The sequence below is a fragment of the Strongylocentrotus purpuratus genome, unplaced genomic scaffold (assembly GCF_000002235.5).
Source record: "Strongylocentrotus purpuratus isolate Spur 01 unplaced genomic scaffold, Spur_5.0 spur5_scaffold_15, whole genome shotgun sequence".
Classification (NCBI taxonomy): domain Eukaryota; kingdom Metazoa; phylum Echinodermata; class Echinoidea; order Camarodonta; family Strongylocentrotidae; genus Strongylocentrotus; species Strongylocentrotus purpuratus.
The window spans coordinates 8257665-8397394 of record NW_022145600.1 but is presented as its reverse complement, the minus strand read 5'-3'; the positions used below and the strand labels follow the sequence as shown (position 1 = coordinate 8397394).

The following is a 139730-nucleotide window of genomic DNA, read 5'->3' as shown; positions in this document are numbered from 1 at the left end:
ATATATAAAAAAAAACGGACAGAAGCTGGACTTATAAGGGTCAATTGGGGGATTTTTTACCGAAGTATTGCCTAATTGGTAAAATTTGAAAAAACGGACCCATATTTAGGGATATTTTTGTTTAAAATGGGCCCCATGTTTAGGGATTTTTTTTTGGTGAAAAAAATGACCCATTAGAGCGGCACACCCCTGTGTGCCTTAATATGTGAGTAACCCCCGCCCCCCCCCCCCGAATACGAAATGCGAGGGAAAATCTGTATTCCGTTGGTATCACGTTGATACCAACGGAATAAAGATTTTCTACATTATTTACTTATACATTTTGAAGGATATTATGCGAGGGAACGTAGCGACCAAGCGAAATGATTTTTATATTTTTATTAGTCTAAAAGTGCGGAAAAGAGCTTAAAAGTGTTAGTCCGGGGGGGGGGGATCCCCCTTTCAAAATGGGGGGGGGGGGCGTGTCCCGCCCGCCCCCCCCCCCCCCCCCCCCCCCCCCCCCCCCGGATAGCCGCCCCTTGTGAGTTCCCTTGTCATAACCAGGCTACGGACGAATTACATAATCCTAATGATAGTGAAGGGAAAAACCAGGGAAACCTATTCCACCGCCTGGACTGTTTCCGTGTCGGCGCGCGCCCAATCAGCTGGGGTATTAACACCCTCAACGCTAAACATGAGACAAAATTACCTTTCATTCTCTCCCCTTTTTTCAACTGGTGTGTTTTTCGGGGATCGCGCGATCTCCCTTTAGCCAAAATGGGCTCTGGGAAAAAATGGTTGCTATTTTCTTCTCTTTATGTCCTATTTTCATATGAATGTGATCTAATTGAAATCTCTTTTTTTTCTTCTTCTCAATTTAAAATAGTTTTAAAATAGCATATGACCATGCGACCGCCTATTTTGTTTCTATTTCCGAGGAATTGGTGGTTTGATAACTATTTTCTACCTATTTCTTGATATTCCCTATTTTCCTCAACTTAGATTTTTGGTCACCAGATTTCGTCCAGGGGGTAACTGTCCTGATACCAACTATTCCGCTTAATTCCAGGTCTGTACTTTCTAGAGGAAACCAACACACACATTTCACTTTCAATCTCAAAAACAAATAAATAATGTTTACTGAGCGACTAAGAACATGCCAAGGAAAAAGTTCTACATTTGTTAATTTCCTACTCCCAACAACATACACACCATCATATATTTGTTCTGTAATTTTTTTCCTGGCTGAGTTTTTTCTGTTAATTTCAATAAGAAATCATGAACCTAAGTTGCTATCAGGCACACCCCTAATCTAGTCCATGCATAAAATCTGCAGCTATACAGTCACTGTTGATTATATCAAATTATGGCACATGTAAGAAAGAACGAGCAGTTAAACCGTTGATGGTCAGGCCTTTTCGTCAGCTATGAGCTTCAGGTACATCCAGTTCCGTTGCCGCGAGTGTACGTGGGTCATAATGGCCATTCCTTCTCTCCACATTGAATGGATAAACACGAGTTTTAAGAGATGTAGTCTCATCTAGCTTATTCCCTTTGTACCATCTTCGATGCCGCCAGGAGAAAATAATGTCAGGCATATGCTTATTAAACTGGACCTTCCTTGCAGATACGTAGACAAAACATTCCTGTCTAGCTGCAAACTAACGGCCACTTTCAAAGGGAAATATGCTTTCGTAATGATAATTACTTTTCGCTACCACTCGTCTCATAATACGAGCAATAGGCCTACAGGAGGCAAGGAAAAGGAAATGGAGCAAAATTTCCTGAAATATTAATCAAAATTACTCGAGTGGGCATGTGTGGGCACTAATCTGACATAATTATGTAACATCATAAAGTGTATATGAACAAATCCACTTTTTATTTTCGTGAGCCGGAAGTAATTGGAAAAGTGTCAAATTGCAGGTCTTAGGATTGTAAAATGTTACAATTTTTCACAAATTACAACTGCTATTATATATACAATGTAAGCACATTTGTTGACACAGTTAGGGTTTTGTATTCACATTTTATCATCTGTTCGATTTTCCCCAGCATGTTAGTTCAAATAAAAAGTGAAATATAGGCCTAAACGATATTTCGTTGTGAATCACTACTCAAGCTTTCAAATGATATTAGGGACTTTTAGATTTGCACGAAGACAATGTGGATTGCTACGGTCGACGTCCTTTTACGTATCAGTCCACGCAAATCTAAAAGTCCCTATTGGCAGCTTCGAACCTCGGACATCAAAGGTTGCAGCACACCAGTAGATTATATTGTGCAACCTTAGAAAACGGCAGCTGCTATGAATAATTTGTAGTCACTAGTTGGGCCTCCATCTCTTAAAACTCCTTGGTATGACCACCACCAGCAGTCCTAACAGTTTCTTCATGCAAGTGCCTTTCAAAATTGGCACCCACTGAACTGCACAAACTCCTGAAACAAATAGTACTTTAATAAAAATAGGATACCTTTTACTAGTAGTTCTTGGCCTTCTGCGTTCACTTTGATACTTGCATATATTCAAAAATGTACAACTTGCTGCCTCAGGTTTTTGATAATATTATTCATGTTAAACTCTGAAATGCATATCGCAATAGACCACGTGGGCAATTGTTAAAGTACGAAACGTCCAGACAGGCAGTCCGGCACTTGTGACCTTAACTAGGGAATTCATTACCTGATGACATAAAAAAAAAAAAAAAGCACATCGCTTGCCTCTTTCAAACGCAAATATAAACAATGCCTTTTGAAATGTTAAATAATTTTTATGTTGATTTTTTTAAAAGTTACCACACCACATGAAGTATTTATGCTCAATTATTATTTGTGTATACTTTTCCTTCACACAGACCGCCTGTTTCCCTTTTGTTGTGTACTTAACTATGTTTTGTACCTAACTATATATATTTAATTTATTCCTGGAGACCAGCCCTTGATAGGTCAATGGCCTCTGTTGGCTCCACCACAGTATCAAGTATTAATTATAGGTGCCCTAAATTCTTTAAATATTGTTATGCTAGTTTCTTGTCTTGTTGTGTTAATCAGATAATGTGTGTGAATTGTTTTTGTTTTTTTAATGAGAAGTGGAAATAAACAAAATGAGAAAAACAACATTATGATGTCAAATTTTCTAATGAAAAGTGGTGATGTATATATTTATAGGTGATAGTTTAAGACGTACTGCTAACAAATGGGATCAAATTTTGGATTAATTGAACTTCTTATTTGTACACCTATGATTTTTAGGTTATATACTTATTTCTTAAACCTTCAATACTGAAATAAAAAAATCCCGAGAAGTAAATTCTGCATCATGATTTATTTCCCCAATCTTTCTTTACATTTCTTGTCCTGCTAGGTTGATACAATGGTTTGAGGTTCAGTGGTTGTTTTGTTTGCACATGATGGATGTATACACTTCATGAGAATCAATTCATGGCTGCATGACAACATTATAATACATGATTGTTCAATTGTATGTGCCAAATAATTGCCAAGAAATTCTAATACGATGTAAGATCATACATTGACGGATCCTACCGGTCGTGAAAAGAAATAAGACGACATAAATCATTGAAGAAAAAAGAATCCAACAGTGGTCTCATTTTTAGAATAGATATCCTTGAAATTCTCTGCAAATGGGTTCAAGAAGGTCTTGAAGAATGGCTTTTGAATGCCCAAACCAGACAACAAGAGAAATTCTTTCAGTGCGATTAAACCTGGGCCAAAATACTTTAGAACAAGTTATCAATCAAATGATAAATTAAGTGAGGGTATAGTTTTATCAAAATGTTTATGGTTATATATCTACAACAGATTTTGTGTAATGAGAAACGGAAATTGTAGAATATAATAAATTACCTCATTTCATAGAAGATATATCATGATAATCACATTTTGTTACAAGATCACAAATGTACAAAAACTCAGCCATTTGAAACAAGAATGTTCTTCATGGGAATTCTTTAAAATGGCAATTTTCTTCTGTAATACAGGAATGTATATAAAGGGATGAGATAAAGAAATTCCCCCAAAGGAGGAAGATTAAATGGGGGTCCGGGGGGAACGCCCATGGCGGGGTTTAGGGGCCATGCCCCCTTTCCGCAGAAAACTTTAGAAAATATTTATGTAAAAGGACACGTTTTCCCTGCATTTGAGTTCTAAATGTTAGAAATATTTGTTATCCCATCTTGCCTAAAGGGAACTTTGTTTAGAGGAAAAAGAAAAGAAAATGAAAAAAAAAAGATTTCCGCCCACTGACTTGTTCTCTCACTTTTCTTCTTCTGTTATGACAAGGTGGACTTCTTCTCAAACACACAGAAAAGACTGAAAATTGTTTTCTTCCACTTTTACAATTCACCACATATTTATTCATACTTTTTCATGGATACAACATATGAATGGAAATAACACAGAAGATACATGTCTGTTGGGAGGATCAGTTGAATTTCACAGCATAACGTTCTATCAAAGGTCAAACTGATCTACAGTGTTTCATAGTGCCTTCATGGTGTACAGCCATATAATTTACCCTAAAAATTGGCTCCTGAGATTTTTCATTTTTCATAAACAATGAAAAATGTCATTGGTCTTTACAGTACCACGCCATGTAGCAATTTAGTCATGTTTATATAATATATAAAGGCCTTGAATCATGTCGATTTCAAATACTTTAATGACAAAATTATTTCTTCCACTACAAGCTGACTACTGAGGTACAATTATATTTGTAGCATGTGAAGGAAATAATCAAGAGGTACTTCTCAAAGACGTAAGCATTGAATTTGGTACATTATGAAAATAGCCTATTGCAACTTGTGTGGTGCAGCCTTTAGCGTACAGACTCAAAGCGTAAAAAAAAAAAAAAAAACCTGGAATAAAATTCCTCACTTCTAATCATTTCCCTTACCTTACATAAAAAGGATATATCTCTAGGGCAGTCAAGAAATTTCTGATATTTAGTCATATTCGATTAACAGAGTACGGTTCAACAGACTCAATAATACCATATTGCATACATGTACCGGTACATAACAATGAAAATAAACAATAACATATAAAAATAGAGTTTAACAGTTTCCTACCAGTACAATCATATTTCAAACTACCATCCATAACACCATGAAATTAAACGTATCAACATCAACAGTAACATATCACATTTCCGCAGACAATGTACTTCACATTTTTTTTTGGATTGGATGATAATATCTATTCCAAAAAGTGAATTCCAAACAAAAAATTGCACACAAAAAAAAATCTGACATGACATAAAATTACACATTGTGTATGAAGAGATACAAGTAGAATGTAAACAGATCAGGGGGGTGTTTCACAAAGATCCTAAGTTGAACTTATCTCTAAGTTGGACTTACCAATTATGGAAAGCGGTTAGCATCCTTGAAAATATTTTGTAAAAGTTATTTTAAAAGGCATAAAATGTTGATTCAAATCATTCATATTTTCTATTATCATGGGACATTTCATGTTCTTGATGTGGAATTTATAAAAACTTGAAAAGTCTAAAATACTTGAAATTTTTGCTTTTGAATAAATTTCATTATAAGGCTAAAAATGGCTCTCCATAATATTTAAGTCCAACTTAGAATCTTTGTGAAACATCCCCCAGATCTTACAAAGAGTTGATATAAATTGCAACTTATTTGCAATTGATATCAATTGCAATTATGTACATAAGAGATGAGGTACTGCAAACTTGCGATTGATTTAAAAAGAGGACTTGCCATTGATTTGGATCAATCGCAACTCTTTATAAGACAGTGCACAGGAGTACATACTGTACTACTGCATAAACTCCTTACCCTAATAACCGTACTAAAAATAAAGTGACACTTATTGTTTTGCTTTTACGTCAAAGCACTGACCAATGTAGAATTACACCACACAAATACAAATTGTAGCCAAGTATATTCTTTAATCATACTAAAATGATACATATACAGTTAACATCTAAATTATTCATACTCCTATCAAGTCGTGTAATTTCTAAGTATATGAAAAATTGATTTGTCCTAATTTAATTTTCTAGAGAACGTGACAAATTAAAGCTTACATCTTCCCGTATTCAACACAGGCCCTAATTCAACCAGCCCACCTTTCATCATTGAGCTTTAAAAAAGACAATAAACATTAAATTTGCAAGGAGTATGAACAATTCAGTAGTTAACTGTATATAAGGGTACAAGATAGCCCATCCAGAGAAAGCCGTGAAATGTCGTCAAATATATTCAAAATAAAGATTGGACGAAATATACAAATTTGATAATGAGAACATCAGAATCTTACATTACACACAGAAAATGATGATTACAGTTTTTGTATAATATAAAGAAGAAGAAAAAAAAAAGCTCTCAAATTCCTAATGGAATTGGGAGCAACCAAATTCTGTGGTAAAGCATTTCCTTTTGCACTGTGTGAGTCAACTCAGTGCTCACATGATGAACACATCCTCTATTTCCTATTTCAGCAGTATACTGCTATCAAATAACATTAAACATATTACCTAATAATTAAACCATTCCATGGTCCCTTTTTTTTTTTTTTTTACATTTAAGTGAAACTCACTACTTGACAAAACAAGTACAGTCAAACCTGCTTTAGTGACCACCTGCCTACAAAGACCACCTGTCTGCAAAGACCACATTCTGTGTTTCCCTTGGGCGGTCGCTATAGACAGGTTTGACTGTACATGGCTAATTTGGACATCATTAAAATAAATCACAAAAAGACCATAAGATCTATGTAAATTCTTTGCAATAAAATGAGATAAATATATTTCAGATTGGATGACAAAATTATCAGGAAAAAAGAAGAAAAGTTGGCCCATAAATATAACAATTTGCTAATAAAATACTTTTATGGCAAGGTAGCTATAATAATATAAAAGGACCTTATTCTGAAAAGTAGTGATAAAACAAATACACATTTTATCAAGTCATTGGTTGAAGTCTGCATTTACCTGTATGACTGGCTGTGTATGCAGTGTTGAGTTTACTTAAGTCACAAATTATAATTATTTTTTATGTACTTTTAATTCATGACAATCACACAAACCTCTCACTAAAATAAAACAAAATATTTCTCAAAATAACACCACTGATGAATTTCTTTTTACCACATATAGATAAACAAGACTGGAAGCTGCATGTGAATAGAATATAGTGCTGAGTGGTCCTATTTAACTGTCCCATTTATAATAACAAAACTCTTTAATATTCCAAGCCTATTGATACCACTAGAAAGTGGATACATGTCATGTTAACAAAGGCTTTTAAAGCCACACTGTCCTACTTGTGGCTACTTACTCCCTCTATATAGAAAACAATGACTAATCGGTGACCATTGGTCCCCTATGATCCTCTTTTTCTTATGTTAATTGAGAGCCGAGTTGATGAGATAACCATCTGTCCAGTTACCTTGCAGGGTGGTCTTATCCCTCCCATAAACTAGTACATATAGGCTTTAAAGCTTTAGAAAGAAATGTCATCTGCACAGAAGGGCGTTATTTGACAATGTTTTGAGGGTCAACGCCTTTCTGGATCGCAGCAGTCACCATGTGAAGATTTTAATGAGCTATACACAATTACACATGTAAATGAAACAAAACAATACTGACAATCTGTATGTGCAACATAAGGTGGGTTTGGATCATTTCATTTTTTTATGTATTCCATACCACATGGTAAGACCTGCTGTCTAGCAGTATATGCACAAGAAATTGAAATTGCATGATTGTGCTCAGAACAACAAACAATAAACCAACCAACATAATAGTAAGAATCCCTACTCGTATACGCAGCACATTGAGTGACAAGAATTAACATGAGTCAACTTTGAATTTAGTACTATCATAGTAATTAACTCCACACAAAACCTTACCTTTATCTCCTGAAAGAACATTGTCATGGTGACACATATTAGCCCTCACAATTTTATTAGTGCAGGGGCCTCAATAGGAAAATAAATAAGATTGTCTGATTGACTGATTCTAACATGGAAATTACAATTTCTTGCATGTTGACATTTGTTTCAAATTTTAGTTTAACTTGCTTCTAAACTGACAAGGACAATAAAAAAAAAAAAGTTTTATTAATCATAGTAGATTTAAATATCTGTTCTAATCAATTTCCACATTATTTGTAAAAGAAATACATGCATGTACATTGTTTTCAAATATTCATTCTTTTCCTATTTGAAAACAATTTACATGCATGTATTTCTTTTACAAATTCTAGACCTCTAGGAAGAACAGAGCCATTTTAATAATGGCTCTGAATAGAGCATTCCAGCCGTTTTTAATTCTTGATTTGTATTATGTTTGTAAATTGTATTCTTGTATGTATTTGAATTTTTATACAGAAAATAAAACCAACCAACCAACCTTTATAATAATAACAGTTATAATAGTATTTGTATTGTCTCTACCTTGAACAGAAAGAGGAATAACTTAAGAAAGGTGTAAGACATAACACTCCAAATTATTTCACACATTCATGCGTTTAAAAGTGATAGATTCAACATGAACCATTAATTGACTAGCACATCTCCATCTAAGTTCTAGGTTTCTTATGGCTATCGGTTTCCGTAGCACCACTATAACTGATATCCTGAATAATAATATTTTTTATAACAATAATAATACCGGTAATAGTATTTTTGTTTATATAGTGCTTAATACGTCGGGATTGTCTGAGTTTCTAAGCGCTTTGCATTATTACCCCGGTCCGCGGATTCTGGCTTGCCCGCACACAATGTATGCACTTTCTTCACTCCCTGGGGAGCATTCCAACAAGAGCTACTAGGCTCAAATTGCTAAGCATACCACATTAGCTTTCGCATCCTACCGGGTACCAATTTAACACCTGGGTGGGGAGTGGCAAATGTAGATCAATGTCTTGGCAGTGCTTCTCTTACTGCCAGAAAAACCCTGCCCCAGGGATCCAGGGCATCCTGATTTTGAGTCCTGCTGCTAGAATGATCCACCTAGCCAAGCATTAAGTTCCGCAGGGGTGGGGCTAAGTTTCTTATGTCCATCTGCTCCTTTAGCAGCAGCACCACTATCAGTGCTATCCACGGCAGCACGGCTGCTCTTCCTACTTCCAGAGTACCCCGCCCCAGTGATCCCTTCCCTATCAACAGCCTCTGAGAGTTCACTGGGAACATGGAAGGTGGGGCTGCTCTGGCGACGCCCCTCGGTGGCACAGACGGTTTCTGGGAGGGGGCGGTAGAAGGGTCCAAATCCGAAGAGGCGGCGGGGCTCAGGTTGCACTACAGCACATGATCCACAAGGCACATCAGTTCTATAGATGAATAATTAATAAAGAGAGGAATAAAGAAAATAAATTATATATACATGTATATACATTTCCTATAGTGTTATTTGCTCTGGTTCGTAATGTTATGAACCGGAGCAAAATATTACTGAGTTCCAATAGTTATATATACTAGATGATCAATCTTTTCTGATCGATTCCACACTGTTTCTTTCACTATGCAATCGCATGACCAGAACTCAACTTTATCTTTAAGGACGCTCATGTGCCAGACCGGTTCACATGTTTCCCAGGGTTCCAGTCCAAAGAGCATTCAGTGGACAATGAGTAACCATCATGATGGGATATGCATACAACAGTGTTTGTTTTGGCTGAGTGCATTTGCAGTTCAATGTAATAATGAGGGGAAAGGAAATGTAAAGGTGTTTTTGTCATGCAATGCTTCTACATTTTTACATGTAGGCTATATCAATTCCATTGCTAAATTTTTTCGTCAAGAGGTGCTAAATGTTTGGGAATGAAAAACTAACATTATTTGATCATTTATTTCATAAGTAAATAACTTTAACAATGCTGATGTTCTTGCCCCCCCCCCCCCTTTGGTTTTCTATAATTGAAATTGTTGTGCTACATATCTGCATTCAGATGTATACTGTTCAACATGTAAATGAATGGCAAATTGACGGTGAAGTAAGTGACCTAGTGAATCCCCCCCTCCCCCATGAAAAAAATAGAAATAAAATAATAGGCCACCATCTACTAATCTCTACGTTATATGATGCAGAAATGTGGAAATTCTCTCCATCGATGTCATAAAGTGCAACATTTTTTTTTGAGTTCCTGATAATGTAACTCTATTATCAAATAAACATTTACTTTACTTGTACATGTATTAAAGGCCCACTGCACTACTTGTAGCTACTTGCACCCTCTATATAACAAACAATGCCTAATCAGTGACCATTGGTCCCCCATGATCCTCTTTTTCTTATGTTATTTGAGAGCTGAGTTGATGAGATAACCACCTGTCCAGTGACCTTGCAGGCTGGTCTAATCTCTCCTTTACACTAGTACTGATAAGCTTTAAAAAAAAAAATGTTGCTGAGCTAGCACCATGAGTGTCCCTGGACGGTGTGTGCGCTCTATAAGTTTACACTATTATTATTATTATTATATTTTGTATGATGGTTTCTTGAGGGGCTTTATCAAGCTTTGCATGAATGCAGGAAACAAGTAATAATTACCTTTCTGATGTACATATCTTAGAGATCGGTGCATTGCTTCTCTGGACCATTCCTGTGCTTGGTTTCCCTGATGAACGGGGCATCTCGGCCGACGACGAAGTTCCCGCTCTTTGTTGGCTTTTCTGATCGGACGTAGGACCAAGCGTTGTGGCTGCCTTGAATGTATGCAGGAACTCCTGAGGAACATATCGAGATCCACCTGTATGGAACACATAATAGATAAAATACAAAGTATGTGTATGATATAGTGACACCTCCTTTTAATAGCGATCATCTGTTTAAAAACGCATGTTTTGTTTTCCCTTGAATAGTGTTTCTCTTTGTAACATGAAAACAAAGGAGCCTGGAAACAAAGACTACATACCCGTGAAGACTACTTTTCTTGTCTCCCCTTTAGCAGTCTTTATACAGGTTGCACTGGTAAATGGTCGAAAATTTGTTGGACAAAATAATTTGTAAAGAATATAGAGCTGAATGAGTCCAAATGAATAGATATTGACATGATCACAGAAATATGATTCAAAGAGAATACACGGATACAATTTTTTTTCTTTTTCAAAGGGTTTAAAAAACAATACTTTTTTTCTTCAAATGTACTGTAGTATCGGACAGAGATTTTCATCTCTATTCAGTTCATTATAACGAACTTAACACATCTCTCTATCTGACTGTAGTAATAATCATAATCATAATCAATTGGGCAAAAAGAATTTCCGTTTCGGTTTAATAAAATTTGGAGTGGACTATTAGGCTATTATTATTATTATTATTATTATTATTATTATAAATCATAATCATGAAAGGTGACCAATGATCATTAAAATATGTTTTGCTTTGTATGCTTATAAATCTCCTTGATATAATCCTGTATTCAAGTTGTCTGTAAAGAGATACATGTATATTGCAATGTTAAAAGAACAATACTACATTCATGCAAAATCAAGAAAAAAAATGTACTTTGGTTTGGTTTGGTTTTATTTTCCGTATAAAAATTCAGTACATACAAGAATACAATTTACAAATAATACCAATCAAGAATTAAAAAACGGCTGGAAAGCTCTATTCAGAGCCATTATTAAAATGGCTCTGTTCTTCCTAGAGGTCCAGATCTTCCTAGAGGTCCAGATACTGGTACTGGTACATGTACATACCAGGTACTGGTACATGTACATTGATACAATCACTTAAAATTCAAAGTGCACAGAAAATTAGGACAAGCCTTAAACAATATAAATTTAATTTTCTCTTTAAAAGCTTTTTGTTTTCCTCTTACATGTAAACGACTATTTTTCTTCTTTTTACATTTTTTAAATTATTACATTTTTCGTCTTTTTTTTAAATGGGGGAGAGGTTATAATATGTATGTTTTCTCTAAATAACATCTCGTAGACATTTTTAATGGTGACTGGTTAGGGTTAGAGTAAGGGTTGAAAATCTTCTAAATATCTTTCCAAGTACCTGGTTCTTTCTTGACAGCAACGGATGAAATGGCTTCAGAAAGGGTGAATGGGGCTCCTCCGGCAGCAGATGTTGCTAGCGACTTTGGCGCTGCTGCTGCTGCATCTGGCGTGGGGCTGGGACCCGTCGCAGGACCACTGGTCATTGTTCCCATGGCTACGACTTGCCCATCTTGGACCGTGACAGATGGGGGCGAGGGCTTGGTAGGGGCGGCATCGGTGGCGGATGATGCCGACAGGGAGAGATTCTTGCTATGGCCACTATTATCCTTGTCAGTTTCTAACAGTAACCTGTCAATCAATGTCAAATTTGTACATTCTTTAACGATTCACACTAGAAGTTGAAATTTTAAACAGATTTATTTTTCAACTCTTTGTGCGTGAGCTTTAAAAATAGTCAAATATGCAATTAATTGCATTTAAATTCATAAGTCCTTCTCATTTCAAAATCTTTTAACAACTAAAGCACAGGCAATTTTCATTAATATTATCGTGCATACATACATGTACATGTATCCTGTCACGACCACTGTCAACAAAACTTCTTCTTACTTTCATTATCTTATCATACAATACATCAATTAATAAACCCTTCACAAAACAGCATGCACATTAAACCAATATATGGCACTGCAAACACTTCAAAACACTTAACAAAATTGTTAATATACATTCTGTTAATATATAATGGGGGGGGGGGGGGGGGTTAAAATGGTTATAATTCCCAAAAATTCTATATTATATATATATATATATATATATATATATTCAACATGTTATAAATCAAATGCAATACACTCATTGACAACTTACATGTAGAAGGAAATCAAGAAAAGGCACTGCGAAATAAAATTTCATAAGCAAAAAACTTGATTGAGTAGTTCAAAAACAAACAAAAAACAGATTGAATTGCTTTACAACATCTTCAATCCACATTTAAATCAAAAATTGAAAAAAATTCAGAGAGTCAAATCTTGTGCTTACATGTATGGAAAGTTCCAACAATTAAAATAAAATGAGAATGGAGAAAATGATGAAAAGTGACTGGATGAATGATTCTCATTTTTCACCTGTACTTTCTTGGGTGGTTATCATAGATTTTACCGGAATCAAAGACAAGCTGTAGATTGTGGGAGGAGCTGGGAGGGGTGAGGGGTGCGGTGTCCACCTCGGTCTCGTAGCGCCCTGGTTTCGAGGGCACTTTCAGACCTCCACTTGGTAATGCCAGAGTGGGAAAGGTAGACCTTCGTAAAGGATTGGAGCCTGAAGGTAGAGCATCGGAGGCTACGGGAATCGACGGCATGGCTTGTGCCTTTGGTAAATCTAAGTCATCCATTGCATCCATCTCCTCTTTTTTCATCAACTAAATGTAGTACATCCCTCTTACAAAGAGACACATCACTGTATGTATGGAAGCTGAATATAACCAAACACCCATGGAAGCAAATTCTATTCTACATATTGAGAGACAAATAAAAGAACATAGAATACATGCATAAATATGACAACAAATCAAGAAATTATTGAAGTTCATTGTATATTATTACCATGGGCATGGATTTGAAACAATGTCATTGTCAATAGTAACTGTATTCTGCTTGAACAAGAACCATAAAACAGTAACAAAGTCTACAATCTCTGTGAGTGTGATGCCTTGAGCCTAGTACATGTAGATAGATTAAACATAGCATGGCCTAGACCGAAAGCTTCAGTCTCTGATAATGATATTGACCAGAAAAAACCCACAAAAAACAGAGAGAGAGAAGAGAAAAAAGTAAGAGGACGTAGGAAGAAAAAGGAGCAGACAAAGAAACATTTTTGAAAATTCAGACAAGGATTAAGAGTCGAGAATGGTGCAACGAATCGTCTTCTTTCTCTAATAATAATGAAACGTTAAAGCTTCCGCGCAAACTGAATTCAGACAAGGACTAAGAGGTGAGAACTGTTCAACGAATTGTCTTCTTTCTCAGACATCTTAATGAAACGTCTCCCCCCTCCCTGCACCTACCCCCCCCCCCCCCAAGGGGGGGGGGGGGGGAGGGGGGGCGCGCTCTGTAAGTGATTTGCACGATTTGCATGCTCAATACTGCCCCCTAGGCCCTATAAAATCCTAGCTACGTGCTGATCATGATATCGACATTTGTTCCGCTAAGATTACATCTGGTTCCTCCGACTCCCTCTGTCTGTGTAATAAATGAATGGCCATGGCATCAGTAGGGGCGCTGGTCCGAGAATATGGATCGTCCGCATGAACGAGGATCGTCTTTGTAAACATGGACAGACGCGTCCGCAAAAAAAAGACGCATCCGCAAAAATAAGGATCGTCCGCTTTATCGCAGACGTACTTGGTACTTGGTACTTGGTTGGGTAATCCCTTTGGCAGCTCACTCAGGAAGCTATACTGGGATGGTAGGTGAGGCAAGTGACTACAAGGAGTGTCATGAATTGCTGGAATGGTGTGTGGACAAAGCACTTGTCAATTTACAGTAAAATATGCTAAGTCCAGAATTTCCAGAAATTTTCGGTCTAAGGACTAAGGTAGACGTAACTAGCCGGGTCCATGGCCTTGGGCTTTGCCAAGGGCAAGGCAGCTAGCTGCTGCCAAGCCCAAGCCCAAGCCCAAGCCCAAGCCCAAGGCCCATTCGAAAGTCGCGCATGCAGGCTGCCAGAGCCGAGTTCCTGGCCGGCTGGCCACCGCCAGATTCTTGCGAGTTAGTCCCAAACACTCTCTCCCATCTCCCTGCTAAAAAGATTAGTTACACTGCACTGCAAACCACAAACAACACACTTAAATAAAACCACCTAATAAATAAGAAAAAATTAACACTAATAGGAGACTAGCTGAACTGACTTACACATTTCACTCAATCAACGGCAAGGTTGTCGATCAAAAAGGGAGAATATGAGAAATAACAAAGTCAAAGGGTGATGATTGATCCATGATCCAAGCTAGACCGAATTTTCCGTCTCTTTCGTTCGTTAGCCTCTTATTGGGGTAGGGTCGGCTCTCTCTTTAGAGACGGAAGCCGTTTATACACATGTCCTTGCTAACGCCACGGCCAGTTCTGGTCGTAGCGTTTTGCCCCCAAAATCCCCCAAAATGTCATTTTACCTCGAGCATGTTATATTGTAAATTAGGCCTAGGCTATAATAAATCAGTTCCACTTACCAACTTGACTGAAATAATCAGTTTAATAGTCCCTTTTTAGGAAATTATGGGTCAAAATCGGAATCCATGTTGAAAAAGATTTTCAAAATGGATTTCGATTTTGACCCATAATTTCCTAAAAAGGGACTATTAAACTGATTATTTCAGTCAAGTTGGTAAGTGGAACTGATTTATTATAGCCTAGGCCTAATTTACAATATAACATGCTCGAGGTAAAATGACATTTTGGGGGATTTGGGGGGCAAAACGCTACGACCAGAACTGGCCGTGGCGTTAGCAAGGACATGTGTATAAACGGCTTCCGTCTCTAAAGAGAGAGCCGACCCTACCCCAATAAGAGAGGCTAACGAACGAAAGAGACGGAAAATTCGGTCTAGATCCAAGCCAGCTCAAGAGAATATTTGGAACGATATCAAGTTTAGCGCCACTTACGGCGCATGACTTATAATTTGAACTGCGAAACTTGAACGTGCAACTAATGAAGTGTGACTCTATTGACTGGGGTGGTAAGATGACTAACTTTGTTAGAACTTCTTCGGTAGGAAATATACTCAATAATTAATGTTATGTTGCTTGTATTAGTGATATTGTCAATAATCAGTTATGATGTTGTGGCATGTGGTTGTACTTGTGTTCCGATGTCGGCTGTATTGTACCTCGCGCTTGGGTTTCCGCCATGTCCTAGTACAAGCGTGCGCCTAACGTTAGTGCAATGCAGCATGCAGCGCGGCTCAACTTATTGCTTGGTCAGCATTATTACTTCAGCCAGTCACATTTTTTCGAAATGTAAAGAAGTAGTAATTACAATTTTGACATACAAATTACGATGTTTATCCACTCCTCTTGGCATCCGTTCAACCCAGTGGCGTACGCAGGATTTTTTTGAGGGGGGGGGGGGGGTTTAACATTTAGAAATCGGGCCGAAAATTTGACATTTTTCTTTGTTGAGGGGTAAGGACACCTTTTTTGGGTCAGCCATTGGCATAATTTTTATTTTTTAAATTTTTTATTTTAAATAGGGTAGCGCGCCCAGTATTTGGTCCATTCCTGGTATTCGGTCAGACAGCCGTTTCAACAGCTGTAACAATTTAAAAAATAATTTAAGTCAGAGCCACGAAACTCGCACAAATCAGGCAGCTGAACAACTTTTCTTAACTCTCAAAATTAAATCAGATTTAGGGCCCCGGAAAGATCTCCAACTTAGCTCGAAATTGGTCAGCGTCACACAACTTTCTGCATTTCCGCGTTCTCTAGCTTAGCACATGCGCTAACATGCAGCCATAGCCTTATGTAGAAGTCTATTGCGAAACAACTGCGTGTGCTGTCGCAATGAATTTAGCATGTGTGTGAAGAGAATCACTTTCGTGTTCACTCCATCGCAGTGAATTTGCAAATGACGCACTTGCCGATGTATGAGAGGTATTTATACGATACCCTTGCCATGCGGTATCGCTCGGCCAGTATTCGGTCAACGCATTGACATTCATTATTTTGCTTATCATTATTCTATATTTTAAGTGACTGTAAAATCCTGTTAGAGGCATAAATTTCTTTTCTTTTGATGGGTAGATACTAGATTGCCAAATAAAAGAGGTAAGAATTCAAAATATTAGTGATTTCCCCTTAAGTGACTGAATACTGGGCACTCTACCTAATTTAAAAAAAAAAAAATTTTAAAATAAGGGGGGGGGGGGGAGGTTTCCTCCAAAATGCACACATAAAAAATACCAAAGGGGGGGGGGTCAACCCCTCCCCCCCCCCCCCCCCTGTGTACGCGCCTGGTTCAACCACTTGTGAAATTATATTATAATTTGAAGAAGTCTTTGAATTGAAGTTTGATGGGAAAAAGGGTGATTCCTCCCTAAACCAAGATAAATTGTGATAGATGTAGAAGTCTACGGGTCTGCCTTTATTAACAACCTCGACATAAACCCTCCATAACATTAAGAAATCAAATCATGCACTGCACCAATACTCTAGTGCTGGCAGTAATTTTGTCTCCGTTTTGTGGAGAGCATGCACTTGAAAATGCCTGTTTTTGATTTGCCAACTTCACACTTAATACAACAATAGCTATTAGTGCAAGGCATGGGCAGGAAGTCTGCTTAATTCAGCAAACTCTACATATATGCATGTGCAAACCACTTGCCGGTAATACACTAAACTAATTGCTATTATTATCAAAAGGCAATAGCTCAGTCAAGACCTGAGGCTTGTTGAAAATCCACTAACACCTATTTTGGCAATCAGAGGTTCCCAGCAAGAATGAGAATTTTAAGAATATACAAATACAAGAAAGAAATGTACAGTCTAACCTGTCTTTCTGACAACCTGTCTGTTGTGTACATGTAGTTTGTAGTTCGCCAGAGAGAGGTGTGTCATAACCTGTCTAGGGCTAGGGAGGCAATTTTTCTCAAGTTGCCACTTCTTTCCCTTGGGTGGCTGCAATAGACAGATATTACTGAGACTTGTTACTACAGTGTATCGTATTTTGTTAGTTTTGACTTTTGACCCCTCACACCTTTATAATTGATCATCCCTGAAATATATTTCATCATGTGTACATGTTTTTTTCATTGTTATATTGATTGATTTTCATATTTTTCATGGCAGATATTCTTCTAGAAACCTCTGGACTGGAAGTGATGATTTACTTCAAATGCAATGAGGAAATACAAGAGCCATGAGAAAAGTTTCAAAGAGACTCCTGGTAAGGAGTCTAGTAGTTGGAATGATAGTGCTTGCAATCTACTTCACCCATGAGGTATCCCAGTCGCTTGCAATTATTTGCCCAGACGAAAAGGCAAAAAAGATCCTTAAAGAATTGGTGAGTAAAATTTTGCAAATGTAAAAGACAGTGTAAGCATGTATAGGGGAAAGAAGGAGTCTTCACGGTTTGTCTAAAAGTGGGGCCTGATGTCTGGAAAATGGTCAGGCCTAGGTCAGGCAGTGATCACTTGAGCTTGTATTGCATGTTCGTGATACGAAAGTGAAACTCCCATTGGGCTTTAGGCACTGCTGTGGAATACATCCTGTCAGGTTTTAGTACTTGATCTAATGTCATTTAAAGTAGATGGTTCACTTGTAGAAAAAAAATCACTGTACACTGTATTATTGGTTGGAGGTAAAATGGTACGGAAATAAAGTAAACTGAGAGGATAAACTTACGTCATTTGGTAAAAAGTATGTTGTACAGGTGTACATGTCGATTCACTAACTAATTATTTTATATTTCATGTCTTATAATGAATATTTGTCTGTGATTGTTTATGATCATGCTTTATTTTATTTCCCACTGCTCTTTGTCTCTGCCCTCAGTGCCAGCTGTATGAGAGCAACCACGTAGATGGCAATCTCTGCTATGATCTGTGTCAGACCGAATCTATCCAGTATGTCTCCTGCTTCAACTACCACCGGGGCAAGGTGGTCTTCCGTGGGTCCTGGAAGGGGGATCCTGTCATTCTGAAGTCAAAGTACAGCCATCTTTCAGACTATCCACGACCCTTTGCCTCCATCGTTGACAAAGAGGGCACCATGAGGACCGTGGTACCCGACATAGCGCTGTTCACATCCATGGTCTATCACCAGGTTAAAGGGCAGTTTGGTTTTGAGTTGGACATGACCGAAGAGGACTTGCTCAAACACATGTGGAAGAGCAAATATAGTACTCGCGAAGATACTCCAGAAGGACTAACCGATTCAGAAATCATTAGCCTGTGGGCGTTGCTGCAGCAAGAGGAATTTGTCCTCAACAAATTCTGGAACCAATTTCGCCATTATCCTGAAATCTACGGCACGTGTGGCCATTTTTACATCCTGGAGTACGTGCCTCCGGGGTATATCCTCAACCCGAGCGCCATCAGCATGCAGCATCAGCTGGCTTCCCTGCCCTGGTTGAATCGGGCCAAGGTCGCCATGGCCATGGTTGAGTTCATCGGAGCCGTGGACGATCAGTTCCCGGAGAAACTGCACCTGTGCGACGTGAAGCACAGTAACTTTGGAGTCACACAGGATTGGGTGGTCAAGGCCATCGATGTGGACATCACCTTCTTCCAGAATCAGCTGGACACTACTCTCAACCAGCCAGAGTGCACTTCTGCCCAAGAGTGCCATTTCTTTGACTGTAAAGGGTCCTGCAATACAACGTCGGGGAGGTGCAATAGTCAGCGATCTAATACAAATCTTCAGGTAACGACATTAGCTGGGAGAATTCTATTTGCTTATTAAACAGCGATTTGTGAAAACTGAATAATTGTTTCTTTCTTTTACATAGAGCTTGATGTAAAAGTACTTTAAGGTAGAGTTAAAATTTTCTTCAGCATGGTCTTTGATATTAAGGAACAATAACAATGGTCTAAAGCATAATTTATAATTGTGAATCATTCTGGTGTTTAATTTAATTAGTTTTAATGTAAAACACCAAAATTAAGAATTGATGCCAGGTGGGTTTGTTGTCTTTATGAGAAATTTCATAAGTGTAAATGTCAATGTTTTCTCTTCCATTCTTTACTCCATTCTTTGATACCTATGTCTATTCCTTTCTGCTTTTACTTTTTGTTGACATGTATGTAATCAATTTTGTCATTTAAGATTACAAAAAACTCTTTTCTCTGAATCCTCTCCTTCCTTTCTTCTTTTCAAAAACTTCATTTTCTTGTTCTGCTTGTTCGTATTCTTCTCCTTCATCATGTTATTCCTTTTCTTATTCACTTGCTTCTGCTTCTTTTATTTTTATTTTTCTTCATTTGCTTCTACTTCTTCTTTATCTTATTTATTTTTGTGTTCGTTTTCTCCTTCATCTTCCTCTTCTTTAATTTTTCTTCTTCTCTGTGTCTTCATCTTTTTCTTTGACCTTCATATTTTTCTCAATTTTCATCTGCAGGCTGTCTGTGCAGATATCTTCAGCAGACATTACGGCACTCCAGGGCTGCTCAGGTTACCTCCAACACAGGTAGCCAGACAGATAGACTCTGTTCTCCAGGAGTGTCTTCAACAGAAAGGACTGCCATCAGGTACTAAGATATCAGAAACACCTGTCTACCAAAGACTACTGGAGGTGCTCAAGACCAGTTTGCAGTATGTGGAGAGATAACAGCAGTTACTTGTGCAATAAGATGACAAGAGGTTTTTATTTTTCTATTAAAAAAAAATGTTAGGGCTGAAATATTTTGATTTTTTTATTTAACATATAATATAGACATGTACAGTAGTGCTATTTATTTGTATTTTATATAAAGATGTTAGTGAGGCTTATAAACTACTACTCCAGTTTACACCATGCAATATTCAACAACGTGCCAAGGAAAGACACTGATTTGATTGAACGTTTTGATATTAAAGTACATGTAGTACAAATTTATGTATGTTTATATTAGATAGCTCTTATAGATCTATACAAATTCTTGATTGCTCCACAGCTCGTCACATGATATTAATTGCGAGGTTTGTAATTATTTCACTCCTGGTAATTTTTCAAATAAGTATAGTTTTACTTTATGTCATACCTAAGCATCCCTGCGCATACTCTTTGTTTCATTGTCTTAGCTGGGCGTATTTTATACAGAAGGTTGGTTGTCCGAACAACAACAAGGCACAAAAACGCAATTACTCTTAACAAAGTTTAATCAAGCAGGCCTGATAATTACCTGATTTAAATCGTTTTTTATCCGTTTTTATGCCTCCGTTACGAAGTAGCCGGAGGCATTATGTTTTCGGGTTGTCCGTCCGTCCGTCTGTACGTACGTCTGTACGTACGTACGTACGTCCCGTTCTCGTGATCGCGTTATCTGAAGAACCGATTGATGGATTCCTGCCAAACTTTGGTCATGTATGTATCTTGCAGAGCCGATGAACTGATTAGATTTTGGGGTTACGATGTCAAAGGTCAAAGGTCACAGGGCTCATTATGTATGCAAAAACAGCTCGTGATCGCGTTATCTGAAGAACCGATTGATGGATTCCTGCCAAACTTTGGTCATGTATGTATCTTGCAGAGTCAAAGAACTGATTAGATTTTGGGGTCATGAGGTTAAAGGTCAAAGGTCACAGGGCTCATTATGTATGCAAAAACAGCTCGTGATCGCGTTATCTCAAGAACCGAGTAATGGATTGCTGCCAAACTTAGGTCATGTATGTTACTTGCAGAACCGATGAAGTGATTAGATTTTGGGGTCACGAGGTCAAAGGTCAAAGGCTACAGCGCACATTATGTATGCAAAAACAGCTCGTGATTGCGTTATCTCAAGAACCGATTGATGGATTGCTGCTAAACTTAGGTCATGTATGTTACTTGCAGAGCAGATGAACTGATTAGATTTTGGGGTCATGAGGTCAAAGGTCAAAGGCCACAACGCACATTATGTATGCAAAAACAGCTCGTGATCGCGTTCTCAAGAACCGATTGATGGATTCCTGCCAAAATTAGGTCATGTATGTTACTTGCAGAGCCAATGAACTGAGTAGATTTTTGGTTCATAAGATCAAAGGTCAAAGGTCATGGGCTCATTATGTATGCAAAAATAGCTTGTGAACACATTCTCATTAGAACTGACAGATGGATTACTATTTAACTCAGGACATCTTGCAGAGCCAATGAACTGAGTAGATTTTAGGGTCATGAGGTCAAAGATCAAAGGGTCATATATGTATATGAGAAATTGCTTGTAATCACGATATTCTGAGAACCTGTTAATGGATTACAATTGAACTTGAATTCGAAAAATGTCTTCTGTTTTGGTTTGTAAAATTGCTCTATGACGGAGGCATCATTTTCGACTGCGCGCAGTCGAATTCCATCTAGTTTTAATTTATTTTTTCCCAGATTTTTTTTCTCCATCTTGATTTTACCCCTATTTTCCTGATTTTACCCCTATTTTCCTGATTTTACCCCTATTTTCCTGACTTTACCCCTATTTTCATGATTTTGTCCTTCTTTTCCCTTCTTTTCCCTTCTTTTCCCTTCTTTTCCCTTCTTTTCCCTATTCCCCCCCCCCCCCCAATTTTCTCACTTAAAAGGGGGGATGTTGTTGTTGTTTGATGCCATTATTTTTTTAAGGGGGAGGGGGGTTGTTGATGAAGATTTTTTTTTTTTTTGTAGTGCTCACCATTACCCCTGATCAAGGCTATCAAGCATAACAGATATTAACTGGAAGGGGGAGTACTATACATTTTTTTTTACCACAAGGGAGTTATATTTTCCCCTGTGATCATATTTTATAACTCCCTTTGGCGTTCCAAATAATGTTAAATTACACACCATCACAATCAATATCTCTATAATAGTCTTAATCAATATTGTTATGTTTACTATCAATCTAGTTTTATTTTATTTGCATAGTGCCAATCATCCAGCTTTCATTTCTTTCCACTTTTCATAAAAAACATAAAACAATTTACATACAATATCTGATTAACACAACAAAACAATACAAGGAAATAACATAACAAATTAACAATATTAAAAGAATTTTAAGCACCTAGAACACATACTTGAGACTGTGGTGGAGCCAACAGAGGCCATTGACCTGTCAAGGGCTGGTCTCCAGGAATAAATCAATAATATATAGGTAGGTACAGAACATAATTAAGTACACATACTACACACAAAAAAGGAAACAGGTGGTCTGTGTGAAGGAAAAGTATACACAAAAAATATTTGAGCAGAAATAATTCAGGTGGTGTAGTAAGTATTTAAAAAAATCAACATATTTTAGCATTTCAAAAGGCATTGTTTATATTTGCCTTTGAAAGAGGCAAGCGATGGGCTATTTTTTATGTCATCAGGTAGTGAATTCCATAATTGAGGTCCCAAGTGTCGGACCGTCTGTCTGGACGACTCGTACTTTAACCATTGCACACGGTCACGAGGAAGTTCCTCTGCCTCCCTTTTCACTGAACAGGCAATGCGTTCCTCCAAGGTGTGCACTCTTTAATAATTTTTAAAGAGATTTGTGATCGTCAAAGTTTTTCTTTGATTTCGTCAGGATGAAGATGTTGGAAAGGCTTGAAGCGTGAGAAGCTTGTACTTGTTGAAGAAGCAACAGAGTTCTTACTAGCAGCCGCAGCCAGCGAACTTCTACATATGGTGCAAGGTCCACAGTGACATTCTAACGTCAGGAGTGGACAGGTGATGTGCCTGATGGTTGCCCCATTTGGGTAGTTGTGGCGGTAGACACTGCGCGTTCTCAACTTTTCTTTGGTAAGGGCAACATGTTCTGCATTTCCTGGGCACACATTCAACGAATGAAAAGTGTCTACAAGAGATTTAACGTCCACAGCATTATTCAGATTGACCTGATGCCAGTGAAGTGAGGATGGTTAGCATCAATGTTTTTCCAGTAGACTCTTACACACCATGTGCTGTTTTGTTTTACTGTCAGAACTTAACTTGCATTGCCGTCATCATCTAGTGAAACAACAAGGGTTCCGTTAGCGTGTTTTTGAACAACTAGTGTTGAAAACTGCCTTGCAGTCCCAAAGAGTACCGTATAGATGACGTGTTCCCCTCTTCATAGCAGGAAATCTCCAGCAAAAAATGGCTGGAGACAAAAGACCCCATGACCTAGAGAGAGAGAGAGAGTGAGAAAGTACAGGTCTCCTGGATGACCTTCTGAGGGCGTCCTTCCGCTTCATCTTCTGTCTCCAGCGTCTTCGCACATGACACAGCTTGCATCTGATGAATTTTTTCTGAGCAAGTATCACAAAAGGTGGCACGTGGTCCACAGTCTCTACATGATACTTCTGCAGCGTCTTCGCACATGACACAGCTTGCATCTGATGAATTTTTTCTGAGCAAGTGGCACAAAGGGTGGCGCTTGGTCCACAGTCTCTGCATGATACTTACCCATCATCTTCACACATTGCGCATCTCGCATCTGATGAATTTTTTAAGAGCAAGTTGAACAAAAGGTGGCGTTTTGTCCAAAGTCTCTACATGATACTTCCGCAGCATCTTCGCACATGACACAGCTTGCATCTGATGGAAGAGCATCCCCTTTGACAAAAGCCTTGACCATTGCTGGTTTTAAGTTTTGCCACTGACTGGCAACTTTTTCTTTCCTCAATTAGTGGTGAGTAGCTTTAGGTTCATGTACATCATCTGCCTCATAATTATCATGTTCAGTTGATGTTGACAGCAGGTCAGTAGCAGATTGATTCTCAATGCCATCAATGCCAGCTGAAGGGTGAAGAATGTCTTATAACCTCTCCCATCTGATGAAAGAGCAGCTTCTTCCACAAAACCCTTCACCATTGATGGTTTGAATTCACCTAACATCCCTTTACAAAAGTTCCTTCTAATCCACTTTCTATCACATTTCCAAAGAGGAATTGTCGACCACTCGCCGATATTTTCCGTAACTGGAACTTTTCCACAACCATCATTTCAACGGACAAATATTTAGACAACATTTTGAAAAAATCACAAACTTCCTAGAAAAATCTTGAAGCACGGCAATATGGACGGTACATATAACATCCACTATCAGAATATCACACATGCAATTGTCAGGCCACCTACATGTATAAACCCAGATATATTCTATCACATACCCAAAGAGGAATTGTCGACCACTCGCTGATCGTTCAAGTTTTCAAACATGTCAACAAGAAAAGCACTGACCGTCATTTCTTCCTTCTGGAACTAAAACGTTTATCAAATAGCTTAAATCAAAGCTCTTCACGTTAAACTGATGTTGCAATTTTGACAAGTTGAGATGGAATGTATTATGCTTGAAGGATCTCCTGTCCTGGTCTCCATTTGGATCTTTGTAGTGTTCCAATAATTCAAAATACAGTTTATCCAACACCCATTGTCTTGCCATTGAGGCTGCTTCAATCCAGTCAAGTTCTTGTAATTTGATAACATCACTTTCCAAGAGGTAGTCTTGCCTCTTTGACTGTATTTTCCCCAACATGATCCGATGACGGTGACTGCAAACATTGGGGAAATGCTGCTCCAAGACAGTGGCCACTGAACTTTGTATAACAGGCTTGTCTTCTGTGGTTGATTCTAATTCATATTCAAACTACTGAAGTGACAGAAATGCAACATTGAGTGAGTTTGAGTTTGTGTTTGAAGTTTATTATCTAAACAAAAAGTACTTCAATATAACAATCAAATGTGAATGGTTAACGTTGAAAGGATAAATGGAACCAGAAAATAGCATTTAATGCTAATCGTGTCTGGTACCACTAACACACAAAAGTATCACAGCAATAAATGAGAATGTAATAAATAAAATGAATAACTATTAAATACATTTTTAACTACAAGCTATTCTTCATCTCCGGTTAATATGTTCTCTTCTGTGATTAAATGCAAAGCTTTAGTATTTTACACTAAATAAAAGATAAAGAATTATATAACATAATACTTACAAAAAGGCAAGAACCTTGGTTCAAAGTTAAAAAATAATTATTCTATTAACATTTGTGATATTAGAGTTCTACGAAAGCAAGACACTGATGCTTTCTCCCATACAGATAGGGGTAGATCATTCCAATAGCGTGTGCCTCTGAATGACATTGAAAATTAGAATTAGATAGCAAAATGTTCAGGAACTTTGATCTCCTCATCATCGTTTCCACGCTTAAAGCTAATGTAGACACCTGTCGCTTCGGAATACTCTTCATGTATTCTGCCGACAGCACATGCCGGAATCACCTTGCGTACTCCCATTCCCAGGTACCCATGCACCAAGTACGTGAATAGCCTATACCCTACATAGCGGTATGACCTGTAGGTTAATATCGCTATTTTGTGGAAATTCTTGTCGATGGTACTTTTGGTAGCACATCATTCATCCTGTTTAGTCAATAAGGGCTCTGGAAGACGTATTTCTTTCTCAATGGTACTGATGGTAGCACTTCCTTCATCCTGTTTGGTCAATAAGGGCTCTTCAACAGGTATTTCTTGTAAGTTTCTATCTTCCAAACCCATGAGCTGCAAAGCAAGGTCCTTATTCTATACTACTTGTGGATAATTTACATCAATTTCATCAGTAAACATTGTGGACCTACAAATTCTCTTGAGCACTTATTGTAACTAACACTTGACCAAAGTCAAATACATCTGTTTCTTTTGTTGGAGATGCCCTTCTCCTGAACAGTTCACACTATGAACATGACAGACAATGAAAGCGGACAAAATATACAGTTCCTCAGGAAAACAAAGGAACATCCCTTCACTGCTATTATGTAAAAATGTGTAGAACAGGTGAATATGCATGTGACACCTGTTCTACACATTTTTACATAATAGCAGTGAAGGGCTGTCCCTTTGTCTACCTGAGGAACTGTATATTTTGTCCGCTTTCATTGTCTGTCATGTTCATAGTGTCAGGAGCCATAAAATCTTGGACCCCTTCCAGCTCTGAACTAGCCAAGCTGTCGGAGGTCTGGCTGCCTGAATCGTACATGTCTTTGAGAAGTCATCCAGACAGCAAGACACATCTGGAATGCTGCACACGACATGGATATTGTCTAGAAATACACTGTTACGGATATATTCGTTTTGATGGAGTTCCCTTGGATATAGAGCAAGGGATATACAGATTCCAAACCAACCTTCCTTACTCAAGTGTACTTTGAGAAAGCTCCGTGAGAACTGTTCGGTACTTTTCATAATCAGATGATATCGAGTATACTAGCATAGGGTTACCCCGATAATAATTCCAAACGTAGTATACTCCAACTATAAAAGGTACATCTTCATTGGCAGACAGTATTCTACATTCGAGGAGAGCCGTATTTGCCTGGTTCTTGTACATCTGTACAAACTTCATTTTAACATCTCTCTCTATATACAGTGTATATGATAAACCAGCTTATCATTCAAATACACGTACATACATACATAAACATGCAGGACTTCAATAATCAAGACAAGTTGCAGGAAAGAGGAAACGGACCTGAATTGGCTAATATCAAACTGAACAAGCCAAAGAGACTTATGTTCATATGGCTCTTCGTCATCAGAGTCATCCACCTGATACCTCTGTGGAACTCTTATCGTTCGACCTCTGACCTCCTCGTCAGATTCCGGATAGGCTTCTGGATTTTTCCATTTCAAGATCAACCACCTTTTCACCTGCTTTGACGCCGTTTCAAAGTCCTTGTATTCTATACATAATATACAGGTCAAGTTCCTCAGATATTTCTATTTGTCCAGTATAGGGAAAAGAGGCTTACTGTCATTTGGCTCCTCCTCATCAGAGTCCTCTTCATCGGAATCATCGACCCTGTACCTCTGTGGCACCTTGACCGGTCGTCCTCCGTCCTCATCGGGGTATTCCTCTGGGTTGGAAGTTTCGTGTGCCACCACCTTCCTTACTTGCCTGGAGGCCGTTTCAAATTCCTTGTATTCTATACATTTAATATACAATAACAGAATTTACACGTGTACATCACTGATTACACAAGAGAAAACATGAAATATTTAGATAGTGTCCAGTATGTGGAAAAGAGGCTTACTGTCATTTGGCTTCTCCTCATCAGAGTCCTCTTCATCGGAATCTACCGGGTACCTTTTTGGCACCTTGACTGGTCGTCCTCCGTCCTCATCGGGGTATTCCTCTGGGTTGGAAGTTTCGTGTGCAACCACCTTCCTTACTTGCCTGGAGGCCGTTTCAAAGTCCTTGTATTCTATACATAATATACAATAACAGAGTTTCCATGTGTTACTATTCAGGGGGGGGGGTAGACACGAGACAAGAACCAATCACTATGAACATGACAGACAAAGAAAGCACACAAAATATACAGTTCCTCAGGTAGACAAAGGAACATCCCTTCACTGCTATTATGTAAAAAGGTGAATATGCATGTGACACCTGTTCTACACATTTTTACACAATAGCAGTGAAGGGATATTCCTTTATCTACCTGAGGAACTGTATATTTTGTCCGCTTTCTTTGTCAGTCATGTTCATAGTGAATTTTGCTCACACCGTACATCACTGATTACACAAGAGAGAAAAAGAAAACATGTAATGTGATATACGGTACACATGTGCATGTGCTTGCCCTTGTACTCGAGCTCAGTGTCCCCTGATATCCCTCCCGGCTACCGAATACACCCGGGAAACTGCCCTCATCAGACAAACGTTATGGAAATCTGCATGGTCTGTCACGCAGCCGACCATCTCGTGGCAACAGATGCACTCCCTCGCTGTAGGCATCGGGGGACAGTTCCCGCACTGGCACCAGTTGTTGTTGCCTACTCTCCCTGGTGCTGGGGTGTTCTCCTCCCCAGGGCCGTGCTTCAAGTTCTTCCTCATTCCAGACTGGCAGGAAAGCATATCCTGGAGGACCAGAATTTCCATAAAATCTGTTGGCTTTCTTGTTCTGCTGCATACAATGTACATGAGCAGTAGTGCATGGTCCATTGCACTCAAGTTTTCATTGATGTACACTCGGATATTCCTTTCCTTTCCTCCTTGCCGTTTTTTGCCAAGGCAATGGCATGCTGAAATTTCCTCCGAGCAGATGTCCACTCCAGCCTCCTTGGCAACCACTTTTACGCTGTTGATTATCCGTTCCTCAGTCTCCTCCTCCTGAGACTCTGGCAGACCAGTTAGGCGGAGGTTATCCCTCCTCGTCTCTTGCTGTATCTCATCCTGCTGGAATTGAATTTGCAGGAGATGAGGGTTCAGATTCGCTTTGATGGTAGAAAAGCATGCCTCCTTTACAGCATTACAATCTGTCGCAATGCAGCTTTAATAGCTGCATCCACGGCCTTGGAGATGATGTGAGAGATTTGACCATCTCCAGCCATACTCTCGCTGACACCGCAATACTTGGATAAGATAAGATAATATTTTATTTGACTCTATCGACCCCCTTCTGGATTTTCTGCCTAGATAATAGTATCATCTGCATAAAGCAATGAATGTAAGTTAATAAATAAGTCTTCATCAGAAATTTTATCAAGAACATCAGAACACACCTCATCATATAAATACCGTAAACCTTTAAATTTGATTAGGATAAACAGTGCATTATAATTTTACTTTTTGATTAACATAATCATGTATTAAATCAAGTGGCACATTTTCCTCGGGCTCCCATGTTGCTTTGTCCTTTGTATACCCCGCCCAATGTATAAGAAACGTCCTTGGTCCATTGTCTTCAGTCATGTTCAGGATTTCTTGAACTGTGTATATGTCATCTTTGGAAGTAGTCATGCACCATGTGTACATAGACATTGTAGGTGATGCGCCAGAGAATGCAGATGTTCTCTTTACAACTCATGCCACTGCCTTTTCCACAGCAGCTGTGATGTTTTCCTCAAGGACTGAAAAATAAAAAGCAAACAGAAGACACAATTAACTAACAAAAGAATCATACTCACTCCTATTGATTTCAGTATCCCCCAATATCTGTATTTGGAGATAAATTCTTACCAGAAGAATCTGCAGTTGAGGCTGATGAGGATGGCCTCTCTACCTCCTGTGGTGTAAAATCATTTGGTTCGGAGCATTAGGCCGCAGTTGACACTCACTTGTCCTTTTCTGACTCGCTGCACAAATTAAAAAAAAATAAATATATATATATATATACAGCTCTGAACTTTACACATTATCATCCCATAGGGTTGTGTACATTAGTTCTAGGGTTTCGATAGGTGGGATACGTTTGAAGCGACTCGCCGCCATTTTAGGCTCCATCCATCGATCTCAACAAAAGGAAATGATGGGGGGGGGGGGGGGTCAGATATATCATCGAGATCCCTATATTTTTGGTGTGATTAAGATATCACTTAGCCTCCTTATAATTTTGGTGCCGCTCACATATTATAGAGCCCCCAGATATATACTTATTTGTTTATTTATTTATTTATTTATTTATTGGGGGGGGGTCTCAAATATGCCCCCCTTATATTTATTTTGGGTTTGAGTCGGATATTATTGAACTCCCCTTCTAGTATTTTTAACACAGCTCACAATTCAGGTTTCTATTGAGGGGGGAAATACTTCGGAATAGGGAGGAGAGTGGTAGGCCTAGAGCTAGGGTCCCACCCCCCCCCCCAAAAAAAAATGGGCGTGCTAGTATCACTGAGACAACAATATTATTTATTATGGGGTTGAGATATCAATGACCCCCTTATAATTTTTGTGTGTGGGTCAGATATTAACGAGCGGCCCCTTCATTTTATTTAAATTTTTTGTGGGGGGGGGGGGGCTCAGAAGTCATTGAGCCCACCCCCGCCCCCGGTGAGAAACAAAAATTACTTTGGAATCAGGGGGTGGGGAATATTGGAGTGTTGTGATATCATTGATCCACCCATGAGTAGAAAAACTCCGAACATTTTGTGTAGTCCCATACATGCCTTTCTGTGTACAGTGCATGTGACTCTCTGCAGAATTGAGTTAATTTCTTATCATTTTGGCGATTCTAAAATCTCACACCATACAACAATTCTTAGGTGAATTGTAATCAACCTTTCCCTATCATTTTGAGACAGTTTCTTCCACAATTCAATTTCACGACCACAACAGTAATTTCACCCATCCCTACTTCCTCTGTCAGTCACCTTTCACTCTGATTCTTAGGGCTGAGATCATCTTGACGGATTAAATTTCTAGTTATTATTATTTTATTTGGCAAAGAATCACATACAAAGAAATACAACTGAACAAAACGATCATAAATAGTAGGCCTACAACCACAATGATAATCCTCAGGACGACAAAATTAATAACAAGAATGACAATAAAAATTTGTGTCTTTATCATTAGATTTATGTTCCTTGTATAATCTAACACTTCCAATATTTTATAATTCCAATCTTCGATGATTTCTTACATCCATTGCCTCCATTCATCTAACTCTAATTCTTTAATCATTATTATCCATCTATCTATTATTTTAATGTTCATTATGGAGTAGATCATCTGCAAGAATTACATACAAAGAAATACAATTGAACAAAACAATCATAAATAGTACAACCACTGGAATGCCAGAGACAAAAAAAAATTAACTTAATAGCTATTGCGTAATGCTACAGGGACCAGAGTGTTTAGGTTGCACAGGTTGAGGTTCACAAGATCCCTACAAATTCAGAATTACAACAACAACAAAAAAAGAAATTTACAAATGAAATATGGATAACAGTTAATTCTAAACCACTGCAACTATGACCACCATATCCATTATTATAAACAAAATCAATCAATCAGTCAATCAATCAATCTACTTTACTTACATCTGGTCCGAGGGATCCTGTAACTCCTGATAGGCTAGTACATGTAGGTCTTGAGGTTCCAGGGAGTCCTGAAGTTCCTGGGAGACCTGTAGGTCCAGGGGGACCAGTATCTGCAGGGGCTTCTGTTGGTTCAGAGATTCCAGTCGATCCAGGGGATCCTGTAGCTCCTGATACTGATAGGCCAGTAGGTCCTGAGGTTCCAGGGAGACCTGTAGGTCCAGGGGGAGCAGTAGCTGCTGGGGCTCCTGACGGTCCAGCCCTGGTACTTTCCTGGGACATTCCTTGTTTTCCAGTAGGTCCCTGAATATTTAGAATTTACGAAAATTAATGAACAACATAAAAATTGTCATTTTTCATAATTACTATCTCCTACAATGTCCAACTAAGATTTTCATTATCCGCAAAGTAAAAATCTGTAGGCCCCGAATGTGTTTTAAAGAAATTTACAAATGAAATATGGATAACAATTAATTCTAAACCACTGCAACTATGACCACCATATCCATAAACAGAATCAATCAATCAGTCAATCAATCAATCTACTTTACTTACAGCTGGTCCGAGGGATCCTGTAACTCCTGATAGGCTAGTACATGTAACTTTAGGTCTTGAGGTTCCAGGGAGTCCTGAAGTTCCAGGGAGACCTGTAGGTCCAGGGGGACCAGTATCTGCAGGGGCTTCTGTTGGTTCAGAGATTCCAGTCGATCCAGGGGATCCTGTAGCTCCTGATACTGATAGGCCAGTAGGTCCTGAGGTTCCAGTACAGGCTGTAGGTCCAGGGCCTGGAGCAGTAGCTGCAGGGGCTCCTGAGGGTCCAGCCCTGGTACTTTCCTGGGACATTCCTTGAGGTTCATTAGATCCCTGAATATTTAGAATTTACGAAAATTAATGAACAACGTAAGTGTCATAACAATTGTCATTTTTTATAATTACTAGATCTAGATCTAGATCTAGATTTTATTCCCTACAATGTCCAACTAAATTAGATCTTCATTATCCACAAAGTAAAAATCTGTAGGCCCCGAATGTGTTTTGCCCACTTGCGCGATCTACCATCAAAGTAAGGTTATGAACAGGCACATGCATGTTTGCAAAAAATTGGCCTAGTTCATGATTATCCTTTTGATTGACTTACTCTACCCTGCTCGAGAATAGACGTCCTCACCGCTTTCTCTCCTGCAGACTTGACTTACCTTTGCAGAAGCCAACTGCAAACAAATATATATATATATATGTGTATAATAGATATGTTGTCAGATTGATTTCATTAATTATTTCACGTTAAAGGACCTTACTCTTTTACTTTAGGTTTTTCCTTACTTTTTCAGCTTTCCGAGCTTTCGCCAAGAAATTCCCATCATGGACTTGAGGTCACTTATGTCCTGATTGTCTAGGTACAAGCTGCATTCCTCTTGTTCCTCCTGCTCCTCCTGGTCTTCCATATGTGTCAACAGGTGGACATCCCTCATGCACTTATCTCTTGAACTCTTTGTCTTTGCTTTCACCATTGATGATGGCTTGCGCGGAAGATCTATTTTCCGAGTACAGATGTCCTTCAGTTATAAAAGATGGAAACGATTTTTATTGTATTGTACCAATGTAAAGCAGAGTTCCTTAAAAAAAAAAAAAATGAATGGTGAAGTTAAATCGTTATTCTTTAAGTTGTTCAGTTAATCTATGTTGCCAGTATTTGCGTTGGATGACGATCCAGTGAGGCTATGTGATGCCATTTCCTTCCTTTAAAAGGCCTTTGCCATGAGAGCCTGAATTGCCTTTACCGGGCCGGCCGGGGCTCCTACTACTGGCTTGGGTACTGTTTTTTCCTACATGCATAGAAGAGTGCACGAGATTAAATCTTTTGCCTAAAGAGCTAGGTATTAATCACCTATGAACTGTAGTTTAACGATCATGCATGATCTTGTCAACATGTTTGTGTGGCCTAAGTTATACAAGCAAACTCTTTTTAATAGCCTGTTCAGCAGTTAAAGCCATGCAGTTACATAAATAAATTAACAAAAATAAAACAATTTAAGGTACTGCAGTTTCAATTACAGTACCAAGCTGAGGTATTACAGCATGTGCATGTGTGCAAAACTAGGAAAAGTTATTTCCTTGTCCATTTTCATAAGCTGCATTGTTTGTTGCAAGGTTATGAGATTTTATCAAATTTGATTTAGGAAATGGTCCAGCACATTTTGTTTATATATGGTAAGAAAAGCTGATTTTCCTTATACTACTTTCAGTTATGTAGGGTTAATTTTCAGAATTTATATGACAATCATGCACTTACGAGTCTTGCTGTTGGTGAGGACATTGCCCTTGAGGTTGTACCTTCTGATTTTGTTGCCCTTATCTCCTGGAGAAGCTTTGGTAGTTCTGCAGGAAGTAAAACAATATACTGTTCAAAGTATTTCAATGTTGAATAAATGTATACATATTAAAATAGAAAATTAGCATAAAATATAGACCCTTATTATAGAGAGCACGTCACACAAGAGCTTTTGATAGAACTGTATAATGGTCAGGGATGCCAGTTGCCTTTACCAACTTGGCCTGAAAAGAAGCCCAAACATGTTGGAGACCTGTACATGCTGTACAATATAAAGACTGAAAAGGGCAGGTGTCAGCGACTGAAATCAGGCAATAATCTGAAAACTGGCATCCCTAAATGGAATGGAAAATACTGCAGTCAGCAAAAATTTGTTTGTCAATTAAACAAGAAAAAAAACAGTGAAACTTCCATATAAATCTGATGTAAAACAGGCCAGTTACAGCTGTGTACAAATTAGGAGATTATGTCATAAGTCACTTGTTTATGAAATTTCAAATATTCCAATTTTAGATGTAAGAATAAAGGTTCTGTCTATTGTATTCAAATAACTTACAATAATCACAAGAATTAAACTTTTGATCCAAATGCAAGGAAATTAGGTAAAAATGTTAGCCTTCAAATTTTAGGCTGTATACTCCAGCCTTCTTCAGGGATATGACCCTTCCGACCTACAATATTAATGATTTTACGAGTTCAACGAGGAGGCAATCCTATCTTTATTTTCTTCTGCCCCAAACTGTAAAATGTGTGTTGCAGTCAAACTTGTCGAAGTAGAATCATCTGGGACTTGTGAAATAGCTTTGACTTTACAGAAAAAGTGGAATTACAGGACTATCAATAAAATCTATATAATTAAAGAGAGGGGTTTTGTGCATACCTACGAATTAGCAATGTTTCAACTTTAGCAAGCAAGGTTGACTGTATTAACACCTATAAGGTTTAATTTTGCAGTTACATCAGATTTGACAAATACATAGTAATCTATATCTCCATAAAAACCAGTTTATAAGAGTACATTAAAGTTTCCACAATATATGGCTGTAAATCTTTTTCATGTCTTACTTTTTTATCCTGTTCTTTTTTATTTGCCAGTCTGGCAACGAGATTTTTGTCACTTGTCTCCTTGGCAGCTGTTAGTTTAGCCTTCTTTGCCTGAAAACAAACACATAGTCTGAGTCAAAGGATCATGAATTATACACTGCGTACATACATGTATGCTTTTTTTGTTAATCCATTGAAGGTGGAATCTTACCGATAGTATTTTAAAGTAAAATGCCTCACCAATGATGGCGTCCACCTTTCTCTGGTCCAGAAGGGGCTTCCCCTTGTTTTCTTCTTTGATTCTGAACGCTGACACGATACTCTCTGCCATTTCCTCATGGGTAAAGACCATACCCATGAGAGCAAGTACGGCACGAGACCACGATTGATGGTGGAGTTCCAGTACTCCTAGCTGCACTTCAGTCGAGTATGTCTGAAGCTCATTTACTATGTAAGTATGCATAGTTCAAGATGAAGCAAAATACACACCGCGCTACTTTCAGGGGTAGGGCTGTTTGTTTACGTCTGCCACCTTAATACATTAAGATGGAAAAAAAAAGAAAAATGTTTAAATATATTGAATGATAATGTATGTTGAAAAATAAATGTTTTTCTCTTGGATTCTATATCTGAGGTTATCGAAATGTTCATGCACTTCATCATACTTTTTTCAAAATATTTGATTGAAAAAAACAACTGTTACAGACTGTACCTGATTTCTTCTTTCGAGGAACAAAGCCTTTCTCACGAAACCAGGTGGTTAACGCATTGAATCTGTGATTTTTGATGCTCATCATGTAGAAGAAGACTTTCCTGCAAACTTGTTTGTGCCCATATTAGAAGCCTTTCATCCTTGCTGGCACGCGAACCTTTTCTTTCTTCTTCAAGCTTTTTGTCTTCTGAGGTGTTCAGTGTTTAACGCGTGGAATCTGTGATTTTTTATGCTCATCATGTAAAAGAAGACTTTCCTCCAAACTTGTTTATGCCCATAGTAGAAGCTTTTCATCCTTGCGTGCACGCAAACTTTTTCTTTCTTCTTCAAGCTCTTTGTCTTCTCTAAGGTGTTGAGGGACGATGCAATCATACCGAGAAGAGGGAGGTCTTGCTCGTAGGGACTCGTTTCCAGAACATCTAACCTGTCACATTAATTTTGTTTTTAAAAAATAAAACAAAAAACACTTCCTTTGATAGGTGTCAAAACACCTGCGCCGGCGAGGCCTAACCGAAACAGGTCAAAACAAAATGCGCTTGAAATTAAAACTCACCCTCAAAAGCAAAAATTTCGAAGCACAAATCAAAGACGGACAACATCAAAATAATAATAATAATAATACATGTTCATTATATTTAAATAGCGCTTATTACAATGTTTCTAAAGCGCTTTACAAAGTTGGCAATACTTAGATAATAATACATTCAATATCATTTGCAAACTATAATTAATACTAATCAACCTACAATTAATTCAAAAATACATAAACACAGATACATCTAGTCAATACATGATAAACAATGGTAAAGTGGCACAGAAATTTTGTTAACCTCCTAATTTCTTTTTTTACACTTAAATTAATTATGAAAGGAGAAAAAAGGCTTGCTTGACTTAATATTTCACAATATCATCAGCTGTGGGGATGAGGGTGAGTGGCATTGTGTTGTTGAGTATCTTGAAGCCTTTTTATCGGTTGATAGCTCGCTCAACATGGATTTCATTCTTGATTTGAAGCTTTCACTTTGGGCCGGATTTCTTTGGCGTGGTCTTGAACTGGCGAGGAGTGCCTTTCCTTTTTGCCTGTGTGCTCTTCCAATAGTTAACTTTCTTGGCTTTGGGCTCAAGATACATGTAGCTGTACATATCCCCAATGGCCCGTTTTAGAGCTCATCCCTGCTCGCCATCTTTGTCCGTTTTAATGTTCTCAGCTGAGATTAGTTTTTTTCTGCTACTTTTACTAGATTTTTTGCTCACCTCCTACCTTGAAATGAGCTTATGTTCCAGGTCTTTTACCTTGTGCTCAAGTTTGTTTATTTCTCTCTGTTTGGGGACACACCCCTGTCAATGACAATCTGGCCTACCGACACACTTTAAATGAGCGTGTTCATTCCAGCAGGGAATGCCTGCTAACTTGTCTGGTGATCTAAAGGCCAAGAGGAGGTAGTAGGTCCTGGCTGGGGCACTCTCCTTCCTGTCTGCTTTACTCAGGACCCTAATTCATCTGAAGATCGGAACTGTTCATACAACCACTGACGCCTCTCACATGGTGATTTACCCCAGTAAAACCTTAAAGCAGACTTGATGTTACCGTGGGACATTTTCCTCATGTTTCCCTGCACTTGCACTTAGCATGACCCGCTTGCTTCAATGATGCTTTCCTGGTTTTGTTCAGAAATCTATCGCTTAGTTTCAACCCATTGCTGACAGATTTTTGTTGTGATTGCATTCACAAATCTTGAAGGAAATGTTTAATTTCTGAAGAATGTTGGTCGAGGAGGATGATGGTGGCTCTCCCTTTGATGGTATTTTACATGACAAGGGCATAATATAATACCTGCTTGTCCTGCCCTTGCACCTTTTTCACGACGTCACATGTGGCATCCAGATGCAATGTTGTCTCGCCCTTCTTCCTCTGTTGAAGGTACCACTTGACTTGGTTTTCCATCAGCAGATGGACTTTAAAGGGGTACCTTGTATATCGAAAAGTACTGAATGAAAACGGATGTGAAGTTTGAAGAAGGGTGAACTTCACTGTATACTTGCTGTAGGAGATGCACCTCTTGAAACATGTCTGGGTGAAGAATTTGAGAGCTCAGTCTCTCAGAGAGGACCTTCCTTAAGACTTCTTGAGTGGCGCAAGCATTCAAGTTACACACCTTCTTTTCAGCTTCTGTCATCTGTCCAATTTTTTGGTAGTACCAGTTTGCTGTTCCCTTTCCTTTCAATTCCTCTCCAATACGTCTCCTTCGTTCTCCCTTCATGTTCCTCTTTTCGCCCTTCTCACCTGGGTGCGAAATGGTGCCAGTTGTGGTGACTTCCATAGACACTTCTGAGCCTCGCACAGGAACTTTTCGAACTGTAAAGGAGTATCTGCAACAATGGCTGAACTTGCACACAGCAAGAAGCTTCTCTACAGGACATTGTTTTCCCTACTCTCTGGAATCTTGCAATAATTGTATTTAAATACAAGAACACAACAACCATCATAGATGATGTCAGTCCAATTTCCAGACATTCTGTGTGTGTGTCCTTCCTTGGATTTATCATGTCCCATTCTTTTGGTATCTTCCTAGTCAGATGTGCTTCCTTATCATTCAACAAGCTACTGTCTGCAGGGATGTCACAGTCAGAAAGAAGATCATTTGTCATTCCCATTCCTGGGGCTTCAATTTGTCCGTCCCAGACATAAAATTAAGATCTGGCTCCAAATTTGATAAAAAGATGTACATGATTTAATAATAAAACCAGGCAATAAATGGCACCCGCTTGCCCTGGTTTCTGAGTCTTGTGCTACTAATTGGGTCCTTTCCAATTCTAAATACCTAACAAATGCATGCTTCGTTTTGATCATCCAGCATCAAGACATTTCCTACAAATGCAGCCTGGCCCGTCTTCAAGTGTAGACAATAGTTAGTCCTAAAATTGTGCCCTTTGTGTTTCTTTGAATGAACACACACAGTTGATGAAAGCGTTAAAATATAATTTTCCATGTTCTTTTTCTTCTGAACCGAGAATATATGTTCCTGCTATGAGGGGATTAAAACTCGCCCATGGATCTGGCCATTGTAAAGGAAAACGTACAGGTATGTCTCGTCTTGGATTTGGCGGATTTCATCAGGGGACAGCTATTCAAAGTAAATTTCTCTTCTATCGATAGGTTCCTAAAAGAAAAATTTCCTAGGAAGTGTGAATCAATGTCTGCTTGAACAGTATGCTAAACATAGACATACTTATTTAAGGCTTTCATGAGAAATTGCTAAACAGGAATACTGAAATCATCCTCAGCACATTCCAGGTTTGTCAAATGGTTCCATGCAAGAAATTTAGAAGCGATTTGTTTGGGAACCCCTTTTGTTCCATGAAAGAGCTTCGTCAGATTTCTAAGATATCCCTCAAACCAAACAGTGTCCAGAGTGAGCCTAAAGAGGACCCCAGTTCTTGACCGACTGGACCAAATGCAGCAACTGGTGAATATTATAGGACATTAATGTACATGTACAAAGCTGATCACATCAAACATAATAGCAGTATAACTTACTTTCCTCTTGCCTTGTAAATGAGCTTCCACCGCTCTTCCCCATGGAGATTGTGCTGCCTCTCTAGGTGCTTTGACATGTCCCTTGTAAGGACCTTGCAAATCTCACACTTTCGCTCGATTCTGTTTTACCTGCCTGAAATAATAATAAACAATTGAAGGCACTGTAACAATGTTTTGGGATCAGAATATAATATATTTATGTCAACAGTTTACTCGCCTTCCTGTCTGCTTTACTCAGGACCCTAAATCTCAGAAATTCATCCGAAGATCGGAACTGTTCATACAACCACTGATGCTTCTCACATGGTGATTTACCCCAGTAAAACCTTCCCGTCTGCTTTACTCAGGACATGCTCATATGTGTAGTAGCCTGCTCCTGGTCACAGCCCGATCATCTAGCCAAGATAATGCGGAGGAAAACCAGAAATATATTTATCATCAATACAGATTCTTTATGGAGAAATAACATTAGATACATTTATTGCAAACTTTGTAAAACTTTGCAAACTTAACATATGAATTTTGGTTTTCCATTCTCTAAATCTTTGTTAAACCTCAGATGGAAGAATGTATATGTTGGATCGTCTATGCTGCTGGTGATTACGCAGGTCCTTTGGTGTACATATTACCTCATCTAGCTTTACCACCTCCTTGTTAGGCCCCATCTTGCAGAGCCTAAATGTAACACCTGCCACCTATGGGAACTCCTCCCACAATTTGTTCAAAAATTGTTCCCTTGACAAATCCAAAGAGAAACTGATTCGCTTGGTCTTTAAACCATCTAAACAGAAAGAATGTATATGTTGGATGGTTATGATGCTGGTGATTATGCAGGTCCTTTGGTGTACATATCTCATCAAGCCTTACTACCTCCTTGTTCGGCCCCAACTTGCATATCCGGAAAGTTACGCCTACCAGTTGCGGGAACTCGTCCCACAATTTGTTATAGAACTGCTCCCTCGAAGAATCCAAGTCGAAACAGATTCAACTTGTCTTTAAACCATGTAAACATGTTACAGAAAGAAATGTAAACATTTAGCGCAAGTGTCAATAAAAAATGTGCAGTGCAAAAGATTTCATTGCAATTATGCAAATCTAAGATATCCATTTTCAAACTGGAATATATTTTGTATTCTAAACCCGCTTCTATTTCACACCTTTTTGATGACTTCTCTGACCTCGCTGTCCGTCACATCACTTCTCTGACCTCGTTGTCCGTCACATCACTTAATCTCGGACAAGCTTCTTGTCCTGAGATAACTTTGTAGCTCATTTTAGTGAAGAAAGTGGGCAACGGCCCCCTGTGAACAATGGAATAGGCCATCATAGCCCCAGCTGTCTCGTACTTGTCCATGTGAGCTGTAGGCATTGGGAAGGAAAAATAAAAGTGATGGTACTAAAGTAGATTTGGGTATCTACTCGATAACCTCACCGTCCCTCGTAATCACCGGAATTACGTTAGGGTAATTCATCCTGTTTCTGTTATCATTTATACGTCTGGTCAGTTTGGCTTGTAGTTGCAAAGAGAAAGAGTGACTCCTCACTCTCACCGGTGAGACAGGTCTTCCAAATGGCATGCCGCCCTCTGATGGTGAGGGCTGTTATTGTAGTCCGCTACCGTACTGTATTGTAGTCTGCTATCGTACCATATTGTAGTCCGCTATCATAGTCTGCTACACTCCACCCGTTAAAAAAAAGTCACAGATGTCCTCTTTTCAGCTCGTGCCGCTGCCTTTTCCACAGCAGCTGTAATGTTTTCCTCCAGGACTGAAACATAAAGAGCAAACAGAAGACACAATTATTCAACTTACAAAATAATCATACTCACTCATACTACAATATTGATTCCAGTATCCACCAATATCATCAAAACAGTTCAACTGAAAAACCACTTTCTGTTGCAAAGATTCTAGTTGTAGAGGGCATGCCATTCCTGGATGAGGAAGATGAGGAGGGAGATGCAATTGGTGATGTGGAGGGCATGGCATTGCTGGATGTGGAGGGGGAGGTGGACCAAGATTGAACTGGCGTTGTCTTTTTGGAGGATGTAGCCATGGTAGGTGAGAAGGCAGATGATCTCTTGACAGGAGCTGCACCAACATTAACTCTAGGGAGCTGCAACACCGGCGCCGCACCAACATCAACCTGGATGTCATCACCTGAAGAGTCATCTTGAGGGCCATTTTGAGTATCATTGATATGCCCTATTCAGAAGAGAAAATACATGTGTCAGTCAATCTTTTTCTTTTTTCCTAAAATTATCATGTAATTGAATATTTCATCTATTCAGAATTTTTTCTTTAATCCCTTCAAAATTGAACTTATAAAAATTAAACCTGCCCTACATGAGGATGTAGCCATGGTAGGTGAGAAGGCAGATGATCTCTTGACAGCGCGGGCCACTGCCTTCTCCACCGCTGATGAGATATTTTTCTCAAGGACTGAAAATAAAGTGCAAACAGAAGACACAATTATTCAACTAACAAAAGAATCATACTCACTCATACTGATTTCAGTATCCCCCAATATCATCAAAACAGCTTGACTGAAAAACCACATTGTTATATCAGCCACACAGTCTGCCACTCTGTGGTGTTTGTACAATGTAAGTGGAGTATTGTTTTGTTTTGTTTGGTGTCGCAAATCCTCAGCGACAGTTTCATCACGTATGCAATGCACTCCACCTCCACCAAAGCATTCACCACCCTGCAAAAGAACTCATTGCCATTATGCAAATCTAGGATATCCATTTTCAAACTGGAATATATTTTTATTCTAAACCCGCTTCTATTTCGCACCTTGTTGATGGTATTTCTGACATCGCTGTCCGTCACATCCCTTAATGTCGGACAAGCTTCTTGCCCCGATATTACTTTGTAGCTCATTGTAGTGAAGAAAGTGGGCAACGGCCCCCTGTGAACAATTGAATAGGCCATCATAGTCCCAGCTGTCTCGAACTTGTCCATGTGAGCTGTAGGCATTGGGAAAGAAAAATAAAAGTGATGGTACTAAAGTAGATTTGGGTATCTACTCGATAACCTCACTGTCCATCGTACTCACCGGAAATTACTGTTTCTGGTATCATTTATACGTCTAGTCAGTTTGGCTTGTAGTTGCAAAGAGAAAGAGTGACTCCGTACTCTCACCAAGGAAACGGGTCTTCCAAATGGCATGTCGCCCTCTGATGGTGAGGGCTGCTATTGTAGTCCGCTACACTCCCCCGTTTTAAAAACTCTCCCTGTGTCTATTTATTTATCATTCCATCCATAAGGCAAGGAAACTCTGCAAGGATCTCTCTGCCCGTCTCCGATCCACTTCCTTCTGTACGAGAATGGCCGCACATTCCCGCCTCATGTTGACGTTTCAGCATCTTAGAGACTGCACTCTGTGATATCCCTAGGACTCCTGCGATATCTGTCTGCTTGTAGCCCTCTTGCCGCAGAGCTATCACTCTCTCGCGTATTGCTGTTGCAGTTTGACCAGGCATAGTCCAGTATTTGGAAGAAACAAAGATAACTTGGATAATAGTTTACTACATTCTCTTGCATGCCCTGTAGAAATCATCCTCCCACTTGTTGTGTTCATTTTTCCATACTTTTTCAAAAGGGCATGGGGTTCATACCCAGCAACATACCACAAAACCTGTTCATCTTGCGAAGACAATGGATTAGCAACATCATCTCCATCATCATCCTCCTTACAAATGCTCAAAATCTTTTCAAATTGAAATTTCAGGACATACTGCTTGAAATATGATTGAGCAATTAATTTCATTGCAATCATGAAGAACAAGCTTCTGCACTGTTGGAGATACAGTTTCGCTACTCCGATACTTGTGGAATTCCGTCATGATGTGGGTGTTTGCTGACGGACCAGCATATTTGTCCTTGGCTGAAATTAGAATATCAACCATATCGTTCACAATTGTCTTTATTGTTTCTTCAAACACTTCAGAGTCAAGATCAACCTTGCGAGTGACTTGGCGTAGTTCCTGATGTCAAAGGTCCTGATGTTGGAGGTCCAGATGACTTGATCTCCTGGTCATGCTCGATTGCTTAAGATGCTCCAGTACTGTAGGTGTATTTTTTACTGGCTTTCATCAGTTAAAATTCCTTGTATGAATCTGAGGTGGCATAGGCAGCATAAGAAACGACATACTTCCTCAGCGGGATAATTACGTGAGTGTTATGTGTGTTTGGTAATGCACTGACATTAGCCCAACTGGCATTGTAGCTTCGACATCTGTGCCAGGGATGGACATCACTTTGAACATTACTCTGCGTCGGCTACGGCACTTGCCACAGGTGGAACTGCACATCGTAGTCTATCCAATTATATCCCCAGCTAGCAGCAGTGCGCTCAATACCTATATATTTTGACAGTTCCCGTACCCGTAGTGCATGTCGTTCGGCATAAACCGATACAAAAACTAGCATGGCACTAGTCCACTGATGCATGCCTGTAATGACTGTCTTGCGGTTAACCCCTCGTCGATAGAAGGATCGGCATAGATGGTGATATAAGAGCGCCTATGTCAATGAATTCCCCCCGCCAAATTTTTTCCTTCGTTGTTACGGCAATTGATGACCCGAGATCATTGCCTACGCCTGCCAATATTTGAGGCTGTCTAGGGACGGGAAAACCCGTCCCTGGAGTATTAACAGCTGGCACCCCTGTGGACGTGACTGGCGCAGGTGAAACCAGCGCTTCATAGGAAGACATTGGCCTTGGCTGTGAGGTATGTATCAATATCATCAATTGCCATTACTGGCCATGACTCACCGTTGTCGACGCCGTCTTACCTTCCAGGCTCTTCATCCTGTTGGATCGTGGGCTCCTGGATCCGGACGGGGATAGGCAGCGCCTCGTTAATGCCGTTGCTGGTACTGGTAGCAGGTGCAGGGGATTGGGCGATGCCCTCCTCTATCTTGGTTTGGCCTTTGTTGTCGACCTAGGCGTCTTCGTCGCAGCCTTCGCTGTATGCACCCTCTAAATTGTTTTCTTTGTCGCTTTAGGCATTTAGAAATAGAACTTGAAGTTGAATCAAATTAAATGCCTGACACGATCGTGAACCGCGACTTAGTGAGTGACTAAAATTAGGCAACGTGAAAACGTTTACTCTGTTATACAATTGTGGGAATACAATCACAAACTTGTTTAAGGAAACAGCTGCTCTTGTAAAATCTGCCAGAGTTATCTTATCCTTAGAAAGTGTATAAATTGAATCAACAAGGGGCATCCAAATCTTGAAGGAAGTATTCCCGTTAAAACAATGAGACTATAATAAAGAAGCCATGACCTCCACTCAGATCCTTTCCAAAGGGAGTGGTCTGACACTGGATGTGGAGTTCTAGTAACTTCTGTTGGAGGATGCAATAAATGGATAGATAGTCTAGTTTATTTCATTCCTCGTAACAAATATTTAGATAAAATAACATACAATATCGCATACCGGTATATCAATAACACTTGATAATTGCATTACCGGTATCTTAATTAATCAAAAAACTTGACCTACTGACCCCCAAATACTCACATCTTCATCTGTCTTCACGGGTCTGCGCACTCTTTGCCATGCATGTTTGGTAAAAATCCGCTTATCACTTCTTGAGTTATTGCAATAACAATCATTTTAAACTATCTGAACTACATGTACATAGTACTATAACTGCTGACAGTTTGGTTAGGCCTACCTGCGAGGAGCTGCACCAGGTCTAAATGTAGATCTAGTGTCATTTGAAGAACTACTGGTACCAGCCTGGTCTTGTCCTGGTCTTGTCCTGACTAGAGGTGAAGGCATAACTGGAGGTGGTGGCCTGGTGACTGGCATCAAGCTCAGGCTTGGAATCCGTCCAGGTTGAGTCTGCAGAGGCTGTGCATGAGCTCGGGTCTGACTTGGCTCATGTAGACGTGTCAGCGGGGCTCTGGGGGCTGATGTATGAGCATTACCATCTTCATCTGGGTCTGCTGCAAAATAAGTAAACACAAAGCTAAATTTTCAAATAAAAATGTATAAGGTGACCCTTGTATATCATATGAAAGCATGCAGAAATCTGTATTTTATGAATACATACAAAATGATTTGTGGACCAAATGGAATGTGGACCAGTTGTAGACATAATGGTTAGTAGACTACCAGTACATATAAAGACAAAATAACATACATTACAAAGATTATCATACAATATATCATAAATGTAGTCTGGACAAAATAAAGGGAAAAGTGAGTATCTATGAGAATGAGGAGACAGCTAGAAAGGAAATGCCTTTTTAGTGCTGCCACCTACACAAAAACACAAACTGAAAATTTGAAATTAGGATAAGATGAGAATATAACAGGACCAGATTGAAAATTTACAGCATAAGTAAAAGCATAGATACTCATAAGATTAACAACAAACAAAACAAAAATAAGAACATATTTTTACTTACATTAACATAAAAATATGTCATTCTCCGATCCATCTCCATCATTGACCCTCCAATGTACCACTCTTCATTGTGATTGACCATGAAGATGCAACTTGACCGGCAGACTCCTAAATCAACCGCATGTAGTGGATCTGGTGGAAAGCCTATATTTTACATTTTGGAATATTGAATAAGGGGGTAGCCAAAGGGCCCTTGACACTGAACACAGAAGATCCTTATAACATGCTTCAATCAGCAAGGTACAAGATTGAACATTCAAGTTAAATAAATTGGTTTTCGCAAGTTGCATAAAGCTGTCTCCTCTCCTTGATTTCGTTCGCTCTTCTCTTCTCCCGTCGCTGGGGCTTCGGAGTCCAAAGCTTCTTTAGTTCTGGGGGAACATACACAGCCCCATTAATCCACGGCGTCATACATTTATGAATTGCCACAATAACGGCATCGGCAAACACAGTTTTTCCATAGTAATTCAGATGAAGTCCATCATAAGCATGCAAATCATCAAAGTTATCAAACAAATTACTCTGCGTAATATATGAACAGTTCTCCAAAGTGCACGCTAAATTGTTCAGTTTAATATTATAATAAAGGCTGCTGGCATAAAGGTCTTCCGAGTCCCATCTGGGCAAAATTGCATTGAAAATAATTATCGCTGATCGATATAGTTCCTGCACAGACACTCCTGTTCAGATTGTGAGTGCCAACATGTAAAAAAAACAACATCAACATTAAAATTCGTTTCTGTAATAGTTTCCTTCACATGTGTTCTTAGGCCGCTAATTGTACATCCAGGAAAACGAGCTGTTAATTACATTTGTCTCCAGACCACGAATAATGGAATCTCCGAAAAAATGCACCAGTCGTTTTGATGAAAGGGGAACCCTGAATGAGGAAGAAAAAAAAATTCAAGATTAAATGTTGGAGAAGAAACACATTTGAGTATTATGGCAAATAAAAACACTCCACAACATCTTGTTGTTCTTTTTGTTTTCCTTACATGACATTTTTATGGTAATGTTTTTGAAATTTTCCGCATCTTCTACCCCGAATATCATACATGTAGTCTAAAGATTTGCTAGTATAGACTACTTTTAACAGAAGATTCTTATAACATATGCTTCAATCAGCCAGGTACAAGACTGAACATTCAAGTTGAATAAATTGGTTTTCGCAGGTTGCTTAAAGCTGCACATACACATACAATTTTGTCTAGTGATGGTATCGAACTCAGAGGCACTCTTTAGAATGTTGAATATTTTCAATCTACGTATTACCTGTTCAACCAGAATACACAAATAGTGCAGATGCTGCAGCTGCATGACTTCTTAGCTGTTCGTCTGTATGCTTCTGTTCAGTAACATCGTTATGATTATATATATCCTGACATGTCCATTACCTTTTTGCACTCTTTCACCTTTGTTCAAACATAGTCCACATCCATACACCCCATGAAACTGTTTCACATTGCTTACAGTACTTGACATCGGGCAACACTGTCTTTACAAAATTACCTTTGTTGTGATAAGTTCATTTCCAATTTTCCATTGGATCCCATTTTCAGCAAGATTTTGTATTTCTTCAGCAAATGGCTTGAGAAATGTAAACATTGACGGCTTTGTTGGACCAAACCATAATCTGATAATTCTAATTCTGATGATAATATGTCATAGAACAGTCATAAAAATATCAGTAGTAAGGAGAAAGTAAAACATCTTCCTGTAAAATATCGTACAGCAAAATTATACAAATAAGTCTACGCCTCTTCAAAACCCCTGTATTCTTCTGATGGAAACGCAGCACGAATTCTTGTCACGGCACACGATGGAAGAGGAACACATACTGCTCTGTCGAGGAATCCCCAACACCATCTAACGAGCTGCCTATATGCCACAGGCCTGTATTTCCTATCAAAGAAAACAAAAATAAAGGGGGTACAAAGGAAGCTATGATTAGACAACTTCAAGACAATCTGATGTATTTCTATTCAATTGAATATGCTTCTTTAGATCATCATCATCTTATATATTTTGAGCTGTTCTCTGATACTCATTGTTACAAAATAGTTCCCATTCTCTATCAATTCTTAAATCTTACTAAGATAGCAACATAACATTATCAATATCATATACATTGTTATATCAGCCACATAGTCTATAGATAGATAGATTGTCAAATTTATTTCATTCATCATAAAAAACAAATTTGAAATCGGGATAAGATGAGAGTATTTAACAGGACCAGATTGAAAATTTACAGCATAAGTATAAGCATAGATACTCATAAGATTAACAACAAACAAAACAAAGATAAAAACATATTTTTACTTAATACATTAAAATATTATGTCATTCTCCGATCCATCTCCTCCATTGACCCTCCAATGTACCACTCTTCATTGTGATTGACCATGAAGATGCAACTTGACCGGCAGACTCCTAAATCAATGGCATGTAGTGGATCTGGTGGAATATAGGCCATTTGTACCCTGCAAGGGATGCTACGCTTTGCGTTGACTTGTTAACGTATTCTTTCACTTTCTGTGAAACTTTTGCCCTGCTCCATCCTTTATACAGAACTAGTATTGCATGACTCTCCTCTCCATCCCGTCCAACACACCCACTTTCCTGTACATAATCCTCAATGTCCTCAGGTGGGCCCAAATGGAACACTCTTCTCACCCCTCTACAGTCAGAATCTAGTCTGCGTTGCGTTTCCAGATGTACGTAGTTGTTTCGACGCGTACTTCGACCACGTAAGAGACTGGTCCTAACTTCTTTGTGATTTCTCCTGATACCCACTTCTTCCAAGCTCTTTCAAGCTCTGGAACACTCTTCTCAAAATTTGTCAGATTGATTTTAAGTTTGGGATAATATCAGAATTTTCATGAAATGAACACCGCCTTGGTGGTTAGGGGTCGCAGGATAAGGGGAACTTTACCCCCCTCCCCACCTTCCTCCGACATTTCTGTTTCTTGGTTATTAACACCAGAAGATAGGGGAGATGGTGCACAAGAACCCTATATAGGTCAAGCTCTGGAACACTCTTCTCAAATTTGTCAGATTGATTTTAAGTTTGGGATGATATCAGAATTTTCATGAAATGAACACCGCCTTGGTGGTTAGGGGTCGCGGGATAGGGGGAACTTCACCCCCTCCCCACCTTGGTAATCCATTACAGTTCATATTCAAGCTTAAAGAATTACGCTGTTGATTTTTGTACAATTTTCTATCATAGATATCACTGACCATATCTGATGTATTTCTATTCAATTGAATATGCTTCTTTAGATCATCGTCATCTAATATGTTTTGTAGCTGTTCTCTGATACTCATTGTAACAAAATAGTTGCCATTCTCTATCAATTCTGAAATCTTACTAAGATGCATGTCTACATGTGCATAAAGGTGTTACTTTCTGAATATGAAATGAAGTCTTGAAAACGGTAGAGGTTGTGACGTTGCAAACAGGTTGACTGATTTTAAATTACTAAGTGATTGTAGCTGACCTTTGCCTTCAATGGGTTCTGGTGCACTTTTCTGACATCTAATTTACACATTCTCTGAGCACTTCACATTCAATTAAAAATCATTTTTATTCTTGAAAATCAAATAAAACATCAGATTGTAAATTCGTAAATAATTACATTTGAACAAGAAAAGGAAGACAACAAAAATTATACGCTTGAAAATAGAAACATGTCAGATGAAAACACATTGCATTAAAAAGAAATAGAATCAGCACACACACACACACCATCTCAGAGAGAATTATTAACAAATATTAACTATCATAAAATCACATTTACAAGCATGATTGAAAGTTCTCTGATTCTAGGGGATTCCCGGGGTAATGTTCATGCTAACTCTGTAGACAGTTGTCTGTAGAAATGTTCAGAATTTTTTTAATTTTTTTTTATAGAGGCCGAGAATATTCCACCCCAAACACGTAGTGAAAGCCTGTGAAACTTAAGTAAAGTTTCTACAGCACCTATGATATCTTGGACAAGGGTGTAGGTAGTCTAGAATGTGCCTGGCTGGGCCATGGCATAGGGCTGGGGCCGCTGGGTATACAAGTTTGTAGATAAAGCCGTCTTTGGCAGCTTGAAGCAAGTGTATAGAGATTAAAAAAAAATTAAATGGCCAGATTCTGGACTGGGGTGGAGAATTGATGCGATAGATATTGAGATAAGGCTCATTGACCCTCCCTACCCCCATTCCTGCCCCCCTGCCCAAGTAGGTATGGCTACATCTGCTTTTTACTTCTTTTTCTCAAGTCCAGTTTAGCTCCACTCTGTAAAGAAAAATCTCAAAATGATTTCAGATTTGTCATGTATATTAGTATAGAAATTCATTATCATACAAGTTTAATGTTATAATTCATCACTACCTTTATAGTGTGATTATGCCCTCTTTTTTTTTCTTCTATGGATATTGAATATTTGCTCTGTTGAGAGCCAAAAGGGAATTAACGCTGTTTTAAACTATATGAGCAAACCCCTTCTGATTCTGAGCAAACATTTCCTTGGATTATGAGTATGAATATCAAGTGTAAAAATACTGGAGACATTTTATATGTAATATATTTCAAAATGGTTTTATGAATGTTTAGTAAATTATGAATTATAGCTCACAACCTGATTCTGAGCAAACCGTTCCTTGAATTAAGAATTCGAAATGACAATCAAGTGTAAAAATACTGGAGAAATTTTCTGTGTAATAAATTTTCTTAGTATTATTTCAAGATGTTTTTTAGAATGTTTAGTAAATTATTAATCATAGCTGCAAACCTTAAACATCATGTTCAGGGTGACTAGAAACATCTGTTTATGATAATAAAGATGTCATCAGGTCAACAATAATTACAGTGCTAAAAAGTAAAACAAATAATAATAAAAAGTGGTACTACACAATTCCATTTTTCTATGGTGAATTGAGATCTTGCCTTTTCGATTTGCAATATGTTTTTCTTCTTTATAACGAAGTAAAGCATCTTTTTATGAAAATCATTGCTTGGCTTGTTTTTCTTGTTTATGCACATGTAAATACATTGTTCTGTTATTAGTAAAACATGTTTTAATATTATACTTTGTGGGGGTTTTTTCTAAATATCCTAGATGACTTTTGTTTTCATCTAGAAAAGATAAGTCAGACATAAACATCAAAACCTTTGATTTCATTCAAAAACGTCCTGCTCTTTTTTGTTTTGTCAAGAAATTATCCAGATCACCTGAAAGGTCTTCAAATACAGCATTTTCAAAACCGTTAAAATATATATATATATATATATATATATATATATATGAACATACTTGGGTTAGCTCTTCACTAAAGTTTATGTAGAAACATTGTGTGTAAGTATTTTAATATCACTGATTAATATGCCAATGAAGTGAACAATATCATGACATTTGTTTGAAAACACACTTTCTGTTTCACATAATATGTATACACCCACCGTTTAAAAAAACCCGAAATCAATGTTTCTTTTGTATTGCCTGTATTTTATATGTCATAACATCATGTTTTGCTAATGATTTGAATGTTAAAATATATTTCATATAATATTGAATAAAAGATCTTTACACTAATTATATGTGTTTAATATGTTCAATTATGTTGTTTGATGGTGGGAGAGTGGGCGTTTAAAAGAGGTTGTAAAAGATGCAGAGCTAAGAAGAGAGTTGCAGAATTTCAGATGAGATGGAGGGATGAGATGGAGGGATGAGATGGAGGGATGGAAGGAAGAGACTTGATGAGGTGAATGAGAAGATAGAAATGTTATTGAAGAAAGCAAGGTAGGAAGAGACTTGATAAGGTGAATGAGAAGATAGAAATGTTATTGAAGAAAGCAAGGTAGGAAGAGACTTGATTAGGTGAATGAGAAGATAGAAATGTAATAGAAGAAAGCAAGGTAGGAAGAGACTTGATAAGGTGAATGAGAAGATAGAAATGTAATAGAAGAAAGCAAGGAAGGAAGAGACTTGATAAGGTGAATGAGAAGATAGAAATGTTATTGAAGAAAGCAAGGTAGGAAGAGACTTGATAAGGTGAATGAGAAGATAGAAATGTAATAGAAGAAAGCAAGGTAGGAAGAGACTTGATAAGGTGAATGAGAAGATAGAAATGTTATTGAAGAAAGCAAGGAAGGAAGAGACTTGATGAGGTGAATGAGAAGATAGAAATGTAAGAAAAGATAATACACTCCCAAACTATGAGGGGCTGATGCTAGAATGTCTGATAAAGAGATGTTTCATGGAGCAAATACCACAGCAAGAGAGGTGAAGGCGACAAGAAAGGAAAGATCTGTGACAATATGTTTTTGTTTTTGAAATATGAAGAAAGCAAATTAACAGTGAGAGGGAGAGAGGAGCAGACAAAGAGATGTTATAGAGGACAGTTGATGAGAGTGAGTAAAAGAAACATTAAAGGTATTACAAAGTGTTGGTATGGGGTCATGAATTTGGTTCAAAAGAACATATGGAAGCATATATGCGATCCTACAATATTTAGTGATCGTTGTCGCGATTGAAATCGAGTCTAAAGTAATGAAATTATAAATAATAAACTCTTTATGTTGTATAGCTCCCTCTCAAGTTCAAGATATTAAATAAGCCATAAAACAATGTTGATTAAAATCGACCGATAGGCTAATGGCTATTCCCGTTTGGTATATCATAATGTATATGGCCGTAAGCGCTATTTGAAATTAACCAAAATTTACTGGAAGCACCGGGAAATGTTTTAATATTCAATTTTTCTCGAAAGCAGAAGTGTTCTTTGGGTAAGTTTTTAGTGCTAATAATACAACCACAGGATAATCAAAATATATCAACATTGTAAAGAATCACTATCCAGCCAATTTTCAAAATTTCCCAAAACTTTGTATTACCTTTAAGAAACCAAATAAGGGTTCGAATTCGAATGAGATACAGAGAGGGAAAAGAGAAGGGGGGGGGGGCTAAGGCAATTTGGGAATTAAAGAGAATTACAATTAGGGAAGTACTTGTATGGTAGAAAGAGAGATTAGTAGGATATTGTGATATCAAGAATTGAAGTTGAACAGTAATTGGTTAATCATGTTATATAGAGAGAAAGAGAGAGAGAGAGAGAGAGAGAGAGAGAGAGAGAGAGAGAGAGAGAGAGAGAGAGAGAGAAGGGGGAGGGAGGGGGCTATGAGTGAAGAACACACATAATTAAAGTTTCAGGAATGTAAAATACAACAGTTATTTAAACAAAAACAGATTTAACGCATAACATTAGAGGTGGAAGAAAGAGCTATCGATGAATATAAGTGGAGAAAACAAAATATTTGTGAAGGAGTGGAATAAAATAAGGATTAGAGAGAGAGAGAGAGAGAGAGAGAGAGGGTGGGAGTCTAGATGACGGGGGAAGTTCGGAAACATACAAAGGAACTGTAAAAACAGAAGAAAAAATAATAGAGAACAACAATCTATGACCTGATATTTTATTACGCCCATACAACTTCTTGGCTGAAAGAAGGGATTAAAAAGATAAAGATTTTCCCGGGAGAAAAGGGGATCTGACTTTTCTAACGCCTAGATTTTTGTTTTCGTTCTTGACTGTCATTATTAATACTTAGATATACTATATGCAGACGTAAAATGTAAAGAATTGATGAATGTAAATTAACATAAATTAGCAAATGTTGGTTCGTCTTTCATTCAACGTATCCCAGTTAAATATGGAGAAAAATATTTACAAAATCCAAACAAATGAATGAATAAATTAATCGTTGGAAATCGTGTTCTCATGAAAAAAGACATCTTATGAGTCCCTTTCCAGTAACGACATTAAAATACAATTTATATTAAAAATTAAAAATTCTTTTTATAGATACATTTACAGAAACAAGAGATGGCAATTAACGATTACGCCTTTCCAGCTTAAAATTAATATGATATGTTTCTTGAAACAAGTGTTTCTGATTCACATTTGTCCAGAAGAATTTAAACAAGATTATTATCTACTTTTAATGAGTCGAAATAGTTGATAATTGATATACTGTATCGTGTTGCTTGTCCATTCATGGCGTTTGCAATTCACAGCACGTGCTTCTTGAAAACAGTTCCATTTCAACTTCTTGACTTTAAGAAGACTGTTTTCTAGAAATTAATTCGTGGATATTGAAGAGGTGGTTTCTTTGGATGAAATGGACTATTCTTCAACGATTTATTTTATGATGTTTGTTGGTGTACTTCAATGCGCAGGTAAGCTCAGTTGTTCTGATATCATAATACAGGATAAAGCAATTTAGATGACCAACATGACAACGAAAGGCATTACATTTTTGGTCAATTTTGTCCTCTTTTCATCATTCAACTATCGCTTTTATTCAGAGTACCTTTAGTGTAGGTAATATCATAAAATACTCTCTGTATCCTTACTGTTATAAGACTATCATTACCATCATAAAATTGTATATTGATATTTTAAAAATTATTATCTTGATACTTACCATGTTGATATATGTTATCATTATTATTATTGTTGTTGTTATTATATATATTATTATTATCATTAACATTATTATTATTAGTAGTAGTATTATTGTTATAATAATTAACATCGTAATTGATGTTATCATTATTATTAGTATATATTAATCCATATTACCATTGTCGTTATACTAACATCAACATTATCATTGTTATTAAAATCATTTACAATAACAACAAAATTACTTCAACGACAACAGCTACTACTACGACTACTACTACAACTACTAATACTACTACTACTACTACTACTACTACTACTACTACTACTACTACTACTACTACTATTAAATCCATGCAAAATACATATCCTCCTTCCTCTTCCAAAATCGCCCCCTGGATAATTCTAATTCAACTTTTGATTTCCCACACGGGGGTGTTTCACAAAGATCATAAGTCGAACTTCACTTTAAGTTCGACTTAAAATTTATGGAGAGCCATTTGTAGTCTTAAAATAAAATGTTCTCAAAAGCAAAAATTCAAGTATTTTAGACTTTTCATAAATTCCACATCAAGAACATGAAATCTACTTGATAATATAAAACATGAATGATTTGAATCGACCTTTTTATGCCTTTTAAAATAGCTTTACGAAATATTTTCTAAGATCCTAACGGTTTTCCATAATTGTTCAGTCAAACTTAGAGTTAAGTTCGACATAGGATCTTTGTGAAACACGCCCCTGTACATGGATTCTTGAATCTTGATCAATTAAAAGTTAAGTCCTGAAGACAGGAAGCAGTAAGTTACTTCAATCTGTCAACTATGCTCAACTAGAATGTGATAACTATGATAACAGTGTGATGATTATCCTCTTCCTTCTCAAATAGGAATCTTCATATTAATTTTTCACTCCTCATGCGAGAGGAAAATTGTTTGAGAATAAAAATTAATTGTGCGCGGCAGGGGCGGCGATTTATTTTCATAACCGGAGGAGGGGGGGGGGCGAAATACAAGATTTTCTACAATATTTACCTGTCCAGTTTGAAGGATATTATGCGAGGGAGCATAGCGACCGATCGAGAATTTTTTTTTTTTTTTTTTTTGGGGGGGGGGGCACTTTTTTCAAATTTTCCTGGGGAGGGGGGACGATCTCCCCTAAAATAAGAGGGGGACGTGTTCCCTCCCCCCGATCGCCGCCCCTGGTTTGCGGACTCTTATTCAACCAGCGGCTGTTTTCGTCTTTGAAAAGATTTAATTGATAACATAACATTATGTACTGTGCCTCGTATTTCGATACTTTTAATTCTCTCTCTGTCTCTCTGTCTCTCTCTCTGTCTCTCTCTCTGTCTCTCTCCCCCTCTCTCTCTCTCTGTCTCTCTGTCTCTCTCTCTCTCTGTCTCTCTCTCTCCTTCCCTCTCTGGTCAAGCTTGATTAACTATATCAAATAACAACGACCAACATATTCTGCTGGTGTTGTCTGCCTGGAAAAAAATTATTTACCGGTTCAGTCTTTGCCGGGAAAAAAGAGTTGTTTATCACTTAATAAATTCAAAACCTTCAAATAGACAAAATTGACCTGATTGGTTGGAAATCATGATCTTTTGACACTTAAAAATATGATATGATGACACATGTATAGACCTTGTGCTATATGGATTGACCTCTCTGCATGGCTCTCCCCAATTTTATCATTCAATTTAATCATGCAAGGCCTTGTATATCCTTTCATAACAATCTGTATCACATTACGCATATTCATTACAATGGCCCGTACATTTTACATTTAGTGTTTAATGTTTCATGATAAAAACACTAATTTCTTCAACCATGAATTTAATCTTTTTCTACCTTTCTATGCTCATTACCCAGCCCGTATACATTTTCTACCAAAATCGTTTGGCACATGTCATTTATTTGTAATCTTGAACATTCACTGTAAGTTTTGTTGGATTCTGTGAGAATTTATTTTCTATCATTACCAGAACTCAAGCTTATCTTGAATATGAGGGTGGACTGTGATATGGTGTAATGTTGAAGCCTTAAAAAAACATCACGCTTCAAAAATATCAAGAAGTGCCTCAACTAAATAGTAAAAATCTTTGAGTGACCGGTTTTACCATACTCGTTTTTCCCAATAGACTGTAGTGTTACGAAAACCGTTTGGCAAACGCAAAATTTGGTTTCGATTTCCAATCATAAATATCTTCATAATCAGACGGGCGATCGGCTTGTAAAAGTCATAGAGTTCCTGACTGACCTAAAGGTTTATAATTATCATTGCAGCATGAGCTACATCCAGGATTTTGTTTCAGAATCTGAGACAAAGTTACCGGATCCCTTTAAAGGTAAAGACCAGTATTGGAAACGCCCCAATTTCAAAAAAATGAAATGGAAGCTCTCATTACCAATCATGTGAAAGAATATGTTTTGACTAATACATGATGATAAAAAATTTGGCGGGAAACCGCCTACTAATTCATATATTTGGTAAATTTATTTCTCTCATGGTCTGTGAGAGATATAGGGTTGTCCCATATACATCTTTCTGTGTCTAGTGCTTGTAACTTTACGAAGAATGGGCCAAATTTCTTATCATTTTGATGATTCCAGAACCTTGCAGATGCTAGATGCTAGATGATCAACCTTTTCTGATCGAGTCCACAACGTTTCTTTCACAATGCAATCGCATGACCATAACTGGTCTTTACCTTTAACATCAAATCCCTTTTCTTGTCAAATGAAGCTCGTCCGATGAACATATCAACGTGGATGGGATTGCTACACGATGGTATCCTCGATTCATCCATCACCGCGTCATCCTGCTTGGATGCTTACTCATGCGTGACGAGGTCTCGCCTAAATACCATGGCAACCAAGATGTATCGAGGGGCGTGGCTACCTCGAGTAGCGGACGAAAATCAATGGATTCAAGTATGAATGGTTATCATTTCATGAAAAATTATTAGCTTATCGATTTATGGATTGGTGTATTCAATAATCAATGATATTTTGATGTAGAGGTGTCGTATAGTCGAGTGGTTTAAGCATTAGACCTGAAAAGCACGACACTAAAGTCTAAAGTCATTTGGCAGGCATTAATCTACATATACCACTCCAAACCCACGAGAGAAATGTAGACCTGCCAGGATGACGAAAGCCTTTGTGTTAGTAATTGCAATATGCCCTTACGGTGACCGTATGGGCTTCTTGATGCAGAGTTCAAGGCAGTGAGTCTTATTTTACAAAATTGAAGTAACAAGTCGATATGTCTTCTATCCATTTCTTCCTTCTCCGCCTATCTGATTGTCGTTTGCACTGTCATTTTAATTTCTCTCTCTCTCCCTCTCTCTCTCTCTCTCTCTCTCTCTCTCTTTCTCTCCATCTCTTTCCCCCCTCTCTCTCTTTCTCTCTCTCTTTCTCTCTATCTCTTTCTCTCTCTCTCTTTCTCTCCCTAACTTCTCCCCCCCCCCCTTCTCAACTACACTCCCTTTTACGTTACGCCCTTCTAAACCCCTCTCGCGATCTGTTCCGCATGCGATATTTTCTCTTTCCCCGTTTTAAATGAATCATATTTTAACATTTCCGTTTTGACTTTCTTGCTCTTGTCTCGCTTACAACCATCGCCTACTCTTCGTTATGACGTCATCAACACTCCGCAGGTTGATTTCACGGGTAAATATCAGGTGATCGGTGTCATTACACAGGGTGAAGACGGAGGTCATGCCTTTGTGACGTCATACCTGGTATCCCACAGCAGTGACGGCTTGACTTGGATACCGGTATTTAGTCTCCAGCAAGGACGGGTAATGTCATGCACTTTACAATCATATTCATATACTAAGAGTTAACAACCAACAGTTGCACATGTTTACATCAATGATACGCAATAACACACAAACGTAAAGGACAAGTCTACTCCAAAAACATCTTACTTACAATAGAAGCAATTTGACAAACCAATCAAAACAAGTTTGAGCAAAATTTAGATAACTAATAAGAAAATTATGAATTTTTACTGAAATGAAAATCTTTGAAAATCCCAAAACAAATTGGCAACTCACTCATGAGTCTGTGACGTCATTGCCTCACTATCCACTAATTGTTTTCCTCACACCAGCATCCAAGTGTGAGTGAATGCCCTGCACGCAATAAGATAACAATCATATAACCTGGGCAAGTTTTGTGGGATAAAAAGGGAAATTAATGAGATAAAAATAAATAAAGCAATTGATAAATAGATAGTGAGGCAATGACGTCACAAACTAATAACCAAATCAGCGTTGTTAGAAATGTTTAGAATATGAAGGCATTTGAAGAGCTATGCTTTTCAGGGAACAATTTTTTCTCTGATGTTCTTCCACACTTGCATAATAGCAATGATAACGCTCACAAATTGTTTGTCACCACTTCCCATAACTCGATCATACATTTTAGGACAGATGTGTCGGTCTGATGGATTTTATGAATTTTCGTCTATGACATAATAAAAACTATCAACACTAATCATCATTTATTTGTATTATCATTAATTGACGAGACAAAATAATTACTATTGTTATTATTGTTGGCTGTCTTCTTATTATCGCCACTAAATATTGAACAAACAAACAAACGAGAAAACAAATCAAAATATTTCGTTATGCAACTTGTTGGAGTTGTTCTACAACTATTTTATCTGTTTTCTAAATAAATTTGTCATACAATAATTGCATGAAATGTTGTATAATAGCTTTCTATGATTACACTATTATATTAATAATAACACTGTATTCAAATGGCGAGTCCGGCCCATGTGTAAGTTGAATTGAATAAATAGAGAAAAAAATTAACAAAATAAACGATAAAAGTTTCATCAAAATCGGAAGGGAAAAAAAAGTAATTTGTGATTTCTTTAAGTTTTGCATAGTTTCATGAAACATTTATATGTATCACGTAGGCTGTATGCAAATTAGCGAGTTAATGGTGCCATCCCCTCACTTTTCTCTTTCCGTTTTGCAATTAAATTTAACACTTTCACTATGATAACACTTATTTGGTACCCCATTTAATAGTGTGATAATAATGTGTTCTAGACATTCAGCGGTAACTTTGACACGTCAACGCCTGTGGCGAACGAGTTTTCTCCACCCTTCGTAGCTCGCTTCGTGAGGCTCGAACCCCAAACCTGGCACAATTACATCGCTCTCAGGCTGGAATTCTACATCAAAGGACCCGTTGCAGGTAAGCCTTATAAAGCATTTTTCAAACTGACGTTTCTAATTGTAATAAATTAGAAAATCTTACACCAATGGCACCTTTTGACCTGGGACGCAGATTTTTCTTCTTTTAATTTTCTAGTTAAAATGGGGCAAACATTTTACTTCTATTAAAGTTCAAGACTTGGGTTGCAATTTGGTTGTAAGAATTTACAGTACTTCCATCGAATACTCATTCATGTGACGCGGGAATTCAGTTCTAAAGAGATTAATAATGGAGACTATACCGTGCGAGTTAAAAAAAAGTTTACACCTAGAAAATTGCTAATTATTTTAAAAATCATCTATGAACAGTAAATTATTATACATCTAATGAAAGAGCGTTTATTCCCAAATCATTTGATATCATTTTTGTGTGGTATATGTTCATGCTTGGATGAACAGGTGGCATTGTTTGCGAGAGTACAAAAATCGACTTGCGCCGAAGGGATGCCTACAGTATGTATTATGTTGGGATTAAAGTGAGAGAATGAATTGAATGTATCAAATGAGATGCATTGCATATGCCTTTTGCAGAAGCAAAGTCTCTCTCTCACACACACACACACACGCGCTCGCGCACAAATGTTCGTTGATATTTGATATTCGATATTTGATATGTGTGGCATGATTAATTTTGTTAGGGATGTTATGAATCTGCAATGACCGAATCAATAACCAAACCCAATTGTTTTATTCAAACATCACATAAGCAAACAATGCCTCCTGTTTATCCAAGCGTGAACACATACCACACAAAAATTATACCAAATGATTTGGGATAAAACACTTTTTCATAGGATGTATAATCATTTACTGTTCATAGATGATTTATAAAATAATTAGCAATTTTTTAGGTGTAAACTTTTTTTTGACTCACACTGTATAGAAGTCAGAATGTGGTGGATATAGGGGTCCATATTCGGTGTCTACTTTAATACGATATGTCACATTGGGTTTTGACGGGGAACTTCCACTTCCACCGCCCTTCATACCTGCTGAACTAATCCGCCACAGGTTATAGCTGTAAAAAAAATGAAAATAAAGATAAAATTAGTCGTGCGGCGGGTGACGAAAAATTTGCAAGTGAAGAAGAACAACCGTAGGAGAAGAAAAAAAAATCGGCTATAATATTAGGTCTAATTTGAAATTATACTCCAATTCTATCAATAAATAATAATAATAGTAATATGTCTTGTTTACATAGGGTAGCCTTATCAGTAGTATCACTGTTCTCCCTAAGGGCGCTGTAATCATATTACTATCAGAGCCATCTATACACAGAGTTTGGCCAACTTGATTTCACTGGGTCACTACATGGCCCATATTCTTTTGTTTTGTGCTTGCCCAACAAAGCAGTAGTCGCCATATTGTGTCCAACTCGAACCCGGGTCGGCCAAACTCTCCTAATCAATGGCACTGATTACTATGTTAATCATTTTCATTTTCACTTCTCATCGTAGATGCTATCGACACAGCCCGCCCTCTGGGGATGATGGACGGGCAGATTCCCGATGTCTTCATCTCCTCATCCTCTTGCCACTCTAAATATTTCTGCACACGGCACGCTCGTCTCAACTACCCATCAGCTAGCTGGTTGGCCAATAGGAACGATTATGAACAGTGGATCAAAGGTAGAGAAATAACGAAATTGATTAAGAATATAATTCTTATCTCAAAGGAGTAAAATTGAATATAACTGTCTTGCGAATGTCGACCTTTTGTCTGATATTTGCTTAGGATAACAAGTGATTAATTAATGTTGATATCATTATGATACGCAGGATGTTTTCCTAATAAAATAGTTGCTAAAATAAAATTTGATAACCTATTAAAGTTTCGGAACATGTTATCCTCAGTTTAAGTTTTCTCATTTTGTGTACGGATTGAACTGCTGATAAATTTTTATTTCGCTAATTTGCCATTTTTTAAAGAAAAAATGGTCCTGATTTACATATGCATTCAGCGGTAACTATCGGAACATTACCTCTGCTTTTGATCATCTCGTGATTATGATTTAAAATACAGTCGTTGTTTATTCTTTAGCTGACCTGCGCGCCGTGTACATAGTTCAAGGGGTCATCACGCAGGGTCAGCCAAACTTTGACCAATGGGTGACAAGCTTTACCATATCACACAGTCTAGACGGTAAAATATGGACCAAGGTCAAAGATCATTGCACAAGTGAAACCAAGGTAAGTTTTTTTGTCCCTTTTTCCGGTGACCGCCAAATTTTGCGTTCTTTAAAATAAACAAAATTACGCGCCTAATGCCCCATGCTATGATATCACACCCAAATATCACCCCTAAATTTACGCTTTCCCTTTTTTACAGAGTTTTGTTTTTTTCTTTGGTTCTGTCTAATGAAAGTAAAAAAAAACATGGTTTATAAAGGGGATATTTAAAAAAAAAAATCGCCTTTTCATTTATCAAAATATAAAAACAAGTTGGCTTTTCATGTGCATAACTATTTCCCTTTTCTTTTCTGCAGACGTTTGTCGGCAATCACGATAGCAGAACGCCGATCATCAACTTTTTCGATCGAGATTTTAAGGCACGATTAGTCCGCCTCGAACCCAAGTCATGGTACGGTCATATTTCTATGAGATTTGAGGTCATGGGCAAAGGACCAATCGCAGGTAAGATCCCCATTTAAAAAAACTCTACCGGTACCCAAGGGCTAACAAGAGCACACTTTCCTTGGGAAGGGGAAAGGGTGTAACGGAAAGGAGGGGGGGGGGGAGACTTGTCTTGCCTTCTTGCCTGAATATCAACATTCCAGTTTCTAAATTTCTAAAATATTAACACGTTAATGTAGTGAAAATTTAATTTATAGGAAAAAATATCGGATAAGATATCATATTTGCTGGCGCATGAGGTGATAGTTGCCCGAATATGTGGGGTTTTTTTTGGAGAGGGTTAGCAGCGGGGTAGCCCCTATATCTTACGACTATAACAGTACTTTAGCTATCTCCTTGTTTTCTTATTGGGAGTTGCATATCAAGATATCTTCTTCTTCTTCTTTTTCCATCTTTTTCCTTCTTCTTCTTCTTCTTCTTCTTCTTCTTCTTCTTCTTCTTCTTCTTCTTCTTCTTCTTCTTCTTCTTCTTCTTCTTCTTCTTCTTCTTCTTCTTCTTTTTTTTTTCTTCTTCTTCTTCTTCTTCTTCTTCTTCTTCTTCTTCTTCTTCTTCTTCTTCTTCTTCTTCTTCTTCTTCTTTTCTTCTAGTAATCTTCAAAGGTATATGCAGTCATTAACGAAACGAGAGCTAGGCGGAAAGCCAATATAAAATTCTATTATCATCTAAATTTGTAATTAAAAAAAAAAAAGTTTGATAGATGACCCTGGTTTTCACAAAGTTTATCTCCATTTCCTTGAACATTCAGAGCATATGTTTGAATCTATGGAGCTAGGAGTAGAGCATCGCCACGCCCGCCTCTACAGTATGACTGCATCTAGTTGCCATGACCACCGACATTGCGCAGACCATGCAAGGTTGAACCAAGCGAGCTGGAGTGCCGAACTCCGAGGCGCGTGGATGCCGAAAAGAGACGACAGAAAACAATGGGTGCAGGTAAAAGTTTGATCAATACGGGGATTAGTAGAACTGTTTATTAACATTTCTATTTTATGGATGTTTTTTTTTCTTCCTGGGGACCTATTGAGGAGGTAGTCCATTAAACTGAACTATACACCACTTGGAATCAACCTTGACGGATGCTATATCAGGCAAGCCTCAGGAAACACGGTTGTCAAAAACAACCTTTTATTAAAAAAACAGTATGCATACAATTTGAATATGTTAGTAAATCGGTCTTTTAACGTTTAACGTTTCCACACGCACGTAGCTGACAATGTGCTCCGCGGTAATTTCATTATTTTTGATATTATTTTTACTAGCCAAATTCCTAATTACATTTTTAGACCATACATGCCCCTAGCCCCAAACCCAGCCCTAACCTAAAGCAAACACAACCATAAAGATCTTTTAAGAAACAAAGTCAAATAAAATGTCACGAAAACGTCGGGTTACCTTAATATTTATGTTCCTGTGACATCAGAGAAAGAAACAAAAACCCGACGAGTTCAAGCGATGATGATTTTGTGTGAATTTTTTTTTTTGAAGATCACGATGTAACAGTTCATTTTGCTGATATTTGTTATTGTTTTTATGAAAAAGTATTGAAAAAGCTTTATTGTGTTCTTCATCCCTTTTTTGTTGTTGCCTATTTCTGTCTCTTCTCTCTCGTTTCCCAGTCATACTCTATTTTATAAGTGTAATTCGATCAGTGTACTTGGTGAATTATCTTCTGAATGATTGAATTGTTCCTGAATTGACATTCTCATTTACTGTATATAAATCCAAGTAACTACAGCTGCATTTTTAATATGTGTTTGTTGTTGTTGGATTTCGGCTTTCTGTTCATTCTTGCAATTCACTCTGATGAGTACATGACGAAAAACTTTGGTCTGTCTGTATTCGTTGCTAATCTTTGATTTGTTAGTATCACCCATCTCTTGAAATGCTTGTTAATAAATCACAATGAATTCATTTCCTCCGGGGGGGGGGTACTCATATTTTAGGATGTACGGGGGTGTGCCGCTCTAATGGGTTACTTTTTCACAAAAATCCCTAGACATGGGTCCCACTTTTAACAAAAAAAATCATTAAAAATGGGTCCGTTTTTTCCAAAATTTTCGGGGGTTTGCCATGCAAACACCCGAAAAAAAAACACCCGAAAATTGTGGGAAATGGGTCTTTTTTCGAGAAAAATGCCCCTGAATGACCCCTAATAATGGGTAGGGGTTTCGAGGCTTGAGCGGTATACCCCCAACCAAACCAAATCTGAGTATCCCCTCGGGCATTTCCTATCCTCGATCCTCACTTTCAGGTCGATCTCTCTCATCCATACCTCATCACTGGCATCGTGACAAAAGGGATGCAAGGAACTCATAAATGGGTATCATCTTTCCTCGTCTCCCATAGCAACAATGGGCGTGACTACGAGCCTCTCAGAGATAAATGTTGTGAAGAACCGGAGGTACATGTAAATTAATTATAGATTTATGTATATATATATATTAATAACTTTTTATTTTATTTATTTCTTTATTTTGTAAATATCTTGAGAAAATAGAAATTCTGGATAATGAAATATGATCTCAAATGAAATCTTTCCTTGAAAATTCAACTCGGAGTTCATAATGTTTATTGCCTATGAAGATGATGTTTAGTTATGAATACCTTTTTAGGAAAAGATTTTTTGCATCATTGTATAAACATCTGTGTAGACTAGCAATCTAGTGATGAATGATCTTAATTGCTTTCTTTCATATGACATTTCAAACCGGAGTAAGTTCATCATGTTCATTGCCATCCAAATGATCGACACCCTTTGAGGAAATGGATTTTAAGCATCAGTTTTGTAAAATCTGTTGAGAGTACTAGCAATCATGGATTATAATAATTAATGGCTTTCTTTCATATTTTACATTTCAAACAGGATTTCATAGCCAATGACGATGACAGTACCCAGGTGACAAACACATTCCACCCTCCCTTCACCGCTCGCTATGTACGTATCTACCCTGTTTCATGGGTCGAGAGGATAGCACTGAGGTTCGAACTCCTCGGTGTCAAATTGACAAACGGTAATGTCAAATACAGTCCTATCTCTTATTGTTATAATTTATTTATTTATGTTATACGTAATAATTATTTTTTTTCTTCAAAAATTGCCCCCTTTTTAGCTTCTGTTAGAGAACTTAATGCGTGTTGTATAATCTTTTGGAAATGTTCCAACAGCCACTGATAAATGTTTTTATTCAAGTAAAAGGGAAGCCTGCAAATGTATGATTGTATTGTTATCGGAACTACCCCCCCCCCCCCAAAAAAAAAAAAAAATAAATAAATAAATAAATAAATAAAAAAAATAAAATTAAAAAAAATATGATAATAATAATATAATAATAATATTAATAATAATAATAATTTTTTAACGGCAGGAGCGTCTGCTCTAGATTGTCCCCATCCGCCATTGCTTGGGCAAGGGGAGGATGACTCGAATCTTAATAGTTAGAGGTCCATCGGGGACTCTTGAACCCCCCCCCCCACCCAACCCCGCCCCTGTCACTACGCCACTGGGTGTCACAGTAAAACAATCGAATTCGAACGGTTTAAATTGATTTGAATATTCCTGGAGGTTATCTTTGTTTTGTCCTGAATGTAAAAGAATTGTGACTGACACCTTTTAAACATGACATAAAAATCCTTCATCGCGATGAATTACAAACATGTATGACTCAATAGTGGGATTTCTGAAAGTGGAATTGATCTCGGGGTAAATGATTTTCTTCATAGAATATGGGACAGAGAGTTGTGGCATTCCATGATTGCCAACGTCTCAGGACATGGCACGTAAAGAAGAAGAATGATTCAATATCTAGTACTCGTTTAATCATGATCCTTTTCTTAACGAATGTTCATGATTGTGTGTAGGTGAAGCGATGATAACTCGACCACTGGGGCTGGAAGACCGACGCATTGCCGACTCTCAACTCAGCGCCTCGTCGTGCTGGAACACGATCCAGTGCGCGAACACGGCCAGGCTATTCAACGAATACCAAGCATGGTCACCGAAGAAAAGCGATAAAAACCCATGGATCCAGGTAAACAAACAGACAGACTGATAAATAAACCAAAAAAATAAACGTTCATACAAACTTGATTCGGTGTGCGAACACGGCTATACAATAACTACCAAGAATGGTCACCGAAAAAGTGATAAAAAAACACCGATCCAAATAAACAAACAGACAAACTGATAAATAACCAAAACTAAAAAGTTTGGATGCAGTTAGATAGATAAATAGACAGACAGATATATAAACAAATAAGCAAATCAACCAACCAACTAACCAATCAACCAATCAAACAAACGAGCACAAATAAATCAACGTAAACAAACGTTTCGGTGATGTGGGGGAAATAGCTATAGTTAATCGATTTCATGAAAATGACTGGATTTCATATGTACATGCATTTTACATGTTTTCATTTTACTTTGGTGTTTAACAAAAATAAATCTCCAATGTTAGGTTGACTTGCGCCAGTCGTTTCGTCTAGAAGCTGTACTGACTCAAGGTCGCGACAATGCTGATAACTGGATAACGGCTTTCTTGGTGACGTACAGTTTAGATGGGTACTCCTGGACATACAGTCTAGGAAATGATGGACAACCACAGGTATGAAGAATAAATAGCATTAAAGCCGCAAAGGCACTCCTGATATGAAATCGAAGCATTTGCTACATGAATATTGTCTACAAAATAGATCGTAACTATCATTACCTTTTTTAAACAGAATTCCCCTATCACGATCTGACCGACCTTTTTTTAAAGGAGGGGGGGGGGGGAGGGGTTGAACTTAGAAAATTGATTATCGTAATACAATACCTCGTTTAAATGATTACTATGATGACTTTCGTAACGGTGACGATGTCGATGGCAAAGATGATGATGATGATGATGATGATGATGATGATGGTGGTGGTGGTGGTGGTGGTGGTGATGATGATAATGATGATGATGATGATGATGATGATGATGACGTCAAGCTGACGTTGGACAAGAAGACGAAATATGAAATATTAGAATTATATATTCTTAAACGTTTTGTTTCCATCACCCAAATGTCTAATTTATGAGATGCTTACCTTTCGCTACCTTGCCCCAGAGAAGTTAGCCTTATGTTATACCAAAAAAAAAGAATTTGAGCGAAATTGGATTTATTCAATACATACATTTCTTTTCAATCGATGACATGTTAAAGTCGAAAGGTAATTAGGTACGATGGATTAAGGATATCCGACATCTTCAATGTCAACATTATAATTACCCTTCATCTTGATTTCCTCTGATCTTCACCACATTTTATTTAGAGGGTAGTTTTCCTGATGAAGGATTGTGCTTGCCTTAAACCATCTCATAATTTACTCGAAATTGGAAGTTGACTATTTAGTGGACTGAACTGATATGATCGGATAACTTGTCATCTCGTCCTAAATAAGTATATATTATAGTTATCCTGTATCTCATCACTTCTCGGTGCATGGCACTCTTGAACTTCCTCATGATTGCCATGTAATTGCCAAGGAATGCATCAGTGGTTATGCTAACAATGTATGATTATCACCAATGGTGTAATTCGGCCGCAGACAAAGAGAAGACACTGGTATCATGAGGGGGGGGGGGGGGTATACCAGTCTTACGCGATGAAATAAATTGCCTTTGACGACGCTACTGATTAAGCGCGTGTTGTGGCAATAGGTCCTTTCGTATACTTTCCTCGGGTTTTTTTTTCTCGTTCCACGTATTTCTTTTTTACATCTAGTAATTCAATATTCACGATCAAAGTTTTATTGTCCATAATTGCAATACCGAAATCTGTTCCCCATTATTGTTCCCCATCTCTCAGCAGATATTATATAACAATCCTCTGATTAACCTATGATTTATTGAAGACATGTGAAATATAAAAAAAACTCTCTCCTTTGGTGTTTGTATTTTATGTTGAGATATTTCACAGCAATCAGGATCGGAATAGTCTGGTCGTCAACCCCTTCATGCCCGCATTCGTCGCCCGATTCGTCCGTATCGAGCCGCTATCTTGGCACCATCATATCTCATTGAGGTTTGAACTGTTTGGAGCAGGTCCTATTCCAGGTAGAGTATTATACAGTGCGTCCCAGAAAAAACGAAACCGAGAAGTATCGATGTTCTATCATAACTTAATCACAACTATAATTAATGAATGATACATATTTGGAAAGCTTAGAGTCTCCTCTTTCATGTGATGCTACTCAGATGATGCATATTTCACGCATGTGGGATTAAAAGCAATTTGAAGGAAGTAAACCAAAAAGACATTTGGCGGGCGGTATCTGAATTTCGAAGAAAAATTCACATTTCTAGAAAGTTGAGTTTCTGCCCTTTCATATGACACCTCAATCAGGAAAAATAAGCGAGGAATGACAAAGTTCTGTTTGTTTAAAGTAGTGCTTGCATTTCCATAATTTTATTAAACGAATTCGTTTTCACTGGCTGCCCGCCGTATCAAATTGACAAAAGACTTAACTCCGTTTCGTTGACAATCAGCCGTAGACGAGAGCCTTCATGCATGGCTGATTGTCAACGAAACGGAGTTAAGTCTTTTGTCAAATCTGCTTTTTGCTACGGCAGGCACCCAGTGAAAACGCCAAATGTCTTTTTGGTTTCCTTCCTTCAAATTGCTTTTAATCACTCATGCGTGAAATATGCATCATTTGAGTAGCATCAACTGAAAGGGGAGACTCTAAGCTTTCTAAATATGTATCATTCATTAATTATGGTTGTGATTAAGTTATGATAAAACATCGATACTTCTCGGTTTCGTTTTTTCTGGGACGCACTGTAAAAATAATACACAGCAATGAGGGCATTAGTAAGAATTACCCACACAAGGTACCTTTGGAACAGTCTAGCACGCCCGAGGCATAGCCGAGGGTGTTTGGACTGTTTCGAAGGTAGCGAGTGTGGGTAATTTTACTAATGCCCGAACAAAATGATGTGTATTATTTATTTCATAAGATTATGTTTTATTTGTTTTATTAAAATTAAAATGATGTTTTTTTATAGCATGATTTTATTAATTGCCGGTCATTATCAAAATTACGTGTTATGCAAAATAAATGCCTGGTCATGCACGTGTATGCTCTCAACTAATCATTTGATTAGGATCTACGTCATCTTCTTGTAAAACTGAATATGATCGAACCATACCCAACTAAATGCACACCACTTAATAGACATTAAGAATGAATTAAAACGTGATAATTCGCCAACTCCTTGGCTCTTTACTAACTTTACTAATTCCCCTTCAAATAAGAATAAATTAGCAACTAAATGTTCATACTGACAACTAATTGTTCATACCCTTTAAAACTAAATGTTGTGATCTTTTTAAAAGTGTATGGAAAATTGACTTGTCCCGATTTATGGTTCTTCACAACGTGACATTATTAAAGGTTTACATCTAAATGTATTCAACAGAGATCCTGATTCAATCAGTTCATTTTTTATTCTTGTGTGACGAAAAATACAAAAACATCAAATTTACAAGGGGTATGAATGATTCAGTTGTTTAATGTGTGTATATAGTTTGAATTATTATATGTATATTTCTGTTACGGAGCACATTATGTGGGCCATGTTCCCAACGGCTTTTGAAGTCGTAAAATAACTTGATGATGACATAGAGGATCTGGATTAAACCAGCCTTTCCCGTACTACTGATGTCTACAGCTAGAAGTTAGCAACCTTACGAAAGAACGATGTCGTCCTCATCATTTGTCACGAGAGTGTAACAAAAATGCCAGTAACTACAACGCGATCGCAACTAATTTCGAAAAATAACGTAATGTAATTTCGATAGCCTAGTGCGTTACATATTGAAATATGCGAACATGACAATAATCTATTACGTAATCCGTACATGATTCCGATGGGACATACAATAGGGCATTGAAATTGCCCTTGAGTTGATTTTTCGAGAATAGTAGCGATCGTTTATATTTCTATGTACTGATTGGAAAGCTATGCACGGACATTGAATGACACACGCCCTTAAGACTAAAACAACAACAACAACCTAACTCATTCAATGGCATATAGGGTTATTAGGTGGTTGCGCTTTTCGGTGATTGATTTCTTCACATGTTCAGTTTGTTTCGTTCCTTTTTCCCTTGCTTCTTTTAGAACTATCATTTTCCTATTTTCATCTTATCCTTCTGCACTCCTGACTCCATTTTCGCCTTTCCTATATTGCACATCCCCATCCCCTCTTTTTTTTTGATCGATCAAAATTACATAATCATGACATCATGCATTTCCTCCCATTTTTCTTGTAAATCTTTGGCAGTAATACCGAATACCCTGGGCCTCGAAGATTATCGTATAGCGGATTCAGAACTCCAAGCATCCAGTTGCAACAACGATCGTCACTGCGCGAATCATGCGCGTCTCAACTTCGCCGGCGCGGACGAACAAGGTGGAACCCCGAGTAACTCAGTGACGTCATCAGGGAAACTCCCCGGAGCGTGGATACCGCGGTACAACGACCACAACCAATGGGTTGGGGTGGATCTCATCGAGAAATACCGGGTGGTGGGTGTCATCACGCAAGGTCGGGAAGACGCTGACCAATGGGTGACGTCATTTGCGGTGTCGTACAGCATGGATAACGAGGCGTGGTCGTTCATTGGAGATTGCGATCGCGAAGAAAAGGTATATAATTTATGGCACAATCAGTGGTGTAGGCTAGCTAGCGTTGGGCCCAGCCATTGAGGTTGTCTCTGGTGTTGGGGAGAGGATAGAACACGTCTTTCCTAAATCTGGATGAAATATGGGACAAGGCCATGATGTGGGATATGTTCAAGATAGAAAAGGGATTGTATTCTTCCGTTAATTCCTTCCTCCCCTCTCTTCTTTCTTTCACAAACTCTTTATAAAATTATTTTCTTGTAGCGTTTTTGATTTGGGAGGATACCTGCCCCTCCCCCTTATCTACGCCCTTGGCACAATGAAGTAGGCTAATATTAGATGTTCCAACATTTAATCCCAAAACTTTAGACAAGAAACAAAATCCTAGTTGTCGGATTTTACACTTTAATTAGTTTACTTCACCATGATGATACAGGCATTTTGTTATTTATGCAGTTTTACCATTTTATTCACGATCTTAGATCTACCGGGGTAACCACGATCGCTCAACCCCCATCATCAACTTGTTCGAGACGCCTCTCCTGGCTCGTTCCGTCAGGGTTCATCCGAAAAGATGGACCAGGCACATCGCCCTCCGACTCGAACTCCTCGGCAATGGCCCTGTTGCAGGTATGATCGGATATGGTTTGTTGATAATATTATTAGTAGTATTAATAATAATACTAATACGACTACACTACAACTACTTCTACTACTACTACGACCACGATGACGACGACTACTACCTCTTCTTCTACTACTACTGCTGCTGCTACTACTACTACTACTACTACTACTATTACTACTACTACTACTACTACTACTACTACGACTACTAGTACTACTACTACTACTACTACTACTACTACCAATCCTTCTTCTTTTACTGCTTCTAATAATATACCATCTAATGCCATCGCTACAAAGTTAAAATGACTATTATTATAATTCTAGTTTAAAGCTTTTTTTTTCTTCCAATTTTTGAATCCTTTTCATTTTACAGAAGTGGGGATTGACGCGAACAAGCTGGGAATGGAAAGCGGACGGATCGCCGACACTAGTATCGCGGCATCGACCTGCATCAGCGACGACGCTTACTGCTCCGAGTCGGCGAGACTCAACCGCGAGGTCGGGGGATGGGTGCCCCTCATCAACGACTTCGCGCAATGGATACAGGTCGATCTCATGGCCGTGTACCGCGTGACCGGGGTCATCACGCAGGGGCGGAGTGATGCCCCGCACTGGGTCACGCGATTTACTGTCTGGACAAGCCGGGAAGGCAAAGGGAAGTGGACCCCAGTGACTGAATCGACCTGTGGAGAAGTCAAAGAGGTTATGAATTAAATAATTATTATATGTTTTTTGTTCTCTTCAAATGAAAAGCAAGGATTTCATACGCTGTGTTTGACATAATTAGTCAATACGTAATTATTAAACATGAATTCATGTATAGTAGGCTCTATATAAAATTATGTAGGCCTATTATTCACATAGTTTTTAGCAGTTCAGTATCATTTATTTCCATTAAAATAAAAAAGCAAACAATACATTTTTATCCTTTTTTTCTTTTTTGTGGAAATGAGATTTGTTTTCAGCACAGTAGAATATAAATTATAATACTAATAATAAAAAATAATGAAAATGTAGTTTAACATTATATGAAAGTGCATGCTTTGTAAAATTAATGACACGAAACACAATTAAAGCGTATAATGGAAATAATATATATGATTTACAAAATTCCATACGTGAGGGTAATTTTACGTCGGATCAAATATTATGGGGAGAGTGTCCAACTTGGGTAATATTTCCCGAATCACAATCAGCTTTACTACCAGTGAGCACAGGTCAACCGAAATCTCCTTATTAACATATTTCCCCCAAAACGTTCGTCGGACATAATCATCCATGGATAAAAAGGGTCATGTTTGGCGATTTTGTATGACAAATATCTATCATGATAAAGACTGAGAGACGCTATAGATATGCTAAACAAATCATTTTTATTCAGATCGTTCCCGAAATTTTTTTGAAAAAAATGATAGGAGGAAAGGGAACAAGATGAATATATTACCAACAGATCTTTTTTGATGAAGCCTAACGATGTTTCCCGACATGATGCGCTTTATTAACTGTATCAATAAAGATATTTACACATCGGTGGAACCCCCATTTCCCATGAGCTGCAAAGTCGTGTATTCAATTTTCGGATTCGATCGAATGTTAATATATGTTTTTTTAATAAATCTAATGCTCGAGCTATATCGCGATCATTATTCTCTTGTTCTCTATTTGTCATAATAATGAATGAAGCACACTTTGACTTTTTTTCTCAGATCAAAATCTTCACGGGTAACTGCGACCAGTCGACTCACTTCACCAACCGGTTTAGCCCGCCTATCCTGGCCCGCTACGTCCTGCTCGCTCCTGTGGCATGGCATGCGCACATCGCTCTCAGATTCGAACTGCTTGGCGAAGGCCCTTTCATGCTACCCGACATAGCAGTGCACTGACGTAATTTTCATCACCGATATTAAGGAAAAGACACTATAATATTTTATACTGGCACGGTGTATAAACCGCTCCCCATTTTCCTAGGTATAGATATAAGATGTTTTGATTGAGGTATATCAGCTGAGGAAGAATGCTGAACCCGGCCACTCTTGCCTATAATATAAAAGTCGAAATACACCTCTCTATAAAGGCCAACTGTCTACAGTGGCCATAATTTTGACTCTTTCGACAGAGGGGGCAAATACTTATCCAGAAATTGAGATGTCTGCATCCTGCACTCCCACTTGTGGATATATACTACTGTAATTTCACTTTATTCATTTAGTTTGTTTTAATCGCTGACAGATTTTCGTTTTGTTGAAGTGATTATAATTATGTGACATTGTAATTTGTGCGTTTCTTTTAGATCTTTTATGGAGCCTGGGCTCCAATACAAAAATGAACCAGATGCATTTTTCTTACTGCCTAAAGGTGTTTTTTTCTTGATCCAATCATTACAAAGATTGTTCCAACAAATTTGTTATATCTTTAACAATCAATATCATTACCCTTATTTTATACAGAAATATTCTACATAGTCATGTAGAATGCATTTGTAAAATATCGTATATCGTTAATCACGAAATGAACTTTCTAGTTTATCTAGTTTTCAAACATTGAAATTCAGTGGCGTAATGAGCAAAAATGTTGGGGGGGGGGGGGGCTGAAGAAAAAACATCCGCCATCATCACCACTCTCACGTGTTACATGCAGGCCCCGCGAAACGTTTTTTCAAAGTGTGTGTGTGGGGGGGGGGGGGGGGGGGACGGGGGGCGGGGGCTTAAGTATATTGACGATAATGTCAAGCGTAGCGAGCGAAGCAAGTGGAGCGAAAATTGGCGTGGGGTCTAGGGGCGGAGCCCCCGGAAGCTCAAGGGTTTTAGGCATTGAATTACGGTCAGATGAGCATATTTTGATACCTTATTTGTTTGGGGTCCAGGGGGCTGAGCCCCATAAAGCTCGGATTTAGGGGCCCGCCTTGGGTCCATTTTCAGAAAATCTTACCTTTATATTGAGAATTGTTACCTCAGTCAGGTCTGCGGTTACAAGCCATCTTACTTTGTTGTATCTGATGTCAGTGGGTCCATTTGTATATTATGTATATATTATTTTAGACTTGATCATGACTTGTGTTTCTTTCTTTTTTAGCTTTGAGTTTGTTTCATTGTCATTGTATGTTTTACTTTTTGTCTGTAATACAATAATTAAAAATATACACGTGATCTGTTCCTACATGTGACCCTGTTTTTTTGTTTGTTTTGTTTTCAATCGAAGTAGGCCTATATACATATTATAAAAGGAAGAGCCGTAATGGGGAGGAGGAGGGGTGGGCGTTGGTGTTCCAGCTGTTTCCCACGTATATCGTCCATCTTAATTTCCATCGTTAAATTTTCATTATACTGAGACCTTAAAATTGCCACTGATCATTAATGATACACAATACATTATGGGTACAAAATGGAGTATACAAATATCCACATGCTTCTATGGTGGCATTAGATCGTGGCTTATTAGGTACATGTGGAATGGGGTATATGGGGCACGGGCCGAGACATGTGTCCACAATCAACTTTTGGTGAAGAAACTGAAATGGAAGGAGAGATCCGAGGGATAGAGAGGGAGAAGTGATATAATTGATAGAGATAGAGGGAGATAGAGAGAGGAGAAGGGGATTGGCTCAAGATCAAGGCCCGGGTGGGGGAAGGGAGGGAGGGAGGGAGGGAGAGGGAGGGGGAGGGAAAGAGAGAGAGAGAGAGAGAGAGAGAGAGAGAGAGAGAGAGAGAGAGAAGGGGATTGGCTCAAGATCAAGGCCCAGGTGGGGGAGGGAGGGAGGGAGAGGGAGGGAGGGAGGGAAAGAGAGAGAGAGAGAGAGAGAGAGAGAGAGAGAGAGAGAGAGAGAGTCCGGGGGCCGGGGGAGGGAGAGAAGATGATACGATCGACCCTATTAATCCACCTCTTCATGACCATGTTCTCTCGTATATTTCTTGTGCCCCCACCCCCTACAACATGATATCAGTGCCGTGCCTATAGGCATAACAATCCGTAATAAATACAACTCCATATCATCACTTTTAAATACACCATTTTTTGGGGGGATAACCAAAAAAGTCAATTTAATTGTGCCTAATTTTTTGAGAATTCAGTTTGATTTAGAGCATTGCTAGCCATGTGCAAGAGACCGAATAATAATGAAAATAAAAACAATAAATCATACATATATGACGTATATCACAAATATTTCCCTATGCTAGCTATGTAATGGAGAGAAGGAAAGAAAAAGAAAATGAATAGAAAAGAGTGAGATGTGCACAGTATACTACCGCAAGTCGTATACTACTTACTAGTAAGTTAAATTCGAAATTGTTTCTAAAGAGAAACTTTTTAAGACGTGTTTTAAACTTGCCAACAATATCTCATTTATACAATTAATATTAATATAGGCTTGCAAGTTGCAATTCATTCCAGCCTTACACATAGATTTTGGGGGCATTTATTTTTAGCTTGACACCCGCAGAGCTAGAGTTTAATCTTTGAGCTTGTGCATTTCCTTTCATGTATATTGCGTGGAGATACCTTAGTACACAAGCACTATACTAGAATTAGTCGCATAATTCAGTCAAATCAGCTGATTGCCATCGTCGTCATTCTGCCAAAATGGCAGGAAATCCACGCCCCAGAGTCACCATTTTTCGAAATGGAAGGACTTCGGATGGGAAGGTATGGTAATTCAACAAGTGATGTTTGTGTTTGTGAAAAAGAATGGTTATAATGGCATAAACTGGTAGATTTAGTGAATGTATTTTTGCTAGCAAAGTTTTATGCGTAGTCCCAGCTGTATAGATCTGTGTCAAGTTTTCAGTTAGAAGTTTGAATTTCAGATTAGATCTAGATCTAGATCTAGATCTAGATCTATTCCGAATATAAGTAGACTAATATGATATATTTTCGTTCATGAATATTAATGTATTTTTATTTGGTTCAGGTTTGAGAACTGGGAAAATGGAAAAATCAAGAGATCTTTCTTGTATTTGGGCTTTGAAGACTTTGGAGACACACCTACCATGACTCGCTCATTGCATTTGCAGTTTGTTGTTGTTTTAGTTTTGATTGGCGTGTATCATTCATTTAATATTTATGAATATTTATGCAGGTCTAGTTTATGTGTAGTCTAAACTCTAATAACATTGTTAAAGTTAGATCTACCCTCTAATGATTTTCAAAACTTTAAACACCACTAGACACCACTAGACAAAACTCACTGGACAAAACTCAACAGAAGGCAATAATATCAGAACTTTGTGATAATACACCAGTTTACGGTTGTGTGCGCCATTTTAAACAAAGCCAATGGCCTAGAGGTCATGTATTTATGCTTAAATTAAGATTGCGACCATGCAAATTATGATGACATCACTGCCTGCGCGCTGTGTTGTGCGCGCACATCATCATTTGCATGGGCGCAATCTTAATTTACGCATAAATACCACTGACCTCAGGTCATTGGCTTTGTTTCAAAGCCAATTACCTAAGGTCAGCCTGTCTGCGCATGCGCACTGATGTAACTGTAAACTGGTGTATTGATGAAACGTACATGTAAATAGCAGCAAAATACAATCAATTCAATTCATCGATGTTGGAAAAAAAAATTATAATTTAATTTAAATGAGAAATCTATTGTCAATCCTGGCCAAGAAGCAGCATCATTAATTATTCAAATCACAATCTTACCTTAAAATGGTAACAAGATGGAGCTTCAGATATTTCCTGTGCTATTCCAAGGTCTAAATCATGTCCAAACAGTAAAAAGATCCCTGCTTATATTTTTTACCATTTTTTTTCTTCTTTTTTTCTAGTGATAGATCTAGTCTCAAGTGGTACACTTGGCAAATAACTTGGCAAAAATGGCCTATAAAAAGCAGCCACCAAAATCTCTGTCAGCCTTGCGCACACTAAAAATCTTGCATTTAAATTTTTTTTGTTATAGCCAAGTTCTATTAAATTGCCTTACATTGGAAATTTGAGCACAGTGACCAAGTAATCAATAAATTAACAATGATCTTGAGGCACCATATTGACAAGATTGACAGTATTCTTCCGCTTCAAGTATTTTTTCCAAAATTGAATAGTTGAATTGATTTTTATTTTACTTCTATTAAAGGTAATACAAAGTTTTGGGAAATTTTGAAAATTGGGTGGATAGTGAATCTTTACAATTTTGATATATTTGGATGCCCATGTGGATGTATTATAATCACTGAAAAAATTAACCCCTAAAACACTTCTGTTTTCGAGAAAAATTGAATATAAAAATTTACCGGTGCTCCCGGTAAATTTTGATAAATTTCAAATAGCGCCTACGGCCGTAAAATGGTAGCTGCGACCATGAAAATCTCAGAATATGTAGTTGTGATATATAATTTCCAAACGGGAATAGCTATCGGTCGATTTTAGTCAAGAAACATTGTTTCATAGCTAATTTAATATCTTGACCTTGAGAGGGAGCTATACAACATACAGAGTTTATTATTTATAATTTCATAACTTTAGACTCCATTTCAACCGGGACAACGATCAATGAGTATTGTAGGAACGCATATGCTTCCAATATGTTAATTTGAACCAAATTCATGATCCCATACCAAAACTTTGTAATACCTTTAAGGTGCTGTCACTTGTAAATAAAGAGTTGATTTTTGTTGAATTTCGGTGAGTTTTAAGATTCAATAGAGGACATCTACATGTATTTTTTTATAACACATCAAGCAGAATAAGGCTGCTATGAACGGCATCCCTAAGAAGTTAGCCATGTTGCTTTTATGTGATGTAAATGGATTTTGTTTCTTTTCAGGTTATAGCATGTCCAGATACGATGGAGAGACTGATATTGGTTGCCAGTAACTGCCTAGGATTAACAGCGACACATGTATTCACAGCACAGGGAGGTAGGATAGATGATGCCTCATTAATCAGGTATGTACCTTCTCCAAATATAATTATGAGCTAGAATGCAGAATAACTAATTGTTTAAATGACACCCTGTGACCCTGCATCATTCTTTCCTACCATGCTTACACTACAAGCAAAAAAGAGGATTCCATAGAAAAGTAATAATCCACAGCTAATTTTTATTTTTTATTTTTGGTGTTGTGTACATCCACAATGAGGTTCAATGGAAAGAAGAAAGGGAGGGATAGAATGAAGGATAGAGATTGAGAAAGTTGTAAAAGTTGAGTGAAAAATGAAAAATGAAGTTCTGAAAAGAACTGTTGGTGTTTTCTGTGGAGTAGTTCTGAAAATATTTTCTGAACTACAGGATTCTTTTGGGGAAATGAGCATAATTTTGTGATACAAAAAACAAATAATTTGAAAAGTCTTGTTTATTGTTTATTATTATTTAATAGTGACTCTACCTTCATGCAGTGCATATTCAGAAATGCACTTGCAAACTTGAATCTCTATTATTATATTCATATACTGTAAAACCAGAAAACTTTCAGAAATGAAACTTGTGCAAATTTGGAGGATTTTCATTTGCAGTTTTGCACAGAAAGAAACTTTCGCAAATCTGAACCACTCACAAAGTTTCTGAACAGTAGGAGTATTTCAATTACTAACTTAATAAGAAGGTCATAAAGCACTTATGGTGAACTAAATTCGTGAATCAAGGCAATTTGAATCTCAGATTTATTTTCCTTAAACTTTAAAATATGGATTTTTATTTGGAAAAAAGCATTCTGTTTTCCCCGGCCCTGAAAATGATCTAACAAACTTATAGAGGATGAAAAGGAAGAATGAAAACAATGAATATTGGAAGTAGGAGACAAGATGTTTCTGTATCTGTATCTGCTAACTTTTGTCAAGCGTTGATCTTCCTTCTTAACAAAAAGAAAAAACCCATAAAATATTTTTTAAATCATATTTTGTAACTACTCTCACAACATTTGAAAGTTATAAAAACGACTGAAAAGCAATGACAACTGTTAAGTGTGTTACAGCATTATTGTGGGAAGAACATGTTAGACCCAGAGAAACACTTTTCATTTAAAATATATGGAGTTAACCTCTTTCAAATATAAATACTTTTAATCATGTACATTAATAAACGTGGTAAAGTTTGTTTTCTATAGTATTATCTAAAATTGTATTTTCTGTGTTTTTCTTTGCTGCAGAGATGATGAAGTATTGTACATATCAGAGAATGAACCCTTTGTAGGTAAGAAACCCCCTCTGCCATTTCTTTATTCTGGAATTACATTGAGAAAGGGGAAGTAGAATTTTTTGTTCAGAAGAACTTTTTTTAAATATAATGCAGGAGGATAATAATAATATAATATGGATATTTAAATAGCGCCAATATCTGGCACGCTCTGACGCTCATGGCGCTATACACATATTACCCTAGTTATAGCCGAGCTGCCAAAGTAACTAGCGCTCAAGCATATCAGGTACCCATTTACACTGGGGTGGAGAGTGGCAAATGTAGATTAACGTCTTGCCAAAGGACATTAGTGCCACGACGGGACTTGAACTCCATACCTTGTGATCTGCAGTCGGGTGACTTATCCACTAGACCACAACACCTCTACATAATACATGTAGGTAGATGCAGGACGATTGCCCAAGTATATTCAAAATTGTGATGTTTGATACAGAATATCATGTCCCAGATCAGGAAGTGAGTAGATGAGGCTTCGCTTAAATTATTAGCAGTAAGGGCAAATGATTTTCACAAAATAAGTGGAGTGAAAAATAAATGATGTACATGTACATCCATGTGATTTGTGGAGTTGAATAAAGACGAAGGACTCTTGACTGTGCTCAAAGACAGACTGATTGGTGACAACCACTGGCTGTCATGAGATCGGAACAAAATGGGGAGTGGGGCGGGGAGGACAGGGGAATTACACAAGGGCTCGGGGCAAACTCGCCCCTGAAATGCCCCAAAGAGCCCCCGAAAGTCATAATAGAGCCCCCAAAAATTTGCATAGAGTTCAATGCAAAACAAATTAAATCGTGTTATTTTCATGCAAGCAAGCTTGAAAAGTAGCTCCCCAAATTTTGTAAATCTTTTTTTCCCTGGGGGGGGGGGGGGGGGCAAATGAAGTCTTTACCATGGAGGTTCTGGTTTGAGCTCCCATTCTCACAAATGGAGAGCGAGTATAAATTGACCGCATTGGGAACTTTGTAACAATGACAAGTTTGACAACCTCCAACTTTCCTTTCAGCTGAATATGATCTAGACAATGCCCGCAAATTAAGCGCACAAGTGTGATGTCAATTTCATGTTGACATACTCTGGTGGCAATTACTCCTTTAAATGAGTTCCTAACTTCAACCCTGGACCAAACACAATGCAGAACCCTTACCCTTAACCCCAACCCCAAACCTACGTTCGTTGTTACCCTAACTCTATACATACCTAAACCTAACCTCAAGCTAAACGTGATAGGGAATCCAACCTTGAAAGCAAACTGCTCTAGAAAAAAGAAGAAAAATCAGAGAAGCATACTAGTGAAAGTAAAAGTTTGAATAAAATTGGATGAAAAATGAAAAGTTATGAATTCTTGAAAGTTGCAATCACTATACATGTAAGTACATGTATGGGCTCTCCAAATTGGCTGAATTAGGTTATGCCTTTGTGATGTAGTGGCAGACAACTTACCCATTCGTTTCAACACACAAAATAAATAAAATTACTTTTCAAAAATGTATGACTTAGAATTGTCTTTTCTTTTTGGAGGACCTGTAATAATGTATTCTCCATAATATATTTTGAGTAATGCTTCAAAGATGAAAGCAATAAGAGAAACACAGAAATTGGGGATATTTTTTAATAGTTTCGCATTGCATAAGCTTAGTGATCTCATATTTCAAACAGTCGTAACTCTCTTATTATTGGTCCTATTTATGTCAATATTTCGCCATTCTTTCTCTTTCTCTGATTTTTCTGCTTTCATTGAAATGAACTTATTACAAGGGTTGGATTGCCCTTTAAAACTTGATTGCAACCATAATGCTGACCTCAAATCTTTGGCAAAACAGCCCGAAACTACATCATATTAAAGGTAATACAAAGTTTTGGGAAATTTTGAAAATTGGGTGGAAAGTGATTCTTTACCATTTTGATATATTTGGATGCCCCTGTGGATGTATTGTAAACACACAAAAATTTAGCCCCTAAAACACTTCTACTTTCGAGAAAAATTTAGTATAAAAATTTACCGGTGCTCCCGGTAAATTTTGAGAAATTTCAAATAGCGCCTACGGCCGTACAATGGTAGCTGCGACTATGATAATCTCAGAATATGTAGTTGTGATATATAATTTCCAAACGGGAATAGCTAATCGGTAGATTTTAGTCAAGAAACATTGTTTCATAGCTTAATTAATATCTTGACCTTGAGAGGGAGCTATACAACATAAAAGAGTTTATTATTTACAATTTCATAACTTTAGACTCGATTTCAACCGCGACAACGATCACTGAATATTGTAGGATCGCATATGCTACCAGTGTGTTCATTTGAACAAAGTTCATGACCCCATACCAAAACTTTGTAATACCTATAAAGGGGACCAACCAATAAAAAATAATTTTCTCAATATATTCGGGATCCAATACTGCTCCATTTGATTCCAAATCTGTGCTTTAGAAATTAATTCTCTATAATAGATATGGCAAGTATTCCAAAAAATATTCTTAAAAAAAAAAGAAGTGACATTTGATAGGCTAATCCATACTGATCCGTGCCAAATTGCAGGATAAATAAAGCAAAAATTGCAAAAGGGTTAACCCCTGTAATTATTTTGTAGATCTTGTCCATTTCTTTTATTCATGAAATGGAAAGATATCTGTGGAAAGATTATCTTCATCAAAAAATCAATTTGCAAATTTTGTCATTAGGCCCATTTACATGTTGACAGACTTTTTTTTTTTTTTTTTTTTTTTTTTTAACTATCAATTTTTTGGACTGCCATTTACACTACTAAACATTCGTGTCAACTCATTTTCTTCATGTATATATATATATATATATTTTGTGTGAGTAAAAAATAAAGTTTAAGCCTAGAAAATTGCTAATTATTTTAAAAATCATCTATGAACAATAGATTATTATACATCTTATGAAAGAGTATTTTATCCCAAATTGTTGGGACCATTTTTGTGTAGCACGTGTTCACGCTTGGATGAACAGGAGGCATTGTTTGCGAGAGTGCAGAAATCGACTTGCGCCAAAGTGATGCCTACATTATATATTATGTGAGATTAGCGGAGTGAGAGAATGAATTGAATGTATCAAATGAAATGCATTGCATATGCTTTTGCAGAAGCAAAGTCACACACACACACACACACACACGCGCGCGTGCACAAATGTTTGTTGATATTTGATATTCGATATTAGTTACGTTTGGCATGACTAATTTTGTTAGGGATGTTATTTGGATCTGCAGAGACCGAATTAATACTCAAATCCCAATTATTTATTCGAACACCACATAAGCAACTTTGGCACAAGTCGATTTTTGCACTCTCGCAAACAATGCCTCCTGTTCATCCAAGCGTGACTTCATACCACACAAAATAATACTAAATGATTCGGGATAAAACGCTCTTTCATAATATGTATAATAATTTACTGTTCATACAGGGGTAGATGATTTTTTTAAATGATTAGCAATTTTCTAGGTGTAAACTTTTTTTGGGGGGAGGGGGCCCAACCCCCCCCCCCCCTCCCTCAAGAAAGAGGTTGAGTAGTGCGCATTTGCAGCTTTTTACTGTTCTGCATGGGAGGAGAGTCACATGATCAGAAACCAAAATCATTCACCTACGTTCTGAGAGCGTGCATTTACACTAGTGGAATTTCTGCTGGTGTTTCAAAAAACCTTACCCCAGGTGGGTTTTTCAACAAAAATTTTTTTTCTTTGTGTTTACCGGGTAGTTGCATGCCTAGCAACTTCTGACAAAACACCGGAATGTTAGAAAAAATCAATGATTTCTGCTTCCAGTGTGAATGCTGCTCTTTTCACTCCATTTGTGTCATCAACATCTCATTGAATATGCTGATAAGACAGGTTTCTTGATCCGCAGAACTTCATTTATAATGCATTTCAAGTTATGTGCGTCATGTTTAGAATTTAGCAATTACTGCCCGGATTTGCTTTCCTGATATTACGTACCAAAAGGAAGATTAGGATGTCACCTTGAGATATGTTACCCTATTTCCATTGATGGCTCCAAGAAAAGTCAACTTACCATCACCAGAACTATTTTGAAACGATCTTTAAAGTTTTCAAGTTTCAAATTTTTATTGTTCCACATTTTACAAAAAATGTAGACATACATATAAAATAAAAAATTATACAATACAATTGTAGTATAAATGGGCACGTCTCAATAATTCTCAATTCATATAATAGATTAAGTAGAATGTGAGGAACCTATTAAAAAGCAGCACTTGGATATTATAGGTTCCTGGAAAAATAAGTAATGTAGATGAAAAAACCGTAGCAGTAGAGAAAGACGTAATTTAGAGGGGAGAATTTAAAACACACAGGAATAAAGAAATTTGTATACAGAATAATGCATTAGCACCAAAACCCAGAGTCACCCGGCTAAAGTATGATTATTCAAGGCAGTCTGCAGAGTCCTAGATGCTAACTCATTTTGAAGGGTGTATTACTTGAGTATACAGTACATGTACAGTGTATATGGTATAGCTTGAATATCCCATTAAAGGTAAAGACCAGTAAGCTCTCATTACCAATCATGTGAAAGAATATGTTTTGACTAATACATGATGATAAAAAATTTGCCGGGAAACCGCCTAATAATTTATATATTTGGAAAATTTGTTTCTCTCATGGTCTGTGAGAGATATAGGGTAGTCCCATATACATCTTTCTGTGTATAGTGCTTGTAACTTTACCAAGACTGGGTCAAATTTCTTATCATTTTGATGATTCCAGAACCATGCAGTACACACCAATATGCTAGATGATCAACCTTTTCGGATCGATTCCACAACATTTCTTTCACAATACAATCACGTGACCAGAACTGGTCTTTACCTTTAAAATTCCAAGCATCAAAGGCAATATAGGGTAGTCCTGAAACAAAAATGGAATGAATGCTTGCAGGAATTTATGCTTTTTCTCCTCATGCATCTTGCATATTGTAAGGGCCCTGAATTAAAAGTTATTGAGCCAAACCACAACATGTGGAATGATTGTTGTGAAAAAGTTAATTCTACAAGAACAAGAGAATTTCAACAGCCAACAGGTTAAATATTATTGCAATCTTCTAGGGAAATGGTTTACATACATGTATACATATAATGGTGTCATACCCCCAAATATGAAGTATCCTTTGAAATGTCTTTACCTTGTTGAAGACTGAAACCAAGAATATTTATACAATATTGAGTTGTGTTGAGTGGGATACAAGGGTATGTCCCACAAGCTGATGAGCTTATTTCAAAAGTTTTTATCTTGATTTTTTTTCTTCTTTTTTCTGAATGTTTCTTGCCATCTTCCCTCATCTGTAATAATGAAGACCCCCTTTGTCTGTTTCTTCCCCCTTCATCTCTCTCTCTCTCTCTCTCTGTCTCTCTCTCTTTTGTCCCCCTTCTCTCTCTCTCTCTCTCTCTCTCTCTTTATTTCTTTCTCTTTCTCTCTTTCCCCATCACTCTAAATCTCCCTCTCCTACACCTCTCCCTTTCTCTTTCTTATGCGATATTTTGTGTTATTTGAATTTAAATTGCAATTGTATTGTATCTTTGGAACATGGATTGCAATTCAGTCGTTGGCTGCGATGATCTTTTTAATAAACCATTTCTAAACCTTTTCTAAGTCGGCAAGATGAGTGCAATATTCTCATGGTAAGTGCTATATACTGTAACGATCCGCTCCACGGTCGTGACGTAACAAAGAGGCCTAACTTAAATGATTGTTGTTTTCAAGCGCGTCATCATACACCGACGCACAATGTTTACGTTAATAATTTGCATACGAGTGATTGACATTCGGATATTTTATTGAGATGCTTAAAGATGTAAAAATTGTTTATCAATATATCACATGAATTTGGATGGAAAGTTGTTTAGACAATGTGACTTGTTAATATTTACTGCAAATGATATGTCATTCAGAGTGTTATATTTAATTAATGGTAAAATAAGAGATTTACTTAGATATTTTGCTCTGAACTAGCACAGTCTTCATGTTAAGTCCATTTTCGCTGCGCGCGTACTTTCCAAGATCGCTTAGCGCATCGATTTCCCCCACGTCCGCATTATGCCTTTATAACCTGTAACATTTCTAAAACGCGAGAGTTGGAATTGGACGCTCATCGGAATCAGAACTATTAGTCTCTCCCTGGAAATCCCCCCCCCCCCCCACCTAAGGACTTGTCTTGGAATTGGGCGCTCGTCGGAACTGGTACCACACATAAGATCTCTCTCCCTTCCTGGAATATAAAGGTACACAAGGAAGTCTACGCTGGAATTAAGATGCTGGAATTAATGAACCACTATTATTAAGATGCAGGAATATTCTAAGTCCACCTCTCCCCCTATGATGCTATGGAATTAAACTAAGACGGAAAACTCCCAAGTCCCATAAATCCCAATGAATCATTGCCCTTCACTTTTTACATGTATTCGTATATAATAACGACAATCGTATAAATTTATTAAGTATAACTATGAGCACAAGGTATTTGTGACAGTGGTGATATAAAGATGTAAATATTTGAAGTACATGCATTAATAAAAGTTGACCATTTTCTTTTGTCTTGAAACTGAAATTATGAGTCTATAAACACTTGTCTTTCTTCTTGACTGGTACTCCTTCATAGTCGTATATTTCGACGAAACGAACGTAAATAAGTATTGTAGCTTCCCCCGTCTTTCCTCAAATAAAAGATAAGATCTAATTACTCTAACCGCTTGGACATACATTATAAATAATGTCGGCTGACGAATATCCTGACAGATATAAAGAATCAGTTTCCCCAGCTGGGAATGAGAATAATCCCGACGTAGAGGTCGAGGTTGGAGACGGAGGCGGGGGCGGCCGCCACAATACCCTTGTGTCCCACAAAAAAAGCTAATATCTATTATCATTACATCCTTAAGTTTTTGTTTTAACCTGCACATTAAACACAAAGAGAAATAGATCTTTTACGTCCGTACCCAAGTCTTTTGCAAAGACTGTGCGCATACTGTACATGTACATCAATCGTCTTAGTCTGTGCATATTTTCACCTTCATACACGTTTGCGCACCTCAAACCTCGAGATATTGAAAATTTACCTCACGGTCATTCAGGTACTTTTGCTTTAAAGGCATCGTTTAACAATGTTAAATCTGAGATGCACGACCCTACCTGTTAGTGCGGTATGGTATGTAAACCCGTAGGATTTTTTTGCCAAAATTGCTGTTTTGGCTTCAAAAGGGTTCCAATTGGCCCAAAATGAAGCGGTTCAAATTTTCAGACCCCTCCTTCATTTCCTGGGGGGTCCATATTGGGCACCAAAATGGCTTATATAAAGCGCAATAGGGAAATTTGGTGTCTTCTGGAAAATTGAACCCCATCAATTTCTGATAGCTTGGACCCCAATGAATCCAAAAATGCAAAAATGCCAACAAAAAAAAAAAAAATTGGCACAAAAGTCCTACAGGAGCTGTTTCAGTGACATACCATACCACACTATGTTATCAGTGTCTGTGATATAGTGTAATATTGAAGCCCTAAAACAATCGCGCTTCAACATAATCAAGAAGTGCCTCAAAAAAGTAAAAATCTTTGAGTGACTGGTTTTACCATACTCATTTTGCCCAATAGACTATAGTGTTATGAAAACCGTTTAATAGGAAAACAACAAATTTGGTTTCGATTTCCAATCATAAATATCTTGATAATCAGACAGGCGATCGGCTTGTAAAAGTCATGGGGTTCCTGACTGCCCTAAAGGTTTATAATTATCATTGCAGCATGAGCTAAATTTCAGAATCTGAGACAAAGTTACCGGATCCCTTTAAGTGCAAGTTATGCCGATCTTCCTGGTTTAGCTCAAAACCCTTCATACAAACAAAATAACAAGTAATTAACAAGCACATACCGGTATAGATCAGAGCGATACTGAACATCACCTTCTTTTCCCTTCTTTTCACAGATCCCAAATTTAGTAGATCAGGACAGAGTACAGTCATGATGTGCAGTCATGAGAAAGCAAATGGTGTGCAGCTGCAGAATGACTGGATCACATTAAATGTTGGTGGTAGACACTTCATGACAAATAGGTAAGAAATAATGAAGATGTATAGGTGCTATTAAGAATGAAGATGATACTGACAATACTTTAAATTTATTTTGCTAAAGTCATCATCAATTGATTCTGTGTTTGATATACAAGTAGTAATGGAGGTAGTGGACGGGAAAAAAGGATGGGAAGGAGAAGGGGGTTACTGTTAGGGATAGGGGAGAGTTGAATATGAAGAATAGGAGGAGCAGGAGGGGTATTTGGAGGAAAGAGCAGGGAAATAAAGAAGAAGAAGAAGGAGGAGGAGGAGGAGGAGGAGGAGGAGGAGGAGGAGGAGGAGGAGGAGGAGGAGGAGGAGGAGGAGGAGGAGGAGGAGGAGGAGGAGGAGGAGGAGGAGGAGGAGGAGGAGGAGGAGGAGGAGGAGGAGGAGGAGGAGGAGGAGGAGGAGGAGGAGGAGGAGGAGGAGGAGGAGGAGGAGGAGGAGGAGGAGGAGGAGGAGGAAAAGAAATAGAAAGAGGACAAAAGAAGGAAATGGAAGGATGTACCTATATAGGTATTTTCAGTGTACAGGGAGGATAAAATGAAATAGAATAGAATCATGGAGCAAAAATATATAGTTAAATAACTGGGGAAATAAATTGGTGGAAAAAATATTCTTAGAATCTGTGCTATTTTCCTCTTCAACCTGTATATATTACTGTTTACATTACAAGCTTTTATACTCTATATTTTCGTTTCAATCCCAATTTTCTTTTTCAGGAGGACGTTGGTCGGAAGAGATTCAGAAAGTATGCTGGCAAGAATGTTTGCTGATGATGGTGAGAAAAAAGTTATTTTTATCATCATGTATTAGTCAAAACATATTCTTTCACATGATTGGTAACACCAGCTTCCATTTCATTTTTTGAAAGGGGGGCGTTTCCAAAACTGGTCTACACATTTAAAGCCTGGCTGCACTAGTTTGGCCTGGAGGCATTATTAGACCTCCCTGCCTGGTCACTGACAGGTGGTTATCTCATCAAATCTGCTCTCAATTAACATTAGAAAAAGGGGACCATGGGGGATCAATGGGTACCGCTTAGGCATTGTTTACTATGTATAGAGGGCCCAAGTAGCTACAAGTAGTGCAGTACCGCTTTAAAGGCAATATCCTGAACTATGAAGCCTGGAGGTCACCCTGCATCATTTAGGTCGATTTACTTGAACAGTGTATTGTACATATCACATCAAAATTATCAACGTACCGTACATAAAAGGATAACTTCCCACAGTTACTAGTGTTGAATTATATTTACATTAATTACCATCATCATCACAATATATACAGAGATAAAAGATGGAATATCATAACAGATTACAATATCAAAATGACACATAAATTGACATAATAACATTCAGAATTTAAATAAAATATGAAAGTATAAACTATAGTACAAACAAAAAATGGTTCATCCGTAAAAGTCAATAAGGCCTGACAATTGAATGCACCAGGTACACAAGTAGTAATAACATAGGATGTCAAAAAAAAAAAAAAAAAATCAACAAAAAACAAAATTTGTTGTGATTTAGTAACCATGAAGAATAATCTGATTTTGGGGGAGACAGAAAACAAACATAAATTGTTGGGGAAAATGTAATTATTATTATCATGGTTATGTATAGTAATGTAAATTTGGGGCTGGTTTTCATTAAAGGGGAAGTCCACCCTGAAATTAAGTTAGTTTTAATAGGAGTAGAAAAATGAGAGAAACAAGTCAGTGAAAGTTTGAGCAAATTACGATTAAAAAAAAGGAAGTTAGGATTTTTGAAGTTGTGATCAATCAAACACAAATTGGCAACTCTATGACGTATCATGCGAGCTCAACTTCCATTTGCTCAGTACTAAAAAAATCTAAAATTTTCATTTTCCCTCAAGAAAAATTTCAACCATACATTTGTACATGCTCCCTAAATATAATAATTGCAAATATGTTTCTATACTCCCCCTGCAAGGAACAAATATATTTTCCGTCATCAATAACGAAGAAAACATGATTTTATGGAATATTATGCACAAAGCAAATGAAGGAGAGCTCGTATAATAAGTCACAGAGTTGCCAATTTGTATTTGATTGATCACAACTTCGATAATTCATAACTTTCTTATTTTCATTCAGAATTTGCTCAAACTTTCATTCAACTGATTTTCTTATTATTCTGCCTCTATCAAAACAAACTTATTTTGGGGGTGGACTTTCCCTTTAACTTGCTCTAGATAAAGAAGCTAGTTAGCAGCACATTAAAATGATGTGATGTAATGGACATAAATTTCCTTCTCTTCAAATATCAAATAGACGTTTGCATTTGTTACATATTGATCATAATGATGTTTTTTTGTTAAGGTACCAGCTCTCGATCGTGCAAGCCCTCTGTTGGTGAATTAAGAACAGGTCTTGACTGCAATCTCACTCCCTACCAGCATTTTGTTTGAAACTACACTGTACATGAAAACACATATGCGGTTCAATGTTAAATATCAAAATAAGAAGCAATAGTAGTCGCCGCCATCATTATATCGAAGTGAACCGGCGCTATATAAATTGATGTTATTATTATTATTTATTAGCAAAAGCTGAAGGTTATCACTTGCAGTAGCCGCCATCATTTTATCAAAGTGAACATACGCTATATAAATTGATGTTATTATTATTATTTATTAGCAAAAGCTGAAGGTTATCACTTGTAGTAGCCGCCATCATTTTATCAAAGTGAACATACGCTATATAAATTGATGTTATTATTATTATTTATTAGCAAAAGCTGAAGGTTATCACTTGTAGTAGCCGCCATCATTTTATCAAAGTGAACATGAGCTATATTAATTGATTTTTGTATTATTATGTATTAGCAAAGGCTGAAGGTTAAAGGTAAAGACCAGTATTGGAAACGCCCCAATTTCAAAAAATGAAATGGAAGCTCTCATTACCAATCATGTGAAAGAATATGTTTTGACTAATACATGATGATAAAAAATTTGCCGGGAAACCGCCTACTAATTCATATATTTGGTAAATTTGTTTCTCTCATGGTCTGTGAGAGATATAGGGTAGTCCCATATACATCTTTCTGTGTATAGTGCTTGTAACTTTACGAAGAATGGGCCAAATTTCTTATCATTTTGATGATTCCAGAACCTTGCAGATGCTAGATGCTAGATGCTAGATGATCAACCTTTTCTGATCGATTCCACAACGTTTCTTTCACAATGCAATCGCATGACCATAACTGGTCTTTACCTTTAAAAATAATAGTAGTCGCCATCATTATATCAAAGTGAACCTGCGCTATATAAATTGATGTTATTATTATTATTTATTAGCAAAAGCTGAAGGTTATGATTTGTGATAAATTAGCAAAATACTTTGAAGGATTGATGATTGTTTTACAAGGTTTGTCAACAACCATGACTTTATTTTGTTGGCTCAATTGTGATCGCAATACATTTTTATGGTGGTTTTCTACAGATAGAGGGAATAACAGTCTTTACAGAATGAGAATAAAATCGTTAAGCAGCTCAAGGAGCAGACCAAAGTGTTGACAAAAGTCAGACAGGATTCGAATCACCTTGTTTACTAGATTAAATTTGATTAATGTGATTTATGAGTTGGCTGGAGTTGATCCGTAAACTGCCAGAGAATAATGCAGTAACACCTGGGCCTTGTTTCATAAAACTTGAAATCAATAACAAGTTACAAGCTACTGTTATAAGCTATTGAAATCATGGCATCTGATTGGCTGAGAGCAAATTTGTCATAGAATTTGGCAGATGTTATAGATAACCAGCTTTATGAAACGGGCCCCTGGTGCTGTTAGAAATGTATAGTTGCTTTTTTTTTTAATCGATTAGTGTTATTCAAAGATTAGTGTTATTCAACATCATCTGAGTTGATTAGATTATTCAGGATTCTCCTTACAGGGACTGCTGGTGTGACCAGCTGTCAACAATCATTTATCAATACCTGAACCAGCTTTTGTTCACAATTGCACAAAATATACAAAAGGAGAAAAGATAGAGGACTTTGCCCTTGTTTTTTACTTCTGGATATATATGTATATAATGGTTTATTTATTCAAAAATCACATTGCAGCCCAAAGGCTGAATTGCACGATTTTTTTTACAAATCTTTGACATAAAAACAGATTATAATGAACATTGTAAAAAGCATTACACAAAATAATAACTGCATACAAAATTAGTAACGCAATAATATTCAACTAATATTCTTTTACATTTTAAACGGAAATAGCTAGGATTATCAGATGGTATAAAGGCACATAGATTAATAGATGATCAGATTGAGAGAGGGAGAGAGAAAATCAAGAAGGGAGAGAAAAAAGGTGGGAGTCAGAGAGGAAGAACTAGTGTTGGAGGAAAAAATACCATAAGGTAAAAACTAAGAATCAGGAGTAACGAAAGCCAGAAATAAGGCTCTAGGTATGTGTTTTTGAATGCTTCATCGTCAGATGAGAGAGCAAACCAGGTACAAGGAATACATGATATATTGATATGTGAATATTGTTAAATTAAAATACAATTCATCATTTAAAAAGGTTGTATGCTTGAAATAATACTTAAAAGTGAAATTAGATAAATGTGCTCAAAGATTGACCACTAAAAAGTTTGTTCAGATAAGTTTTTACTATGTGTGTAATCGAATGGCAACTGCATGAATTTCATTTTTAGATTTTTTAGAATTTGGCATTCATAGATGACCAGTTGGGAACAAAAGCCCATTTACAAAAATTACACTCTCTTATGGTGAAGAAAGAGGAGTGCTCTGCATAACAATACCAGCACTTACCAGTTCAGTTTTTGCAAATTTTCACTTTTTATCGTGCCCCTAATTCTGATGTACCGCTCACTTTATGGCTGCAAAATAAAAAAAAAATATATTATCATTTTAAATAGGAATAAACACTGCTTCTAATGATAATAATCAAAGCGAAGATTATGCTATGTTACTAAAGAGATCTACAATCGATCCAACTTAAGTTTCCAAACTCTTTTTGAGGGGTTTATTTAACAATATGGTCATAATCGTCGTTTCTAATTTTTAACCTCCTCAGATTTACCATGGAGCAGTTCAGTTGATCACACCGGTGCCTATCTCATAGACAGAAGTCCAGTCTATTTTGAACCGCTCCTCAATTATTTACGACATGGTCAGCTGATCATGGATGATGGTCTTAATCCTTCCGGTATGTAACCCTTCGGCCCCTTTCAGACCCCCCCCCCCCCCCTCAAACAAAAAAAGGAGACTTCCAGACTAACACTTCAAGAAAAAGACACATTCAGAATATTACAAATTCAGAATAAAAAACCTCCAGAATAGTAAGCTGTAATGTTTATGATAAAAATAAACCAATAAGGAAAATAAATCTTGTTGACACCTTACTACCTAAATTCTGACCACTCCAGCATAATAAAATATAGATGAGAAATCACCCCACATTTGTAGCCAGGATTATAAATTATTTCAACTTCTATGTCAACTGTTAAATAGTCCTTGAATATAATGAGCAATTTTGATTGAACTTAATTGGTAACAGTATTTATTAAGATTCATTTGGCAGCAGGAGCACTGAAATACCTGGAATGCACAAATTAAAATCATACAAATAAAAGACAATGATGAAAAATATTATAACTCACATTTATATTTACAAAAACAATTTTGATAAAAATTTTCAATGTCTACCTTTAAGACAATGACCAATATTTTTTTGAATGATACCTGGTATGCTTTGATTAATGTTGACAAGCCGTACTTCAGGTGAACACCTGAAACAACATTAAAGGGATCGTTTACCAATGTTAAATCTGAGATGCGTGGTCCTCATGTTATCAGTGTCTGTGATAGGGTGTAATATTGAAGCCCTTAAAAAAAAATTGCGCTTCAAAATGACCAGGAAGTGCCTCAAAAAAGTACAAATCTTTGAGTGACCGATTTTACCATGCTCATTTTTCCCAATAGACTTTAGTATTATGAAAACTGTTAGGAAAACGCAGAATTTGATTTCGATTTCAAATCATAAATATCTTGATTATCAGACAGGCGATCGTCTTGTAAAGGTCATGGGATTCCTGAATGGCCTAAAGGTTTATAATTATCATTGCAGCATGAACTAAATCCAGGATTTTGTTTCAGAATCTGAGACAAAGTTACCCAATCCCTTTAAGACAATGACCAAAATTGACAAAGAATATTGAATGATACCTCTTATGCTTTGATTAATGGTTACAAGCCGCACTTCAGATGTACACCTGAAACAACATTAATACTCTTTTCACACTGGTTTTGCTTAACCCCGTACTTTGCTTAGCCCCGTACTATCCTTAACCCCGGACTATTTTTTTTGGCTTTTCACACTCGCTGTTTTTAGTCCCGTACTAGCGCCTATTCTGGAATAAGAAAACTCCAGCTGTTCTCACTGCATTTCGTTAACCCCGGATATCGTGAATGTTATTATTGGACATACTTCGCATCTGGCCAGCTGCGATACGCTCCATTGCGTAGTACCGGACTATTTTTCGTTTCTGTTCTCATTCATTTGCTTAGCACCGCAATTGCGGGGTTAGCAGGAGTTAGCACCACAATTGCGGAGTTAGCCCTGCTATTTTGCAGGGTTAGTTAACCCCGTACTATAGGTGGGGTTAGCCAACTTTAGCCCACTTTGGTAAAAACCAGTCTGAACAGAAAGTGGAATAGGCTTAACCCCGTACTATAGGTGGGGCTAAGACCCCCCCTTAACCCCACCTATAGTACGGGGTTAAGCAAAATATTGCCAGTGTGAAAACAGTATCAGATGTCACTGCAGTAACCTCCTCCATCTGTTTCCTTTCCGTTGCCAGGTGTACTTGAAGAGGCAAAGTTCTTTGGTATACAGTCTTTGATCAAGCCTTTAGAGGAAATGATACAGAACCGGGAGCCTCCGGGGGACCACACTCCTATGAAACGCTGGGAGTTTATCAGAATGCTGCAGTGTGCTCCGTCCAAGTACGACCTCCGATGCCAGGTAAGAGTGTATTGAAGAAAAAATGGTTCCAATAGTAATGATGATGATAATAGTAATGATGATGATGATGATAATAATAATAATAATAATGATAAGAATAATAATAATAATAATAATCGAATCCAGTTGAATGTAGGGTGGAGGGGTTTACATTTTTCTTGATTCTTTGATTTACCTCCATACTTTCAAGTTTTCAATTATATATGCATACGTGCCAACCCTTATGAATAATCCATATTATTCTGTTTTTCTGGATTTCTAGGACCTGAAAATCCGGAATATTCTGATATTTCAAAATTCTGATTTCTGGTTGCATGATCAAGTAGCGAATTTGTATTCGCTTTTTGGTACAGATGTACTGCGTATTGTCAGTTACACTGCCGCTGCAAGTGCGATTTCTTATTTTGATGCTAAAAATCCGTAATTCTTATTTTCAAAGGTTCGCAGGTATGTATATATTTTGTTTGTTATGTATTTCAGTTGTCACCTTTTTTGTAAATCAATTATAATATATAGTATTATTATTGATTTAATCTTTTGTTTTGATTTTCAATAAATTCAGAAACATCTGCTTTAAAAAAATATATATATCTATCAATTGCTTTTAATCCTAATATTTCACACAGGTCTGTTTTTGTTTTCTTATTACAGGGTATGAACTTTGAAGGTGCAGACCTATCTAAGCTAGACCTGAAGTACATCAATTTCACCATGAGCAACCTGTCTTCCGCTAACCTGTCTGGGGCTAACCTGTCCTACTGCACCCTAGAGAGGGCCAATCTGTCCGGAGCCAAGCTTGACGTAAGTACAGGAGGGCGCTTCACAATAATATCGTCATCAGTGACAAATGACAGTTTTTGTTATAAGCTACTGAAATCCTTGCTTCTGATTGGTTATCAGCAGATTTGTCATTGAAAAAGGCTTTGTGAAACAGGCCCCAGGTTTCAGTTGTGCCATAATGAAGGCATGATGGCTTAGAGGTAGAGCAGTGGTCTTGTACCTGGGTAGTCCCTGGTGCACTTGTGCTTTTCTGTAAGGCATTAAAGCCCCACTGCACTACCTATAGCTACTTGCGCCCTCTATACAGCCAACAATGTCTAAGCGGTGCCTGTTGATCCCCCATGATGCCCATTTTTATGTTAATTGAGAGCTGATTTGATGAGATAGTCACCTGCCAGTGACCTTGAAGGGAGGTCTAATCCCTCCAGGCCAAATTAATGCAGATGGGCTTTAAAGACTCTGTTGGGAGTGAAACATGAAATAGATTAACTATATATCAACAGAAAGCATGTAAGCCATTACAATAACTGAAATCATAAGCCATTTTTGTGTCTTTCAGAGGAGTAACAGCCCTCTGAGAACTCAAAATCTAAACCTTTGAATATGGGAAATTGTCAACCTAAAACCTAGCTATCCACTTGACGATATCATCTCATGTGGAGTACTATCGCAGCCATCGGGGGATGGAAGAACTTAATATAATTAAATTTAATTTAGGAACTGTACATTAATCTTGATCTGAGGAGACACGATCGAACGATGTGGAGTACACATGTTCACAATTCTATGTTCATTCAGCTTTCCATTGATATAAAGTTAAACTTAAATAGGATAGGGTCTTTAATCATCATTTCCACATTCCTTAGATGGGACTTTAACCCACATATCCCCATGTTTGCTTACCTATGCAGGTGAAATAAATCATCTAGTCACCAGATCAAGAATAAATTAAAGAAATAAATGGATTAAGTCATTTAAAGGAGGTCAATATTTTTCATTTCCATTTTTTTATTAGCCAAATGTGTTGAAGCCGATAGTCCAAAGAAAAGTCTGAATTATTTTTGCATTCATTCTGTATTTCCCCCATGAACATTTGATAAAATGTATTGCCTGTGTGTTTTGTTGCTAGAGGCTAATTTGAGAAGATTAAAAATGCTTCTTGCTATTATACAATACCAGTTAGAATATGAACAACTGTAAGAGGGCAAAGTCAGAGGTCCAGTTTGTCTAACAACTCATTTATGCAAGATTTAATGAGTTTACTTCTGTAAGTCATGTATTCAAACCTCTTAAAGGGATCGTTTAACAATGTTAAATATGAGATACATGGCCCTACATGTTATCAGTGTCTGTGATATGGTGTAATATTGAAGCCCTAAAAAAATTGCGCTTCAAAATGATCAAGAAGTGCGTCAAAAAAGTAAAAATCTTTGAGTGACCGGTTTTACCATACTCGTTTTCCCCAATAGACTGTAGTGTTATGAAAACCGTCAGGCGAATGGTTTTCAAAATTTGTAATTCCACTCATTAATATCTTGATAATCAGACAGGCGATCGGCTTGTAAAATTCATGGGGTTCCTGACTGACCTAAGGTTACTAATTATCATTGCATCATGAGCTTAATCCAGAATTTTGTTTCAGAATTTGAGACAAAGTTACCGGATCCCTTTAAAGCTAATCTTGAGCTCTGATATGGGAATCGTTTGTCGAGAGAACGTGGCTATAATTCATTTTGGATTGTTTACCCTACAGTAGATTGGTAGTTTGAACCAGTGGAATGAACACAAACTCACAAAAACTTGCTGGAAATTATCTTCAATAAAAACCACAACTCTCATTTGCACATATTTGTTACTGTTGTGTGCAGACTTGTACACCTATTAATGGTATTTCCACCAAGTCTGATGTCATCAAATTATGGCCTTTTACACATGGAACCTAACAACCCTTGATCTCCCTTTAAAACTTATGCAAGATTTAAAATGTCTGTCTATATGTTAATCAGCATTCAAATCTGTCATGTATTCACAGCTGTCATACTTGTGTTTTGTGTTGCTAGGGAGCTAACTTGAGAGGGGTGAAGATGGTTCTTGCAAACCTGGAAAATGCTTCGCTCAGAGGATGCAACTTTGAAGATCCAGCGGGCACAAAGGCTAATATGGAAGGTAAGAGTTGTGGTGTGATGCTGATGGATGACTGAATTGAAAGAAAGAGAGAAGAAAAGGCAGAATGATGGACTAATGATGGAAGGTGATGAGAGAGAGAAAGAGACAGGAATAGAGAACAGAAAAAGGAAGAGAAAGGAAAAGAGAGAGAGAGAGAGAGATAAAATGAGGAATATGTCGAAGAGGGAGAGAGAGAGAGAGAGAGAGAAAGAGAGAGGGGGAACGAGAGAGAGAGGTGAGAGCTAGAGAGAGGGAGAGAGATAGAGAGAAGGAAATGGAAAAGAAGAAGATGTAGAAGAAGAAGAAGAAGAAGAAGAAGAAGAAGAAGAAGAAGAAGGAGAAGGAGAAGGAGGAGAAGGAGAAGGAGAAGGGGAAGGGGATGGAGAAGGAGGAGGAAGAGAAGAAGACACTATTATTGTAAGCGCTGTGATATAGTGTACTATGAATAGCGTAGCTAAATGCCTAATAATGATAAGAGGAGACAGAAATAAATAAAGAGGAAGAGACATTTTTTCTGAATATAATTGCAAATTGGTATAAATATAAGGGATCAGTTAACAGCAGATGTAATAACGATGGATAAAAGCGATTCAAAGAAACCACAGAATACTTTACAAATTATCTTTGAATCCCCCGTGTATGAAACATTATGTTTTGAACTGCAAATCCCTCATTACATGGACCAAATCTCTTTCCCTGCTTTTCAAGCTTCTCGGGACAAAAATATCTGAAAAAAACATTTGCGCGTTAGGATTTGGTCATCATAGTGGGATAATGAATGTGGGAAAGCTCCATTGTATAAATTAGTGAAAAGGGGGATGAACAGAAGGAGAAAGACATAGGAGAGCAAGGGTGAATGACAGGCTGAGAGAGAGAGAGAGAGAGAGAGAGAGAGAGAGAGAGAGAGAGAGAAAGAAAGAAAAAGAGAAGGAGAAAGAGAGAGAGGAAGAAAGTGAATGGAATGAGAAAAGGGCAGAAATAGATAATAAAGTATTAAGGAGATACTTAGAGGGGATTAAGGGAGTGGAGAATGCCTGAATCCGATGACAGGGGTAATAATATATATATCTGTAAAGCGCTTTGTGAGGGCCTTCAGTTTTGAAAAGCGCTGTATAAGAACTAGCTATTATTATTATTCAGGAAGAAGGACAGAGACGGAGAAAGAACAGGAGAGAGAGAAAGGAAGAGAGAGGAAAAGAGATAGAGAAACAAAGAAAGTGAGAGAAAGAGAAGGAGCAGGAAACTAGAAATAGAACTCCGACTAGAACTATTCAAACTAGTGAGAAGAGCAAGAATTAGAACCAGAACTAGAAATAAAAATAAAAGGAGAAAGGGAATGGAATGAGAGAAACAAAGAGAAATAAAAAGTGATTGTGAAAGTGGAAAAGAGAGATGAAAGAAAGAGATCTACATGTACCTATTGAAAATGGAGCTATTATATACCAGTATAAAGTATGTGTATCAATCAAACAGCTATATTCATCTCCTTTATCAGAAAACAAATATAATGGATTTTGGGGGGAAATACACCTGACAGCTCCACAATTTTGTTTAAAAGATAATAATGACCTTAGCAAATGATATCCCCGACCCCCAGAAAAAACAGGAACAAAAATTTAAAAAAAGAAAAAAAGAAATAGGATTCCCTTGTCTTTTGAAGCAAGTGTGGCCTTCAACACCAAAATATATCCTGGACCAGTGAGAGTGAATTTATATTTTAAAAACATCCTGCATATTGTATTATCCTGCTGTATCCTTTATAGAATTTTGTTATGCTGCAAATTTCTTCTGAGCATCCTTAAATTGTTGCTGGTACTTGCAAGTATTTTCATATAATTACATCAGCGATATCCTTAAGATGGTTCCAAGAATATTGGTATGCCTCCATCCTTAAAAAGAAAATATAAAGATACATACCGGGTAGTCAGTTTGTCAAAATGTTTCTGAATATATGTCAAAATTGACATACCGGGTATCACCATCCCGGTAGTGTACCGGTAAATAAAAATAGAAATACACTAGATGATCTACATGAACATAACAAGAGTATATTTTATTTTTTAATTGTAAACAGGATGACTGGAAATAGTAAAGAATGTGATGAAGTCTTATTTAGATGCTAATTTTGACATGAATTAAAAAATATATACATATATTCATGTAATGCATTTGCAATCTCTACTTCAACTCTTTAAAATGTTGATATCTAAAGAAACAAGTTGCTCACAAAACTTCAAGCCCTTCCGCCCACCATTTGCATGGGAGCTCTGTAAACAAAGTTTCAGATTACAAGCAAAGTTAATGACTGCCTTCAAGGCATGATCTCTGTTCAGGAAAACATGAGGCGGGTCATAGAAATACGGTCAAGATTGTAGGTACAGTGTAGTTCATTCTTTCTGTGTTACATGTGTACATGCATTTCCAATGTACATAAATTCCTGTTCACCACAGAGAAACGTTAAAAAATATGTTATTTTCTGAGGATGAAATTGTACATGCATATATAGTTTTATGAGATTGTATACAAGTAGTTCATTCTTTCTGTGTTACATCTGTTTGGAACTCCCTTCCAATACACATAAAATCCCGGAGCTGTATTCTGACATTCATTTTATGTCGTCTGAAATCTGAACTTTTATCTCAGAGAGATAGGGTACCCTTTGATAAAATCTTTCTTAAATTGGTAATCTGAGAATCATTTAAGTGAGATTATATCTTGTTATTAGACACACCCATTTGTGATAACCAAATAATAGATGTTATTAAATGCCACCCTCTTCATGGTCAGCCAATAGAATCACATTCTGCCAGTCTCTCAGGCAAGAGAACGTGAATGTGTAATTTTTACCAAAAATACAATTATTATTATTATTATTAAGCATTTGGCATCACCTGTGCCTGGGAGGCCAAAATCAAAATGAATCACTGTAACCCTCGGGTCTCTCCTCGCGGTATAACTAATTGGGGATGTGCAGGTGGACCACTACACTGGGTTTTCCCCCTACTCTTATACAAGTAGTGCCGTGGGTTCTTAAAGTGCAAGGGTGATGACTCTCCTGTACACAGGACCTCTATTTAACGTCCTATCCGAGGGACAGTGTGTTTCCCACTTAACATACCCTGCGTCTATGAAACGGGAGGGGCAGGTTAACACATAACAGGCTTCAGTCATCTGCCTGGGTTGGATTCGAACCCACAATCTTTGGTTCGACAGGCAGACGCTTTACCAACTGAGCCAACTTGCCTCCTCAAAGTTTTATTTTGTTTCCACCTAAAATAAGATTGGCATCCATTAAGTTGCATGCATCATGGCTTCAGGCCTAACTATGATGAACACACAAGAAGTATTAAGAGATTGAGATAAAACAAAAGATAAAAAGTAATCTCAGAATACAAGTTATTTTATAAAGATAAAATAAAATATTTTAGAGTAACCAGGAGGGCCCTTGGTGCTTGACACGCCGGTGCCCTTTGGTAAGGCATTACTCCCCTGACCAAGTCCCTCGGAGAGGACTTCAAAGCTGTCGGTCCCCTAGTAGTTTACTTACAAGAAAACGCATAACGGTCCAGTAAAAACCTACCAATTTGTGTACAACATACACGGATATATACACTGTATACATCTATATATGTACACTGTACATGTAAATTTTAAATTACCATAAGCTTTAAAATTTACAGTTACATGTACATGTACATGCACATGTAAGTCAGTTTAATTCATTTTGTTTTCAAATGTAAGTATTAGGCAGTAAAGATAAAATCCAACCCAGAATAAATACTGAATGTAATCAGCTGGATCGTGGCTAAGAAATACAGCCATGCTATATTATTTGGAGCTCATGGTCTTGGAGTATGAAACTTACACCTGTTAAAGATGAAGTTGAGTTCTGGTCATGCGATTGCATTGTGAAAGAAACGGTGTGGAATCGACCAGAAAAGGTTGATGATCTAGCATATAAGTTTTGGTGTGTATTGCAAGGTTCTGGAATCATCAAAATGATAAGAAATTTGGCCAAGTCTTGGTAAAGTTACAAACACTGTACACAGAAAGATGTATATGTACTACACGGTACTACACGAACACCCCCCCCCCCCCCCCCCCCCCCCCCCGAGTTTTACGATGTTACATGACATATTTAGAATATAAAGGCGTTTGAAGAGCCATGCTTTTCAGGGAGCATGTCTTATCTGATGTTCTTCCACACTTGCATAATAAGAATGATAACGCTCACAAATTATTTTTCACCTCTTCCCAGAACTCAACCTTCTCTTTAAATTCTTTGAAGAAGAAAAAAACTGGATACAAAATATTGCATGTGACTGATGTCAGTGTCCCCTTACAGGACATGGGAATATGAAGGAGATATCTTTCATGTAAAAAAACATGGACATTTCATTTTAAATGCTGCAGGTATGTTATCAATCATTATTTTGGAGCTGTTTACTTTTTTTTTTCTCCATCCAAATATTTTAAAATCGCATATACCTCCAATATGTTCATTTGAACCAAATTCATGACCCCATATCAAATTTTTTAGTATCTTTTAAGACAGAGCACTGAATATGTAACTTATTTCTTGATGATGTAAAGCAATCAGATATTTTCAGTTGAATAACGCTTGCTTTGCCAGTGAAATATATATTAAGACTATTTTTATTGATGTCATAAATCTATTGATAGTTGTCGTTCAAAATTGTCATTAATTCTACCTGTGTATTATCACCCTAATTATTTAAATAGCTCTTTTTAAATAAAGATAAGGGCATATTCTCATTTTTCAAATCTTTATGAAGCAGAATAGAAATTAGATATCATGTTTGTTACCGCCTGTTCTAATGAAAAAGATTTAATATATATATTCATGTTACATTTATTATGCAACATTTCTTTGAAAAGAAAAGAAAAACGATTAAGATCATGTAATGTTATAGCAGTATTTAGACAAAACAACTGCCTGAAGCAGAAAAGAAATTGGATATCTTGTTTTTTAATACAGGCTATTCTAGTGAGAGAAACAAAATGAATATATATTCATAGTACCGGTACATTTATTATGTAACGTTCCTTGAAAAAGAAAAATAATTAATACAATTTATTTAATGTTCATATAATGTTACAACAGTATTTGGAATAATGATCATAACCTTTTATTAATAGCATTAATTGGAATCTAAACGTTCGGTTTATGTCACATTACTTTGGATAGTTTGCATAGTTGCTGGTACACAAAGTTTTTGTCTCGCCTGCGTAGCAAAAAAGCGAGACATAGGCGTTTCCGGTGAGGGCGACGGCTACGGCGACGGCGTCAACATCAAAAACTTAACCTAAGGTTAAGTTTTTGAATATTTGATATAATTTTAAAAGTATAAGTCCTTAGTCAATGAAACTTAGACTTTAGAGTTATCAAGTATCCTTAATCATGTGAGTTGAATTTCAGGTCACAAAGTCAAGGTCAAAGGTCATTTCAGGTCAACAGACTTAGACTATGTTGTGGCATCATTATCGAAAACTTAACCTAAGGTTAAGTTTTTGAATTTTTGATATAGTTTTAAAAGTATAAGTCCTTAGTCAATGAAACTTGGACTATAGAGTCATCAAGTATCCCTAATTATGTGAGTTGAATTTCAGGTCACAAAGTCAAGGTTAAAGGTCATTTCAGGTCAACAAACTTAGACTTTTTTGTGACATCAACATCAAGATTTTGAATTTTTAGCATATTTTCAAAAGTGTTTGTTCAACTTCTATCAAACTTGTATCCAATGGTTATCAAGTATCACAAGTCATATGACACAAATTCCAGGTCACAATGTCAAAGGTTATTTTAGGTCAGTAGACTTGGATTATGTTTTCACAACTTAATATAAGAATAAATGAATCAAATTTTCTACTTGTTCATGATTCTTAATCAATATTCCCTTCAAAATGCTGATTATATTCAGAGGATTTCATTTTGGGGGGCCTGCTAATGGGCCACCCTGCCTATTAATAATGTTCCAACCTCAATTTTTCATCATATCGAATTGCATAATGCAGGCGAGACCGCCGAGTGCGTTTCCCTTGTTTAGTATGATGTAAGAGTCCTGGGGGGTGTTTCACAAAGATCCTAAGTTGAACTTATCTCTAAGTTTGACTTAACAATTATGGAAAACCTTTAGCATCTTTGAAAATCCTTTTTTAAATGTTACTTTAAAAGGCATAAAATGTTGATTCAATCTTTCATATTTTCTATTATCAAGGAGACATGTTCTTGATGTGGAATTAATAAAAAGTCTAAAATACTTGAATTTTCGCTTTTGAATAAATACATTTTTAAAGCTACAAACTGCTCTCCAACTTAGAGTTAAGTTTGACTTAGGATCTTTGTGAAACACCCCCCCCCCCCCTGGGATCCTGGTACATGTGCATATGAAAAGATACGTACAAGTACATAGGGATTTTCTTTTTTGATGGGATATATGACAGGGCAAACAGAAGAAGAAGGTCTTTTCTTTCATGAATCACCAGAATATGAATTTTCTAAGATAAAGCCTTTTCACTACTCTCAACTCATCTGATACCAGCCAGAACAAATATATGGGAGTGGATTTTGCACCCCTTCTTAAAAGGGGCTTTTGCTCACATAATTAGACTTTTGAGTGTCATTGGATAGAAGAGACTCTTAAAGGTATATGTATCTTTAGGCATATACATTTCCTGAAAATCTGTTGAATATTTATTTATTTAGGGAGACTTTTTCAAGCTTACAATTGTTTTTTTTTCTTTCTTTGATGCACATCCTCTAAATTAACCCAATGATTTTATTGTCTCAGTTGGTTTCTTCCCCCGCTCTTACCCTCTCACTCACTCTAACTCTGTCTGTCTGTCTCTCTATGTGAACATTGCTGCATCTCTCTCTCTCTTTATCTCTCTCTCTCTCTCTCTCTGTCTCTCTCTCTTTATCTCTTTCTGTATCTCTCTCTCTGTCTCTCTCTCTTTATCTCTTTCTGTCTCTCTCTCTGTCTTTCTCTCTCTCTCTCTCTTTCTCGATCTGTGTGTGTGTGTGTGTGTGTGTCTCTCTCTCTCTTTCTCTCTCTCTCTCTTTCTCTCTCTCTCTATGTGAATATCTTTGCATTTCTTTCTTTCTCTCTCTCTCTCTCTCTCTCTCTGTCCCTCCTCTCTCTGTTGCTCTATGTGAATATCTTTGCATATCTCTCTCTCTCTTTGTGAACATCTTTGCATCTCTATCCTTTCTCTCTCTCTCTCTCTCTCTCTCTCTCTCTCTGTCCTCCTCTCTCTCTCTGTTGCTCTACATGTATGTGAATATCTTTGCATCTCTCTCTCTCTCTCTCTCTCTCTCTCTCTCTCTCTCTCTCTTTGTGAACACCTTTGCATCTCTATCCTTTCTCTCTCTCTCTCTCTCTCTCTGTGAACATCTTTGCATCTCTATCTCTCTGCTTCTTTCGCTCTTTTTAACTCCCATGATTCCTCCAGGTATGTGTTATTATCCCTCCACTCTGATCTTTCTATATCTCCTCTCCAATTCCATATCTTTTTACTGTATTATTCCAGCTGCTCGCAGCCAGAAGGCATTACATCTAATTCTGTGTTAAATATATACGAGTTAATGCCTTTCTGGCTCCTAGAGAACAATATGCTCGCCCACTTGCCATTATAATGAATTCTAAGTCTAATTAAATTCTGTGCTATAATTAGATGTCATTTGAAAAGTTAACCGTCAACCGAGAAGAAGATGGGGGCTCAGGGTATGACAGCCCCTAATCTCGATGATCCCGACATCCCGATCTCTAATCTTTAATCTATATTCAAATACTGTAGATGTGGGGGGTATTCTGTTTAACTTTCCCCCTTCTTCCCTGGCAGTTCAAAAATCTAGAGGGAATCAAACGATGCAGGTTGCTGCTTGGAGCGATAGTCCTAATTTTTTTTGGTAGTTTTTTTTTCAGATAAGTACTTTGGGGAGTTCCAATTAAATAATAAATTTCATTTAGCCTTGTTGAGATAATATGCAGCGGTAAACCACTGCATTTTTGAATGATGATGTTAAGTGTAATACCCTTCACATATCCTGTCATATAACACAGAGCTATATGTGTTATAAATTGCAATCAAACAATATAAACCAAACTAAGCACACAATGAATACAAGATGAAAAGCTTAAAGGGACTTAGTAGCATTGTTCAGATGAGAGATAGTGGTGCTAAGGTAGTGACTTCAATGCTAGATGTACAAATAAAGATAATCTGAAAATTTGAGTGAAAACGAACCATTATTTATGGTACAAATTGGGAAAAACTGATCTGATCGATTTCTCAATTCTCCCAACTATATAATTACAATTTAATTACATTTTAGGTGAATGTAAATCGTCCCGAAGCAATAAAATGGCTTTACATTCCATTCCAGACATTTAAGTGTTGATAGATTTTTTGTAGCCTGTTTTATGTCTTTTTTTCATGGAAAAACGGTTGGGAAAATTCGAAAACGGTTGGGAGAATTTACTGTTAATCACCGTTAGAGGGTGTCGTACATCGACACCTTCACAGCAAACCATAGATATCTTCGTGGTTTGAGAATTTGTTCAGGATTTTTTGCTTGTCAGAGGGTTAGTACAGTAGAAGGAATATAGTAAGTAACATTTTACACAGAAATTAAGCAATTTTGTTCATCAGCCTTCAACAATGTTACCGAGTCACTTTAAAGGGAGTATAGCCTGACGAGACTACGTGTCTTTCCCTAGGCCTGACCCGGTGTCAATCGGGTATAATACGACTATGGACGACGTGACCGGAGCAATCACGTGCGTGCAACATACGCAAAACTGAAGCGCGAGGAGAGCTTCGGTCTGTTTCGCGAACGCTGACCATGTAGCGATTAAGTGACTGACTACCGTTAATCAAGTCCATTCGTTCACGTGCAGTTGTCAAATAGGAGACGTAGATGGCGTTAACCAGTATTTGCCAAGCTACACTCCCTTTCTATTCAGCGGGTGTGGTTCTACAGCTATTCTTCAGTTTTGTTGTATAGTTTTTGTACCCGTTTTAACCCCTTTTAACCTTGTAAGTAGGAACACTGTTGTTCACGATCGAGGGCCCTGTCAAGTTTTCAAGGAGAAATATAAGAGATGCAAATATTTGGTATTATACAACACCTACGTGGATCCTTGTCATTTGATTGGACGATTATTGGTCACATGATATTCAATAGATGGTATATTGCACGGTCGTGCATTTTTGGTTATATGCGCCGTGCATTTTTGGTTATATGCAGACTGCGTATCTCTCTGCTGCATGTGCGCGCGCGTATCCCTGCGTGTATCTGACGCGAAGGCAATCTGCATGTAATTGAGAAGGCTTGACTCGAACTGTAATTTATCTTTATAAGGAGTAAAGCATAATTTGTTGATTAACGTTCTATTAGGTCTTCTTCGATGTTGTATAAAACAAATAATGAATGTTTTTCATTCGTTTAATAGTGCAAATATTTTCATTCGTTGAAAGATTAACGTTAATTCTATTCAACTCGGCTGACGCCTCGTTGAATAGAATGTTAATCTTTCAACTCATGAACATATTCGCACTATTGAACTCGTAACCATTCATTATTTGTATATTATTGGTGTAACTTAAGTGTAACCCTATTGTAATGACCTTCTTCAACAATACCTTTTCACCACCAGGAAATGTGCGTAACGTATAAAAAAATTTGACAAGCCCCATGAAGTTGAAAAGTTTGAGGATGCTAAATATATATCTTGAGAAAGTTGTACTTTGTGTGATTAATTGCTGGTACCTACTCTTGCCTTGAGTGATTTGATAGTGAATGCTTAATATTCAAGGATTAGGCTGTTTTCATGTTTCTTTTGCTATTGCAAACACAAATATTTGTTTTAGGATGTTTATTTATGAGATAACAGGAAAAAAGAAGGAATATAACAATTAATCTTTGGTAATGTTAGCAAAGTCAAAGTTGGCATGCAGGTGTTGAATATGGTGTCATTTATTGTTCATCCTTGCATTAATAGATGTACAGTGTTTAAAATTTCTTCATTATTTTGTCCATGATTTTCGATATATATTCTTAACTTTCTAAATATTTTCTATAAAGCATGTAGAAAATGAACCATAATCTTTAGCATGTAGGAGAGATCAAGTTGGGAGGAAAAAAAATGAAACTGATGAGGAGAGATACATTCAATTTACATAAATAAATTACATATCAAAGAATCTTAAGGTCCTGTGTGATTGCTTAAGAGTCTTTTCTTATTCAATTTACATATACTGTCAGTAAATTAAAAAAACAAAAAACACCTAGATGACACAGTTCCAGTATGATATGTTGGGAGTCAAAGATTTTCAGATTTAAGATATTTCTGTCTTGTTGTATGTTTAATATCTTTCTGCATGGGTTTATTTATTGGTATCATTAAAAAATATGGAGCTGTTGTCAGAGTTGTGATCTGTATTCTGTACTCATGCATTTATGAAGCTTATTAATGATATTGGATTCAGCCAAGATTTAGGGGAGATCACATTTGATATATTTCCTAGTGTCACATTTGGATTTGTGATAAAATATAAATATTCTGGGTTTGATACATCAACGATGTCTCTGAGCGCTATACAGATAAGTCACAGAGTAAGCAGTCTTCAAACTGCAATATAGTCCGGGCGCATTTCTAGAAGATTTGTTTGTGGGGCGGGAAGGTGGGGGGGGGGGGGGGTAGGGTAGCTTGGAGTTATGAGTTCTTGCAGTCATTTTTAAAGAGAAGGTTGAGTTCTGGGAAGAGGTGAAAAATAATTGGTGAGCGTTATCATTGTATTATGCAAGTGTGGAAGAACATCAGATAAAAAATGTTCCCTGAAAAGCATGGCTCTTCAAATGCCTTAATGTTATAAATATGGAATGTAACATCATAAAAAACGGAACAGATTTTTATGCGACATGTTCGTGTAGTCCCGTATACATCTTTCTGTGTACCGTGCTTGTAACTTACCAAGACTGGGCCAAATTTCTTATCATTTTGATGATTCCAGAACCTTGCAGTACACACCAATACTTTATGTGCTAGATGATCAACCTTTTCTCATCGATTCCACTTTCTTTCACAATGCAATCACGTGACCTGAACTCAACTTTATCTTTAAGTATCAATTTTTAAAAAATGGAGAAGGGGGGCTGGAAGTATTTTTGGGGTGATTCTATTTTCTATCTTGCTACATGTATTATTCTTTTTTTCCCCATTGGTTATAGGAATCAGGTGACTCCTGTGTTAACTTTTCAGTTGCCTTCTTCACCTCTGCATGCTCGCTCATTTGCCATGCATGCAGTTTGACACAAAAGATTGAGGACCATTTGACAGACTGAATACTTCTGCGCGCAATGGCTTTCAAAAAGTTTCTATTTCCTGATTGATTAGCTCCATGACAACCCTGCTTATGCCCTTAGAGTAATCTTGCACTGGAGACGGTTGTATTTAAAGGCCCGCTGTCCTACTTGTAGCTACTTGCTCCCTCTATATAGAAAACTTCCCCAATCGGTGCCTGTTGGTCCCCCATGATCCTCTTTTTCTTATGTTAGTTGAGAGCTGAGTTAACGAGATAGCCACCTGTCAGTGACCTCGCTGTGTGGTCTAATCCCTTCTGGCCCAGTAGTATTGACGGTTATTAAAGCTTGGGGCCCTTGGTGCATAAGATCTATCCCATGATAAATACAATGTGGCACAGGGACAAATTTGCTGTGGCACACATGAATACAGATTCAAAGCCTAAACATATGAGAAGAGCTTAATTCCAAAAGGAGCTAAATCCACTTTTGATGAAAATTGAGTCATTGATATCAGAACATTGTTCACTTAAGTACTTGTCTTTCAACTAAATAATTTACCTAAATTTTGGGAGCAACTATGAAAAAATGCACCTGCTAATATCATTTTTCCATAGATGCCTGTACAAAATCTGGTAAACAATTTCTTTTTTGTCTGAAGTTACAAAAATGGATTTAGCTCCTTTTGGAATACCGGTAAAACTCTTCATATATAGGAATAAGAGGCTTCAGATGTCAATGGATTAAAGTAGGCCTGGCTCCTGTATTCATGTACAGGGAGTACAGTTTGCCAGTCCTGCATTCTCAGGGTGGATTTTTTGTTTCAATGAAACTCTCCTTTGCACCCAAAATACGCTATGCAAATTGTTACAGTAACTGGGCAGTCAAAAGAGAGAACAGGGAGCATTTAGTATGATAAGGAAGAGGAACCTTTCACAATTTATTTCCCTAGCAACTAGAGGCTGCCCTTCAGAATGGTTGTGAATGGTATGAGCGTTACCTACTTTAGGTGCATCTTCATTAACTCAAGCTAGAAATTTGTCTATGGTAGACAAATATACAATTAGCCCGATTATCTAACTCAAGTTAAGTCTTTGGCTAGTTCCCAAAATAGCAAGCTATTCAGAAGAGTCTTTGTCATTTCGAGATGTAATTTCATACCCAACATGCACAACAACCAGCCAAATCTGGTTACCGGTATTTGTTTACGTTTTCGATCAGCTGCGTGCATGCATGAAGTGCGCATGCGCCAAGCTCGAACTTGAATTTTGAGATTTGGCCTGCAGTTTAAATTCAAAACTGCAGGCATGAAATTCACTGCTGACTGCTTTGCACTATAGCAAAAAATAGGAACCGGTCGTCGTTCTACTTGCAATAAGGACGCAATATATGTGCATGTAGTCAACAGTGAGCACTGCATGATGAATGTGCAGAGTGGATATGCCCACTTCTTTTAGATTGGTAAATTCCCCGCTTTTTCAAGTACAGTTTTGAACAGGATATGTTGTCAAAATATTCTTGTTTGAGAATCCACAAACTGAATGCAGTATATAAAACAACTATCGACTGCTGAAATTTTGAGTTCTGGGTACTTTTATAGCTCCTCGGTGATCTCGAGACAATTGTGAGATCATCTTAGGCTAAACCGTGACCCTCAAAGCAGTCTATAGTATACTAAAAAGTTACTGGTCTAATCTGCTGTTATGCAAGGTACATACGTACAGTCTGTTCGGAGTCAGAATGGTCATTAAGTGTGTGTGTTAAAGGGCGCGTTTATCTGGGCTTGCCACTAGATATGTACATATCGTACCCCACTATCATACCCCACTATCGAACCCCACTATACGATCGTGATTTGCGGGATGTCGCGTTTATCGACTCTTCACGATTCACAATAAAGGCCTTGTCTCTTCGCAGCTGCTCAGCGCTATTTCTCCGAACCGGAAACTAGCCTGGGAATTCCTATTTGTATGTGAGGTTCAAAACAGCTTTGCGTTTATCGATCTCTCAGAAACATGATTCTGGCTGTATGTCACATTCAAAACACACCTTTTTGCATCTTTAGATATGCCCATATCTAAAGCCCTTTAAAAAAGGCTTTGCGTTTATCACCTTCTAAATTTGCCTGAAAGACGTTTGAGAAACCTGATTCTAGCCAAAAATTTGGTTGATAAACGCAACCAAAGTTTACGAGTAAAAGCCCTTCTGGCTCCAAACAGACAATAAAATGTAGCAAGGCAAGTCCAGGGTATTTTGTCCCTTTTGTTACAAACCACATGAAAGATTTCAGTATGCCTGCTGACTGCAAAGGTGTTGTGGTCTAGGGGATAAGTCACAGACTGTAGATCACAAGGTACAGGGTTAAAATCCCAGCCAGGCATAAATATGATAGTGATGTACCATTAAAATCTTGCAGTTCACAAGAGCATTATGTTGCATTTTTTTTTAAATGTAACAAATGATCTTGGTTTAATAGTAGTAAAATTATACTAGAATCTATCGTTTTTTTGTCTTCTATTCTGTCAATTGAAAACAGTTAAAGTGGTTGGGATTTGGAAATGTAGTGTACATGTAGTTAGCAATAATTGGGAATTTTGTAAGAAAACATGGAAAAATAGCATTGAAGGGTAAAACAGTGTATTAAACATAATCAGAACAAGAAAAGGTAACATTCTTTTTGCGTAGCTGTAGGAACTACAAGTGTAATACCAGTAAACATATTGGGGAAAAGTGTCAATGACCTAGATTTGTAGATCAAGGACGGATTGTAAAACTTTACGGGCGAAATTAATGAAAGGTGATGAAAATTTCAGAATATATGTTTTTTTGTTTGTTGTAATACCAGTATATTTCTCCAAATATAATATTAAGTGTGTTGTTCACCTTGAAATGTGATATGAAATGCACGTTTTATGTGTGCTTACGGCCTCTTATCCGTTCAAGAGGCTTCAAAGTAGTCGGTCTGCACAAAGCTTGTTTTGAGTACCCTCATTGGTGCCTGCAGATCATTTAGCCATTGAGTGTTGATTTTTATAATATACACATAAGGCCTGTCGTCATCAGCTCGAGATTGCCAAATATCCCGCTATTTGAACTATCCCGATTGCAAATTATCCAGTTAATTTGCGTCTTCATCAGCCCGAAGTTGCTATTAGTGGGATATTTGGTCAAGATAATCATCCCAAGACATCTTGGGCTAGTTTTGAAAAATATCCCACTATTTGTCCGGTGCGTCTTCACCAGCCCGAAGACTCGCACTATGCGCGAACGCTGAGCAAAATGTCTCAAGCTAACTTCTCAAGCTCGAGTTTCAAGTTTTGAGCTGACGAAGACACGATTTATAACTTCTGGATTATTTCCCAAATCAGAAATAGCGGGCTATTTGGCAATCTCGAGCTGATGAAGACGGGCCTATAGATGTAGGATTGTAGGTCAAGTAAACGGGGTCGTTTTATGAAACCAACTCCATGACAGTCATATCTTTGTCGGCGACATACAGAGATGTCAGGAAGTGGAGAAACCGTTTCACAAAACAGAGAACAGCTACAAATTAATTATTTTGATACTGTCTATTGGCTAAACATATATAGTTTCCACGATTCATCAGATTTTATCCTGAATTACCAAATTAGATTATGAGGCTTAATGTCACTCCAGCTTGTTTAAAAAGCAAAAATCTGAGTTAGTGGTATCACAAATGATAAAAACATCCTATTTGCGTGAAAAAATATGTTATTAATGATATGTACAAATGTATAAAATTGACGAAACTCAAAGTTGCTTTGGTGACGAGCGAATGAAAATTTGCAAGTTCAATTCAAGAGTTCTTTATTCGCTTTAAAAAGCATACCATAACTCAAAACCAATCGAAAGAAGACCCTGAATTTTGTTCAAGTGAAGAAAATAATTTAAACAAATATATTTTAAGACTCACAGTTTGAACATTTGTATATCAAATATTTATGTGATATGATTTCAAGAAACAGGCCCAACAGTCCTTTGTTTATTGCGCCCATACAATTTTTGTGTCAGTTTTATGTATCAAGTTGTTCTTTACGTTGTTCCAGTTTTTTGTACAGTCACATGCTGTTTTTCCATTATGGTTTTACAAATGCTTTCAGTAATTCAAAGACACCAGGGATATCATGAATTATTGTCTTTTATGTGTACTTTGTTTGATTTTACAACCCATATCATATGTCATGCAGAATGCAGTTTTTTTTAAAGACACGTTCTTGAAATACATGAAACAAATAACAAAACAGATTAAAATGTTTTTCGATGGAATTCAAGTGAATTGCATATATTCACATTCACATTTGAGAAAGATGACACTGCAAGCCAAAGAAAGAACTTAAGCTTGAAGCTTAACCTTATCAGAAAAATACAGCAAACCCAAAGCTAATATTTGTATGTGTCACCATTTGCCACATCTTCATACATTCATTGACAAATCCCCATGTGCAGCCAATACAAAGTAAGCAATCTTTTGATGATTGATCATCGCGATGCGTATTACACAACAAATGTCAGGGAATCACTTTTAAGGAGTCACGCCTTTCAAAAAGGAGAAGTGAACACATTCTGAGGCAGTCAAAACAAGTCCTTACAGTACAAATTTCAGCCCCAAGAAACGTAAGGTTTATAGATCATCGGCTAGACGGCTAAACTCTTCAGTATCCCATCTTCATTTCATGCCTCTCAAAGTAAAGTGCTGCTTCATCCCTAACCTGCAGGCAGATTTTGCTGTGTGAGCTGTGCAACAAATTAATGCCAAGGAAAGTCGGTCATAGCCTAGAAACGAAGCTCCTGTCAAAAAATTTACTCTGGACATTTTCTTTTTAATCCTGAGGGTCTATGCATCCCATGACACTTTATTCTTAAAGGGATCCGGTAACTTTGTCTCAGATTCTGAAACAAAATTCTGGATTTAACTCATGATGCAATGATAATTATAAACCTTTAGGTCAGTCAGGAACCCCATGACTTTTACAAGCCGATCGCCTGTCTGAATATCAAGATATTTATGATTCGAATTACAAATTTTGAAAACCGTTCGCCTGACGGTTTTCATAACACTACAGTCTATTGGGGAAAACGAGTATGGTAAAACCGGTCACTCAAAGATTTTTACTTTTTTGAGGCACTTCGTGATCATTTTGAAGCGCAATTTTTTTAGGGCTTCAATATTACACCATATCACAGACACTGATAACACGTAGGGTCGTGTATATCAGATTTGACATTGTTAAACGATCCCTTTAAGGTCGAAATAAATTACTTGTTTTTCCACTCCTGTATAGTTCAAAACTTTAAATTCTGTATGAAATTAACCAAAGTGAATGTACACCCCCAAAATAGTGTGACCCTTGTCAGTATCTACTCCAATTATAGATTTTCTCCTTGGGCTTAACCATATATTTTTGTGCTTCATATTCATACATTTACATGTGTCTTCCTTATAACAACTAAGAATCCAAAGCAATTGTTGCAGACAAATTGTTAAGAAAATAAAATGCTTTCAAATTTAGCAGACCACCCACTCCATGTAAAAAAAATTCTCCATAAAACTATCACTGATGTGATTAGCTCTTCAAATTGGATGTGCATGTACGTGTAATTTCTTCCTGTACATGTGTGTTTTCAGTATACCGTACGATATAATGGTGATTTAGGATATTCAATATCACTTAAACTCGTTAATGGCACAAAAGGAGATTGATTCCATAAAAAAAGGAAGATTGGAGAAATATTACAAACTTCCCTTTCAAAAAATGGCAGGGCACGACACTTTTTTTTTGAAGGCGGGGGGGGGGGGGGGGGGGGGGGGGGGGTCTGGAATTCAATTGTTAGGGTCTACGTGCATGAGCTCTGCATGTATGTTAAAATGTTGAACATTCGGGGGGTCTGGAATTAGGTTTTGAGTGCCAAAATGTTCTGTGCACCTGTTTTGTAGTATCAAGCCCAGAAGACGATAATCACTGATCAGTAAGCAACTTCTCAAAATGTGTGTTTTATATATGGGATTATTCTAGTGGGAACATGTGTTGTATTTGATCGGCCTCAAGATAACCTAGATTTTGCATCTGTCAGCGGCGAAAAAACAATAAACAGGGAACATGAGTGGTTTATCCCTGGAAAGCTTTATAAAAGGTGATTCTCTGCAATGTTTCCTCTGGGACATATGTGACATTTATCCATTTTATGTCCCGAACAAAAAAAAAGGGTAATATGTCTTGATGTAACCATTCCCTAATGGTGCTTAATGCCAAAAGAATCATGTAAAGAGATTTATCAGCTTTTTTTGTGCAATAAATGAATAAAAACAAGACACATTGTACAGAAATATCCTCGAATAGTTTTGATAATACCCAAAACAACCCTTGTAAAAAACAAAGAAGAATACAAAATTGCCAAAAGGGAATTCTCTTTCTTCAGTTTATAAAGCAAATCTAAAGGTTCTTCCTTAGACGTAAAATAACTTTCTCCAAACTGCATCTGTCAATGTGATTTCAGTAAAGTCGGTCTAAATTTTTATTCGTCTTTTCATTGGTATTTTGAAGAGGTTGACATAATATCATTGCTTTAAAGATGGTGTACATGTACTACTTTACTACATATATATATATATACACCAAGGGTTGTGACCAAATGATTGTGTGGCCTGGTGCAGCAAAAATTCCAAATTAGGATGTCTGACTATTTCAAGATTGAAACTAGTATTTATTGTCTTAAAATCTGCACATGCAGAAGTGTCCTTTGCACTTTGCTTTTTTTCATTGATAGGGAACTTAAAGGGAAAGTGTCCATCAAAGTTTATATTTGTGAATTTTGCATAACCAAAATTCTTATTCATTTTGAAATCCAACTCACATCAGAGTTTAATAGTATAGGTTAGACTGCGATGAGGGGCATAGCTGTTTCTATAGGCTCGAGGGGACATTAAATCCTGCTATGACCACTTGGTGCGCCCGAGAGCCAGTATAGAAACAGCTATGCCTCGAATATTAAAGCAGTCCATATATCTTTTATATACCAAATTCACAAAATAGTCTACAAAGAATACTTGGCTTATTATCCTTTTCTTGAGTAAAGAAATCACATCACAGATAATCTGAGACATTTGACTGTTAGTGTTAACCTTTGCTGGAAAGTTGCTTGAAGTTTACGATCATTCGGGAATCGCACACACACTGTATGATATCCGCGCTCGCACAAAGAAACTTTTTACACCTAAACCAATGGGGATACTAGCAAAATGCCTGTTACCCGGGCAATGGGCATCTTTCTCATTAACTATTGACTGTTACCCGGCCAACGGCAATAATTCATCCCTTTGCGGCATGGCTAAAGTCACGACTCTAATTTTGATCAATGGCATGACTAGATTTATTCAACATACTAAAGAGAGGTATTCAATTTTTTTTATAGCTACCTAAATGTAGTTGTTTACTGGAATATCAACATGTGTAATTACATGTATATGATGCATTAACATTGCACAAAACCTCACATTACACTTCAACTTGTTAATGTACGATGTTAGAAAAGAAGCATTTCAGCCAATGTGCTGATTGATGAATGCTGCTTAAATTTCAGAATGAGTTATTCCCTTCTAAGATTTATTAACACTCTCAATGGCCTCTTTTGAACAATTTAGATGTCGAATTAATGACAGAAAGTTCCCTAAAGTCATAGAATTGTATATTTTGGAACTGGTAACAGACACAGTGACATGTAGTTCATCAGTTTTCTGATCTAAGAGGGTATTATTCGGGAAACAGATATCACATTTACCCATCGTTAATAACTCAAAAGGCAAAAGCTTCAAGTTTGGATCTTAATCTTATTGCTTTGAGAGGCAACACATGCATACATTTTGAGTAGTAATTCTAGCCTGTATTTGTTTTTATAGAATCAGTGAGAGCTAGAAGAAAAAATACTGGTATCTTTGAGTCGATCAACATGGCAAAAGTTGTGAAAAACAAAGTAATTTGAAGCATGTAAATCGTATGCGTGAAAGTACATTTTGATACATATTCATGTCCTTGCCTAAAAGGGCTATTCAAACTTTTGTGTCTCGCCCGCCTACGTGTTTTGATAATCTTCCTGAGAATCTGGGATAAATGTGATGGTATCATAAATCTTCCTGACATCCCTTGTCATGTTAATTTGATGTAAAGCACTCTCAATCATTCTACTTAATACAAATTGAAGGCACTAGACAATTGTGGAATAAATGTGAATTAAGTAGACGGGTGCAGATAATGAATGCTGTAAATTTGATGATGTATAGAAAGCGCCTCTAGTAAAGTCAAGTTTAGAAAGATAAATGTGATTTATTTTATTTTAATATATCTGCTGGTAAAATTAACCCAAAGTATTAAATATTAGATTAAACAGACACCATGGGCAAATTATAACAATGGATAGCCCTGCTCAATGTGCTCATATTAAACAAAATATAGTGGCTTGACCATAATACTGTATACTGTATACCGGTAGTAATCTATTTGCTATTGGCAATTCCATAGAAAAAGTTCAGCTCCCAATTTAAAAAAAAAAACCTCCCGAAATATTTGTGCTACCCTAATTAAAAAATTAAAAAGATCAATGGTGTCAGATTAAGATATGAAGACAGTCAGGTTATTTGGTGTATTGTCAATGGTGTCAGCGTAAGATATGAACACAGTCAGGTTATTTGGTGTATTCTCAATGGTGTCAGCATAAGATATGAACACAGTCAGGTTATTTGGTGTATTCTCAATGGTATCAGTGTAAGATATGAACACAGTCAGGTTATTTGGTGTATTCTCAATGGTATCAGCGTAAGATATTAACACAGTCAGGTTATTTGGTGTATTCTCAATGGTATCAGTGTAAGATATGAACACAGTCAGGTTATTTGGTGTATTCTCAATGGTATCAGCGTAAGATATTTACACAGTCAGGTTATTTGGTGTATTCTCAATGGTGTCAGCATAAGATATGAACACAGTCAGGTTATTTGGTGTATTCTCAATGGTATCAGCGTAAGATATTTACACAGTCAGGTTATTTGGTGTATTCTCAATGGTGTCAGCGTAAGATATGAACACAGTCAGGTTATTTGGTGTATTCTCAATGGTATCGGTGTAAGATATGAACACAGTCGGGTTATTTGGTGCATTCTAAATGGTATCAATGCAAGATATGAACACAGTCAGGTGATTTGGTGTATTCTCAATGGTGTCAGCATAAGATATGAACACAGTCAGGTTATTTGGTGTATTCTCAATGGTGTCAGCATAAGATATGAACACAGTCAGGTTATTTGGTGTATTCTCAATGGTATCAGCGTAAGATATTTACACAGTCAGGTTATTTGGTGTATTCTCAATGGTGTCAGCGCAAGATATGAACACAGTCAGGTTATTTGGTGTATTCTCAATGGTATCAGTGCAAGATATGAACACAGTCAGGTGATTTGGTGTATTCTCAATGGTGTCAGCATAAGATATGAACACAGTCTGGTGATTTGGTGTATTCTCAATGGTGTCAGATTAAGATATGAACACAGTCAGGTTATTTGGTGTATTCTCAATGGTGTCAGCGTAAGATATGCACGCAGTCAGGTGATTTGGTGTATTCTCAATGGTGTCAGCGTAAGATATGAACACAGTCAGGTTATTTGGTGTATTTTGCAATGGTATCAGCGTAAGATATGAACACAGTCAGGTTATTTGGTGTATTCTCAATGGTATCAGCCTAAGATATGAACGCAGTCAGGTGATTTGGTGTATTCTCAATGGTATCAGCCTAAGATATGAAAGCAGTCAGGTGATTTGGTGTATTCTCAATGGTGTCAGCGTAAGATATAAACGCAGTCAGGTTATTTGGTGTATTCTCACTGGTATCAGCGTAAGATATGAACACAGTCAGGTTATTTGGTATATTTTCAATGGTGTCGGCGTAAGATATAAACACAGCAGGTTATTTGGTGTATTCTCAATGGATCAACATAATATATGAACACAGTCAGGTTATTTAATGTATTCTTAATGGTGTCAGCGCAAGGTTTTTTTCGACACAGAATTTAAAGTGCAATTTGACAGATTTATAATAATCCCAGACACATAGCTAACTGTTCATGTTGCCATTAATGTGTAACATGTTAACATTTTTATTTGTAATATTTTTTTTTCTTTCTTCAAATTCCACATAGAATGGAGAAATTTTAAGCACTTCTTGTTGTTGCATCCTTTGTTCTGTTAATTTCCTGTCTATGGCGTTAACATTTTTTTGGAGGGGGGGGGGGGAATCATTGCAACATGTTTAACTGTACCTTCAAGGAAACCAGATGCGAGGAGGATTTGAGATGCCGAGAGTTTCAGACAAATTTCAGGGTTGTCCTCTTAAACTAAATCCTTTATTTAGTCCCCCAAAAGGCACTGTAATCCTGATGCAGACATGCTCTTGGGCTCTCCATATTAATATTTATTGAAAGATTTAAGAACCAATGTTGGAGCTGAAAATACTTACAGTACATGCATTCTATAGAAATATTCTTTCTTGCTCCTTCTATTTTCTTTGTTAAAACAAAGAAAACTTAACAAAAACATCCTTATCTGTGTGTTATCTCACTCCAGAAACAATCCCTCTTTTATTTACGTTGACTATTATCAAGGATGAATTTCATTCTCTTCATAATTAGTTTAGGAAGTCATAATTATAATAATTATAATAATAATAACAGTATTTATAATGCGCACATATCCACCCCCAATGGATGCTCAACGTGCCTATCAGATTTATATGCATAAAGATGAATCAATGCCCTATTGCAATCAACATACATTTTTAATCAGTAAAAGCAAGCTCTGTAGGTTCTAAAAAACTTAAGTCTACTGGACGTTTTTGAAATGTTATTTTCTTCAAAATTTTATCAAACTTCAGATTGTTTTAATGGATACCTTAAACATCAATCATGAATTTTATCCTCTGTAATTAGTTTTGTAAGTTGAATCAGTCTTTTAATATGCATATATGACTTTCAACCAAAAAACTTCATTTTCTGTAAAGAAATTAAGTCTTCTATTTCAGTATTTTATTTCCTTTAAGAAACCTCTGCAAAACCACAGATTACTGAGTCTATTTCCAAGGAGTTCTGAACAATGTTACCCTCTATAATGAGTTTTGGAAATCATTTCAGCCATATCTGCATATAGATGAGGTACTATCCTCATTCTTTTGACTTGCAACCAAAAAGTTATTGTAGTGAAGCATAGAGAAATTAAGTTGAGGCAGGAAGAAATAATTTTGCAATTTACGCTTCTTTGAGACCATATCGTCTTTTCAAAGTGTCAGTGTTTAAAGGGATTGGATATATTTGTCTCAAATTCTAAAAAAAATCCTGGATTTAGCTCATGCTGCAATCGTAATTATAAACCTTTAGGTCAGGCAGGAATCCCTTACTTTTCCCTTATTTCTGATTTGAGTTACATTAAAAAAAATTGTTGGTGAAGAGCTTGAAGAGCGTTTATATACTTTGACAAAGAGTATGGCTTCAAGAGAATATGTTGCTCTCTTGAAAAAAGAAGGCTGAATTGCAAATTTATAAACCTTTAGGTCAGTCAGGAATCCAATGACGTTAACAAGCCGATTTCCTGTGTGATTATCAAGATATTTATGATTGGAATTAGAAATTTCAAAAACCTTTTTCCCCAACGGTTTTATAACAATACATTCTATTGGGGAAAATGACTATGGTCTTAAAACCGGTCACCCAACGATTTTTACTTTGTGAGGCACTTCATGATCATTTTGAAGCGCAATTTTTTAGGGCTTCAATATTACACCATATCACAGACGCTGATTACACGTAGGGCCATGCATCTCAGATTTGGCATTGTTAAAGATGAAGTTGAGTTCTGGTCATGCGATTGCATTGTGAAAGAAACGGTGTGGAACCGACCAGAAAAGGTTGATCATCTAGCATATAAGAATTTGTGTGTATTGCAAGGTTCTGGAATCATCAAAATGATAAGAAAATTGGCCAAGTCTTGGTAAAGTTACAAACACTTGCACAGAAAGATGTATAAGGGACTACACGAACACGTGGCGTAAAAAGCCACCCCCCCCCCCGATATTTACGATGTTACATGCATATTTAGAATATGAAGGCATTTGAAGAGCCATGCTTTTCAGGGAACATGTCTTAACTGATGTTCTTCCACACTTGCATAATAAGAATGAGTAATGCTCACAAATTATTGTTCACCTCTTCCCAGAACTCAACTTTCTCTTTAAACAATGCCTTTAAGTACATGAAATTGCTTGTCTGTCTCGTGGCAGACAATTTTTAACAACTGAATCACAAATCAGACAATTAGGGAAAGGTTAGGATAGGATGAAACAAATTTACAATTCAGCCTTCTTTTTTCACAAAAACAAAACACACTCTCTTGAGAATCATCCGGACATTTACTCTTTGTCAAAGTATATATTTTAATGCTCTTCTGACTCTTCACAAACAATTTTTTCAAAATGCAAGTCAAATCAGAAAATAAGGGAAGAGTCAACACTATGAACATGATGGACAAAGAAAGCAGACAAAATATACAGTTCCTCAGGTAGACAAAGGAACATCCCTTCACTCCTGAGTCCAATGACCGGGGTAATAATATACTTATCTGTAAAGTGCTTTGTGAGGGCCTCCGGTCCTAAAAAGCGCTATATAAGAACGAGCTATTATTATTATTATTATTATTATGCATGTGACACCTGTTCTACACATTTTTACATAATAGCAGTGACGGGATGATCCTTTATCTACCTGAGGAACTGTGTATTTTATCCGCTTTTCTTTGTCAGTCATGTTCATAGTGTAAAGTAGAAAGAGACAAATTTTGCAATTCAACTTTCTTTTCATTTTCTCAGTAGACTATGTTGTCTCTTTAGACCTAGAAGGACATTAACTCTGTGTTCAAGTGTATGATATGAGAAAATGTCTTTCTGGCTCTCTGCCGATGATTAGAAAAACTTGAATTTTGTCTGGAGAAGTGATCACCAGGGATGCTTCCTCAATTATCCACCTCGGGCTTGAATCATATATAAAGTTACAAGTTTTTAAAGTATACATAAAGTTTGAAGTATTCATAAGGTTCACCCATTGCATGTGGGAAGCAGACGGTCCCTGTGTTTAGCCTGTGGGAAGTACTAAGTCTGGGAGTCTAAGGGTTAAAAAGTAATCCTCGCTATTCTACAGCTTCACGTCTCCATCTTTAAATACCGTAGGTGTGTGTTTGCATCATGTCAACATGCAGAAGTGTGACTCTCTGCCAAATCGACACAACAGATCTCTCAAATTGCTCATGATTCTGCTTCGTTTTGTATCCTCAAGGAGTTTTTAATGGTCCCATTGGTTAATTCATGATGTGTGATGTTTTTATGACAACTGGGAACTAGGTTAAATTGTTAGGAAACTAGATCAGTTGTCCCAGGGGAAACCTTATGTATTCCGTTGCTGATTGTGATCAAGATAATTTGGCATAATTGCAAATGCCCTTGTCATGCTCAAATGTTGTCATATTTCATAAATAATTGCAGAACAGGTACTAAAAAGAAGTCGTGTATACATCAAATAAATCATCTTGTGACAAACCTGGTGGAGGGGGGGGGGGGGGGGGGGAGGAGGAAGGGGGAGGGGGTCATGCAAAACCTCTAGTTCTGTGATATCATAATACATACACAGTGTCAATGAAACTTGCTCTGCTATAATTGTTTACAGTGGCACTCGTGTGTGGGTGTGTATGTGGGTGTGTTCATGCAAAACCTCTAGTTCTGTGATATCACAATATATCTCTAGTTCTGTGATATCATAATACATCCACAGTGTCAATGAGTTTACTTGCTCTGCTTTAATTGTATTACAGTGGCACGTGTGTGTGTGTGTGTGTATGTGGGTGTGTGTGTTGGTTGATTTTTAGTGTTTAAAAGATGTGACAACGAAAAGTGCAAAAGGCATATGTTTGCAGTTTGTGGGATTCAAGATTATATATTGGACTTCTTTTCACACCTTTTAGCTGAAGACAATGAAACCTTTTTTCCTTGTGAGGTCCAGACCTGCCAACCAGTATGATTTGGTCGTATTTCGTACGATTTTTAGAAGCAAATACGACTGTACGATTTTCATTTTTTTTTTTTTTTTTTTTTTTTTAAACATTTTTTTTAAATAATTTTTTTTAATAGTATTTTGTGTGTGTGTGTGCCATTTTCAATGGTAAAATGCTAATTCTGTCCTGTAAAGTATCCTACAAGCATCTCACATAGGCAATTTGGGAATGTTTATTGGTTCATCGAACACACCAGTCGTGACGAAATCATGCATATTCAACCAGTGATCCTTTAAAAAAATTCTTCCTGTATGTAGGAACTGTACGAGGCATTGATCCGCGTAACAGTCCGTGTTTATTTTTAAGAATACAACTTTTGTCAGTAAAATACAACTTTTCAGATTAAAGAATACAGTTTTTGAACTCCAGAGGTTGGCAGGTCTGGAGGTCCTCTCCAATTTGCTCGGTACAGAAGTTACATAAACTTAATATTAGGGTGGATTTCCACTTAAACCTAAAGTCAGATTATTTATTACTTACAAATTGCTATTTTTTCCATTGTAGGGGTGAATATGAAAGGTGTGAATCTTGAGAATAGTCAGATGGCAGGGGTCAACCTAAGGGTCGCAACTCTTAAAAATGCCAACCTCCAGAACTCCAATCTACGATGGGCTATATTAGCAGGAACAGATTTGGAGGTAAGTTGATCATCATTTAATACCTGGTTAGTACACCCAATGCAGTAAATTGCCTTAACAACGACAAAACTGCAGTGACAAACTTACATGACTTGAGCATAATGTCGGGAGATGGGTGGGGTTGTTCTTTAAGATCGACTTTATTGGCAGTTTTGGCAAACAATTTTAACAAGCAAAACAAACAGATGTCCATAGGGTGGTAAATTTGCAGAAAATGGCAAATGAGATCATCAAATTGTCAAACTTGCTAGCAAAATTATTAGAATGGGAAAATTTATCAACATCCACTATCATACCATTCTCCCCCTTCCTTGAATCAAAAGCTGTGTGATGTGTCCAAATAAAGAAACTCAATATTTTATTAATTAACTTCTAAATGCCTCCTCTAAATTCTGAGGCAATAAACAGCTTTAAAAATATGTTGTGACAACAAGAGATACTGCTTTCACATTTTTTTGTAGTAAATAAGCAGATCAGTGCGTACATTCATAGTTGTTAAATGTGAGAGAGGCTACAGCCCCTCCCTCTCTATAATTTTAAAATTAACCCTGCATATTCAGGCAGTGAGGTGGTCTGTTTGTTCTTCTCATATCCTATCTTGTTTATATTTTGATGTTGAAATGACATTGTAACTAAAGGATTGGTCGATACTTTTGCTAACCTGCTCTTCTCTCCTCTTTCTTCCTTTTCTTTCTTTCTCTCTTTCTCTCTCATCGTCTCTCCTGCAGAACTGTAACCTGACGGGCTGTGACCTTCAGGACGCCAACCTGCGTGGTGCCAACGTGAAGAATGCCACCTTCGAAGAGATGCTGACACCCCTCCACATGTCACAGAGCGTAGCAGGTAACTATCCGTCCAGATAGTAACTACCAGGGACCACACACTCCGCACCTCGGGACATTCCAGTGGGCCGATAGTCCATGAGACCAATAGCCGAGACTGACGGCCCATGAGACCAACAACCAATGTGACTGATGATGTTAGTCTTTATATGAATCATTGGAAAAGTTGTCAGGAAGGCTGATAGAACATCACTGCCGGTCTCGTACTGTAATGTAAATGTAGGGTTCATGGTCTCATGAGCAGTCTTTCTCGGGGGCCAGCAGTCTTGTGGGCCATCGGTCTCATCGGCCTTGTCAACTGTCGGTCTCATGGACTGTAGCCTGGCACATGCACCTTGCACGGACTACTCCAACCTTCAACATTGATTGTGTGGTTGCACCATCAGGCACGCGGGCATGACAACGGGGACAGCTAACATTATGCATCTAGTCACCTAATTCACCTTTGACCTATCACCTCTGACCTTCAACTCCAGGCAACCTGGCTGCAATATTATCAATGTACGAGAAGTAGACGCTAAAGCAGTGAACTCCAATCTGTACAAGTACATCAATGTATCTTAATTTTAGTTACGCTGATTAGAACATGTAAATTTACAAAGAGGAGTAAGAGTGTAGATCTTACAAAAGAATTAAATAATCATGTGAAATGTTGTTTAATTGCAAAAATACCTTCTATTTTAACGGGTCATGAAAGGTAACATACAAAGAGATATATTTTGAGTTATGTTTTAAGTCATTACAAATACTGCCTCAAGTTATGTGATAATCTTTCTGTCATTTTAACCTAAACATATAAATGCTTCCGTAACAGTCTATCAGTCTATCTTTATTAATGCTTGACAACGCTAACCTATGGAGACTTAACTGTGCATATCATCAATGAACTTTCCTGCTTAAAAAGGAAAACATCAATCCAGATGTTTTTGTAATGTACACATGTGAAATTCTAAACCGACTGGTCAACACCGGGACACCCCCTTTCATTTAATTCTCTCTTGTTCATTTCTGCCCTTCTACTTTATTACCGGTGATGTACAAAAACAGTGAATTTAATGTCTTTTCTTCAGAAAGAAGTATTGTTTGGACAATAAAAGGCTGTTCCAAGGTTTTCCCAGCATTCCTCTGACCAAGACCATTACTATATTCTCCTGGTACACAATGCAAATTTCAATTCTCTTGCAAAAGTAGATCATCATCTTGGGAAATTAATGTAAAATTGTATCCAATAATGTAGTTGCTTGTAACATTAAAAAGTAATAACGTCTGTATTAAATCATATGATTGAATTCCTTAAATTTGACACCGTCGGTGGTTAGCAACTGAAGTGATTAGTATTGGAAATTTCCCAACCCTATGCACATAAAAGCGGCCTACAATCGATGCTTGTTAAAAGAACATGTGAATTAATGTTGTAATTGTATGTTGCAGTGAATCAATAGCTAGAGCAATTTTCTTCCATTTTCCGCCTTTTCAAATCACTTAAAATCGATTGAAATATGTCGAGTTTTGCAGAGTCTTTGGTGAGACGAGAACCAATCCTTAAAATCAATTTCTGCTTAATCATTTGCTAGTCATGATCTCTTGATTTTGTCTGTTATGGAGACAGAAGGGCATTACATTACACAGAGTTAATGTCCTTCTTGCTCCAAGTGGACAATATGATTGCATTGGATGATATCCAGAAGTCATAATTGGAAGATAATCAGCATTGTACATTTAAAGCCTCGGTCACAAATGCCATTACGAACTGCTACGAACGCCGTACGAACGATTTTCAGACAATGGAAATTCGGGATGACAATAGAAAAAACAGGTAGATTTGTACAACTTATCGTTCGTACAAAAATTTGTGACCGTAGCATTAGACCTACATGTACCCCAAAAATCAATTCAACCTTTTGAAAGAGGTAGTTGCAGATCATATATACTTTATGTTTTGTTTGAACAATGAATAATGAGTTGTAAGTAGAGCCATCAAGAAATATTGCTCAGCTGTTGTTTCCCATTGATTCATGTTATGTATTGTAATGTTTTTCCCCTACATTTCCAAAACTTGAGCAAAAAAGCGCCTGCTCGTGACATGGATGAGTTGTGCTTTAATTGTAACAGAAAGCAAAATGAATTTCATTATTTTATTGTGAATGAGGACATATTAAGCATTTTGAAATTCATGGACATACACCTACATTTATTGCACATTGCTCCGTGCTTCTAAAATGCTCAAATGATCTCACAAATCTACAATAGAAGCCCTGTAAATCTTCACTCTTGACTGCAGAGTTTGGTTTATGTTTCAATATTTGAGGCTTGTAGATATTGTATACATGAATAGACTATTTCCCTTAAGGTCAGTCAATATCATATAAATATATCATCTGGAGCTAGAAGGGCACCAACCCTCTGTAAAGCGACATGAGTTAATGCCCTTAGGGCTCCCAGCAGATGATAGACTAATTGTTTGATGATTGATTATTATTCCACCCCACAAAATGTTTTCTCTCCCTGCATCCTGCTTTCCCCTGTTTCCCCTATTTTTACAAAATGTAAAAATTCCCCTCAATGAATTGGTTTAGATATTCCATGAAAAAATGTTGGGATGGTTCATAGTTTAAAAGAAACGTGAATTTATTTAAAAAAAGAAAATGAAGTGTTTTCTTTCATCCCATTTTCATTTATTTCCCTTTCTCTTTGAAATAACATCAAAATATATACATACATGTGAATATAATCATAGATGAAAGGGAAGTGGAGACTCAGTAAACCCAAATCGGCTTGTTAAGAATTATTCTTTATAAATACATATAAAATTTATTTCTTAACCCATGTGATTACGATTTGATTTGATTTCCATCGAATACGCATTCCAAGTTTAAGTATTCAGTCGGTTACGTTAAGAAGGTATGGATTGATGTAGAATTACTTCAGAATTCATTCAGTAACTAGCCAGGGCTTCTAGTCAAGGAAAGCAAATGGTTTGGACTAAATTATAAGTTCATGATTAATAGTTTTAATGATTAATCACCTTATGGTATCATTTTGGTTTAGATGAGCTCCATTTAAATATGGACATGGAAATTAAGTAACTGACCTGTAGCAAATAGAGTTATTAACTAGTAAATCTACTAATTGGTCTTTAATGGTAGGTGGCTACTAAAGTAGGTTTTCTCTTTGCATATCATCATTAATGATATATTTGAAATTCAAATCTAGACCTTCAAAGTAAAATACTTCCTAAGGTAGTCCAGAATTGCAGTAATTATGACAATTGAACAGAGTTAGATTTTATTGTATAAAATTAGATTTGCAAGTGATATATTCCCCCACACTTGCTAATACTACTAAAGGTGTTCTGCACCGATAAGAAACCTGATTATATTCTTAAGATGTTTATTTGTCCACTGCCAAACTGTTGGAACTAAATCAGATAATTCTATATTTTTGTATAAAGCAACAAAATGATGCTTGTGCTCAAAATGGTCTCACACATTTACAATGTATAATATCAGGGATTCTAGTCTAGAAAAGATATTGTTCTGCAACTTTGGATATTTAAGAAGAGACTTGACACAAAGCTTTAACAAAACTCTTTTTGACAACTTAATGGTTTAATACCAGGGATGCAACTTGACTATTGCTTTTTAACTACAAAAATCAAATATGCACAAGTTTATGGTTTCGATCATGAGGCTTCTTACTCTGATATAATGAAGAGATTAAGGAGCAGTCAGCATTGCTGTCAAATTGCATATATTTAGTTGACAAGATGTACAATAAGGGGTTTTGACACTACTCATGGAGTTGGGTATTTTGCAATGGAATAATTAAAGAGAAATCAGATTATTTTTAATTAATTCTATGACAAATTCAATTTCATTTGTGATTTGTTATTCATTTAATGGAGAGAATTTTGTAAACAATTGAAATTGAAAATCAAAAAGTCACTCCATTTCAGGAAACTAGAGGCTTTATTAGGATGAATTCTAACAAATTAAATGACATGCTGACATTTTCAAAGCCTCTACAGACAAATTTCTAATTTGACGACAGGTGAAGTGAACAGAACTTTTCTAGAGCAAATCCTAGTCATTTACCAGTATCCCTTGAACATGCCTAACTACGCTTGCACTCTGCCATTGGCCGTATTTTTGAAAGAGTATTACCCGACTTTAAGTATACCAATCACCAAACAAAAATTCTTGTTGTTTATAGCTAGATACCATTAAAAGAATTAGCTTGGTTCGCTCTAGGTTAACAATTAAGGGGTTTCTCCTGACCAAGACCATAAATATATTCTCCTGGTAGACAATGCCTTGCAATTCTCTTGCAAGTAGATCATCTGAGGAAATTAGTGTAATTGCTTGTAACAATCACAAGTAGTAAGGTCTGTATTTAATTATATAATTGAATTACTTGAATTTGTCCCCATTAACCATTAAGGAGTATAAACAAAATAAAGGATAACATAAAATAGCATGTATAGTATGAAACTCAAGTACAACCTAGGTTCAGTGTGCGCCCTTACTCTAGGCCAGTGCGTCCATGTGCATCAACCAGTGTACTCAACAAGTCGTTTTACAGTTCACTAAGAGAATATTTAAAGTGCAATGTCACTATGGGTATGTGATATATTAAGCTCATAGTTTGAAGAGATAATAGGAACATGGAACCCTTTACATCAAGAGCAAAGCATATTTTGGTCGTTGGTTCACTCTGATAACTTAGTCTACTGAGGTGTTGTGGTCTAGTGTTTACGTCATCGGACTGTGGATCACATGGTTTGCGGTTCGAGTCCTTGAGCCTTGAGCACCTTGCTTGGTGGACATAAAATGTGCATATAAAATAAGAATGATATTGTATTATATTATTATTACTGCTTTTGTGGACATCAAACGGTCTACCCTTAAGCTCGGTATAAATAACTGTTATCATGAAAATAAGAAATCTATTCCAACACAAACTTTGTCGTATTTCCATTGATTTACAACTTTATTGTGATTTGTACAGATGAGGAGGTTTTTCCTCAAGTTATTTGACAAAGTTTTTTCTATGCACTTAACAAGTTGATTGATTGGATCCTGGCCTGAAGGTAGGTGGCGTTCAATAATACAGGCCTTTGTCTTTACCTGCTGTCTCTGGCATTATTAATATTAAGGCAGGTGAAAAGTGTTATTATTGTTATTATGTATTGTGCAATATATTGTTTTCCCTTATTTTTTGGTGGGTGTGGGTGGGCAAAGATCCCTTGCAGCTGCTTCTTGTAAAATATGAGCACGGTAAAGAAACGTGTATTCATACTTTGACCCAATCCGGCCTCCTAACCATATTAATAAATAATAAAGACATGTTGAAGTACCATATGGTTTAAAGTGATTCTTTGATTTTAGAGGAAATGAATTGAAAATTTGTTAATTTCTCAACTTATAGGGAATATACTTCTGTTTTTATCATTGAAAAATGATGGGATATCACAAGTAAATATACATTTACATTGTATAACTATCTGTAGTATCATTTATGACCATAAACTAATTTTACCATTTATTAGTAAATATATAGTCTAAAATTATTTTGATGTATTGAATGACATAATTAAATCATCACTAAAGTGGTACATTCTCATAGACAATTAATCCAAATGTTCATTCATGTGAATTATACTGAACATGCATGTAGCATACTAAATCTGTAGAATAAAGAACTTTTATTATTTTCATTTTATAACATCCCTGTGTTCATTTTTCTGTAGATGCTCCATTAACCATGGTTCATACATTGAAGGTTCTTTTCCTTTCCTAAACTAAATGTCGTCTGTCGGTGATCATCATGCTCAGACTACTGCTGAGAGGCAGAAGGGTCTTAACTCATATCCCTATAAAGTTAATGCCCTCCTGGCTCCAAACAGTTGAGAAAGGAATCTCGTACGAATAGAAATCATTTTACAGATAAATAATCCTAATTTTGAATGCCTTGTGAGGCCAGATACCTCTCTTATTTTTTATGTATTTCATAAGGTTTCAAGGAAATAAGTCTGGTTAGGCTAACGCGGGAATATACTGCTTTTTTTTTTTATAGCAGTTGGTCACAAATGCTGTAACGAATGCCTATGGGATATGTTGTCAGAGTTATTTTTACAAAGTTAACATGATATTATGTTATTATGCAATATATTTTATGATATACCATTACTGTAGCATACTTTTTAGTAGAATTTTGTGCTTGTTCATTAGAAACTTGTCATAATACATGTATGTTTCATTGCAATATGGAGATGATTGTGACGAGTTTTGTTTCCAAGAAATAAATACATATTTTTAGTTATGATATATGTTTTACAGTTGTGCCTTGACTTTTATGACTAAGATAATGTATTGTTGGTGAAAGTTGAAGGGGTTTCGTTTATATATTATTTAGATAAACATATGAAGGTAGCACACAACCCATAACAAATTGCTCTGATAAACTTGTATTTAAGAAAAAAAACCTTCATGTATCTAGTGTTGACATTGGCTGCCTAGAGCCTGAAGGGCATTATGAGTAACACCCTTCTGGCTCCAAAGAAATGATTTATTCATCATAAATCCTTAGATATGGCTGGTTTTTTCAATACGAGTATCTCATGATAGAAGTATTTCAACCTTAAAAACTCACATTCAAAGTTTTATTCATTTTCTAATATAAAAAATGAAGCATTGGTAACTCTAAAATAAGAACAGTTTATTCAAAAGGGAAAACCGAATTGGTTACTATTTACATAACCCCATCCTGTGTTGTCTTCTGATAGATTTTTACAGCAATTAAAGCCCCACTGTACTACTTGTAGCTACTTGCGCCCTCTATATAGAAAACAATGCCTAATCGGTGACCATTGGTCCCCCATGATCCTCTTTTTCTTATGTTAGCTGAGAGCTGTGTTGGTGAGATAGCCACCTGTCAGTGACTACCCTGGGTGGTATAATCCCTCTTAGACAAACTAGTACAGACAGCCTTTAAAGGAAACTACTTGTAATCACTGATTTGGTCTTTGATCAATTCAATGAACAAAGAAAAAGATATATTCAATAAATCCCAGATCTTCACTACCACTGTGTGTCACCTTAAATAAAGCATTCCTGGATATCCATTCATTAAAGGGTCCCACAATTCATCTTGTGTAGGTTTTGTATGGAAAATGTAAGACATTTCTTTGAAAGAGATGGATTTTCCTATTTCATGTTGTTTATTTCTGTACATTATTTTTCTCTATAAAAAGCATAGTCGTAATGATATTTACCATTTAATGTAAAGCTTAATGTACATTTCGCTTCAAAGCCATCTATGTATCAACTTGAAGTAAATAACCTTTAAAGACAAACTTAATCCTTGCACATGATAACATAAAATACAGATACATAGATTTACAATCAGTAATATAAGAGCACAATTATAATAGCACAAAACTGCAAACCTACCATGCAACAACAAAAACGAGAAGAAAATCTAACTATTTGCATAAATACAACTCACTTGGGAGAAGCTGGAACACAAACAAAATTATTATGCATGTAATGTTATCCGATACCCTTTAGCAAAAAGACATTTGCAAATGTCATACCAGACCATATATTGAATGTTGCTTTCGTTAGTTGGGTTTTCTGGGAAGCAGTATTCATAATCTCATTATTTCCAAGTACAGAGAACCAACCTAAATTATCTACAAAAGTGCGGTTGCACTACATCCATGCTTTATTCAATAACAACAAATTGTTGTTATTGTTTTCTCATGTGATTGTCAATGATTGTTGGGATGATGGTTCAAATTACATCCTAACACCTCAGTTACTCCACCATTTTGAAAGAGGTGCATGAATCCATCGCCAGGAATGATGGGGACGAATAATTCAAAAGCAGTCATCTAAGGAAACTCCCTCTTTCCGCCTCCTTGCCCCCCCCCCCCCAAAGATGCCCCTGTGAGTGACTTTCCGCTGATCTAAATGAAGGCATTCCTAAATATGTAAGAACCATTTGTTAAAGCTTGTGAGACCCCCCCCCCCCCCCTTTTTTTTTTTGTTTTTGTGCGATGTGTTTGCTAGTCTAGTGTTTACATGGACTTGAGCCCCTTCCCCATCTTTAGAAATCCTAGATCTGCCACTACCTGTTTTAGTCAAATAAGCAGTTTGCACATTTTGCTCTCGGGGGAGTTACTTTTCGAAACACATTTGCACCCGGGCGTTTTGGCTCACCATGAATTAATTCTTATGCCATTATAGCAATATAGCAATATAATTATAGCGGTAATGTAAAATGTTCAGAAAATGGTGCCTGGATAGAATTCTCGAGTCCGTAGAAAGTAAAGGATGTACACAAATTGTATGTGATAGGAGTTCCCCAATTTAGTGGTGCCCTCCTAACTGTTCTGTCACTACTGACTTGGGATGGTATAGGTTTCTTTGGAGCAAAAGCGTCGCCATGTCTTCAATAATCTAGGCTGTCAAAATAAATACATTTAAACAATGGAATCCTCACGAGAATGCCTATATTATTTATTTATTTATTTATTTATTTATTCATGTTTTATTTATTTATTTTTCCATTTAGTTATATACTCATTTCTGTATGAAGTTATTTATTTATTTATATATTTTTAAAATGTATTTATTAATTTATTATTGATTTACTTTATACATTCACATTTTATTTTTTAGGTAGCATAGTCAAAGTGCTTTCCACATTGGCCCTGTTGGCCTAGAAAATAATATGATTAAATAATGAAATTATAGACAAAGATAAAGTAATTGCCATGTCATATACATGTACCAAATAATGATTTAAGGCAAAGTAAAAACAACCATTCAATAATGAAGGCAAATTCAAAGAATTTCGATGAAAATTACAAAAAAGATAAAGAACCTACAAATAAACAACAAATACCACAAACAAAAACATCTTAAAACTAAACCTACCCTCACTATTTAAAGCTAACATTGTAGTTAATACTAGTTACACACACAAATAGTGATGTGGAGAAGAAAAAAATTATGAGAACAAAAGTAGCAACATATTTCAGGATTCGATCGTATTTCAACGCTTTTTTCGTTGAGATAGATCAAAAGAAACATGACCTGAACATCCTTATTAACCTGAGATCAGTTTTAGCTTTTAGAATACATGTAGTTTACTATGTTTACAGGGGTTTGTTAGAAGGAAAAGGGTTTTAAGCAAAATATCCGAAGTTACAGGAAGTGAAAAGACTAGTCGAAATTTGCACTACCTTTTGCCACCCGCCTTATAAAGCGCTGCGAGTCCTCCAATCAAACGCAAATACATACGGTAGTCGTGATTGATATCAATCACAAACAAGCATTAATTTTTGTAAGTTGTTTATAAGACGGGGCCCTGATTGTGAATTAAACTGAGTCGATTGCACCATAATAACATTAATCAAATTGCCAAAAAAAGAGAAAGAGAGATAAAAGAGAGAGAGAGAGAGAGAGAGAGAGAGAGAGAGAGAGAGGAGGGGGGGGGGGGATATGAGGGTGCAGAATCGTTAAAAAAAGGAGCATTTATCAAGCCGAGAAAAAATATTGTGCCCAAGCTCTCTTTTAAAATTTCTTTACCACCCCAGAATTGGAATGATGTTTCACTCAAGTTAATGCGACAATCTCGTCCTACCGTCCACAGTCGAGGTTGTTGCAATAGTTACATTGGCAAGTTTGTATAGTAATTCTAGTCGCAAGAGCGACTATACTTACATGACCTGGAAAACGCGGAATCGTCTGTGTTTACAAGGGCTTCCAAGGTGGGACATGCGCTGACATTTTTGATAAAAATCGAAGCTAGTGGATGAGTAAAGACCCCCCCCCCCCCCCCCCCCCCCCCCCCATTAACAAAGCCATTCTTGCATTAATGAAATTCTCAAAGATAATCAAGGACCATAATAACCAGAGGGGGCAAGTTGTTGTGCATAGACGGATAGAAAATCTCCCCCCCCCCTCCCACCTCCGTTTGATGCGCCTCTCTCTTAACCCGCCCTAATTCTAAAGCTACCCTGACACATCGGACTTAGGACTTTGGTAAATTCTTGAGATTGAACGCCTTCCCGCCTCTAACATGCCTCGCAATCTAGGATGTCTAAAACAGTTACATCTGCAGCTTTGCAATCTTCTCACCCGACAGCATTATTTTGCTAACCATTAATTGAATCCTACCCGGTCGACAATGTGTCAGGATCTTCGTTCCTAAAAGGGACATCTTATCGTTCATCATATCAAGCCTGAATTAGAGAAGGGAGACAAGCATTCCCTCGGGATTTTTGGTCGTCTTTTTCACCTTTTTTTGTCGATATGTTGAGCAAGCTAAAATGCAGCTGTGCACACTTGACGCGGGCATAGTGAGATGGTGATGAAAATGGAAGGACAAAATGTACAACCATGTAGTGCCTCTAGTGACAACATGACGAAATACAAGTAGCCGTCATGTTGATCTTTTCTCCTACTTGTCATAGTAATTTGTATCAAGAAAGTCGTTCAATCTTCTACATGTATGAACATCTCTGTATATATTTTAATACAAATTTGAATATTGACCCTCGTAAACCGTAAGCAAAAGGCTCACTTCTCACATTTCCTTCTTCTATATTGGCGTATCATATCTTGGATGGGGTAGCCCCACGCTCATCCCCACCGATCATTTTCATTGGCAGATTGGGGAAAGCTATTAATCTCTATTTATTTTCATCATTCCATTTATGAACGCGATTCTAATTTATTTATTAAAATCAAGTTATGTGCAGTATCATTTTGCGCAGGACTCCTCAAAACATGGTAGCTCGCATGTTACCCCCGCCCCTGGCCCCTAGTCCCTACCGCATAAAATCTTCCATGATACATCCAATGCTATCAATTTTTTTTTCTTCATCCTCGTCACATTCTGATGATCTGACATTCACTGCGGGATTTATTTCGACAAAGATATTGGGGTTGGGTTAGGATAGCCACGAGGTTTTGGGATGGTTTTAAGGTTAAGGTTAAGTTTTAGTATAGAGTTGGATCGAGGATTAAGGTAGGACCGCGGGCCATTGTCGCCGGAGCACGTGTCACAGGAACATTTTTCTATCATCATTTTTTACTTATTAGTCCCCAACTCACTGACGTAGCTTTCTTGTCAACTTTGATACCGTTGTTGTATCTGTATAGCCATGGGCGCTGTTGAACCAAGCACCCAAGATGGAAATTAGCGAGACAGCTTTGTCATCGAAACTGCCACGTGTCATCAAGACCCGAGTTTGATAACAATATCACGGAGATTCTGAACTCAATCTCACTCACCTTCATCAATACTCGTGGCACTATCAGACGAAACGAGCTCCTCTAAGGTTAAAAGGCCCTGACCAAGCTTCAACCATCATCTTCCCTCAAACCCCGAGGCCTCTTCCAGATTGTTTTTCTCCCTTTCTCCCGTATTCCTCCCTTACATCATTATACCATCAACGACATTGTAAATGCGCATTTCTTGGGGCTTTCTCTTGATTTAATGTATAATTAGTCCCCTTGGTGTGTACCAAGTAGAACCTAAATAGAAAAGAAAAGGAAGAGGATGTAATGCTTGACAGGACATTGCATTCGTTCATCAATGTCAACACAGAAGGATACATTTACTGTTTCGACTCTTTTAGATTTGAGTCTAAATTTAATTTAAAAGCTTGTCGTCTGGCGACTGTTACAATCCGACGCCATTTTCATCGCGCTGGTTCGTTATCACATCAAGATCGTCCTCTCGTTGAAGACCTGTGGTATGATGATGAAGGCTAGATACTTGAAAGGTCCCGGGTTCGACCCTTGCTCGGTGCTTTATTACATCCTTGGACGAGACATATTCCCCCGCATATCATTTTTGTCCTTCAACCCTGAAGGATACAGTTTATCGTTTCTATTCTTTAGATTTTGGCCTCAAATTAATTCAGTTATCGTAGTTTGGTGATTGCTGCGATCCAACGCCGTTTTCCCCCACCAAGGCCGTCTCGTAGCAGCATTATGGTGGAGGTTTTTGACTCTCATATGAGAGGTCCAGGGTTCGATCCCTGCTCGTTGCTTAAATCTGCGGATAGGGTATTTTGCCCAAATTTTCTATCTCGTCCCAGACGTGTTTTAAAATGATCACTTGGCAATACTAGCGATGATATTGTTGCAAGACACGCAGGAAAGCGGTTTTTTCCTCGTGTCTTTAGGTAAATACGACCAAATTATTATAGATTATTACTTCTTATGGTCCTCAGTACTCGGGGTCCACAACTTCTCCCCAACGCACAAATGATGATGCAATCTTCCCGATCATTATGTTTCGATCATAGTTTATCATCAATTAAAGGCAAGGGCAAGATAACAAAACAAAAAAGGAAACTCTGTAAAGGATTTGTTAAATCCTCTTTAGCTGACTTTTAACGTTTAAATGTAGGTTTACTTAAAAATAACAAAGTTAGACAAAATTAAAGTAGTTGACGATTTCGTCTCTCGATATTTTACCTTAAAAAATATGAAGGATTTCGATCACCATTGAACAAAAATAAAATAAACTGAATTCCATATGTATAATTATAATTGTATTTGTTCTACCACAGTATACGAATAAGTCTAATATGATGATGATGATGATGATGAATCACAGCATTTGTATGGCGCCATATATCTGTTTCAAAAACATGCAAAGGCGCGAGCTCCTCCAATAAGGTTAGCATTTAAATACATGATGAAAATAGAGAAGGCTGATGAGGAGCCTCTCACAATCTTGTCAGCTTTGCGGTTGACTCGGATGTCTTTAATATCATGTCGTCATGTTACTCCCATCCTCAACACTCTTCTCCTTCTCTAATCTCCTCTCATCGCTTTCCCTTGGTTCGTTGCCCTTCTGATTACATCAGACGTATGATATTTTTCCTCTCGTACGCAGGCGCGTACGCAGGGGGGGTTGGGGGTTGGGTTGAATCTCCCCTTTGGTATTTTTTATGTGTGCATTTGTTAGGAACCCCCCCCCTTTTTTTTAATTATAAAAAAAAAAATTATGCCGATGACTGACCTAAACAAATTTGACCTTACTCCCCCCCTACGGAGCAAAATGTCTAATTTTCAAATTTCGAGACCCCCCCCCCCCAAAAAAAAGTGTCCTCTTACCCCCCCCCCCCCCCCCGCTTATTCAGCGGCTTGCTGAGTCGTTGCGAAATTTTCGGCCCGATTTAAAAATGTTAACCCCCCCCCCCCCCTTGAAAAAATCCTACGCACGCTACTGCTCGTATGTACTTACTCTACTACAAGTTTCACACGAGCAAATGATTAACGAATGTTGAGTCGTCTTGTAAATCTGTCTCTAACATTTTGTGATCATTTTCTCCATTACGGTTAACCTTCTGCTACCGTAATCCCCTTTTCTGATGCAATTCACCATATTTAGCAACTTGATTACCCGTTTCTCAGGAAATAACCGTGTGTGTCATAACGTGCAAAATGTTTTTCTTTTCTAGTACGTATGGCGTTTTTTAACAAGCTGAAATCAGAGAAGCCACCACATGCTCCCTTTGAAATAAAAGTTTTAGGACCTAACATTCTTTCCTATCATTCATATTCCTACAAAGGTTGATCAGTAAATAATAAGTTCTTGAATATTTGAGGAAGCAAAGGGGCCAGAACGGGCGTTTTAACTACAATCTAAAGAAATCGGGAACTGAAAAAACATGACTATTCCACGCACACACATAAGTCGCCGAATGTTATTGTCTCTGGAAGTTGCGAAGCACGTTTCTGTATAGTTAAACGCGACACTATCGATTTCCTGGCCAATATTTAACTAGTTTTAGTTCGTTGAAGATTGTGTGTCAGCTACCATTTGTAGCAAAAATAGATGAATAAAGCAATCTCTCATGATATCCGTAACATTTCTACGTGATTTGAGATTGTACAATGTTGCCCTTGAAGTGGGAACAAAATGTTTTAACAACTTTTCATGACACGATTGTTACAACATGGTTTATTCTTGATATAATAGATTCTTCATGGATTCTTATAATTATACATAATTTATTCGTCAACCTCAATTACTTTTTGAATCAATAAAGTTCTGAGAAAATACAAAATGTGTACGTCTAGAATAAATCAATTCTCATAATCACTTCATGAAAAACAGTAAAAAGTAGAAAAAAAGAAGAAGGTTATTCCAACTGCACGGGCAACAGTATTGGAGGAAACAAATAAGTTTGGCCTACAGATGTTTTTTTTTCTTTGTTTGTCTTCAAATCATGGCTTTGCAATACAACAAAGAAGTCTGTAGACGTGAATGATCGCTAGCATAACTGTTGCTTATATAGGGCACGGCAAGGGTAGGCCTATTGACGGAAGACTTGATGGTATGCTGGTGGTGCCTTTCCCCACCCTTGAAATTCTACATGAAGGTAGCCATAATTCGTTGATGAAACAATTGATCTGATTGGCTGTTGCTTGTGGAATACCGTATTGTGATAATGTTAAACTTGCTGTGATTGGATAATTATCTCGAGTTAATTGAAACAATTTATTTAGGTTTTTTCCGTCTTTCAAATAATGCGCAAGTTGTGTTTGTACGACTTTTAGGGAATGTCAACAACTATTTTTTTTAAAGACAATATCATGTATAAATAAACACAACATGTGGGCCTATTTTCTTGAGATGGGTCACGAAAGTAAACAATTTCGGCGAGTGGACACTTTTCGCCAATAGTAGACTCATCGCGCCGATCTAGGAGACACATCTCGCCAGTAGAATGCGTTCAGATGTGTCTCCGTGAAATCACGAAGACGCATATCGCCATGCGAGAGGCGTCTAGCAGAAACTTCTGAACGCATTCTACTGGCGAGATGTGTCTCCTAGATCGGCGCGATGAGTCTACTATTGGCTACGTGCGTCGCTGGTGTACATGCTCTCGGTCGCGTGTGTGCGTGTGTGTGTGTGTGTGCTTGGGTGTGTGAGGGTGCGTGTGTGCGTGTGCGTTTGTGTGTGTGTGTGTGTGTGTGTGCGTGCGTGTGCGTATATGATAACGTACTGGACGATAACCAATCTGCTTAAAAACTTTTCAATCAAGACGTACAATTCAATGGCTCCTACACCGTACTTCAACGGGTCAGCTTATTAATTTACATGGGACACTTAACCTCTGAAGATACTAAAATGATTGATTAAAAATCGCTCTCATTCTGACAGATATAAACCCTCCGGAGAAGGTCGTTGACAACCAAGAGACCTGGAGAGGAGAATGACCTCTCGGATAAAATCTGTTAATTATTGTCAGCGAGAGACACTCCCCAAGAGGGAAATCTGATACCGATATCTTCTCCTGATAATCCGCAGACCACAGGCAAGAAATTGATCTTAGGCCCACTCTATCATAGAATTCTCAAAATCTACTGAGTTATTTGGAGATTGAAGGAGGTGCATCAGTGCTATTTTCCTTGACAAAGGTGTATAGTGTGTTCGGTCATTGAAGCAGCACTGGTTGCACTTGCGTAGCGTGACTTGTTGAACCGCGGTAGAGGGGGGGGGGGGGGGGGGGGGGG

General features: G+C 37.3%; 4 protein-coding genes across 6 annotated transcripts; 3 read left to right on the top strand and 1 right to left on the bottom strand.

The window, feature by feature from the left end:
* Window positions 1-8812: 8812 nt before the first annotated feature.
* LOC115924007 (mucin-5AC-like) lies at window positions 8813-14994 on the bottom strand. Of its 2 annotated transcripts, none has more exons than XM_030985498.1 (5): window positions 14835-14994; window positions 13050-13433; window positions 11981-12270; window positions 10523-10721; window positions 8813-9305 (listed from the first exon to the last, which is right to left on the bottom strand). In XM_030985498.1, the coding sequence occupies exons 2-5, from the start codon at window positions 13337-13339 to the stop codon at window positions 8975-8977; spliced, it is 1110 nt and encodes a 369-aa protein (XP_030841358.1). In that variant the 5' UTR covers window positions 13340-13433; window positions 14835-14994; the 3' UTR covers window positions 8813-8974. The 2 variants fall into 2 exon arrangements, with proteins under 2 accessions (XP_030841358.1, XP_030841359.1); XM_030985499.1 differs by having other exon boundaries at window positions 13050-13428.
* Window positions 14995-15594: 600 nt separating this feature from the next.
* LOC115924006 (divergent protein kinase domain 1C-like) lies at window positions 15595-20288 on the top strand. 2 transcript variants are annotated; one of them, XM_030985495.1, is made up of 4 exons: window positions 15595-15654; window positions 17762-17975; window positions 18467-19336; window positions 20031-20288. In XM_030985495.1, the coding sequence occupies exons 2-4, from the start codon at window positions 17832-17834 to the stop codon at window positions 20238-20240; spliced, it is 1224 nt and encodes a 407-aa protein (XP_030841355.1). In that variant the 5' UTR covers window positions 15595-15654; window positions 17762-17831; the 3' UTR covers window positions 20241-20288. The 2 variants fall into 2 exon arrangements, with proteins under 2 accessions (XP_030841355.1, XP_030841356.1); XM_030985496.1 differs by having other exon boundaries at window positions 15595-15686.
* A 36724-nt stretch (window positions 20289-57012) lies between these two features.
* LOC579461 lies at window positions 57013-73151 on the top strand. The gene is made up of 15 exons (XM_030986449.1): window positions 57013-57092; window positions 58946-59085; window positions 60563-60733; window positions 61146-61294; window positions 61591-61738; window positions 62484-62671; window positions 63990-64139; window positions 64602-64749; window positions 65597-65766; window positions 66211-66342; window positions 67692-67821; window positions 70055-70419; window positions 70878-71025; window positions 71399-71727; window positions 72732-73151. The coding sequence occupies exons 1-15, from the start codon at window positions 57013-57015 to the stop codon at window positions 72906-72908; spliced, it is 2625 nt and encodes an 874-aa protein (XP_030842309.1). The 3' UTR covers window positions 72909-73151.
* A 2406-nt stretch (window positions 73152-75557) lies between these two features.
* LOC763605 (BTB/POZ domain-containing protein KCTD9) lies at window positions 75558-124714 on the top strand. The gene is made up of 11 exons (XM_030985494.1): window positions 75558-75666; window positions 77798-77919; window positions 79119-79162; window positions 87128-87254; window positions 87974-88032; window positions 92321-92452; window positions 94107-94270; window positions 94922-95071; window positions 97111-97216; window positions 123201-123334; window positions 124063-124714. The coding sequence occupies exons 1-11, from the start codon at window positions 75604-75606 to the stop codon at window positions 124195-124197; spliced, it is 1236 nt and encodes a 411-aa protein (XP_030841354.1). The 5' UTR covers window positions 75558-75603; the 3' UTR covers window positions 124198-124714.
* Window positions 124715-139730: the final 15016 nt, after the last annotated feature.

What these genes read in the sequence shown, in the direction of transcription:
- LOC115924007 (XM_030985498.1), bottom strand. Translation starts at nt 13,339, where the DNA reads ATGAAAAAAGAGGAGATGGATGCAATGGATGACTTAGATTTACCAAAG. An exon ending in AACCACCCAAGAAAGTACAG is followed by an intron (nt 12,271 to 13,049) that starts GTGAAAAATGAG and finishes ATTGATTGACAG; the next exon opens with GTTACTGTTAGAAACTGACA. An exon ending in AAGATATGTACATCAGAAAG is followed by an intron (nt 9,306 to 10,522) that starts GTAATTATTACT and finishes ATTCATCTATAG; the next exon opens with AACTGATGTGCCTTGTGGAT.
- LOC115924006 (XM_030985495.1), top strand. Translation starts at nt 17,832, where the DNA reads ATGAGAAAAGTTTCAAAGAGACTCCTGGTAAGGAGTCTAGTAGTTGGA. An exon ending in AAAAGATCCTTAAAGAATTG is followed by an intron (nt 17,976 to 18,466) that starts GTGAGTAAAATT and finishes CTCTGCCCTCAG; the next exon opens with TGCCAGCTGTATGAGAGCAA. An exon ending in GATCTAATACAAATCTTCAG is followed by an intron (nt 19,337 to 20,030) that starts GTAACGACATTA and finishes TTTCATCTGCAG; the next exon opens with GCTGTCTGTGCAGATATCTT.
- LOC579461 (XM_030986449.1), top strand. Translation starts at nt 57,013, where the DNA reads ATGACGAAAGCCTTTGTGTTAGTAATTGCAATATGCCCTTACGGTGAC. An exon ending in TTGATGCAGAGTTCAAGGCA is followed by an intron (nt 57,093 to 58,945) that starts GTGAGTCTTATT and finishes CTAGACATTCAG; the next exon opens with CGGTAACTTTGACACGTCAA. An exon ending in TGGAGCAGGTCCTATTCCAG is followed by an intron (nt 67,822 to 70,054) that starts GTAGAGTATTAT and finishes AATCTTTGGCAG; the next exon opens with TAATACCGAATACCCTGGGC.
- LOC763605 (XM_030985494.1), top strand. Translation starts at nt 75,604, where the DNA reads ATGGCAGGAAATCCACGCCCCAGAGTCACCATTTTTCGAAATGGAAGG. An exon ending in GAAGGACTTCGGATGGGAAG is followed by an intron (nt 75,667 to 77,797) that starts GTATGGTAATTC and finishes GTTTCTTTTCAG; the next exon opens with GTTATAGCATGTCCAGATAC. An exon ending in AGTACGACCTCCGATGCCAG is followed by an intron (nt 94,271 to 94,921) that starts GTAAGAGTGTAT and finishes TTCTTATTACAG; the next exon opens with GGTATGAACTTTGAAGGTGC.